General features: G+C 36.4%; 1 protein-coding gene across 1 annotated transcript; it reads right to left on the bottom strand.

Moving 5' to 3' along the window:
* Window positions 1-26,188: 26,188 nt before the first annotated feature.
* Window positions 26,189-143,187, bottom strand: LOC150076820 (thioredoxin domain-containing protein 11). Its single transcript, XM_090385690.1, has 13 exons — window positions 143,023-143,187; window positions 117,135-117,345; window positions 108,353-108,580; window positions 101,426-101,519; window positions 99,289-99,398; window positions 96,762-96,827; window positions 91,207-91,335; window positions 71,499-72,302; window positions 52,726-52,774; window positions 45,497-45,657; window positions 44,878-44,990; window positions 39,765-39,845; window positions 26,189-26,759 (listed from the first exon to the last, which is right to left on the bottom strand). The coding sequence occupies exons 1-13, from the start codon at window positions 143,184-143,186 to the stop codon at window positions 26,189-26,191; spliced, it is 2,781 nt and encodes a 926-aa protein (XP_090241816.1). The 5' UTR covers window position 143,187.
* Window positions 143,188-144,179: the final 992 nt, after the last annotated feature.

Below are 144,179 nucleotides of genomic sequence, written 5' to 3'. Positions count from 1 at the left end.
AGCAGGGTTCGAGCCCGTGACCACCAAATACGGAGAATGCGAAAAGGTCAGGGAATGACCACCGCATATCCCCGGAGCAATATGGCCTTAGTTGCTAATGCTCCTAAAAACCAAATAACAACGAGACTAGACCTTTACAGATTTTTTTGGGGCATTACAGGTATTTCTTCCCGGATTTTAATTTTCAAATTTTAAATCGCGATGTGACTGATCAATTCTGCTTTTGAATATTTCCTACCAGAAGAAGTCGGATGCCTTCAAATTCAGCCTTTATCGGTAGCGCAGTTGGCATAATCACCGTCTTTCCCACACCATGTGAAATAAGACCTCAGTTCGAACCCCATCAATGAAGCGAGAAATTTTTATTAATCTTTTTCACAACGTGGCTGAGTTAGTCGGTCCCATTCGAGGATATCGTGGTTTTTTCTCAAGGAAACTACTGAGTTTTTCTTCCAGCAAACCGATCACAGAACGTACGTAATTTACAGGAATTATATACGTGTGTGTATATATATATATATAAATATATATGACGCAATACGATCTGAGGTGCTCATGCGCGGAAAGAACCCTACAGAAACTACCGTCAAAATTAGAAAACCTGGAGCAGTGGCGTATCATCACGAGCTTAGGCCCTGGTACAACGTTTCTTTACCGGTATACAGTCTTATCCCTTTTCTTTTTGAGCCCCATGATCTCAGCGCCTGGCTAGGCTGCACAACCAGCAGCATTGGATGATACACCACTGCGTATCACCTTTTCTGCTTTTAAAATTTAAAATATAGAGTTAAAAATATAATGAAATAATATCTAAAAAAAAGCACAGGAGCTTTACGGTATCTGTGTTTAGAGTTGATAACAAATGTAACATCCACGAGGAGGAGGCAGTGAGTACAAATACATGAAAGAAAGAAAAAAAAAAAAAAAAAACGGAGATGTGTCACATAGGATAAACGTGAAGAGAGTGAAGTAAAGAAAATAAGTAATTACCGGCTGTTAATATAACCTCAAGTCGCTCGAAAGGGGCGAGGTGGCAAGGAGGAATGGAGAACAGAAGACCTGGAAGACGTCTATCCAACTCGCGCACCTCTGCAGATTCGAAGATAAGATGTATTCGCAAGCCGTCATTCCTGTTCAAAGTATCTCTAAGTGTTGCATTTGTGAGTGGATTCCAATTGGCTATTGATCTTGAAATCTCATGCACTATCAATAATTTGAACACATTTGGCCGGGGGTCATGTCTCTCCTGCCAATAGCGCACAGCTAATGCTGATTGGTTAAAATCAAGATTCCTGATGGATGCAATGTTGTCTTTCAAGCGGTCCTCCAGACGACGAACAGATTTAGTTTGCATTGTACTCTCTACATGATTGTCACGATTATTATTATAACTGTTAACTGTGCTAAAGTAATAATAATTTCAGCACAACAGCTCTTTCTGTTGCCACTACATTTTTGGTCTGCTTTGAAAACCAAACCTATTAGAGGCCGCCGAAAGAAGCATAATAGTATTTTGGTGGGTCCCATTTTCCTAATTTTTTATTAAATTATTGTTTAATACCCATATTTATTATATAATTGATATAATTATATTTTATATGTAATATTTCAGTATCACTTTAGGTTGCAAGGAAGGAAGTCAGCCTCATCAGCAAACAAAAAAAAAAAAAAAAAAAACCTCTACAATTCTTGCGTTTCCTTCCTCCCGTTGGTACCTCCACTACCTATACACTGCTATTCAAAGAAAGTGCATCAATCCTTAAAATTGTAATTGTCGTCCGAATAACGTGAGTATATGGCAATATTTTTTGCCATCCTTTGCCAGAGATTTCTCGTAATTTGCCTTTGCCTGCCTTACCTCCATTGTGACTTTGTTACAGACCAGTTTATATCTATCATAGGCTTCTGGGTCGCCTGTTAATTTATATGTGTCCCATGCATTTTTCTTCTCTGCTACACGCCTAAATGGATGTCAGATGAACTAATTAGAGATGTGGCAGAGAAGAAAAATGTATGGTATACATATAAATTAACACGTGACACAGAAGCCTATGATAGATATAAACTGGTCCGTAACCAAGTCACAAAGGAAGCAAGGCAGGCAAAGGCAAATTACAAGAAATCGCTGGCAAAGGATGCAAAAAAAAAAAAAAAAAAAACAGCAAAGAGTTCTTTACTTATGTAAACTCTAGAAGGAAGGGGATAAATCAGATTGGTCCACTTGATATGTTGTTGTTATTTGGTTTTCAGAAGCATTAGCAACTAAGGCCATATTGCTTCGGGGATATGCGGTGGTTTCAGCATTCTCCGTATTTGGTGGTAACGGCTCGAATCCCGGTCTAATCAAGAAGCGTGTGCTACGCACTGCTGCTCCTGCCCACCTGTCTAGATAATCTTGTAATAACTGAGAGTAAAGTGGAGGAGAAATTGTTGAATATAAACATAAATGCACTTAGGGTGGATGGAATCTGTCCAGTTATATTAAAGGAGGCAACAAAGGAAGTAAGCAAACCGTTAGCCATAATTATGACAGCTTCCTTCGACTCAGGGGAGGTACCCATGGACTGTAAATGTGCAAATGTGACCCAAATCCACAAAGGAGGATCAAAGGGAGACAAAGATAATTATAGACCTGCTAGTTTAACTTCTGTTCCAGGGAAATTAATGGAGGCACTGGTTAAAGAAGCATTGCAGGATCATCTAGACAAGACTTCAGCTATAGCTCAGACACAGCATGGGTTTGTTAAGAGAAAGTCTTGTCCGACCAATTTGATTGGATACTGTGATGTGGTCACAAAGGAACTGGATGCAAAGAATAATTTTGATATATATTTGGATCTTAGAAAGGCTTTTGATACTGTGGCACATGGAAGACTGCTGCACAAATTTGAGCAGTGTGGGATTGGAGGCAAATTACTGCTATAGATAAAGAGATGGTTGAGTGGGAGAAGACAGATAGTGGTAATCCATGGACACGGCTCTTCGTGGACTAATGTTATTAGTGGAGTCCCCCAGGGTTCAGTGTGGGGTCCATTGTTGTTTTCTGTATTCATTAATGATATTGATGATGGTATATCAGGCTTAATGTCGAAGTTTGCAGACGATGCAAAGGTTGGCAGAATTGTTAATGACAGTACACTGCTGCAACAGGATCTAGAAAAGTTGAGTGGATGAGCTGAGAGGTGGCAACTGAAGTTTAATGTTGACAAATGTAAAGTACTGCGTATGGGAACCAGTAACCCCAGAGTAACGTATAAACTGTGTGGTACTACATTGACAGAGGCAGAGAGTGAAAAGGACCTGGGGGTAATTGTGCAGCCAGATATGAAGTTTTCTGAGCAGTGCAGATGGTCTGCGACAGTAGCCCATGGTGTCTTGTCAATGATATACTGGAATTTTTCTAGCAGGGATAAGGAGGTGATTATCCCCTTGTATTAAGGCAATGGTGAGGCCACACCTTGAGTACTGTATACAGGTCTGGAGGCCTCATTTTAAGAAGAATGTACAGCTGTTGGAACGAGTACAGAGAAGGGCAATAAGATTAGTGAATGGAACAAAGGGTTACTCTTACGAAGAAAGGCTCAAGTTTTGCAAATTACAGTGTCTGGAGACTAGGCACCTGCGCGGCGATCTGATTGAGGTGTATAAAGCCTTGAATGGTTTGAGCATGCTCAATTCTCTTGCCCAGAATAATCGCTTGAGAGGGCATAAATTCAAATTGAGGAAAGACAGTTGTGGGATAGATGATGTGCGGAAGTTTGCTTTTAGCCAGCGGATGGTTGATTTCTGGAACAAACTTCCATCTGTCGTTGTAGAAGTGGATAGCTTAAACAGATTCAAGGCAGAACTAGACAAACATTTGGAGCAGGTGGATGAGTGAAACAAGAAGGATGTGTGTGTGTGTGTTTTGCGTGATGCTATATAAGCTTGCTTTCTTGCATCATGTGCCCTTGCTACTGCTAATTTCTTACAGATTGCATCAGACAAGATTTATGCGCGTAGGTGTTGACGTAATATTGCATCAGCTGTTACTTTCAGTTATATAAGCAAGCTCTGCAAGAGTTGCAGTCATTTCTTGCTTGTGTCAGGATGGCGAGTTACGTGCAGTTGACGCCACGAAGAAAGAGTGGTATTGTTGCTTTATGTGAGGAAGGATGTTCTTCCCGTCATATTGCTTATAGAGTGTCTTGTAATCAGTGAGAGTGAGTAGATTTCTTTCCAAACTCAAGAATATTGGTTCTGCTGATAGTAAAAAGGAACCGGACACAAACGAGTCTCTATGCCAAAACTGAACGCGTTTTGAAGCACTTGTGCCTTAAAAACCGTAAATCTTCTTCGTCTGAACTGAAAAGAGAATGAGAAGAACATACAGGAGTGGTAACAAGTGCAGTAACAGTCAGAAACACCTCTTCAAAAATGGACTTATAGCCCATCATCCAAAGAAGAAGCCCCTCCTCGCACAAAAAATGAAAAATGCCCGATTAATTCTGTGTAAGGAGCATGTTAAATGGACCCCCGAGCAGTGGAACTCAGTTATTTTCTCGGATGAGAAGAAATTCAACCTGAATGGTTCTGATGGGAGACAAACGATTCGCCGTAGACGTAGTGAAGAATACCATCCGGACTGTGTGGTGTCTACAGTGAAATTATCTACCATCCAAATGATATGGGGTTGCATTTGGTATTGCGGAATAGGTCACCTGTAGTTTATAAAAGGTTCCGTAAATGACAATGGATACCTGGCTATATTGGAAGGCCAACTGCTGCCAACCATTAGAGACCATTTCAACCTGCCAAGGAACTGTATCGTTCAGGACGACTCTACTCCTTGTCATCGGGCAAAAAGTGTAAGTAGGCACTTCTGTAGTTACTTTAGCTTCATTTCTGCATTAGAGGTTCGACAGTAATGTGCTTACATTAGCTACAGGTGAAAAAATGGTTGGAAGAACAGTCCATTACAATTCTTAGCTGGAGAGGAAACAGCCCTGACCTAAATCCTATAGAGAACTGTTGGCATTGTGTGGAATCGGCAGTTGCCAGAAAGAAACCAAAGACCCTTCCTGAACTTCATAATTCGTATTTGGAATGACGAATTATCAGTTAAGTATCTTCAGAAATTGATCTTGTCAATGCCTTGAGGGTGTGCATCTGTCATTAGGGCCAGATGTGGTTCAACTAAATATTGGTTTGCACCTGGTGAACTTTTCATTTTGTTTTCCATTTAAAATGATAAACTGAAGCAAATTGAGAGCTTCTGATAACTTTTAAGCCATAATTGTCGTGTTTACCAAAACTGTTGTATAAAGGTTGCAAATGCTTATTTTGGAATATTTTGAGAGCACCTGTCAAATATTATTTAACTTTGCCTTAACTATTAACAAATATCTTCTGTTTATATTTCTATTTGTGATGCTAGTGATTAATGTAACATACCATCGCAAAAAAGGGTTAGAAATGTGAAATTTCTAGGTGATGCACTTTCTTTGAACACCAGTGTACAATCCAACCCATAATTCTCTCTCTTTAGTTTGAATTTACGCCTATTTAATACCTGAAAATTTACCCCTTGTTTTTGTTTTTTTTTTAGCTTTATGTCTCCATTGCACAGTGTGTAGTGTTCTAAATGTGGCCTGTCTCTCAGAATTGCCTTATGCAGTGGAATTACACTGTGATCAATGAATTTTGGCCACATCTAATACGTGTTTGGCCACCGTTTTCTCGATTACAGCTGCAATTTGCATAGTTATTGACTTCACTCGACGTGTGAAGTTGGTCGTAGAGATCTGCAACCATGCTACCTGCAAGGCTTACCACTGTGTCAAAAGAGATGACGGTTGCTTCACGTCACTTCCCATTCAAAAACATCCCACAAGTGTTCAGCATGGCAGGTACACATGAACCGTTGGTCCATATGCACCAGGGGAGCCTAGTTCTTGCCCACAAAAGATGCCCCATATTAAACGACTAGGACCTGCCTGGACAGTGGGCACATGCACAATGAGTACATTGGCTCTTGTTCCTTGCACCACACACACAAAGGTATCGGTTGGTGTGTTGCATCAGATGTTATATTTGGACTCATCTGACCAGCACAGTAGTTGACAGTGCCCAATCAGTGTATTGTTGATACCATGCCATTGACGATCAGCAGCGAGTGTCTCTTGGGTCGTCTGCTGTGGAACCCCATATGCCTGAGGTATCAGCGCTTCATCACTAGCGTTATTGTTGGGTTTTAGGAGCATTAGCAACTAAGACCGTGTTGCTGCATAAATTGCATGTCTTCTGAGGTCGATTTTCTGTTTGCTGGAAGAAAAACCATCTACCCTTGCCTGAGACCGACTAACTGAGCCATGTTGTGAAAAAGGCCCATAAAACTTATCGACGGGACTTCAACCCAGGTCTTTTCACCCAGTGTGGCACCCATATTGTATTACGATGTCAACCGTCACAGTAACCGGCTGTTTAACCTGTGTAATGCGCTGCACCATTCACATACATCCAAATTGCATAATCCTCTAGTCCTGTCGGCAGGAAGTGGTGCGACTCTTTGACACGATTCTTTGTACATCTTAACCACAGTCCACCGTGAGCAACTGACATGCCATTTTCACTATGGAAGCACCCGACGCACAAGGTTCCACAATGACACTCTGTGGTATCTTTACTATGTACCATAACTGCTATTTTATAACTCTGACATGCACAACCAGATGCAAATTACTTTCTCTAGTGTACAAAGTGCTTCAGCTTTTTATATTGCAAGCTATGCGGAATAGACCATTATGAATGGGGTGCTCATAATTCAGTGATCACTGGGTGTATAATATTACTATCGCTGTCTCTCTCTCCAAGTAATTTTTCCATAAATCATCGACAATACACCATGGGACATCCTCCTTTCTACATGTCTGCACTTCACAGCGAACATGTTTACCTCAAAAAAAATGCTCTCTTTTGCCATTTAATTCAAACTTTCCAAGTGTTAAGGTTTTTTTGGATTGCTTCTTCTCAAGCGTACTCATTTTGCAACACTGAAATAGCTGCAACTTTTCTGACCATCCTAGAAGCCTATCCAACTGGTCCTGAAAGGCTAACACTTCTCATCACTAACTTTCCCAACCTTGCATGATCTATGTATTTTGACATTTCATTCAGCATCTGTACATGCACACTCCTTGAGTTCATCAGTTGGGTTATTAATGACTTACCCCACATATTTAATTAAGTAAGGGTTCAATCTGATTTTCTCTATTTCCTTTATTTGGTCTCTTAGCCAATGATTTCACTGTCGGCCTTAACCACCTTTGAGATGCTATAACAGATTAAGTTAACTGTTAAATGCTTCAGAGCTTCATTGGTCCGTAACTGGTCCATGTCATTTTTTATCTATTAAACTGACCAGTTCCTTTATTCACCCTTCTTGGCATACGTCTTATGCCATATTTTTTTTAATGGCGACAGTGGTTTTAACTTAATTCTCCTGTGTTCTGTCTCATCCTTGCTCACACGAATGCCATTTGTTTGGAGAAGTCAGTATTCGATTCTATTAAACAAGGCGAATTTCTTGTTTCTTAAATGGAGCCAATTTCGAAGGAAAAATCTGCTACTAATTCCTTAAATACCGATCTTCAGGTAATTCTCCATTGGGGAAAAGACAACTTCGTTGATTTCAATCCTTCTAAAACTCAGCCTTGCCTTATATCTTGCAAAAAGGATTCTTCTGCTCCTTTGGGGATTACTACCTGACTGCTAATCTTTCTTGGCACAAGCACATTACAAATATTGCTTCCTCTGCATCTAAAAAACTTGGTTTTCTCTTTCGCTCTCGGCGTTACTTTTCTTCCAAACAGCTGCTCATTCTGTACAAATCGCAAATCCACCCCACCATGGAATATTGTTCTCACATCTGGGGCGGTGCCCCCAAAACCTCTCTCAGGCTTCTTGATTCCATTTAGAAGAGGGCAGTTAGGTTAATTAATGATTCATCTCTAACAGATTCTCTCCACTCGCTGTCTCATAGACATACTGTTTCTGCCGTATGCCTCTTTTACAGATATTTCCATGGGCACTGTTCTTCTGAATTGGTTTCTATAATTCCCGCTCTCTTTCAAAACAGTCCGAACACGTGTCGCCACCAGCCAACATCCATTTATTGTGGTAGATGACTTTCATCAACCGGTGAAATACCACCACTTTGCTTATTGGAGGCTTGAAGTGGCGAAACCCATGTTTAGTCCCTAGAGCAAAGTTTCCGGCATCCTCCTCCTCCCCCCCATGCACGGTACTAAGTACTATAGGTTTTGATACTTTTCGTGTTTGGGGTTTTCATAAAAAAAAAACCCTTCAAACTCACAGAACCAACTTTTCATCTTCCTCATTTATTCATTCAACTGCCGTTTTCTGGAACAACCTTCCTTCATACGTATTTCGTGAAAATTAGTCTGCAGAAGTTCAAGTCCAATGTCAACAACCTCCAGCCCAAGCACGGTACTAAGTACTATAGGTTCTAATACCTCTCGTGTTTGGAGTCTACATAAAAAAAGGTTCCCAGTTATTCCGATTTATCAGCAAGCTCAAAATGCAAATTGTCCACTGCACCTCTTCCACAGACCAAAATATAATACGGATATGAAAGAAAACGTCCTCTGCCATTAAAAATAATTTGAAATTTTTTTTTTATGTCGTCTCTAGTTTTCCCAGCTGGTGTAAGTCACGTACTGCCTTTGATTGTCAATCTCCTATCATATGGAGGATGCACCAGAGCGAAATGCTTTCCGTTCGCTTTTCTTCAACAGAGATATGTGCTGGCACGTTTAAAATTAACTATAAGGTATTAGGCATAACTCTTAAAAATATAAAAAGGAAATAAAAACCAATAGAAATATGCAATCATTAAAATTATGAGAAAGTACGAACAGTAACTGAATAGCTACAAATCGCTTCCCTCAACCAAATTCACTGCACCACAGTTAAAACTATCTGTCAACTGTGTGGTACCAAACTCAAGGCACTGGAGAATGAAAAAGACCTGGGGGTAATTGTGTAGGCAGATATAGTTTTCAGAGCAGCTCATGGGATCTTGTCAATGATACAAAGGAATTGTGCTACAGGGATTAGGTGGTTATCCCCTTGTATAAGGAAGTGGTCAGGCAACACCTTAAGTACTACATACAGATCTGGAGGGCTCTTAGGAAGGATGCAGAGCTGATGGAACGAGTACATAGAAGGGCAACGAGATTGGTGAGGGGAACAAAGGGTTGCTCTTACCAAGAAAGGTTTAAGTTCTGCAAATTGCATCTTGTGACTAGGCACCTGCAAGGTGATCTAGGAGGTGTATAAGGCCTTCAATGATTTGAGCAAGCTCAATGCTGATAGGATTCCTCTCACTCAGATTATGCACCTGAGGTGGAATAAATTCAAATTAAGGAAAGGAGAATAGAAGTGCTGAAATTTGCCTTTAGCCAGCTCATGATTGAATGACAGAAACTTTCATTTGTCGTTACTGGACAAACATTTGGAGCAAATGGATGGGAAGTTTTGTTTTTGGCTGATGCTGTATAAGCTTTCTTTCTTGCATGATACACCTCTACTAATGCTAATGCATTGTCATCCATAAAGATGACTTCAGGATAAAAGTGTAACACTGCAGGGTGCAGTAGATCTAATGAAAAATTCAGGTAATTCCTATATGATGCTTGACCACCAATATCAATTATAATTCATCTGAACAACTTTTTTCCATTGTTCCAATCTCTGCACTACTGCAAGCAAGTTTTTTTTTTTTTTTGTTTTTCTCTGAAAAAAGTGGCTTTTGAATAGGCAGGCAACTACCAATACTGAATTTCTTCAAATCCCTGCATATCCTATTTAAACCGTACCATTTATGGTTTAAATAGGATGAGCTTGGTTGAATTCAGATGTTATTTGCTGTATGCTCCATTTTTTCCAGTCCTCTTTACAGTACGACAGCTTAACCCTTGGTGTTTTTTCTGCCACATTTACACCTTTGTGATGTGCAAGAACTGCTTGCTCATTCATTAAAAACCTTTGAGAAATTTTTCAAAATTGAGAAAAGATGCTTTTGCTAGTTATGTCTTTCATTCCTTGAAACATGGCCCCTGCTAAATGTGCATCCACAATAAAACATTTTTCAAAATCTGATAGATCATGTGTTTTCCCCATTCTGGCTTTTCTACTTCAAACAGCTTGTGCATGTGTTATACACAGTTTCTTCCCCCTTCTAATTTGTTTCCTACTGTGAATAAATCTTTATTTAAATTACTCTCCCCTCTTCTTTCCCCTATAATGTATACAGCTCATTTACTAATATACCTGTAGTAATTAATATTCATCACAAGTATTCTTCCTCAGATTACAAACCAGAGGGAGGCATAAATTCAAATTGAAGAGAGTTGTAGAATAGATTTTTGGAAATTTGCCTTTAGCCAGCACGTATTTTATTGCTGGAACAAACTTTCATCTGTCTTTGTTGAAGTTGATAAATTCATGGAAGAACAATACAAACTTTTGTAGCAAATGGGTGGTGAAGTGGGAAGTTTTTTTTTGGCTGATGCTATATAAATAAGCTTGCTTTCTTGCATTATATGCCTCTACTAATGCTAATCACCTATGCAATAGAAATCTGTACCTCTGCATCATCCACAGCCCTCCAGATCATGCAGCAGATGAATACTGGCTCCTTAAATGGGTGAGATATAAGCCCCCAAAATCTGCAAAACCTAAATTGTGATAATCATCAGCAATAAGAGAATTCAGGTGCAAGGATCTACTCAGCAAAAGATAGTCATGGTCAAGATGCAAAATGGCAAAATCAACTTTCTAAATGTCTGGGAACTCTGCCAGTGGAGAGTCCAAGTGGTGACTTCGTAAATCAGCCCATTTTTTCCAGCTTAGATGCCTGGTAATATAAAACTTCCGTTTTATATCCTTCCATTTCAATGTCATCTTCAGCATCTACACATGGTTATCTATATTTGTTCCTCTCAAATCCAAATAGAGTATCAACATTAGCAAGCAAAATGGAGTCAATCAAATATATGCAAAGTAGGCAATTATACATGGAGATATGAATGGAACTATTGGCTAAGTGGTAATATCATCTTTCGGTTTTAACATCCGATTGAATCCCTTCACTGTGTGTGTTTCTCCTCTTCCAGTTTTTTGCTTGTCAATTTATATTTGTAGATATTGTTCTGGGCAATAGTTCCATTTCGTCACTATTGTTAATTTCATAACTAACTAATTTGCAAATAGACTATTAATCATTTCATTAATCCCTAATCTACCATCACTAATTAATATACTGCTATATTTAATGAAAATGAATATTTTAAGTTTGTTTTAAGCTACTGTTAAGGTTCACAAATTCATCAAACAGCATAAAATGGAGAGACATCAATAACAAAACTCTGAACATCATAAACATTTTTATTACACAGAAAACTAACCATCTCAATCAAAATAACTTCAGATGATAGGCATCAGAATATATAAAATATATTTTCTCTTCATTCAAGAAATACATACATTTGCCAACAGTACCAAAATTCCACAACTTCTTATAGTATGACAAGGACAACCAGTTTCTAAAAAAAAATCTTACTTCATCACGTATCTGAACGAAAAACTGATTTCAATACTTTAGAATAATAGCTAATTGTTTCAGGAAAGAATCCAGTCATAATCAATAACAATCAATAACATTTGTCTTTACATCATTTATATGATTTAACAAATTAGAAGGAACTATATTCACATATAAACAATAAATTAAAAGTTTTTACCTGGAAATAAAATAAATCCTTTCTTTATAAAAGGATGTATTAACACTTAAACACAAATAGTGTTTAAGGCTAGTGATCTGCAGCATTCATAGTGTACATAACTACATTTACAATTTGAAATGCTATCTATGCCACCAATCTTCAATTAAAGAAACAAAATGAAATTGGTAGAGCAGTTGATATTATGAAGGTTTGACATTTCAGGAGAAAATGCTATCACACGCTCAAATGTATAAATAGAAACAGTGCTTAAAGTCTATAGACAGGTCAAAATTCTGCTAGCCTTGGTGGCAGTCCACCATTTGGAAACAAGTGGTTCATATTATATATAATTCACTAAGCTTCTTAACAATGGATGTGTATTTGCTATATGAATGTTCACTATGCACATGAAAACAAAATGCCCAGATGTGAATTAGGATTTTTCTTGTGATGACACTGGTCAGATCAATTTCCTCCGTGAAATAATTGACAGAATCTCGTAGGAAATACGTTCCAAAAGCTGAAGCTCAGATATGTGCTTAAAAAAGGTCACCCCCTCAGTTTTTCAAATATTGTAGATTTTTTTTTTTTTTTTTCGGTAGTTGTTGGCGCATCGGCTTCTGTGGCCATAATACACCTCCAAATTTTTTTTTTGCAGTACTTTGATCCAAGCCCGAGGGGGGATTCGAACCCGCGACACCTTTGGGTTGCCAGGCAGGCACTTTACCTAACCCGGCTAGCCCGGTCGGCCGCAGATTAATGATCGAAAACCAAGACCTGTCGTTAGAGCTCCATTTCCCACATTTCCATTTAGAAATTTTCCCTGAAAACTTGGGAGGGGGGGTCTCCGATGAATACTGCAAAAGGTTTCACCAAGCTATTTCTCAAATGGGAAAAAGATACCAGGCAAAATGGAGTCCAAATAAGTTGGCAGGTTAGAATCTCGTACGGGAGACAGTGTTTTGTTATCAGAATAAGGTTAATAGACCCATCGTTCAATATTCAGTACTGTATGTAACATTTTCTTAAAATATGTGAAATTGTTTTTACTAGAAACTTAGTTTTTGACTTTAATCCTTTCTCCCTTAAAATTTTTTTTTTTTTTTTTTGATTTGGTAGTTGTTGGCGCATCGGCTTCTGTGGCCATATTGCACCTCCCAAGGTTTTTGCAGTACTTTGATCCAGCCCGAGGCGGGAATCGAACCTGCGACCTTTGGGTTGCCAGGCAGGTATTTTACCCACTCGGCTAGCCCGGTCGGCCCCTTAAAATTGGTGGGTCTTAAAATCTACAAGAATCACAGTGAATTTTAACTGTGAGCGGAATATTTTTTTTTTTGCCAACCAATGTAATTAGCGAGAGATCAAGTTTAACTTTATATATAAAAATTAGTAAAACTAAATGCATTGACACAAAAAAAAAAAGGAAAAATCCAAAATGGCAGCTTATAACAAAAATCAATGCTAAATAATTTTTTGACAATTATTTTAATTTTTACACACAGCTGCAATTTTAACCCCCCCCCAAAGTGATGCACAGGTAAAGAAAAAAAGATTGATTCTTCTCTCTCCCAAAACACACTCAATCATGTTTTCCAGCAAGATTTCTTGAAATTCTTTGAGACTAAGGAATTTTAGCTTTCTTCCAGATTTCAGTTTGATTTATTTTTCAAATTGATACAGACATTTCAAATGCAATGTTAGATGGCCCTTTTATGCAGAGTAAAGTGATGTCAAGCATGATTTACTTAATGTTCTCAAATGCTTCAGGTTAATTCTCCTAATTGTTCTTGAAAAAGATATTGGAACAGTCAGCTTACCTGAGGATTGATTTATTTTTAGTATTGTTTTCATTATGCATGAAAACAATACTCAGAAAATATAGCCACCTGATCCAGGAATTTTTTTTTTCATTTCTTACTTTTTGCCCATCCATGTTCCATGCAAAATGTATTTTTGGTCTTATCAAAAAATAAATAAAAATAACAGAATGGGATTCAGATAATCTGTGTGAAATAAAACACCAGTCCACTTTGGTTTTCAAATGCAAAAACCTGACCTGGATTGTTAGTACAGACTTCCAGAAAGAAGCAAAGACTTACTGTTTCTTTAAGCTGTTCCACATAAAACAGTAAATAAACAAACATTTCATATTTTCCACATATTGATAGATATCATTAATTTGCAGCATACAAATTTATGTTGGTTTTTTTTTAAAGAAAGATTTCTTTTAATTTCAATATTTTTGTGAATAGCATTAAGTAATAACTTCAGCTTTTTAAGCACTATAAATTTTATAATAAAAAAAATCCAATTAATGCAAAAATATTAAGTAAATTAACAAAGCTGGGGATGGGAGGGAGAAACAGTTGAGAACTTTTAGAACACTAAAGACAAATCTGTATTAAAAGTTTTCCAGATTCTAATTTCAAAAAGTTGGCAGGTATGATTTGATATTTCATTGCTAAAATCAGTTTCCTACTGCATCTTCAAATTAATCTTCACAGGAGCATATCTATGCCGGACAGGAATTTCACAAGTAAACATAAGAGATATTTTAAAGATTATTATTATGGGCTAACTCATAGTTCATTAATAACGTGATCTTTTGTATAACTTGATGCCAAATATGCAGCCTGGTTTCGTCGAAGAAGGGCAATGGAGTGATCTACTACTTGTAGCATGTCATACTGGTTGCATTCGCTCCACCTTGTGGAAGGAATCAGTCAAAGAGATGGACCAAGTATTTCTCAATGCCACCATGACAAGACACCTTTACCATCCTGATAACATTGCCAGTCAAATGGAGTGGGGTATTGTTTTCATTATGCATAAAAACAATACTCAGAAAATAGCCACCTTCTCTGGAATAAAAAAAAAAAAAAAAAAAAAAATTCTTACTTAAAAAAAATTCAGAAGCAATTTACAACTCTTCAACCATTCCATAATAGAAGACAGTGTCAATACAAAACAGACTAGGCTTGGTCACTGTATTTGTGGAGTGGATGAAAGTTTGAAGTACAAACTTCATAAATAACTCCCTCACGAGGACTCCTCCTGTACAATAATATTGTATAAACAAGTGAGTGAGCAAGTTGCCTTGCATGATTATCATGTACTATTTGCTGTGTGAGTACAGAAACCATAAATTTATTTTTGTTTAAATATTGGTGGGATGGTGTTGTACAATATAAACAGAGCTGCCACTCATTCCAAATATGTTCTGCCACACACTGTTTACAATAATAAACAAACATGGAAGCAAGGTTTACATCAGTTTCTAATGGCAGTGGTTCTTGATATAGCAAAACAGCCTAGTTCCTGAAAGAAACTAAAACACCGTTCTTAGTGGCATTTGAAAAGATTTTAATGCTGTTAATACAAATTTTGAAATGTTACTGATTATTGAAAAGTAGAAACTCAGTGGACTCCAAGATCTTTTTGAATTAAAGATTCAAAAGACACCTGAGCTAGACTTCACCCCCCCCCATGTGATCACTTTGGGACAAGCTTAAATGATAATAATTGATGAGACAAGAATACAGCTGTTCACCAATGCAGAACAGAAACATGCACATAAAAAGGCTGAAGTGAACAGAAAGAAAACATTAAAATCAAGAAACAAAGTACTTTAATTTGACTTTCCACTATTTCTGGAAATCCATACAAACTTAAAAACAAAGAAAATATTAAAATCAAGAATCAGTAAAGGGTTAATATTCAACTCTAAAACATTCAGACTGGTAGCAGTACTTATGATACTTTCTTTCACTGAGTAACAGCACTGACAAACTTTATGAAGCAACAGCAGTAATTGGACACATGTCAAAGTTGAACAATTTGCAGCATCTGGAGACTAGGCATCTGCGAGGTGCATAAGACCTTGAATGATTTCAGCAAGCTTAATGCTGATGGGATTCTTCCTCTTGCTCAGATTATGCACCTGAAGGGCATGAACTCAAATTGAGGAAAGACAGTTGTAGAATAGATGTGCGGAATAAATTTGCCTTTAGCCAGTGGGCAGTTGATTGCAGGAACAAACTTCCATCTGTCTTCGGGGAAAGAAGCTGACAGCTTAAATAAATTCAAGGAAGAAGTGGCCAAATTTTTTTTTTTTTGCTAATGCTGTATAAGCATTGCTTTCTTGCATCAGATGCCTCTACTGATGCTAATGCTACAAATCGGGATGTCTCGTATATTATTTCCACTGCACACACGTAGACTGCGATAAGAGAAAAAAAGCAGTAACACAAATCGAAGCACTGATTGCAATAAATGGTTTGCCTATATATTAGTATATGTCTGATCAGGACTTTGTAAAAGCGATAACATTATCCATGATTACAATAAGCAGCACACACCGTATTCACGAAATACAAACATGCTAAAAGTATTGGAATAAGCAATATTTGCAATTTTAATTTGTAACACAGCCAGGTGCCAAGCCTTTCCACTTTGACTATTTTAAAACTTGAGTTTTAAAGTAGCAGTAAGCCTGATTTAAATTCCTTGTTTTTGATTTTGCTATGCATTAGCTGTTGGTCACGTTATTTGAAAGTTATTTTGAAGAAATGACATACAACAGATACCAGTAAGTGACTGACTTTTTCTTTTAAAAAAACTTAAAGTAAAACTACAGACATCACAATTTATTTTTTAAAGTAGTCATGATATTAGTGTGCAGGAAAAAAATTTCAATCAGAAATATTCACATGCATAGCTGAGTTACAAGCATCTGAAAGATGGCGAAAATTAGCACGCATAACCACTGAAGTTATGAAATTAAAATAAAAAAAATGCTATATTATGCAAAAACTACTAAGCAAAGATCTACACTAACAAGAAATAAAATAAAACTACCTGTGCTAGGTATTTTAAAAATTCAGGTAAGACTTCATGCTGATTTATGTTTCAGAATTTCACACCTTCACTTAGTTTAATCTATGCAGACTGTGATATAAAAGATATTATAAATTAAAGTATCAAACTTGATACATGGCAGGCCAAATAATGGATAAAACCAAACGATTAAAAAGAAGGAATGGAGATGAGCTTATTTTCTTGCCAAAAAATTGCTTTTATATAGACCCATTTCTATTTCAGCCAAAGATATAAATTATACACTGACAATACATAAATCTATAATTTATTCTGATGTAGTAAATTTTTATGGAGACCACCAGTAAGTCTTGATTTCTACAAATTAGTGGCCATAGTAACAGATTTCTTTAACAGCTGTAGAGAGAATAAAAATCAGTGTTGCTTATGGTTAAGAAAAATACTGGATATTTTTGTCTCTTGATCTAAAAACCAAATCAAGATAAAGTTTTCTTAAATTATCTCAATACTTTATTTTCTTTCTCAAATGGGGCAGTCACTTATTTTGTAGTTTGCCAAATCATCCTCACTTTTCACACTTAAGTAATCCTTAAAAGAGTAATTAGCAGTTTATTTTTTACATGCCTGTTTTTCCAGAGACAGTAAAGAAGAAAAACAATACAGAAGGGGCCAAGGGAATTGAAAGCTAATGCAGACCCCAGTGCAAAGTGCACTCCACCCACAAGTTTGTAGAATATTTTTGACAATTATTAAAAATGAATTTAATTACTTACAAAAAAATATAATATATAGGTCTCAGCCATGTCCCTTGAAGAATTGTTGGCCTGGCTACTGACTGCTAATTCCCCCCCCCCCCCACCTTCGGGTTTGAGTTGCTTTGGTTTTTTTTTTTTAGGAGCATTAGCAACTAAGGCCATATTGCTCCGTGATATGCGGTGGTCATTCCCTGACCTTTCCGCATCCTCCGTATTTGGTGGTGACGGGCTCGAACCCCGGTCTAATCAAGAAGCGTGTGCTACGCACTGCTGCTCCTTCCCACCTGGCTACAGAGGCGCCCCTCGGGTTTGAGAGAGGGCCCTTCAATCAACATTGCAAAATTTATCAAAATGAATTGTCCAATGGAATGCAACCTTGGATGACTGACTAAAAATACTTTCCAGACTCTCTAGACCAAGAAAAAAATCCCAATGTAAGAATCTAAAACAAAAAAAAAAATATTATGGAAACATTGAAGATATGAGTTGGTTATGTTTTGTGTCACTGGGCTTTGACATTTCAACCGTGTTTCAAACAACTGACATTCTAGTTCAAGGTTGCCTACCAGTTATGCTCTAACTTTTTACATACAACACTGTCTTAGCTGGAGAAGGAACACTCAGGGTTTTTGCCAGAGTAATTATATTGTTTTGAGCCTTGTGAAGTGAATAAATATTCCAGTTATTTTTTTTTCTATAAAACATAAATCACTTGTACGGTAAGATAGATTTGCTTTCTGTTTGATTTATTACATAAAAATGTTTTTGTCTCAATTATTATATTTTTGAAAAAAATATTATGAACAATATAGACACTGGAGATGGAACACTTGTATCTCTTATGCTTAGTTGTTTACATGAAATTAAGAGTATAAGATTAACCTGTTTTTTCAATTTACAGATATATCAGCAGTGAATGAAGACAAAACAGTTTCTGCCATGAAAGATGGAGCACAGAAAATATGTCAGTGAAGGGCAAAAATGAGTGACAAGCATTTGGAAGTTCTAGAGGACATCCTGTTAAAAAAGTATATGAATTTTCTGGCATTCCAAAAAGAACGATAATAAGAATTTTACAGAATGGTGCTATTTAAAATCAACCAGGAATCAGCAGCAATTTTGGCAATGAATATTACACATAGTAAACAAAAAATTACTTCAAACAAGATAACTATTGCAAACAGTTAACCAAGGACTCCAGCTGATTGTTATGATGTGCATAAAAAAAGCCTAGCTAATATGGGCTAAAAGGAATAAAAACTGGACTGTTGATGACTGCAAAGCTGTTACATGGTCTAAAATATCAAAATTTTGTCTATATTTAAATAATGCCAGGCATTAAATTTACAGTAAAAGAATAAGGAATTTCATTACACACTGTGTGAGGTATTGTACAAGCTGGTGATGGGCCAGTGATGCTTTGGGGATGTTTTAACTGTTCTGAAATGAATTTCCCCACTTGAAATATCAACCAGGATAAATGAGGATGGTTATACAAATATTCTGGATGATCAGGTCGTGCCTATTGCTGAACATTTTAGGGTGTCGCTCACAATTTCGATACTCCTGTATTCCTGAATGACAACTGTCCATTTCACAGAACCTTTAGTGTTTTAAACTGGTACAATGAATGTAAGGGAATGGTAGGGCATTTAAATTGGCCAATCAGGTTACTAGATTTAAATCTCTACAGCAGTGAATTGCCAACTGTGCTTTGCAGATTCCCATGAATTCAAGAACAGTTCCCAAGGGATTCATGGAAATTTCTGTAATGGCCACTTTGAATTTTACTTATTTTTTTTAAAACAAAATCTAAATATTGTTACAGACTGGATGTTGCACGAGACATGAGAATTCAGTTGTCTACAATCACTTCAAACTTTAAAGGATTTTTTTTTCCCTTTTTTTTTTTTTATGAAAACCCCAAACACGAAAGGTATCAAAACCTATAGTACTTAGTACCATGCATGGGTTGAAGGAGAAATATGGGGGGAGGGGGATGCCGGAAACTTTGCTCTAGAGACTAAACATGGGTTTCACCACTTCAAGCCTCCAATAAGCAAAGTGGTGGTATTTCACTGGTTGATGAAAGTAATCTACCACGGTGAGATGAAAAAATAAATTATCGTCCCATTGTAATTACTTCAACTCTTTCTAAAGTAATGGAGAAATCAATTAACCACCAACTCTTAAACTACCTAGAAACCTTCCGTCTGATCAACGATCGCCAGTATAGATTCCGTCAGTGTCGATCCACTGGTGATATTCTGGCTTATGTTACCCATTTATGGCCTAATTCAATGGAAAAGTTCGGTGAAACACAATCAGTTTCTCTTGACATCTCAAAGGCTTTCAATTGTGTTTGGCATAAAGATCTTCTAAACAAGCTTCCATCTTATGGTTTGCCAACTGTTTTTTGTAATCAGTCATTCAGTTTTCTCTATGATCGCTCACTGAGGGTGATGGTAGATGGCCCTCTGTCTTCTAACTTCTCCACTAATGCCAGTGTCCCCCAAGGTTCATTTCTTTCCCCCACTCTTTTCCTCTTGTATATTAATGACCTTCTTCCACTGACTGGAAATCCTATCCATAGTTTTGCTGATGATAGCACATTGCATTCCACTTTCCATTTTGAGAAACCTTGTCCTGCTCAATCAGCTTCAACTTCTCAAAAATCTGCTACCAATTCCTTAAATGCTTGACCTCCAGGTAATTCTCCAGTGGGGCAAAGACAACTTAGTTGATTTCAATCCTTCTAAAACTCAGCCTTGTCTTATATCTCGCAAAAAGGATTCTTCTGCTCCTATGCTTACCTTTGGTGACACTCCGATTTCTAGAAAAAATAATATATCTCTTTTGGGCATTACCCCGACTTCTAATCTCTCTTGGCACAAGCATATTACAAATATTGCTTCCTCTGCATCTAAAAAACTTGGCTTTCTCTTTCGCTCTCGGCATTACTTTTCTTCCAAACAGCTGTTCACTCTTTACAAATCGCAAATCTGCCCTACCATGGAATATTGCTCCCACATCTTGGGTGGTGCCCCAAAACCTCTCTCAGGCTTCTTGATTCTGTTCAGATGAGGGCAGTTAGGTTAATTAATGATTTATCTCTAACAGAGTCTCTCCACTCGCCGTCTCATAGATGTACTGTTTCTGCTGCATGCCTCTTCTACAGATATTTTCATGGGCACTGTTCTTTTGAATTGGCTTCTATAATTCCCACTCTCTTTCAAAACAGTCCGAACACGTGCCGCCACCAGCCAACATCCATTTACTGTCCAACTTCAAACTCACAGAACCAACTCTTCATCTTCCTCGTTTATTCATTCAACTGCCGTTTTCTGGAACAACCTTCCTCCATACGTATTTCCTGAAAATTACAGTCTACAGAAGTTCAAGTCCAATGTCAACAAATATCTTCTTTCGTCTTCTCAACCTCCAACCTAAGCATGGTACTAAGTACTATATCTAATTGGGATTACATAAAAAAAATTGATTGTATACTCAAATATTGACAGTTTATTATTCAGTTTTTTTTTGTGTCAGTCTGAAAAAGGTAGATAGTAAACATATAATAAATCAGTTCTGAGATATAAATTTTTAATTTTGGATATAGACACCTCACATTTAAGTGAACTAGGATATGAGGATCTGGGGTTATTTTTCGAAGCCAAAAGGGGTCCATGAGCAAAAAGGTTTGAGAAACACTGCTTTCTCAAACCTTTAACACTAAAGGTGAAAAAACAACAGCATCCACAAAACCTTAATAAATTATCGGCTCAATTGTTTTCAAAATGGCCTAATATTGATATAACTATTTAAGGGGTCTAGTTGAACCCCTATTACTGGGAATTCATGAAGTGCTAAAGAAGGGGTTGCACATTAATTCAGAAATAACACAAGTGAATAGTTTTCTTTGGTATGTGTCTTCAGCCACAGTGTATAAATACTGGAGAATGGTAGGAAAAAATGGAAATGTGGAAGGCAAAAGCAAGAAGTTAGTATAAAATGCGGTACATGTAGAGTATACAATATACTGTATATATGTGTGTGTATGGATTTTTTTTTTATTTAATAACACAGCAGGGATAAATGCAAAAAACATTTTCTTTTTTTCACCCTTCAAACAATGCAATGAAAAGTAAGAAATCAAAAAGGCTGCTGTGTGTGTGTGTGTGTGTGTGTGTGTGTGTGTGTGTGTGTGTGTGTGTGTGTGTGTGTGTGGAGGTTAGCATCATCCTGTGAGCAATGAAGTAAGAGGCAATCGCTAATGGCAAATATTCCTCAAGATGTGAGAGAAAAAAAAAGACAGGAAACAGCCGGAACAAGCAGTGCAATTATTGTAAAAGTAACACTAGACACAAGGAAAAGGTGCCATTTCTGTGCAAAAAGGAAACGTATGCAGTGTTACCATGAAATTTGTACATTTTTATTCCTGGGTCATACACAAATGTCATGCTTTGAGTGTTTCTAAAACCTCACAGAGAAAAATTACACTTCTGTTTACATTTTATGTTCATATATATTGCAACTTTTTTTTTTTTTTGTTTCAGCACAATTAAAAAATTGTTTTGTTCAGCAGGTAACAACCCAACATATAACACTATTGGAGTCCATTAGTCTGTAGACTTCTTCCTTCTATACAAAAACACAATTCTGAATGTAAAAAAGTGTATACTTGTAATTTTGAAATGGTTTTCAACGGTTAGAAATTAACTTCCACTTAGAAATTGAAATTAGTCACTTCCACTTCAAAATTGAAAACCAATTAATGGTTTTCAATTTCAAAGTGGAAGTGACTAATAGTATCTAATATAGATTTTCACTGTTGTTATTTTTGTTTAAATGTTATGTGGTGTAGGCAGAAGCAGTTATTTGGTAATTTTTGCAAACAGGAGGCAAAATTAGGAAAAATTTATTTTATATAATTTTTTTTTTTGTATCTATTATTTATAATATATAAACAGAAATGCATGCATGTGTAATTTTGAAATTATATAAGCTTAATGATTTTATTAACTTGAAAATGGAATTGCGCAACAGTGTCACGTCTATACTTGATACAGTTTTTTTTATTTTCAGCAGAATTAATAAAAGCAGAAATAAGGACATGGAATTTAATTTACAAATTTTGTGCCCTTAATGGTTTTTATAAACTTGAAAAATGGAAGTAACTAAACGGTTATGCTTATAATTTATAGTTATTACATTAAATTTTAAAATGTTTCATTAAAAATGCACTCAATAATTAATGCAGTTCACAAAAGGACAGCATTGGTATACTGTAAGCAGAATTTCAAAAAATTGAACTTTTCCAAAAATTAAAAAGAAATTTGGGAACCTGTCTGGTGCAGCATGAACTAAGGACATGACTGTTACAATTCAGGATATTGACTGCTGCCAGATTAAGAAAGAGTCAGATTCAAATCACATTACTTAATGTACTAAACAATTTAGCATACAATTAGTGAGAAACCTGGACTTGACTTTGGTTTAGCAAGTACAGAAACATCTGATGGCCAAACTCAAATATGCAGGTTTAAACCTAGGTATGCCCTTCTCCTCTTTCGAAATAAACGTACTTTCAGGCATTTTTTGCAATCAAGCTATTTTGTAAACAGAAAACACCCGTCTAAGCTAAATAATTTTCTTCTTCAATTACTTCTCGAAAATATATTTTATCTGCCTCCAACATCTGCACTTACAACTATTCACAATTCTGATATTATGCAGAGCAGCATAGCTCATTCTTAAACTCATTATGTGCACAGCTTGCATAACTTACAGTACTACCACTGAATTTGTACAAAAATTCCTCACACACACTATGTTTTGTCCACAATTAAGCATTTACTTAGAGGCAATTTGATAGTGCTGACTCCCAGTCAAATATTAGTTCCTTCACCCCCTATTTAGTCACTGACTCAGTCCCAATGAGCAGAGCAGTCACCTGAGTCAGTGAATCAGCTGCTATGAATGATGTTCAATGTTGGAATGATGACAATGTTACAGAGCATTTCTGATGGGAACAAAACTTTGAACCAATAGCAATTAATATTGCTGCTGGTTCAAAGCCTTCAAAGTACCGTATTTCCCCATGTATAAGGCGCACCTTAATTTTGGGGCCCGAAATTTGAAAAAAAATGTATCACATTTATGTAATACATTTTTTGAACTCAAGTTTTATTCATCATAAAATTCATACAACTCCTCATCAATGTCAAAACTCCCATCCATTAGCTTGTCCTCATCTGTGTCTGATGACGAATCACTGTCTTCATATATTGCCTCGTCCTCAGTTCCATCTATGGCATTTGAAATGCCACACTTCTTAAATGACTTGACAACGATCTCAATCTTGATATTATCCCAGGATCTTTTCACCCAGGTACAAACTTCTCCTATAGTTGGTTTCTTCACTCTTCCTGATGATGTCAAATTGTCCCCCAGAAGACTTCATCCATTGGTTCCATTCGTCTCTCGTGGCAGCTTTGAAGGGTTTGTTAATGCTGACATCAAGTGGTTGGAGCTGGGATGTAAAGCCTCCAGGTATGAAGGCAAGTTTTGTTTTTTGCTCTGCAGCAATCTTCTTTGTGTTTTTTGTTATGTGTGCCCTGAACTGATCAAGCACCAATAGGGCAGGTTTGCGTAAGAGCCCACCTAGTCTCCTGCTCCAAACTTTCTCAAATCAGATCTTCATCCCATCCTGATCCATCCAACCCTTGTCATTACTAATTGTTGGATGCCTCCCCACCCATGAACGTGGACAATCACCCCTCGAGGAATGTCTTCTTTTGGCATTGTTTTGCGTTTGAAAAATCAGCATAGGATGCAGTTTGGTTCCGTCGGCACAACAAGCTAGAACAATGTATAATGGCTCTTTTCATGTCGACTTGTCTTCACAGTTACAGTTTTCACCCCCTTCTTATCAACAGTTCTGTTACTTGGGACATCAAATTGAAGGGGGACTTCGTCCATATTTGCAATCTGTCCCAACTCAAACTGATGTGTCTTCCGACATTGAATGACAAAACGATGAAATTCAAGGACCTTCTGCTCATAGCTTTCAGGCATCTTTTGGGCAAGTCTGGTGCGTGTACGCATGCTTAGTCCATTCCGTTTCATGAACCTAAAGCACCAATTGTGTCCTCCTTTGAAATCAGTAACTTCTTTTTTCATCAGCAATTCTTCTTGCCTCATACTGAACCATCTTTGTGGACACAGAAATTCCAATTGCCCTTTGCTCTTCACAATCCATATCTTCATCTCTCTCTCTCTCTAAATCAGGCCAAAAGAGGCAAGTCAGCTAAATGTTTTGCTGACTTGCCTCTCATGGCCTTCTTCTGCCGTGGCGTTTTCAGTAGGGTTTCTTCTTCCCATAGTCAGTCTCAGATTGTTTTCTCAGTTGGAGGAGGACAAACTTATGTTCAGCAGCACGATTTCCATTCACTTTTGCAAACTGGATCACTTTTAACTTTAATTCAGCACTGTACGAAAATCTTTTCTGAGCCATTTCTGGGAAGAAAATAGCAAAATGTAACCTAATATACCGGTAACAAGTGCGAAACAATGAGCGCAAAAGACAACAAGCACGAAAAAGCAGGAAATGCAAGTAAAAAAATCTACAACCACTGTATAAGACGCACCCAGTTTTTAGACCCCAAATTCTTCGAAAAAAGGTGCATCTTATACATGGGGAAATACGGTATTTGAATTCTTCTACTAAACAATTCTTCCAAAGTATCTGACTTCAACATATCCTCCAAAATGTCTGCATCCATGTCATCTCATGGTTAGTAGCACCTCTCCCCCCCCCCTCTCTGTGGGAAAGCCTGGATTCAATTTCTGTTCCGGCTGAAGCTGATAAATACTTCCAGTTATTGTTAGGATAAATAAAATTTTACTGACAACCCCCCCCCCAAATTCAAACCAGTCTCATGAGTTCCACACGCTTCTCTCCCCCTGAAAATGGGCTTTTCATCCTGCAAAACAGGAAACTGATCACAGCATATTTGCAGACACAACATACTGGCTCCTCATGGCCTTAGCCACTTTTACAATTGGCATTATGTTTAAGTGTAAAAACTAAACACACACCCCCACCCCCAAAATGAAATTTCTTCGGAGAATGAAAATTCTTGGTTACATAAATTTTAAAACCTTTCTTTCTTCGAGTGGTCATATACAAAAGTGGATAAACAGCTTCATTAGTAGAAGTGCAGAATGTTCAACTAATGCAAAGAGGAAAATATAGTACACAATTACTGAAATGATTATTCAAATAGCTTGAATAATGAAAAATTTGGCATTTTTTCCGAAAAAAATTATACATAGTAAACTGTACATAGCTATTCTGGTGGCTTTTTATTTTCCAATAATCATGCTAAGCTTTTAAGATTTTTTCTAATGATATTTGTTTGCTAAAAAAAAAAAAAGACCAAAGCTCAAAGTAATAAGATGCATCCACGTCATCTTCTATATGAATGTTCTAGTTAAAGCAGTTGTCAGTTAATTATTTTTAAATAGTTTTTTTTTCTAATGATAATACATTAAATTTAAAAATAATCAAGTTTCTATTTTTTAAAATTTTGATTTTAAAAGTGCAAAACTGTATAAAATTTCTATTAAACCAACCAATCTCTCCGTGCACGGTTGATTTGATTTTAATTTGCGAACTGTGTAAAATTAAGTAATAGTGTCACATTTCATAGAAAACGACGTTTAAGTTTCTTAATGCAAAATATTTAACTTCATTGTATGGTACACATTCTATTTTTGATAATTTACAAAATTTTCATAAAATTTACATCACAGCTCATCTTTATCTAATCTTTTCTTCACAACGTGAAAAGGCAATTTTTCTCCTTTCTTTGGCAGAACAGAAAAGGCAGACGATTTAAACTTTGATGACTTTTTCTGAGAAGATGGGAAACTTTGTTTCCTTTCCTCATAAAACATAATGTCAAGCTTCTTTTGAAGCATATTTTGTACATGTGTTGCTCTTTTTATGTTTCTTTTCTTTTTCTTAATTAGTGCCACTAAATGTTTGTCATATTCTAATAAACTGTCTTCCTGAAGTTCTTTTCTTTCTTCTTTAAAGCTAGTCTTTGGTTTCACAACAACAACCCTCCTTTTCCTTTTTAAATTAAACAACTGTTCACGTACAAAATACAGATGATTTAACTGCATACGTAACTCACGAAATAAGTGCCTCAGTTCTAAGGAGGATTGGAGTAGATTCCGAGTGATGCAATGGCGATCACAAAGCTGCATAGCAGCTTTCCAGCGGACACTAGATTGAGCATTAGCAAGAATGAAATGTAGAAGGTTTGTAGTTGTAAGTTCCATTTGCAGTGGAAACTCAATACTCTCAGATTTCCTAGAGAAAGAAAAGAAGACATATTTCATAGAACAGGATCATTAATAATTTAGAGTTCAGTTTATTCATTCTAAAATTTGATTTATATAAAGATAAAAGGATATGACCATAACAAATACACAAACTTGTTCAGGTATACCTCCTACCCTACCCACAAAAAACATTTCCTATATTTTTGGGAAATTTGACTTGATATTCAGAAGGGTCAGTATCACAATACACAGCTTGCATGCTTTCATTATTAAAGTAAAGAAAATTCCAAAATTCGTGATTATATACATATAAAACTAATATAAAGAAAAGTAAACTGTCGTTAAATTTACAAGCACTAAGACTAAACAATTTTCTGTTCCTGACCAGTTAAATGGAACTGTTGCTAGATGGCAAAACTTGACCTTCTAATGCTGAGAGGCACTATTAAAATATACAACCATAGAATCACACCATATGCAAGCTTCCGCTTCACTTTTTTTCTTCTTTTTTGTGAGAGAGAATGTAAATAGTATAAAATGTCACTAAAAACGAATTCAATTTTGTTTAAGTTTAAAAACCAGTAACCAATAAGCATGTAGTTTTATAATTTAAAATTAATATTCATTTCTAAAAATAAAATGCTATATTTTTATAGATATATATTTTAGAATTTTACAAATACACAATACATTGTTTTGAACACAGTCTGAAGAAACTTTTCAAATATGCACATCGAATTCGGCAATAAGTTTCTACTTTAAATACATCAGTGAGATATGTTCTTATTTTGTATTTTCTTTATGGGAAAATGGTTAACTTTGCAAAAACCAGGAAGCATGCAATAAGATTATAATAAACATCCAGATTATAATAAACTATACAAGGCTATAGACCTAGTATGGGCAACCCTGTTTTCATTTGCTAACAAACTGTAACAAACCTTATTCTTGACAGCATATGTGCTGGTTGCAACTTGATATTGCATGTGCTTGCACCTGCTTACAGTGTGCAGATTTTCCCATATCTCCATGATTCGGTTTACTCACATAAACTGTTATAATTCTTAAAAGGGGTTATTCGAAAGCTAAGTTGTTATTTATTGTTGTTATTTGGTTTTTAGGAGCTTTAGCAACTAAGGCCTATTGCTCCGGGAATATGCGGTGGTCATTTCATGACCTTTCCGCATCGTCCATATTTGGAGTTGATGGGCTCGAACCCCGAGGTTAATCAAGGGGCGTGTGCTACGCACTGCTGCTCCTTCCCACCTGGCTACGGAGGCGCCTTTCGAAAGCTAAGTGAACCAGCAGCAGAAGTTAATACCGAAGTGAGTGAAGCAGATGAACTCAATGATTTGGAACAGTCCCAAAAATAAAAGGACAAGAATAGAGAAAAAGTGATGGGAAATTAAGAAACTTGGAGCTGAAATTTGTAGTAATACAAGTAAATGAATGGCCGTGTGTCTTCTGTGCAAAAAAGGTTTAAGTGACAATATAAGACAGACAGTTTGAAGACTCACTTTTGCAATATGCACATTGAATTCGACAATAAATTTTCAGTTGATGGCTGTAGTTGTGTCAATGAAATTGACTTTGATAAATCAATTTCATGATCAGAAGGATAGCCTGAAGCAGTTTTTGTGAAATGATCAAGTGGCATGCTAATTACAGAGCTCTCTGGATTTTGACTCAGAAGAAGATAGTTTTCCAATGACGAGATGATAAAGGAAACTGTGATCACGGATCAATGGAAACTGTTGGAGAATTATGATTGGAAAGTGAATGGTGATATCCCGCAAAAAGTGTAGAATTTGCAGCTAAGCTGCAGGATGGTTTTTCGCAGAGCACTAGAGTTATCGAAAAATGTAAAAGGGGCAACTAACTGAACAATTGAAGGTTTTTCCCCCTGGTGATGGACAAGTCAACAGATTTTACAGACAGAGTAGTTAATCTTTTGGGTTCAGTTTGTGCTCCACAATCTCAAAAATCACGACGAACACCACTTACTTTGTGGACTGCGAGGCTGAACCGATATACAGTCAGTCCTCGTATAACACGTGTTTACATTACACGAATTCGATCATACATGATTTATAAATAGGGGAACGATATCTTATATAACACGAACCGAATTCGCTTATGCACAATTCGCCTTTGTGTTTACAAGAAATGGCAGTTGAACGCGGAATCACCCAAACTGAACGCAACACGATAGGAATATAGAGGAGATTCTGAAAATGTATTTATGTGTTTTATATCAGTGAAGGGGAAACACATTTCACCATAATAACGTAAAATTCCAGCTATCGGTGTTATCGCGAATGCAATTAGATCGAGTTTACTACCAGTTTATAACAGATTCCACTAGCAGAAATGCAACTGGAAATTGTTTTTATTGTTTTATGGTAGTAACCCCTAGAAATGTGCTTTAGTAAAATGTGAGGTGTTAATAGTGTAACCTCTGCCTTTACGGTGTTGTTTATTCAGTTGCTACACACACGCAGCTTTGTTTATGTGTATCAAGCGTGCCTCCTCGTTTTGTAATTGTGCTTTGTTCCCTAAATGAGTAAAATACTTAAAAGGTGTGAAAAGAAAGCGTCCTGGTGAAGACACTGCAGATTCAGAGAGAAAAAAAAAAAGCAATATCGATAAACATAGGCAGACTGGGTCAAAAATTCTTACCCAGGAAAATTTGTAGTGTCCTCACACTAGCATTTATGGTAAAATCACACTGGTCACCGGGGTTTCCCCGGTAAGGCTTATGGCCAGTCCGCGACTGTCGATAGCGAAAAAATATGAAACTGTGAAACACTTGGAGCGAAATGAAAGACCATGTGATATTGCATGTGCTACAGACCTAAATGAGGCAACGCCGAGAATTACAAAGAATGCAGAGAAAATAACTTTCATAGCAGGAACAACTCAAAGTGTAATTAAAATCCATTAGATTAAGACACAAAGAATTGGAAGAGATGGAACGGCTGTCATCTGTTTGGATAGAAAATCAAACAAAAAACAAGTTTGCTTACGATAGAAGAAAAAGTGTTAGCAATATTTTATTACGTAATAAAATACGTATTTTATTCATAAAAAATACGTATTTTTTATTATTTATTATATTATAATAAAATATAATATAATAATAATAATAAATATAAAAAATTATAATATTTTTTATTACGTATTTTAATCGTTATAAAATACGTAAGTATTTTATTATGATTATTTATTGTGTTTGGTAATGTTTTGGTTACCAATGTGTGTTCAATCTTCGGTGGTCGGCACCTAACCCTATTTTTCCCATAGGGCCTGTTGTTTATATTGCACAATGTTGCATTGCACGAAGGTTTCTAGGAACACAACTATCGTGCTATACGAGGACTGACTGTACTTGAAAAATTTTCTGAAGCTTCAATAAAAAAAACAGAAAAGTGACTTGGATCTGGGGGAAAAAAAAAAAAAAAAAAACCTAGTTTCTGTTACAACAGATGGTGCACCTGTGATGACCAGAGGTAAATTGGGATTTGTTTCTCTTTTGAAACAGCATTTGAATTAAATTGGCACAAAAACCACGTTGCCCTCCATCCACAGCATTCTGCAATCAGGAGTATCTGTAGGCTCAAATGGCCGGAACCAACATGTCGAAAAATCCGATGGATATGGTTGTGAAAATCGTGAATTACACCTGAAGTAGAAGTTATTCATCCATTGATAGCTTGTTGAGGCTTAGAAAGAATGCGATGAGTGTGATTTTGAAGATCTTGACTTTGCAAATGTGAGATGGCTGAGCAGAGGAAAGCGCTGGAATGACTTACTTCTTTGCTTCCCCAAATTTGATATTTTCTTGTTGAGAAATATCAGATTGAAAATTTTTCTGACATGGAGAGCCCTTCTTGGCAGTGTCATTTGCATTTTCTGTGCGATATTATGGCTCACCTGAATGAATCATGAAGCTCCAGGGAATAGAAAAACTAATATGTGAGCAGGCACAGCATATTCAAGAATAAGTCAAAACTGAGCTTATGGCACAAACTCGGAAGGATGATATGACCCATTCTGCAAATCTCACTAATTGGAGCAGGGTCTACTTTATGTGAAGCGGCAGTTTTGCATAAATTAGATGAAAATTCTGTCTCAGAAATTTGAATTGTGCTTTTCTGATTTCAATAACTTCAAATTGGCATTTCAGTTTTTGCACGATCCATTTCATTTTCATATATTACAAATTCAAGTAAAGAAATTGCCACCCTTCCATCTTTGGATAAAAGTGGGTTTCAAGATGATATGCTTTCTCTTCACAGTCTGGAATAGTTGAAAGTCACTGGCAGAGGTGAAAGTGATTCTCGCACTGCTTCTATTGGAATGAGCAGCAGCCTGGAAAACAAGATGCAGGATATTTCAGACTGCTGGGAGTCATTGCGGTACAAGTAAACACATGGGTTGTGTTAGGGTAGCTAAGAATAGGAACAGGTGCAGGCATACTTGCATGTACACCAATGCTAGGAGTTTGGTAAATAAATTTGATGAATTTGAGGTATTGCTCAAAACATCAAGGGCAGATATTGTTGAGATATCAGAGACGTGGTGTCACACAGATATAAGGAATGCAGAACTGGAATTTGGGGAATACAATGTGTACAGAAAGGATAGGAAAGGAGGAGGGGTTTTGCTATTAGTTAAAAAACACAAAATCCAAAGAAGTGAAGCCAGTCGACATCACTGGACGGTGCAGTGTCGAGTCAGTTTGGTGTGACATAAGCATTAGGAGATCAAAATTTGAGTAGGAGTGTGTTATAGGCCTAATGACTCTGATGAGTATAATAAGAAACTGTACAGAGAAATAGAGTGGACCAGTAAATCAGAGAGTCTTATAATGGGGGATTTTAATTTCCCAGATATTGACTGGAATTTGTGGGTTGGTCACACACATCAGCAAGGCTTTTGTGGATTTATTGGATGATTGTTTTCTACATCAGCATGTTCGGGAGGCAACTAGAGTGAATAATACTCTTGATCTGATTATCAGTAGTGATTCTTCACACATTAAGAATCTGCAGATAAAGGAACCACTAGGTGGCAGTGATCACAGTGTGCTAAAGTGGGGTTTACTCAAAGAGGTAACTATCATCAGGGGTAAAGGGAAGGGTTGTTGCTTTCGTAAAGGCGACTACGGTGGTCTGAGACAGTAATTAAATTCTATACGGTGGGACCAACTGATGACGTTACCAACAGCAAATTCAAAATGGGAAGCATTCAAAGAATTTATCTTGGAAGCTACTAGGCTTTACATACCAACTAAGAAATATTGTTCAAGGTTTAGGCCTAAATGAATGTCAGATGAACTAATGAGACATATGGCAGAGAAGAAAAATGTATGGGATACATATAAATTAATGGGTGACATGGAAGCCTATGATAAGCTGGTCTGTAACCAAGTCACAAATGAGATTAGGCAGGCAAAGGCAGATGAGAAATTTTTGGCAAAGGATGTAAAGAAAAACAGCAAAGAGTTCTTTACCTACATAAACTCTAAAAGGAAAAAAATGAATCAGATTGGTCCACTGAATATTGATGGTTCAACTGTTGATGATCCTGCACAGGTGGCTAACAAACTGAGTATTTTGCATCTACATTCACACATGAGGAGTTATTCAGGAAGGGGAGTGCCAGAGGTGAATTAAACTGTGGCAGTGAGCTAGATGATTTTGTAATAAATGAGAGGAAAGTGGAGGAGAAATTGTTCAAGATAAACATAAAAAAGGCACCTGGGGTGGATGGGATCTATCCAGTTATATTAAAGGGGGCAGCAAAGGAAGTAAGCAAACCCTTAGCCATAATTATGAGAGCTTCTTTGGACTCAGGGGAGGTACCCATGGACTGGAGATGTGCAAATGTGACCCCAATTCACAAAGGAGGATCAAAGGGAGACAGGTAATTATAGACCTGTTAGTTTAACTTCTGATTCAGGAAAATATAAGGAGGCACTGGTTAAAGAACCACTGCAGGATCATCTAGACAAGACTTCAGTTATAGCTCGGACACAGCATGGTTTTGTTAAGGGAAAGTCTAGCCTGACCAATTTGATGGGATACTATGATGTGGTCACAAAGGAACTGGATGCAGGGAATAACTTTGATATCATATATTTGGATCTTAGAAAGGCTTTTAGTACTGTTGCACATGGAAGACTGCTGCACAAATTGGAGCAGTGTGGCATTGGAGGCAAATTGCTGCTATTGATAAAGGGATGGTTGAATAGGAGAAGACAAGAGTGATAATCAATGGACACTGCTCATCGTGGACTAATGTTATTAGTGGAGTATCTCAGGGTTCAGTGTTGGGTCCATTATTGTTTTCTGTATTTATAAATGATATTGATGATGGTATATCAGGCTTAATGTCCAAGTTTGCAGACGATACGAAGGTTGGCAGGGTTGTTAAGGACACAAATGACAGTATGCTGCTGCAAGAGGATCTAGAAAAGTTGAGCAGATGGGCTGAGAGGTGGCAAATGAAGTTTAACATTGACAAATGTAAAGTACTACATATGGGAAGCAGTAACTCCAGAGTAATGTATTAACTCTGTGGGACTACACTGACAGTGGTAGTTATTTTATTATTGTAATTTTTTCTTTTTTTTTTTATGGAGCATTAGCAACTAAGGCCATATTGCTCCGGGGATATGTGGTGGTCATTTCCTGACTTTTCCGCATCATCCGTATTTGGTGGTCACGGGCTCGAACTCCAGTCTGATCAAGAACCGTGTGCTAGGCACTGCTGCTCCTGCCCACCTGGCTACGGAGATGCCAACAGTGGTGGAGAACGAAAAGAACCTAGGGATGATTGTGCAGGCAGATATGAAGTTTTCTGAGCAGTGCAGACGGTCTGTAAGAGTAGCTCATGGTGTCTGGTCAATGATATATAGGAATTTTTCTAGCAGGGATAAGGAGATGATTATCCCCTTGTATAAGGCAATGGTCAGGCCACACCTTGAGTACTGTATACAGGTCTGGAGGCCTCATTTCAAGAAGGATGTAGAGGTGTTGGAACGAGTACAGAGAAGGGCAACAAGATTAGTGAATGGAACAAAGGGTTGCTCTTAGAAGTTTTGCAAATTACAATGTCTAGTGTTGTTGTTATTTGGTTTTTAGGAGCATTAGCAACTAAGGCCATATTGCTCTGGAGATATGCGGTGGTCATTCCCTGACCTTTCCACATCCTCCGTATTTGGTAGTCATGGGATTGAACCCCGGTCTAATCAAGAAGCATGTGCTGTGCACTGCTGCTCCTACCCACCTGGCTACTGAGGCACCCCAGTGTCTGGAGACTAGGCACCTGCTAGGTGATCTGATTGAGGTGTATAATAACTTGACTGGTTTGAGCATGCTCAATGCTGATGGGATTCTTCCTCTTGCTCAGAATAATAACCTGAGAGGGCATAAATTCAAATTGAGGAAAGACAGATGTAGGATAGATGTGTAGAAGTTTTCCTTTAGCCAGTGGGTAATTGGTTGGTGGAATAGACTTCCATCCTTTGTTGTGGAAGTTGATAGCTTAAATAAATTTAAGGATGAGCTGGACAGGTATTTGGAACGAACGGAGGGGTGAAATGGGAAACTTTTTTTTTTTTTCCGGCTGATGCTGCATAAGCTTGCTTTCTTGCATCATATGTGTCTACTAATGCTATTGCTAAAAAGTTCATCACGATTCTTCAGTCAGAGAAATGTGGGAATGTATTCCAACTGACAAGGATCTCTCAACTTTGAAATAACTTATTTCAAAATTATTGTCCATGTTTGGCTCAACATGGGTGTGTGAACAATGGGAATTCATCAAGTCAAAATACACATCTAGAATTGTTGATGTTAAGTTAGATGCGGAGCTGAGATGTGCATTTAATTCAGATGTTCAGCCAACATTTATGCAACTTGTCAGACAAAAGAATTGTCAAATTTCACATTAAATATTCTGATTTTCAATTTGAACAATTTGTTATCATTTATGTCTGAAGCAGTTGTAACTGAGGAATGAAAATGCATGTTTTGAATAAACTTGTTTAAAAAGGACATATTTAAAATTTCAACTGAGCAACCTATATTTCTCAATTTTTGCATGGTGTGGCAAATTTCACTTCCCATTTGCCACACCAGCGGCTACACTGAAAAATATATTACCCACCTAGGCTATAGTTTAAAGACAGGAAAAACTGATTCAAGAGATATTCTTAGGAGAATAAATAGAAAGCTTGAGAAAAACCAAAAATTTTTTCTCGTTTTAAGCATTGCCATAAATGATATGGTGTAGACAATTTTAAATATATTCTCAGGTGCAAGATGACAGCCATAAATACTTATTAAAGCTCAATTCATGTAAAATGAAAAAAACAAAAATCAGATTAATAACACTAATCATTTTAGTGATCTAAGTTGGGATTTGATCAACTGGGAGACCCCCAAAACAATTTCAATTTAACTCAAACACATTTTTCTTAAATGCAGATGTATTCTTGGTCATGTGACCACTGGTACACATGAACATTAAGGTTACTGATTGACCTTAGGCTAGAGTTTGGCAAGTTACAATGTCAGGAGATAGACTATTTTGATAATCATAAGTTTGATATGTAATAAAACAGGGAAAAGCAGGTGAAACCTGGGCATAAATGTGAAGAAACATTTAAACCAGAACCTGTGCAACTGAAATGGTAAGCATGCATAAAAACAGAGATCAATCATGAAATCACCTTTGGGCTCAGGTGAAATCTGCATGGGCCAAACATCTCACCAATCAATAAGCAGTGGGGAGGGGGACTAAGAATAACTACAGCCTAGTCAGTTTTACCTCACTGTTGAAAAGGTCATGAGGTCTGTGGTCAAGGGTGCATTATAATACAGCTTTGAAAGAATACAATTTTGCTTGACCAATCTAATGAACTATTATTATGTGGTCACACAGGAGCTGATGCATGAATAACTTTTACATTATATACTCATATTTTAGCAAAGCATTTGACACGGTCCCACACTGATTGCTGTAGAAGCCAGAGCATATCGAGATTATGGACAAGGTCCTGAGGCGGATTAAGGAATTGCTGAAAGACAGGAAGCCAGAGGGTTATAAGGGGCATTTGAAAAGTTTGTGTTCCAAGTATGAAGGGTTTATCTGAGAAGTCTGGTAATGCTATTTTTCAACACAGCTCCACTTGAAGTCAATACACTTTTTCAATGATGCTGCAATGTGTTGATTCCAGCTGCAAAGAAAGTTCTCTCTGGCCTCAAGGAATGCATCCACCGCAGCAATGGTGTCATTGGCAGTGGGAAAATAGATGCCAGCCACCAGGTATTTTTTCAAATTAGGAAATAGATGAAAGTTCAATGGTGCTAGATCTGATGAATATGTCCCTGTGATTGTCTGGACTTTTTGAAGTTAATCCAGTGGGAACACTCCAATGGCACCCTGAAAAAAAAAAAAAAAAAACTACCAAAAGTTAATGACAGCAGGATAGAAAGTGCAGTATATTCAGCTGATGACAACTGATAGAAAGTGGAGTGAAAGACCATCCACTTCTATTTTTTTTTTTTTATGAAAACCCCAAACACGAAAGGTATCAAAACCTATAGTACTTAGTACCGTGCATGGGTTGAAGGAGACGTATGGGGGGAGGGGGGGTGCTGGAAACTTTGCTCTAGAGACTAAATATGGGTTTCACCACTCCAAGCAAAGTGGTGGTATTTCACCAGTTGATGAGGTGCCTTTTTCACAATCTTAAATTCATTAGAACAGGTTTGTGTGTGTGTGTGTGTGTGTGTGTGTGTGTGTGTGTGTGTGTGTGTGTGTGTGTGAGAGAGAGTTGTTGTTGTTTGTTGTTTAGGAGTCTGAACTGCTCCTTTGTCTCTGGCTCAAGGGGGTGGATCCACATCTCATCCATCCATGTCACAAACCTTGCTGGATCTGCTTGAAAAATGCACTTGACAACTCTTGTGCATTTTCATATACAGGCATACCTCGAATAACGAATAGGATGCGTTCCACGAAATTACTTCGTTAAGCGAAACTTCGTTTTCAGAGGTAAAAATACTATGGCTAGAATAGGGATACGTTCCTACTTAAAGAAAATGAAAAGCTTTTTTTTCGAACAAAGAAACGTTTTATTAAATAAACATTCAACTTACATACAAAGTGAAATCACATTTTAAAATACGAGTCTAAAGTTGATTGTTTATGCTCTTTTTCTCTTTCATTTAACAATTGCCTATACGGAGTTATTGCATTTAACACTGATCGCTTAACAATAATACTTCTTCCTAAATCAGGATCATTTTCACTAAAAAAATTTAAAACGTTTTCAATGTCATTTAAGCACCTTTTTAAATCTTTGGTTGTTAACACTTTTTCGGCAGGAACTTCTTTAACTTCGTCTTATTGCTAACAAGGTTTTCTAAATCTTCCACTGAAAAACCATCATCTTCTGCATTCAATAAATTTCTAACATCCTCTTCATCGACATTTTCGAAACCTATTGATTGAGCCATCTGGATAACTTCATTTCTAATTTCTTGGATGTTATTTTCTTCTTCTAGTACAACTTTTGGCCATATTTTGCGCCAAACTCCATTTAAGCATATCTTAGTGACTTCTTTCCAAGAACTATCAATGTTTTCAATTGCGTTTTTAATGGTGTAGTTTTTCCAAAAAGTTTTAACTGTCATTTCCTCTTTAACCTCTAGTTCAGTTAAACTGCTTAATGTTCGACTTTAAATGATGCTATTACTCCCTGATCCAATGGTTGAATCAGAGAAGTTGTGTTTGCTGGAAGAAACACAACTTTGACAGGAATGCGTGTCCAACGTGTTAAGATCAGTAGGATGTCCCGGAGCATTGTCTAACAACAAAAGAGCTTTTTCTTCAAAGTTGTTTTTTTTTGACAATACCGTTTTACTTCATGACAAAAGTGGTTAACAAACCAATCAGTAAATAACTCCTTGGTAACCCGCGCTTTTCTATTTGCTTTCCATATTACAGGTAAATTCATTTTTATGTTACCTTTTAACGCCCTCGGATTTTCTGAATGGTAAACTAATAACAATTTTAATTTATAATCGCCAGAGGCATTTGATCCAAAGAGTAACGTTAAACGGTCTTTGGCTGCTTTGAACCCAGCAGCTGATTTTTCTTCAATAGAAATGAAGCTTTTTGTTGGTAGCCGTTTCCAGAACAAACCGCTTTCGTCAACATTGAACACCAAATTTGGAAAATTTTCACGTTCAATTATTTCCTTTAGTTTTTCTGGAAACTTATTTGCAGCTTCTCCTGTTAATTTTACACTATGAATCCTGGCCCGTTTTTTAAATTTCTCGAACCAACCACGAGAAGCTCCAAAGGTTTCCCTAATTTCTTCAGTTTGTTTAGATTTCAGGTGATTAAACTGGAATATTTTTTTTATGTTAAATGGGGCTTGAAATTGCCGACTTCGTTATATCGAAGCTTCGTTATCAGAGGTAACGTTAACCGAGGTATGCCTGTACTGTCAACAACTTCGAGACCCATCATGCTGACACTTTCTTCATAATAAAAACCTCTATTATTATGTGGTACACTTGTTCATATAAGATGCCCAACACACTGGCAATGTACCAAACTGTCATCATCACCAGATCATGCTCACTATCAACAATTTCTGGAGTGATGGATGTTGGTTGCAGGTCTTCCACAGCAAGGGAGGGAGTCTTCCAGACTCTCCCTCCCTTGTTTAGTCCTTTTTGGTGACAGATTGTCCATCTTTTCTCATCCACACAAATTGCTGATATCAGAACCTGTAATTAAAAAAATACATTACAGAAACTTGGTGGGTTACTATTTGAAGTGTTATAGTACAGAAATGTGCTATTATGTACTTTACTATAACACTTCAAATATATGTGATATTTGAAGTGTTATAGTAAAGTACAGAAATTTTTAAAACTGTACCACTACCCTTTCATACGCAGACACAAACTTTTGCTTGGTTTCTGGATCTAAATGACTCCAGGTTTCATTCTTTAAGTGACTACACCAGACAAATCTTTCTCGGTTTTAATGATTTCCAGATTTTCCCTGTGAAATTGTTGCCTAAATTTCTTCCTGCAAATGGGATCCAGCAAGAACCAACCTTTGCCATCTTTAGTTTATCATTAAATTGCCAAATATGATAACTAGAATTAAAAAAATAATAATAACTTTAGATATTTATGTATCACTTAATTTGATTTCAATATCTAACTTTCAGAGAATTTTGGCTTTTGTAAGCCATAGTCAGACAACAGTGGCCGACAGGTGCATTGTCTTTTCTAAGCTATTTTAATGCTGCCATCTGTTAAAACTGTGTGTATTATTAGTTGTAAACATGGATGAGAGATGACAGCACATAACTAGAAAAAATTGCAGGGCAATCATTCATAGAAGGATATGCTATTTTAAAAGGTACTTGAAATGATCTCATAAATATATATTTACTATATATCAAGTATTATGTAGATCAATCTCTTGCCTTGGTAGATTTGTCTTTTATAGCAAGAAATTTAATGATTGCTCTATACTTTTTCAAATCCATGTTACCTACAACAGAAGTGCATATTAGTTTTTATAAGAGGGGGAAAAATGGTTTATGGCTGTATTCTAAACAAATTGTAAACATATGCCTTAAACAAATATTAAATTTTATGACACTATTTTTGGCCTAGGTAAACTGAAACTTTTCTAGTGTTAATCTTATATACGTCTACTGGGAGTGGAAAGCTTGAGTAATGGAACAGGACTCTGAACAGAAAAAATTAAGATTTTTTTTTAAAAAAACTCCATTTAAGGTTAGCTATACATGCACAACTGGAACAAGGCATGCTCGTTGACTATGGTGAACAGGCTAAATCAAATTTAACCTGCTACTAGTCATGAAATCATATACAAGGCATTAAAATAATCTGACACTGAAGAATACATATTAAATAATCTTCCATTCGAAATGACAAATATATTATGCGTGCAACAAAACATGATTTACCTGTGAGCTGGAAAAAGCAAAATTGTGGGATATTTTTCCACTGTATACTCCCAAGGTAAATCATTGGTATCACCATTTATCCTGTAATATACAAATATGAAATAAAGATGAGTATATATCATAAATGAAATTCATATATTTTTCAGTTGACAAAACTACATGTTTTGAACCTGCTTTGGAAATTTGCTTTTTCAAGTTTAGAGAGTTCAGAAAGACTTCTACTTCACCTAGTTCCTGACCTTTGAAAATGAATTCCAAAGCAAGTTTTAAATGTAATTGTGTAGGATTTTTGAGTTAACTGGACCTCTTTTGTAATTATTACTAGGAAACAATAAATAAAAACTTTTGCTCAATATTTAGATGATGACAACTTCTTAATCTTAACTTTAATTTATAGTAAATAACTATGTACACTTTTCACACAAGAAAGCTATACAAGAAAAGTCTTAATTATGTCTACAGTAATGTCAGGCATGTTGTCAATAAAATTAGATTTTGCTTAAAAAAAAACTAATGCATAGAGGATGTTGAGTTTCACTATGGGGCCTCCAGATGTAGATGGAATGGGCAAATAGGGGTGAATTTATTATAGAGGAATTCAACCTGCCCCAAATGATTGGAGAGGTGAGAAGGAAACTTAATGGGGAACAAAGTTTTTAAATTGATAGAATGTTTCAGGCAGTGAAAAATGTCTGTGAGGTACACACAGGCCAATTTTTTTTTTTTAAAGCTTTCCACAATTTTTAGGATTATTAAAATGGTATATAATGAAAAAAAAATTGTCATAAACAGTTATGTTATTTCTTGTAATATTTATACATACTCTTACACAATTAATTTTAGTAATAAGAAAAACCAAATACAAATTTAAGATAAAATTACAAAACTACAATTATAAAAAATTAAATCAAAAATTATTATAATTTCAAAGAAATAATAATTTTATGAAACTTAATGCAATGCATAATTGAAAATCTTAACTTTGATTTTCAATTATACATTGCATTAAGTTTCAATAAATACCTTCATAAAAATGAAATGGAAAATCCTCTCCAAATTTACTTTTATCTGTCAATTATTCACTGACATTTGCCACTAAAATGCATGATGCACTTGCACTGCAATCACATTCTGCAGAACCGGGAGTCCGGGAACCCCTACTGACTGCTTGTAAGTCTATGCCTGCTTATCGTTTGGCAACGCTGCTGCTTACCCGAGTCGTGATATATTGCACCAATTCAAATAATTCATTAGATGGCATGCAATCAAAATTACAATAAACATAATTTCATGATATATATTCTTTCGCAGGATGTTTATTATATATATATATTTTTTTAAGACAGCCGCAGGTCAGAGGTTGCCCACTCCTGCTTTAAAGCAATAGACATAGAAGAGAGGCCAAGTTAGAGGAACAGAGCGGGTTGGATTTCCTAAGGTAAGAAAAGGGAAGGAAGCAAGGCTAGGCAGAGTGGGGTAGCCTTCCACTCTGCCTACCTCTGCTTCCTTCCCTTTTCTTATTCAACTTACTACATTCCTCTAACCTGGCCTCTCTCGCTTCACAAATGAGGAGAGAGCCCGTCAGGTGTCCCTTCTATCTTCCTGGCCTGGCTTCTCATGCGGTGGACGGATGCTGAAAGGCTCTTTTCATGGTGATCGAGCCTCCCAGTAACCAAGAGGGCAGTCAAACAACACACTACTCATGCATAAACCATACCGACTGGTTGCAATGTTGTGCATACATCACAGAGAACTCAACAGATTTGTGGGAAACCAAAGGAACCTCTTGACAAACACACTATGTCCACTAATAGACAGAGGCCATTAGCATACATAGTGCGTTTGTCAAGAGATTCCTGGGAAAGTTAAAGAGCAATGAAAAATACTGAAGCCTGTAACAACTATGAAGTTGATCTGTAATAATACCACAGCAAGGCTGATTGAGTATCTGCTTGCTAAGCTTCTTGTATGTGAAAAATACAAAGGTGGGGGAAAAATTAGCTTGGAATCTGATGTAATGAGTAATGTAGTGGGTGCAGGAAAGTCTTAAATAATCTAGCTGTTGTTGTGGATGAACCAAATGGTTACTTTGCCTCTATACTTAGATGGAAGACATTTTGTGGTGAGTGCAGATAGGAAGCATGAGATTAGTGATACTGAAATTATAGAATATTGTTTATTAGAAAATCTTTAAGAGCCTAAAGGCAAATACCCAATAATTTTGAGGGAGGTAGCACTAGTGTGCATTGTACCATTAATTATGTGGGCATTGTTGGAATCAGGAAAGATTCCTCTGGAACAGAGAAGTACCAATATATTACCAATACATAGAGGCAGTTCTAAGAGCAAAACGTGGGTAACACTAACCAATCAGTCTAGTCCCACTGATTGGTCAGCATTATTCCTTCTTAGCATAGGTACATATTCATCAGGTCTTCAGTCACTGGATAGATATTTAAGCAAGGAGGGAGTCAAATAAGTGACTTATTTTAATTGGTTGCATTCAGAGGAAGTTGCAGTAACTGTATTTATTCCAAGGAAACCAGCCAAATATGGCATCAAAATTTAGGCACTTTGCGATGCATGAATGTAGTATTTTTTTGATGGAAGTTTGTCAGAAAACAGCTTTAAAGGGCCACTCAATTTCAGATTCACCACAAAGTGAAATTCATCTGGTTTCAGATCGTGAAGGAACTGGGCACATGGCAGCAGATAACTAGCTATACAGGTGCTCTTTTTGGCCAATAAACTCAAGAAGAATTTGATACTAGTAGGAACACTTTGTAAGAACAAAAGTAAGCTGCCAAAGGAATTTGTAAAAAGCTGAGAAGTGAACAGCAGAGAGGATATGATGATAGCATTCTACATGCCAAAGGAAAACCAAGAATAATCCTACTTCTCTCTTCAGTGCATTATGATATGTCAACTGATTCCAGCACTGGTAGCTTGAAGAAACCAGAAATTATCACCTTGTATTGAAAGCAGGACCAGACAGAGTGGACAAAATGTGTTCAGCATATTCAACACTAAGGAAACCTAGGTACGTGGCATTAGTCTCATTCTACTGAGTTCCTGATATTACTGGGATAAATGCCCAAATAATATTTTCCAGAAATAATCAACCTACAAATGTGTTGTGCGAAAACAGTTCCTGCATGAGGCTAGGTTGGGTCTGATCATACCCACAGTCATGAAAAGGAAAACAACATGTATTTTGAGAACTACAAGGGGTGATCATTTAATTTGCAGACTGATGCAAGATTATGTTTACCATGCAAACGTTCCATAACTGCTGATAGAGGCATTCTCCCTGATGGGCAGACTCTGTGCGCGCATGCAAGATACAGCCAAGCCCCATACAGCTAATGCTGTGCAGGCAGTGATCACTGCCACATCTCCCCCATTCACTGGAAAGCAGAAAGGCAAGCATTTCTCACCCAACACAATATTTGCAGAGCCACAATGGAAGCACTTCAGTCTTTCAAATTGTTGTTTGTTTGTTTGGTTTTTAGGAGCATTAGCAACTAAGGCCATATTGCTCCAGGATATGCTGTGGTCATCCCCTGACCTTTCGCATCATCCGTATTTGGTGGTCACGGGCTCGAACCCCAGTCTGATCAAGAACCGTGTACTTCAGTCTTTCAAAAAGTGGCTTACAAGAAGCATTTAATGCATGGGTACGATAGTGGCAAAAGTGTGTAAAGTTCAAGGGAGAGTTTTGAGAAGGAGATATCCACAGAAGATTCAGATGATGACAATTAAGATAAGATCTTGCACCAATCCGCAAATTAAATGAACACCTCTCTTATTCAGAAAAAAGTAGCCGAGCTCACAGAAGAACCTAATTTCTAATTTCCAGGGTGAGGATGCCCAAAGCAGGAAGATTTGTAGTTTTACCTAAAAAGAAAGTTAGCCTGTGCCTCAGAATAATATGTTTGAAGTTAAACGTGTGAAGACTACTGTAACTGGTTACAAGTTTCAGAAGAAGACAGTTCTGAGTATGTGTTTTGTGTGACTGTTCATACACAGTATTCCTGTTATTCCAGTATAACAAGAGAACAAAATTTTTATTCTTTATTACTTTCCAACTGTGTATGAAGTTATTATTATCATTTCTTTTTTGTTAGTACAAAAACATTTGATTATAGGGCTTCAAATTCAATACTATCCCTGGAGTGCTATAGATACCCAGCACCAGAACTAATGTTACAAAATTCCACATGGGTTAAAGGCATGGAATGGGGTAAACATATGTCAAGACTGCTATAACTAGCCATCATCAACAATGGGGTGTGATGTCAAAGTTTTCAGATGATGTTAAATCAAAAGAATAGTGCTCCTTGAGGATAACTTAGATATGTTTCAGGGACAATCAGAAAAGTGTTAGCTATGAGTATATATATTTCAAAAATCGAAGGCATTACACTTGGGAAATAGCAACTCCAAAATAACTTGTACAATTCAAAACAGTAGATGAAAGGGATTTAAGGGTTATGATACAGGCAAGTTCTCAATGCAGTGCAGACAGGTTTCAAGGAGGTTGTTGTTTGATTTTTAGGAGCATTAGCAACTAAGGCCATATTGCTCCAGTTTCAAGGAGGAAAGGTATTGAATATTTTGGCTACCTGAGGTCTTCCAAGAACTTAGAGGAGAAAGTAAAGTAAATTAGTGTGAAATTTTCACTGTTACAAATGATTCTGGAACTACAAAAGCCTCAAGCTTCCTTGCACCATATAATACTAAAAAAAAAAAACCAAAACAAAAAAAAACAACTTATATATAGTAATAAACTCTGTAAATGAGAAATATCATTTTCTCTTCTACAGTGTGCACACAAGATTAAGTATTTTCTGATTTTTTTAAAATAAGAAACAGCTTTATTTGTGCATATTAAATGTTAACATACATAATTTAATGTGATTGATAAAACCTGACATTGCATAATAATCTCAACACTAATTATTCAGAGGTAGTAACACAACATTAATACAGTTCAATAATTGTAAACAAGTAACAGTGTAATAAGTTAATGTGCAATGAGATTAAATTCTCTTATTAAACTAAAAAAAAGGATTAAAACAGAGAAAGAGCTTTCAAAAATATAAAACAATACCTTGCAAAATGAATTCCTCTAATTCCAGCAAAATACTTGGCCACACTGAGGTATACATGAGCAATGCTTCCACAGAAGCCACACCATGAAGCATAATATATCAGGACAACATCCTAAAAAAAAATATCACTGCAGTAACCACTTTGGCTACGAGGGCTTAGAAAAACTCACTCACAATACTATAATTAATGAAAGGACAATAATCCTTAATACAGTGGTTTTAAAATTTGATATACAAGGTGCTCAAAAATCCACATTCAGCAGATAGCAAAAATTAAATTATACATACATAAAAGTGAAAGGAGAATACTATTTTCCAAGTAAAAGAAATTTAGTTTATTTTTATATAGTTGTCAAATGTAACATGCCATAATAACTGCTAAACCAATGGTTACTGGCTAAGTTTATGGACCCACTATGATCACACAGCGGGTCGAAAAACTGAGTTTGGCTCTAAAAAAAAAATATTTTACCACATAATGTATGTAATTTAAAGTGAATCTATTACCTCCAATTACATTAAACTTTACTGTAAAAACAAGAGTGCATATAAAATTTTCAATTATACGATCATGCAAGAATTTTAAAATATATTACTATAATAGCTGTTCCATATTACCATGTCATTATCCATTACCACAGAGTGAAATGTGGCAGTTGTGATCTCCTGAATACAAATTGTATTGGCCCTACGTGCTGTATCACAGTTTACATGGTATCTTACTGATGTACGAAGATGTCGATCAAGCCCGCCCGCTGTATAGTTCTTGATGAAATTAACTAATAATAAAAAAAATTAATTCGTTATTTAGAGATGTTAAAATTATTACACTTTTGAAAAATAAATGCATGCAAAAGTTCTCTGAATGTGTTAACTTTTCTATACATGAAAACTAATTCCAGTTTTAATTTGACTAAGTCTTCAAGTTTTGTGTATAACTTGAATAAATGTGTAGAGAATCAGACTATAAGGTCATCTTGGCAATGTACACCCACTCAGTCCCAAATGGAAGATATGATTCAATCCAATTTGAGGAGGTGAGTTCTCTATTCATGCTGGTTTCTTAGTCCTTTCTTGGTGCCTTGCAAGGAAGTGGGTAGGGAGGAAATCTCATCTATGAAGTCTTATAGTATGCAACCAGCAGGCACACTCAGCTGATGAGAAAGGTAACCAGGTTCAGAAAAATTGGCTAGTCTTTACAATCTAGTACCCCTTCCAATTGATTGTTGCGAGTAACAGTGATTGACACGCCTAGCCAGTCATGGTTAGTCTAAGAGTGTTTCTCCCCCTGTCACTGTTTTAAAATCAGAAAATGAGTTCCTGATTTTAAAACAGCAGTGGCACGGTGGGGGGGGAGAGAAACAAACACCCTAACGGAGATTAACCATAGTGGGCTGGGCATGTCAATCACTGCTAATCGCAATGATCAAGTGTATATGTCAATGGTACCAGACTAAAGACTAACCAAAAAATTAAATTATTAGTTAGATGACCAAGGCTTTTAAATTTGGGAAATACAGCAATACCCTGCATAGCACCACTGATAATTGGTACCGAAACTGTTCCGTGTTATATGAAACCATGCTGATTGAGATATAATTATAATGGGTTTTAATTGAATGCGTACCAGAGAGAGTCTATAAACAAATTATAATAAATCTATAAACAATACAATTTGCACTTGATAGCCAATTAAAAGGATTTGAAATAAAAAATATTGCAAAAATTTTATTAATGAAAAGGTTTTTTTCTCATTAGAGATAAGAAATAGACACATACTCTACTCATATCTAATGAGATGAGTAGAGTATGTGTCTAGGCTATTGAATGAATTTTAATATGTAAATTTGACTTAAACATAATTAAAAACCACCTTATAGTGAAACCCATGCTGTCTGAAACCCTGCAAAGCAAGGTATTGCTGTACAGTGAAATTTCACTAATTTGGGCAGTCTATAAATAAGACTTTTCCTAAACAAGAATTTCATGATCTAGTTTGAAAATTTGTTCAGCATGGTTACATAATTATCACTTTGTAAAAGTAAAATCATTCAAAACTATTGTTAGATAGTCCCAGCACTTCCAATGAAATTTAATCAAGTGATGACAGCAATATCATGTCTTTTTTTACATTCCATTACCTCATACAACCTCTGAGCCTATGACTCCCTGATATAGATCAGGGATTCATAGGCTCAGCTCCAAGTGTATATGTCAAAGGAAACAATTTGAAGTGTTTTGCTTTTTTGATAATTCCAAGAAGGGGTGAAAAGATAATAGCCAAAATTAATTATTATAACAAAGTGATATTTAAATTTGATTACAAATATCAAGTAGAAATATGGAGGTCCATATTATATTCTATAATATGGACCTCCTACTCCAATCCAAATGAGTGGTATGTTATTCTAGTGATCCCTGGTTATCTAGTTAGGAAACAACAAATTTTAGGCAGTTTATAATGAAAACATACTCCACATGAAGCTCCCTCACCCAAAATTGCCAGCATTGCCAATAAGACAAGTGATATTTTATCTATGATATACAGGAATTTTGCCAGAGGAGAGACAAAATAGTAATTATTCAGTTATACAGGGTGATTCAGGAGGAATAGTAAATATTTTGGGAGGTTATAGTGTCAATTATTTTGAGTAAAAAGTTCATATAAAAACTTGTGTCTAATTCTCAATGGATACGGAGATACAGCTATTTGAAATTGGTGTGCACAAAGCCATTATGAGAGGTATTAAAGAACGATAAATGACATTGTTTGTATTTACTGACTTTTTGAATGAAACAAAACACAAATATTTGACAAATTTTTTACAGTTCACAATAAATGTTCGAAAATCCCACTGCCAACCTCAATGCACTTTGCAACTGTTGTGGCAATGACGTGTTGTTCTTCTGAGGTCATCTTGGCATTCCTTTATGAGGGCAGCAGTATCCAAAATGCGAGTGAGCAATTAGTCTGTTGTATTCACTTTTTTTTTGTATACTGCACTTTCCATCCATCCACACAAACAAAAATCTAACGGAGTGAGGTCTGGAGACCTTGGTGGCCAATGAACGGGACCCACCACGGCTGATTCATCATTCAGGATACGTTCAATTTAGATATAGATATTGTATCACCAGATTGATATAATGTGCAGGAGCTCTGTCATGCTGAAAGTACATACCAATCCTTGTAGCCAAGGGATCATCCTCCAATAGTAATAGAAGTTCGTTTTGCAGAAATTCTAGGTAAATTGGCCCTGTAAGATGATTTTGTAACACAACAGGCCCAATCAACTGATTGTCGATGATACTGCACCACACATTTACAGAGAAGTGATGTTGAAAATTTGTTTCTACAGTGGCATGTGGATTTTCGTCTGACCACCTATGAGAGTTACAGGTGATGTTGGTACCATCACGGATGAAAGTAACTTCATCACTGAACAGCAGTATTATAGCATTTACCAACTGACAATTACAAGGCATTGTCTTATGGTTGAAGGTGTTGCACCCGCTGTATGTGAAATGGATACAAGACGTACTCACATAATGTTTGCCATACTCTTGTTTCTGGAACACGTGTAGAAATTGTTTGTGTGCTAATAGTAGGACTACATTCTACAGATTGAAGAATGTGTTCTGTCTCATCCACATTTTGTTCATTTGCACGTTCAGGAGAAATATGAGTGCTGGGAACTGTACCAATCTCATGCAATTTGGTGTAAACACTATTAAACGCTCTTGAATCCGGTATTCTGAGGTTAGGAAACCATTAATGGTATTCCTCTACAAGCAGCAGTAACACTTCCACCATAAAAACCGTAGACAAACACCGTATTGGCATATTCAGCATGTGTGAAGATGTGCAGCTTTCTTAACACTCCTAACACCAAACAGCGTCAGGTTATAACTGCTTCTTGGTCACATCTGATTCAGAGAGCTGTGCGTACCAGTTTCAAATAGCTGTATCTCCGTATTCATTGGGAATTGGATGCGTTTATATGAACTTTTTTACTCAGAATAATCTATACTATAACCACCCAAAATATTTACTATTCATCCTGAATCACTTGTATAAAGCTTTGGGATACTGTTTCAGAAAGGATGTGAATCTAAAAAAAGTATTCCTATATAGAGAAACTTATTGCTTTGTGGGCTGCAAAGCCTAAAGGGCCTGCATGACAAGATGATCAAGGTACTGAAGGCACTGTAAGGCTTAAGTAAATTATGGGGATTATATATATACAGGGTGTCTCAAAATTACATGGCATAATTCAGGAATGAGTTCCTCATATGTAGACAATAAAAATATTTTATATCAACATAGTTCCAGAAATGCTTGGTTTCCGAGTTTTGAAGGTCTGTCTGACACTTAACTGTTCACATCACTTTATAGTAATTGTTCAAAATGTTCACCTTCTGCCTGAATACAGACCTCACATAGACATCCTGTAGACTCACGAAGACGATGCCAAATTCCCATTGGCATTGTCGTACCCATTGCAGATGGTAAGGATACAGTTGGTGTTCTCGCAACACTCTCCAAATAGTCGAACAGCCAGTTACATTGCTATTGTGCGTGTGTTGATTCCAGGAGTGGCATGCACAACATCCAAAATCTCCTCCTCTACTTCAGAAGTCAGATTTTGGTTGTCCTCTGTCAGCAGCATGAGGTGTAAAGGTCCCATGTTCACAAAGGCAGCGATGGATACCTTCAAACGCTTTCTTGTCTGGACATCTTCATTCTGGGAACCTTTCGTGGTACAAACAACGAGCCTCCAGAGTATTGCCATCTGCCAAACCGTACATAAGTGCATATCCGCTTGCTCCTAATTTGAGTACATGGTCGGAATGGAAAACCACCAGATTTTGTCAGTACCTAGTGATGAAGGAAATCATCTGCGGAAGATAAGACATTCCGGTCAATAACTCGGGAACCAAGCATTTCTGGAACTATGTTGATATAAAATATTTTTATTGTCTACATATGAGGAACTCATTCCTGAAGTTATGCAGTGTATTTTTGAGACACCCTGTGTGTGTGTGTGTGTGTGTGTGTGTGTGTGTGTGTGTGTGTGTGTGTATATATATATATATATATATTTTTTTTTTTTTTTTTTATTTTTTTTTTTTCCCTTGTTGTAGACTGGACATTCCTTTAGTCAAAATATCATTATAACTGTTAGAACAACTTACTACCTAATCTCATAGAAAATTAGAGCTTAAGTAAACTTAAGGGAGGATCAGAGAGATAACTGATCAAAACCAGGTGACCTTTTCTAAAGAAACTTAGTTTCCATGCATCTTGAAAGTCACTAAATATGTGCACAGGGTGCACCCCAACTACAAAGCCTTTAATGCTTACAAACTTAGTGATTTTTGAATATTTTATGCTAATTTTTCCCCTATCAATAAAAAATTATTATGCAGACTAGAAATAATGTCACCTTCATATTGTTAATGGTTATTAAAAAAAATGTGGACATAAGTGGCTGTGTTGGTGCATTTTACAGCAACATTTTAAAAATGCTATAGTATAGCTGGAATTCAACATGCTTTATCAAATGAAATGTACTTATAACCATAATACTTATTTTTACATAAAAATCTAAAAACTTGACTCAAGACATTTATAACAAATCTGTTTATATGAATATTTTTCACTAATCTTTCCTGGAATGATCAACAGGATCATAAGTAATGAAAAGATAAATTATTATACCTATAACTGTCACTTTTTTAAAATAATGTTTTGTAACAGCCAAATTCTATTTTAGAAAATTAATTTACCAATCTCTCAAGAAATATTCTCACTAAGGCAGTACAGTACCATAAAAATTAACTTTTCTCATACTGTTCACTCTCAATGGGAAAATATGGTGAGGAAAAATATGGAAAATAGTACTGAAAATAGAAGAAAATTCTTGATGACATCATGAAATACTCATGTGTTGCATGATATAGTCAATGCAGTAGAATTCTTTGTAACAAGGCAGGACCTGCTGCAGTAAATAACTCAAATTTTTGCAAATGGTTTGATGGTATCTTGTGTGATTCAAATAACAACAAGATGATTTAAATAACATCACCTTCCTAATTACACTGCATTTTGGAAATGCTTATTAAGTACATATATTTTACTCTTACCAAAACAAATACCACAATTTGATCTGAAGGAAAGATATCATATTTAGCATAGTCCTGATTTTTAAAGCAGGCTAGAACTATCATTTCTGTTTAAGTGCCTCATGTACCTTCTCTGTTTGGCAGTGTTTGATTCATCTCTATACAAGTGTTGATGCATCTTGTGATGTTTTGTTCAACAATGATCGTATTACTTCTGCAGACATGAATGGAAGAACTTTAAAGTTCTCATGAATGGGAGCTATAAAATGGATATTATTGACATCATCTGTATGCTAGATAGTAGTACCTGCTACTATCTAGCATACAGATATAGTCCCTGCTAGATAGTAGTCACCAGCTACTTTCTATCCCTGACCCAGCTCCATGTGAAAGGGATGGAAAGTAGCTGGTGACAGCTTGCTGTTAACTGGGCTAAGTGGCCAGTCACTCAACACTGACAACAAACCATGACACTATACTATGATACATGTACACCACTACACTGATTGGCCTTTATCTGTATATGGTAACTACACATTATATAATGCAGTGTTACCACAGTTTGGTCTGAACCACATCCCACCATAAATTAGAAAAAAAAAAAAGTACAGATAACAGTTCTTCTGTGGTAGCTTAGTTAGTAAGATACATCATCACCTGCCACTCATTTGAGGAAATAGAAGTTATTCCATGTTTTTCAGTCTGCACAACATGCAAATTGGCCTGTGAACTAACACTTCTCAAATACCATCAGCCCCAAGGCTGCTGTCCGCTTCTCTCCAATGGGCTGTGAACAACTTAGCTATGCCAATTTTTTAAAAACCCAATCTGTGTTATTCCCATAATAAAAAGTCTTCTGCACCTATATTTATCATCAGCAACATCCAAAAACTCAGGTTTTCCCCTTCTGCTTCCTTTACGTTTCTTCTTAGTGTCTTTTTAACTCCGTACAAATGACAAACTGCCCTACTGTGGAATACTCTTTCAACATCTGGGGAAAATTAATAAACGTAAGACCCCTTTGACTGCTTAAAAGAGGAGAGTCAAGTTGAATAATGATCTTTCTTCTACAAACCTCATTCCCTGTCACATCAACATTCAGCTTCTGCTGCATGTACTTTCTATATTTATTTTCATAATTCTTCTGAATAATTGACATATGCAATTTAACTGTCTTCCAAACCAACATGAACATCAAACTAGCCAATCACAGTTGAACTCTGACCTCACTAAAATAAATTTTCTTCTTCTCACCTTACATGATTTGAATCTAGACCTTCCAAACAAGTGACAAGCACATTTGTCACTTGTTTAGAGAGGTCAAGGATCAGTTTTTTACAAGTTTTTTTATAGTCTCAATTACTATAAAAGGTGATATTTAAAAATGCAGTAGGAGTTGTATAGTTTGGAAGAAACTTCCTCTGCCTTGGCCACACGGCAGTGTTGTTCATAATTTAATAACCTTTACAAGCAAAACCAAGTTTTAATTGTAAACCAGAATGAAAAATTTCATTCCATCAAAAATTAAGAACGACAATGTAAAAGCAGCTTTTCATATTTTAACTATAGGATATCTACAAACATAAAAGCTAAAGTTTAAGGTCATTATCATTTAAATCTTTATCAAATATTATAATAATAATAAAAAAAAATTAAAAAAAAAAAATATATATATACATAAAAAATATATATATATATACACACATACAAATCAAACTTACCTAAGTTCCTTTTGTTAATCTCTTCTTTTAACAGGTACTGGCTTTCCTGCTGCAGCAAAATAGAGAAGCCTTACTTTTACAATTGAAATCACGTCATCTGTAAGTATATATGTGAACACTTCACCAATATCAATAAAATAAAATAAGTTGCAAGTTTTTACTTTATTTTTAAAGTGTGATTTCTACAGTGCTTTTATAAGTTGTTTGTGAAATTGCAAATACTGCAGAGAACTAAATCTCAAAAATGCTGGATACCAGTAAGATAAATTGGAATAAACAAGAAACACCACTAATATAAAAAAAAAAAACTGCCATTGTACAACAGTCAATAATGCAATTTAAAGTGTCCCTTGTGTAAGTGTAAACATGACAGGTGTGCATGTTAGGTTGAGTGCATGAAGTACATGTTGTTCTAGCAGCCACCAAATTAGACTGCAGCTGGGGGGTCTGGCTGGTGTGAGATCATAAAACAGAGAAGCACCGTCCACAGTGTGATCTTCCCCCCCCCACACACAGAGCATCCTGACCCAATGACTTTTCTCCCCTACAATCTCTGCTTCCCTTTCCCCAACCTTTTCACCACCAACTTTTTACTGCTCTCAACAGTCCCACCTGTGGAGGGTGAGACTCCTCCAATATCCCTTTAACTTCCAATTTCCAAGTGAATATTGGTCCCATGCTCCTTTCAATTAAATAATTTCCACCATTTTTTATATATATGTATAGGGACCCTCCGTGGCAAGCTCAGGCACAGTCCACGATTAGCCCCTGTCAGAGACTATCTATTCCCTACTATACCCAGCTGCCTGCTCTTGGCAGTGGACAGACAACATGGGGTCCCACTAGTTAAATGCTGGAAGAACAATAGACCACACTACACTGCAGATTAATACCAAAACCCACACTATCTCTGGCATGCATTGTTATGTTTTTCAATCTATTAGGACTAATACAATTCAAAATGAGCCTAAGTAAACCATTCCAGCAAGTGAGAAATACCAGAACAGTGCTTTCTTGCAACTACTCATTCAACAACAGAGAGGGGGGGGGAATCACCTTTATGTGCCTAGTGGGAAACGAAATAACCCAGCAGCAGCAGCCTGCACTTGACAGGTAAATCTTGAAAATAACCATTGCACATCATCATCAATTTTCAATCCACTGCAGGATGAAGGCCTCTCCAGCAACTTTCCAGTTCCTTCTGTTTTGTGCAATGACCATCCATTTACTACCCAAGAACTCACAAATTTTACTGTCCATCTCCATTGTTATCTTCCAGGTTTTCTTTTAGCTCCTCTTGGGTACCATTCTGTTAATTTCTTAGTTCATCTGTCATCATGTCTTCGAGCTGTGTCCTGCCCAAGACCATTAGTTCTTTAGTTTTAATAAGGATGTCCTTTATTTCCGTTTGCTGCCTAATCCATGCATTTCTCTTCTTATCTAACAGTCTGATTCCTAATATAATTTGTTCCATTCTTCGCTGTGTAGTTTTCAGCTTCTCTTCCATTCTTTTGGTGAGTGCACAAGTTTCACTTTCATGTCATGGTGGGGAGTATACATTGGTTCATTATTTTACATTTCAGACAAATTGGGATATTGCTCCTCAGTATATGACTATATTTCCTGAACGCTATCCATCTGAAATTTATTCTTCTCTTGACTTCCAGCAATTTATTATTATCACAGCTAATGACTTGTCCCAAATAAGTATATGAATCAACCTTTTCAATTACTGCTCCTTCAAAGATTATATCCCTTTCTGTGGAATAGTTGTTCATTGTTACTTTTGTTTTAACCATATTCATCTTTAGTCCAAAATCCTTACTAACCCTGCATAACTGATTAAGATTTTCTTCTAATTCTTTGGAATCATGGCTTATCATCACATCTCATGATGTCAAAATCATAAATGCTTTAGGTATTCTCTTTATTGGTATGGTTGCTTTCTGCGACTGGTCTAATCTTCTGAAAGCTTCTTCAAGAGTAGCAGTAAATAACTTCGGAGATACGTCTTCTTATCGAACTCCTTTCTCAATTTTAAATTTGCTACTCTCTTTGTCTAGTATAATAAAAGATGAAACCTTCTCATATATTTTCTTCAAAATCATAATGTATGGGTATTTATGCCTTGTCTTTCCAGTGCCCAAAACATTGCCTTATGGCATATGGAGTCAAATGCCTTTTCATAATCCACAAATGCCAGGCATAATATTTGCTTTCACCTCTTCTTCACATGCAGTTTGCTTGTCAATTTCAAGGAGAGTTACATCATAAGTCATTTACATGCGAGTCAATGCAGTCACATACGTTGGCAGTGTCCAAAGTTTCGAATCCCAAGTCTTTCCCGATCTTCACAATGTCTTCGGTAATTGTCTGAATCTGGAGGCCTCATTTCAAGAAGGATGTAGAGCTGCTGGAACAAATACAGAGAAGGGCAACAAGATTAGTGAATGGAACAAAGGGTTGCTCTTATGAAGAAAGGCTTAAGTTTTGCAAATTACAGTGTCTGGAGACTAGGCACCGGCGAGGTGATCTGATAGAGGTGTATAAAGCCTTGAATGGTTGGAGCATGCTCAATGCTGATGGGATTCTGCCTCTTGCTTAGAATAATCACCTGAGAGGACAAATTCAAATTGAGGAAAGACAGATGTAGGATAGATGTGTGGAAATTTGCCTTTAGCCAGTGGGTAGTTGGTTGGTGGAACACGCTTCCATCCCTTGTTGTGGAAGTTAATAGCCTAAATAAATTTAAGGCTCAGCTGGACAGGTATTTCGAACGAACGGAGGGGCGAAGTTTTTTTTTTTTTTTGGCTGATGCTGCATAAGCTTGCTTTCTTGCATCATATGCCTCTACTAATGCTCATGCTAAAACATGGTATGTAAAAAGGATAGGTGGAACAGGACCAGGGTATTTTTTTTTTTTTTTTTTATGAAAACCCCAAACACGAGAGGTATCAAAACCTATAGTACTTAGTACCGTGCATGGGTTGAAGGAGAAGTATGGGGGGAGGGGGATGACGGAAACTTTGCTCTAGAGACTAAACATGGGTTTCACCACTTCAAGCCTCCAATAAGCAAAGTGGTGGTATTTCACCGGTTGATGAAAGTCATCTACCACCTAGGGTATGTCTGCCAGGGGCAAAGGTTGATGACATTGTAGAGCAGATACCATCTTTTAAGGACACAAAAGGTGATATTGTTGTACACGTTGGCACAAATGATATTAAGAGTAGGACACCAGTGGAATTACTTAATAAGTACAGGTCACCGTTGAAAATAAGCCATGAATTAGGGTTGAATTTGAAAGTGTCTGCAATTCTGCTCAGACACAATTGGAGGGAGTATATCATGAGCCTTGTCAATCAATTCGGCCCTGGAAAGATTGTGCAAGGCACAAGGGGTAGAATTTATTTCAGCCTGGTCTGTGCTTGTTAACAGGAGAGACAAGCTTCTACAGGGATGGAATACACTTAAACAGAAAGGTTGTAAGAATATTTGCTGATGCTATCAAGGCAGTGTTAGGTGGATTGAAAAACTGCTAGCTTGGGGTAAACAACTTATACAAGGACTAATAGATTAACAGTAGCCACTTGCAGAGGTGAAAGTGATTCTTGCACTGCTTCTATTGGAATGAGCAGCAGCCTGGAAAACAAGATGCATGGTATTTCAGAGACTGCTGGGAGTCATTCTGGTACAAGTAAACACATGGGTTATGTTAGGGTAGCTAAGAATAGGAACAGCTGCATGTATACTTGCATATACACCAATGGTAGGAGTTTGGTAAATAAATTTGATGAATTTGAAGTATTGCTCAAAACATAAAAGGCAGATATTGTTGGGATATCAGAGACGTGGTGTTACACATATATAAGGAATACAGAACTGGAATATGAGGAGTACAATGTGCACAGGAAGGATGGAAAGGGTTATGCTATTAGTTAAGAAACACAAAATCCAAGGAAATGAAGCCAGTCAACATGGCCAGACAGTGCAGTGTTGAGTCAGTTTGGTGTGACATAAGCACTGGGAAATCAGAATTGAGAGTAGGAGTGTGTTATAGGCCTAATGACTTTGATGAGTATAATAAACAACTGTACAGAGAAATAGTGGGCCAGTAAATCAGAGAGTCTTATAATGGCAGATTTTAATTTCTCAGATATTGACTGGAATTTGTGGGTTGGTCACTCACACACTAGCAAGGCTTTTGTGGATTTATTGGTTGATTGTTTTCTACATCAGCATGTTCGGGAGGCAACTAGAGTGAGTAATACTCTTGATCTGATTATCAGTAGTGATTCTTCACGCATTAAGAATCTGCAGATAAAGGAACCACTAGGTGGCAGTGATCACAGTGTGCTGAAGTGGGATTTACTCAAAGAGGTAACTACATCAGGGGTAAAGGGAAGGATTTTTGCTTTCGTAAAGGCAACTACGGTGATTTGAGACAGTATTTAAATTCTATAAGGTGGGACCAACTGATGATGTTACCAACAACAAATTCAAAATGGGAAGCATTCAAAGAATTTATCTTGGAAACTACTAGGCTTTACATACCAACTAAGAAATATTGTTCAAGGTTTAGGCCTAAATGGATGTCAGATGAACTAATGAGACATATGGCAGAAAAGAAAAATGCATGGGATACATACAAATTAATGGGTGACGTGGAAGCCTATGATAGATATAAGGTGGTCTGTAACCAAGTCACAAAGGAGATTAGGCAGGCAAAGGCAGATTATGAGAAATCTTTGGCAAAGGATGCAAAGAAAAACAACAAACAGTTCTTTACCTATGTAAACTCTAGAAAGACAGGGATGAATCAGATTGGTCCACTGCATATTGAGGGGTTCAACTGTTGACGATCCTGCTCAAGTGGCTAACAAACTAAATAAGTATTTTGCATCTACATTCACCCATGAGGAGTTATTCAGGGAGGGGAATGCCAGAGGTGAGTTAAACTCTGGCAGTGAGCTAGATGATTTTGTAATAACTGAGAGGAAAGTGGAGGAGAAATTGAAGATAAACATAAAAAAGCATAATATTTGCCTGGATAGATCACATCCAACCTGGGTGGATGGGATTTATCCAGTTATATTAAAGGTGGCAGCAAAGGATGTAAGCAAACCCTTAGCCATATTTATGAGTGCTTCTTTGGACTCAGGGGAGGTACCCATGGACTGAAGATGTGCAAATGTGACCTCAATTCCCAAAGGAGGATCAAAGAGCAACACACGTACTTATAGACCTGTTAGTTTAACTTCTGTTCCAGGAAAATTAATGGAGGCACTGGTTAAAGAAGCACTGCAGAATCATCTAGACAACTTCAGTTATAGCTCGGACACAGCATGGTTTTGTTAAGGGAAAGTCTTGTCTGACCAATTTGATTGGATGCTATATGTGGTCACAAAGGAACTGAATGCAGGAAATAACTTTGATATCATGTATTTGGATCTTAGAAAGAATTTTTATACTGTTGCAAATGGAAGACTGCTGAACAAATTGGAGCAGTGTGGCATTGGAGGCAAGTTGCTGCTATGGATAAAGGATGGTTGAGTGGGAGAAGACAGAGTGGTAATCAATGGACACTTCTCGTCATGGACTAATGTTATTAGTGGAGTCCCTCAGGGTTCAGTGTTGGGTCCATTTTTGTTTCTGTATTTATAAATGATATTGATGATGGTATATCAGGCGTAATGTCCAAGTTTGCAGCCGATACGAAGGTTGGCAGGGTTATTAAGGACACCAATGACAGTACGCTGCTGCAACAGGATCTAGAAAAGTTGAGCAGATGGGCTGAGAGGTAGCAAATGAAGTTTAACACTGACAAATATAAAGTACTACATATGGGAAGCAGTAACCCCAGAGTGACGTATCAACTCCGTGGTACTACACTGACAGTGGTAGAGAACGAAAAGGACCTGGGGGTAATTGTGCAGGCAGATACGAAGTTTTCTGAGAGTTGCAGATGGTCTGCAAGAGTAGCTCCTAACGTCTTGTCAATACAGGAATTTTTCTAGCATGGATAAGGTGATTATCCACTTGTATAAGGCAATGGTCAGGTCACACCTTGAGTACTGTATACAGGTCTGGAGGCCTCATTTTAAGAAGGATGTAGAGCTGTTGGAACAAGTATAGAGAAAGGCAACAAGATTAGTGAATGGAACCAAGGGTTGCTTTTGTTCCATTTTAGGCCTTTCTTCATAAAGGGTTGCTTTATGAAGAAAGGCTTAAATTTTGCAAATTACAGTGTCTGCAGACTAGGCACCTGCGAGGTGATCTGACTGAGGTGTATAAATTTGTTGTTGTTTGTTTTTTAGGAGGATTAGCAACTAAGGCCATACTGCTCCGGGATATACGGTGGTCATTCCCTGAACTTTCCGCATCCTCCGTATTTGGTGGCGATGGGCTCGAACCCCGGTCTAATCAAGAAGCGTATGCTACACATTGCTTCTCCTTCCCACCTGGCTATGGAGGCGCGTGAGGTGTATAAAGCCTTGAATGGTTTGAGAATGCTCAATGCTGATGGGATTCTTCCTCTTGCTCCGAATAATCACCTGAGAGGGCATAAATTCAATTTAAGGAAAGATGGTTGTAGGATAGATGTGCGGAAGTTTGCCTTTAGCCAGCGGGTGGTTTATTGCTGGAACAAACTGAGGGATGAACTGGGAGCGTTTTTTTCTTTTTTTTTGGCTGATGCTGCATAAGCTTGCTTTCTTGCATCATATGATTGGCTATTGTTTAGGCTATTGTTTAGGTATTCTCCATATTGGACGGATTGCTTTCTGCGACCAGTCCAATCTTCTTAAAGCTTCTTCGAGGTTAGCAGTAAATAACTTCTGAGGTACGCCTTCTTATCAAACTGCTTTCTCAATTTTAAATTTGCTACTCTCTTTGTCTAGTATAATAAAGGATGAAGCGTTCTCATATATTTTCTTCAAAATCATAATGTATGGATATTTATGCCTTGTTTTTCCAGTGCTCAAGAGATTGCCTTATGACATATGGAGTCAAATGCCTTTTCATAATCCACAAATGTCAAGCATAATATTCATTTGATTTCACCATTAGCTGTGTTATTACGTGAAGGTGATCCAGAGTTGAGAATTCTGTCCAAAGCCAGCTTGCTCTTTCGGTTGATTTTGTCAAGTAATCTTTCTAATCTGTTAATGACTATTGTGAACAACTTGTGGAGGTGGGGCAACAAGCTAATTGGTCTATAATTTCCAATTTCTGATTTATCTCCTTTGTTATGCACCAAAATTATGACTGCATTATTCCACTCCTTAGGCATGATATCTTTCTGTATTTTTGAAGAGTGTTGCCAATTTCTGTGTCATGTCTCTTCCTCCCAATTTTAACAACTCTACAGTAACTTCATCTTCACCCGGGGCTTTCTAATTCTTCAGTGCATGTTCTACCTCATCAAGGATATCAGGTATGTCATATGTGTTGCTAATTTGCAATCCATCTTCCCCACTGCTTGCATCATTTCCTCACTCCTTATATAATTCTTTATACTAGTCTTCTGCTATTTGAATTATGCCTTCTCTGCTATTTATATGTACAACATCACATTCTTCAGTGTCAGTATCATTTGCCTTTCTGTATTACTGCTCATTCGCTGCACATTAACTGTTAATTAACTGTTGCACATTAACAATATTAATTAACTATTAATTAACAATATAGTCAAACCTCTGAGATGTTTAGGTGGTGTGGAACTTGTCAGGTATGGCATGTTCTATTTATTTTTTCTAACTTCCCTGCACTAGTTTTGCTTTTCAGTGCCTTTTCAATTTCAAACATGTTGCTCACATGTATTGTTTGAAATCGGCACATTGGCACTTTTGGAGGCACACAGCAACAATGTAGTTCCTTTTTGTTCTGTTTTAATTATTATACAATAATGTGTTTTTTGTTTTGATTATTAATATTTCTATTTGTTCCGTTACTCATTCGACAAAACATTAACAGGTGCTAATGTGTACATATGTAAGTTTTAAATTTCATGGCCTTAATGGTTCTTTGCTGGAAAATGGGACTGTTAGTTTCAGGTTTATATTTTAGGACTAACTTTTTTTTTTAATTTTCAGCAGAATTAGTATATTTTTTAAAAATAAGATTTGTAAAACAACAGTATTTTTTAAATATTTAAATTCTTTATTAATTCAACAGTACTTGTGCAGGACTTGTTAGATGCCTGGAGAAAATGGTTGACACACAGCAGACAGGCTGACAAAGATACAAGCAATATGGACAGGTGAAAATAACATGCTCCCAGTCTTCTGTACTGCCATAGTCACAGAGGTGAGAATCAGATAGGTTAAGCATAGCAAGTTTAGCATGAAGGGAACCATAGCCAGCTAGAAGAAAGAGTATGGAGACTTGGACTGAACCATTTTAGAACAGACTTTTGTAAGGCAAAGGACTATGGAATAAACTTTGTGACCATATCTTTGGAAGGGAAGGCCACTGATCTTGCCAGAGTTGAACTAGCTGGTTCCAGCAACAAGTCTTTTCAGATTTAAGACTGTAGTGGGTATTAACAGTTATGTCTAAGAAGTCAATGGAAATGGCATGTCTAAGGTAACAATAAAAACCCGATAAGCAATTTGGAGATCCAGAAGTACAAAACCACTTAAAACTTTTAGTGCAGCTGTTGAGACAGTTCGACAGGAACAACTCATCATTAAGAGCATACGTCTTTGGATAGAGGAGAGTTTCTCTTTGATAGCAACCTTCTAAGTATACCAGAACCCAGCACCATAGGTACAAATTGGAACAAACACCACCTTGTACAAAAGATAAAGGATACAATGGTTAATACCCCAGGATTGATGCAACAGACAAACAAACATATGCAGAAGTATACTTGACTATTTTATTATGAAGGTGCAAAATAAAACATAAGCAAAGAACATATGAAACACTGTGAACCAAGTATACAACTTTTATAGTGCTGTCTAGACAGAGTGATTGACAGTAGGCAAAATCTCAGCTGACATTGCTTGGTTGTTCATTTCATAAGCCTTTCCTTTTATAGGGCTCACTTATTGACCACAATTCAAGGGTTTAGTGTCAGACAACATTAACTACAAAAGTGCATTTTTGTTTTGAGACAACTTTAGTTTTACTTTATACAAATTACAATGCATATCATGTCATAGAAATGCATCTGTCTAGTACTTTAGAAGTTATCTTGGGCTATAAAAGTACATTTTCGGTAAACCAAGAAAATGTCAAATGACTTTCTTGGTTAATTACAAAAACGTTTACTACAAAATGATTTTGTAGTTAACATTGTCTGACACTAAACCTTTGAATTGAATGGACTCATACATGCATTAAGGGCCAAAAATTGCAGTTTGTTTTGATGCATGATTTTGTCTAGAAACCTGAGTGTCATTGAAGACAAGTATAGGAGCAGTAGACTTTTTTGCATGAGATATACGACATGACTGGGTTTCAGAAGGCCTGAATTTAATTAAGTTTTCTTCACCACATTGAAGAATTACCTGGAAACCAGCATCTAAGAAGCTGATAGTGGTTTCTCAAGGTGGAATGCAATGTGCTATCATCAGCAAAACTACGGAAAGAATTCAGCCAATATATAAGAGGAAAACAGCAAGAGAAAGGACCGAACCTTGAGGCATATCAGCATTAGTGGAGAAGTTAGAAGACAAGAGTACTGTCTACCATTACTATCAATGACCATTTAGAGAGAGAACTGGATACAGTCAGTCCTCGTATAACACATGTTTACACTACATGAATTCGATCATACACGAAATAGGGGAATGATATCGTATATAACATGAATCGAATTTGCTTATGCACGATTTGCCTTTGTGTTTACAAGAAATGGCAGTCGGATGCGGAATCACCCCAACTGAAAGCAACACGATAGGAATGAAGAGAAGATTCTGAAAACTTATTTATGTTTTTTACATCAGTGAAGGAGAAACATTTCAACATAATAACGCAAAATTCCAGCTATTGGTATTATCGCAAATGCAACTGGAAATTGTTTTTATTGTTTTATGGTAGTAACCCCCAAAAATGTGCTTTAGTAAAATGCGAGCTAGTGAGGTGTTAATTAATAGAGTTGTCTCTGCCTTTACAGTGTTGTTTATTCAGCTGCTACATACGCACAGCTTTGTTTATGTGAATCAAGCGTGCCTCCTCATTTTGTAATTGTGCTTTATTCCCTAAAGAGTAAAATATTTAAAAGGTGTGAAAAGGAAGTGTCCTGGTGAAGAAACTACAAATTCAGAGAGAAAAAGAAAAGCAATATCGATAAACAGAGGCGGACTGGGTCAAAAATTCTTACCCGGGAAAATTTGTAGTGGCCTCACACTAGCATTTATGGCCAAAATCACACCGGCCCCCAGCCCACCAGGGTTTCCCTGATAAGGCTTATGGCCAGACTGCCTCTGTCGATAGAGAAAAAAAAAGATATGAAATTGTGAAACACTTTGAGCAAAATGAAAGACCATGTGTTATTGCATGTGCTACAGGCCTAAATGAGGCAACGCCGAGAATTACAAAGAAAATAAAAACTTTCATAGCAGGAACAACTCAAAGTGTAATTAAAATTCATTAGATTAAGACACAAAGAATTGGAAGAGATGGAACGGCTGTCATCTGTTTGGATAGAAAATCAAACAAAAAAAACAAGTTTGCTTACAATAGAATCAAAAGCTTTAGCAATATTTTATTACGTAATAGTCTTAATAATACGTATTTTATTACGATTATTTATTGTGTTTGGTTACAAATGTGTGTTCAATCTTGGGTGGTCGGCACCCTATTTTTCCTATAGGACCTGTTGTTTATATTGCACGAGAGTTTCTAGGAACACAACTATCGTGCTATTCGAGGACTGACTGTACCCAATTACAAAAATCAGGTGGAAGGTCATAAAATGGGAACTTTTTAGAAGAACTTTATACCAAACATGAAATGTTGGTATAAAGAAATGGCCTTAGAAATGTTAAGAGAAACTGCTTGGGTTTCATCAAATTTTTCCATTGAATTTATCCACAGATGAGCAACATAATTGACAGAATCCACATTGGTGATTATAGTTCAGATGGAAAGTTTCAAGATGGCTTTAGAGTCATCCATTATTTTGGAACCTAGAGACGTAAGTACAATGGTGTATTAATTGGTTGACATTTGTAACTCGTTTTTAGGAAATGGATGGATACAAGCAAATTTCCAAATAGAAAGAAAAAAAAGAAAACCAGTGGACTAAGAAAGTAAAACAGAATAGGAGCAAATTCAGGACCACAGGGTTTTGAGAGCAAGTGGAGAGATGCCATTGGGACTTGGCATTTTCTTGGATCAAGATTGTTTACAACTATAACATCCTATCAGCCACAGGAGGTATCAAGTGAAGTGCATCTGGTATAACAGGACATGGTTTACCAAGGATGTTGATGCACGGGTTAAAAGAAAACTAGGATGCTAGTAAGTTTGGCTTTCTCTCTAGCTGCAAATGTAACAGAACCACCTGGTTGTAAACGATAGTGCAGTATTGATAGACAGCAGTCACAACCAATAGCTTTGGCAAGAGACCAGAGTGCTCTACTATCATTTAGACAAGAAGCAAATTTTCTACTCTTAGCCCGTTCAAAATCAAATCTTGACTGATTAATAACTGTTTTACAATTGTTGCAAGCTGGAGATTTCTACACAGGCCAAATGCAATATGTTACATTCTCAGCTTGAGTAGGCTTAGCACATTTACTGAAAAACAAAAAGGTTTACATAAGGGATGAGATTTTAGGGTGAAATGTAGAATAAAAGGTTTCATTCATACAAGAATAATTTCACTGACCTAATCTGAGGAAAAGATCAAAACATTGAAAACAATCCAACCAAGAAATGAAGAAAGAAATAATACGAATCATCCCATTTCACATTCTTATAATTTTAAACAACACAAGGCTGAGAATGGCAATGGGAGAGGCTCCATTATAACAGACTATCACCACGTGATCTGAAGTGTCTAAAGGACTGCTAAGTCAAGATCAAGAGTGTTGGGCATGTGATTAGGATTGTCTGGTATTCTGGCAGGGAAAAACACAAGCTGGATGAAATCATTAGCATAGGCACATGATGCAAGAAAGCAAGCTTGTATAGCATCAGCCAAAAAAAAAAAAAAAAAAAACCCTTATTTCACCCATCCACTTGCTCCAAATGTTTATCAAGTTCTGCCTTGAATTTATTTAAGCTATAACTTCTACAATGACAGGTGGAAGTTTGTTCCAGCAATCAACCACCCGCTGGCTAAAGGCAAACTTCTGCACATCTATCCCACAACCATCTTTCCTCAATTTGAATTTATGCCCTTTCAGGTGATTATTCTGAGCAAGAGGAAGAATCCCATCAGCATTGAGCATGTTCAAACCATTCAAAGCTTTATACACCTCAATCAGATCACCTCGCAGGTGCCTAGTCTCCAGACACTGTAATTTGCAAAATTTAAGCCTTTCTTTGTAAGAGCAACCCTTTGTTCCATTCACTAATCTTGTTGCCCTTCTCTGTACTCGTTCCAACAGCTCTACATCCTTAAAATGAGGTCTCCAGACCTGTATACAGTACTCAAGGTGTGGCTTGACTATTGCCTTATACAAGGGAATAATCACCTCCTTATTCCTGCTAGAAAAATTCCTGTATATCATTGACAAGACACTGAGCTATTCTTGCAGACTGTCTGCACTGCTCAGAAAACTTCATATCTGCCTGCACAATTACCCCCAGGTCCTTTTCATTCTCTACCACTGTCAGTGTGGTAATACAGAGTTGATACGTTACTCTGGGATTACTGTTCTCATCTGTAGTACTTTACATTTGTCAATGTTAAACTTCATTTGCCACCTCTCAGCCCATCTGCTCAACTTTTCTAGATCTTGTTGCAGCAGTGTACTGTCATTAACAACCCTGCCAACCTTAGTATCATCTGCAAACTTGTACATTAAGCCTGCTATACCTTCATCAATATCATTTATAAATACAGAAAACAACAATGGACCCAACACTGAACCCTGAGGGACTCCACTAATAACATTAGTCCACGAAGAGCAGTGTCCATTGATTACCACTCTGTCTTCTCCCACTCAACCATCCCTTTATCCGTAGCAGCAATTTGCCTCCAATGCCACACTGCTCCAATTTGTGCAGCAGTCTTCCATGTGCAACAATATCAAAGGCTTTTCTAAGATCCAAATATACAATATCAAAGTTATTAGTAATCATAAAAGCCTCAGCATCTCTACCAGTTGGGTCTGTGTAATTTAAAAACAGAAGCCAACTGGAGTTGCAAATGCAGGAAACCCCCGCTATTTGCAGTATCTGTATTCGCGGTCGCTGATTTAACATAAAATGAAACCTAAAAAATGTGAAATTAAAGCGCCGTGAACATTTTCCGCTATAAAAAAACATGGGCATGGCTAAAATTATCTTTCCCGGTCAAAACAGCGCTCAGTGGGTGGGGGAGAGGGGTAACAAAATCACGAGCGTGGATGTTTCTCGCTAATCCTTGTTCGGTATGTGTTATGCGCTTGCCATGGAAGGTTTCGTCGTTTGTTTTTAATTTATATGCTTTTAAAATTGAATAAATTTATCAATTTATAAATTGATATGCTTACAAAATTGATAAATCTACCATTTTGCAGTGTAAAACAGACTTTTTCGAGTGTGTTAACGGAAGAAAGTGACTTTATTTGGACAAGTTCTTTCTAATCCCTACAAAAATATGGCTACGAATAACAAGGGAAATGTGAATGCGAAATTATCAAAGAAGGTGATGACATTGGCGAATAAAATTGAGTTATTAGACAAAATTTCTAATGGTGAAAGTGCCTTCTCAGTAGCAAAACATTATAAAATCAATGATTCAACGGTACGATCAATCAAGAAATCGGAAGAAAAAATCCACCATAGTGTCCGTGAAAACGCGCTAATTGCTTCAAAAATTTGCTCTGTAACTCGTGATGTTAAATTAGAAAAAAATGGAAAAAGCTTTAAATCTGTGGATAGAAGACCGAACTCAAAATAAAATTCCGTTAAGTTCACTCATCATTCGTGAAAAGGCAAAACACCTTTATCAACACTTTAGCGAAACTGGTAATAGCACTGCCGGATAAGTTATTTTAGTTAGCAAAGGCGCTGGTTTGAAAGATTTGTTTGAAATTTCTAATAAATATTAGATTTAATATTAAAGTGTTTCATATTTTCATTTCGATGCCATATTCTTGCATTTCACTATGTATTGCATATGTACATAGTCATATTATGAAGGTACCTATATAATACATACATAGACAATTATTTTAGACTAGTTTTTCTTATATATTTCATACTTTGGAACGGAACCCCTTTATTACTATGGGAGCCATAACTCAGTATTCGCGGCATTTCTCAGGAACGTAACCCCCGCGAATAGCGGGGGTTTACTGTATTAAAATCAATAAAGAAATCTTTTGGGAAAGTTAGACTAAAAAAAAGAAGAGTTTCAATGAAAGGAAGTTCAAGAGTTTCATATAATTAGTGGAGTTGGGAGAATGACAGAGGTAATAGATAAATCTGACAGAACAGATTAGAGAAATTAAGTCAGAGATCAAAGAGAAGAGATTCCAAATTAGGAAGTCCCTGACAAGGAACACCAGAACAGACATATGCAACTGCCTTTTAAACAAAAGGGATCATAAAGCAAACAGTCAAGTTAGCCAAGATGCATAGTGCACGAGACAACTGATAATTGAGGCTGTCAGAAAAAAGTAACTGGGGCTTGGCAGAGTGTAGGTGGAAATGGACATCACTGATATTGAAATTGAGACCATGTAGTATTTGTGAAACGAGTGAGGAAGTTTTTGGGAGGTTTAAATCTTTTCACATATAGGCGTGTTCTATAGTTTGAATATTCATGATGCATTCATTACATCAATGTAAACGTGGAGATGGGGGGAAGAACCACATGAATTAATGAAATTTTTGGATATGGTGTACACAGTAAGATAACATGGTCTCAACAATGCCCCTGCATACACACTACTTTGATTTCTTGTTATTTGGTTTTTAGGAGCATTAGCAATTAAGGCTATATTGCTCCGGGGATATGTGGTGGTCATTCCCTGACCTTTCCACATCCTCTGTATTTGGTGGGCATGGGCTCGAACCCCGGTCTAATCAAGAAGCGTGTGCTACGCACTGCTGCTCCTGCCCACTTGGCTACGGAGGCGCCTCGAATTTGAGGAGTTTCCAGGCAATAATGCTACTGTGAAATCAGTTAGCTGACGAAATGAATTTGCCCCGAGATTAAGTCGACGACTGGCTTGTTGTGGATGAAGATATACCAGTAACTCACACACTGAATACGGAAGACATTATAGCTGTTGTGAATCATGGAAAAATGAAAGTTGCAGAGGAGGAAGAAAGCGATGACAATGTGTGTCAGGTGGGAAAGGTATCCTGGCAGAGAGCTACTGCAGCATTTGAAACTTTAATAGCTTTTGCAGAACAGCAACCCTTCTTCACTTCTCAGCATCTTATGCAGCTCCACATCATGCATAACTTGACTTTGTCTGAGAGACGTAAGACCTCAAAAGCAAGGTGTATTCATTCATTTTTGAAGAATGCTGAAAGCAAGTTTGGCAGCACAACATCATCTACTGATGCAGATCCAAAACCACCTACAGACCCTCCTGATCCTGTCCCAGCTACATCAGCAGATCCTGACTATCCTCATGCAATGTCTACCTACTGCAACAGTTTTGAGTGTGTTTTTTTGTAAGTTACTGTATTCAAAAAGCAGTTTCTACAATAAAACTCAGTTTCTTTAGTAAAATTTGTCTGTTTGTCTTAATTTTCTAAGTATTGGACTTAGTATAATAGTCAAGTATTTTTTTAATACTAACTCTCAAGCAACCAGAAACTACAGTTATCCGGCATCTACCAATCCCCATGGGTGCCGGTTAACTGGGACTCTACTGTACTTCTGTTCCATAATTTTTTTATCAGGGATGGGATTTTTGATGTGAAAACATCTTTGGCGGTACCTACTAAATTTTTTGGACTGAAGTAAAACCGATAGGTAACAAAAATGAGAGATGGAAATGAAGTCACTTCCTAAATGATGCCAACTCCATCACTAATGTTGATTTCGTAGAGTAAGTAGCAAGCATAAGCACAAAACGTTACATTGTTCATAACTACAGTTTTAGCTGTTCGATTTTAAAAATTTATCAGTTTTGATTTTCGTCAAAGATGTTTTCACATAAAATAAGACATCTTTTGTGCATACAGAATGCACATGCTGTTTTTTGCTTCAAAAATGAACACTCCTTTCACAATGCATTCTCAAGGTGACAACATTCTTTTTACAGCAATGTAAGTGATTAGCATGTAAAAACATGTGCTTCTAAAGGTATTAAATTGTTGCCACTACTTCAACCATTAATTCATAAAAAAAAAAAAAATAAAAAAAAATAAGGCTAAGGTAAAGAAGCCTGCAAAAGTTTGATGAAATTTACCAGTAAAAGTACTTTGCCGTAATGGCATTTATATGTTGTTCGCTCGGTAAACAGACAGTGGGTGTTATTGGTCTGGAGTAGAAATTGAATCCCACGGATGCTTGAAACCCTCCCAAAGTGGAGGGGGGGTAACCCGACCTTTTTTCTTTAGAATCACTAATTGAATTAACTAATTGAATCGCAAACAGAGTCATATTGGAAGTTCTGGCGTCGTAAAAAATGTTCGTAACGTAGTTTCACCGGTAAACATTTTCAAAGTTTGCTGTGCTTCTCGTGTGGGCTTCCTTTGCTTTTTTTTTTTCCTTAATAAACAATTTATCCACTAGTCATTCTAAAGAAAAAAGGTCAGGTTACCCCCTCAATTTCTACTCCTGACTGATAACACCCACTGTATGTTTACTGAGCGAGCAACAATACAAATGCCGTTATGGCAAAGTACTTTTACCGGTAAATTTCATCGAACTTTTGTGCATGCTTCTCATGCAGGCTTTCTTTACCTTTGCCAAAAATAACACACACACAGCTTAACTTCAGGAATGAGTTCCTCATATGTAGACAATAAAAATATTTTATATCAACATAGTTCCAGAAATGCTTGGTTTCCGAGTTTTGAAGTTTGTCTATGACACTTAACTGCTCACATTACCTTATAGTAATTGTTCAAAATGTCCACCTTCTGCCTGAATACAGGTCTCACATCGACGTCTCGTGGACTCGCGAAGACGATGCCAAATTCCTGGCATGTTTCATATTGTCTCACAACCTGCCACAATTCGATTGTGGAGAGTTTCCACATCAGCTACCAGAGTCGAATGCACCAATGACTTTAAATGGCGCCACAAGAAGAAATCTAGTGGGTTTAAATCAGTGAGCGTGGAGGCCAGGCAGTTGGTCCACCTCTACCTATCCACCAACCAGGAAACTTTTGAGTCAGGTAATTGCGGATTAGGTGGCTGAAATGTGCAGGAGCGCCATCGTGCATGAAGTGTGCTTGTCAACAAATGATCAGTGGCGTGTCGTCCAAGAAATCAGGCATGTTGTTTTCCAGAAAGTTTCTGTGTGCCTGCCCTGTGAGTTTGTTTGGAAGTACATGGGGCCCAAATAACTTATCACCAAAAACACCTGCCCAGATGTTGAGGCTGAAACACTGTTGGTGATGTGATGGAAGAATTGCATGTGGGTTTTCCTCAGCCCATACATGCTGACTGTGAAAGTTTTGGATTTTGTCTCGTGTGAACTGGTGAACTGTGCTTCATCTGTGAATATCACTAAGGCAGGAAAGTGAGGAGTTGTACCACACTGTTGAAAGAACCACTGGCAGAACATTACTCTCACAGGGTAATCTGCTGGGGACAAGGCCTGTACCCGTTGCAGACGGTAAGGATACAGTTGGTGTCTCGCAACACTCTCCTAATAGTAAAACGTTGAACAGCCAGTTGCATTGCTATTCTGCATGTGCTGATTCCAGCCAGGAGTGGCATGCATAACATGCAAAATCTCCTCCTCTACTTCAAGAGTTGTAGATCTTGATTGTCCTCAGTCGGCAACATGAGGTGTGAAGGTCCCATGTTCACAAAGGCGGCGATGGATATCTTCAAACGTTTTCCTGTCAGGACATCTTCGTTCTGGGAACCTTTTGTGGTATAAACGACGAGCCTCCAGAGCATTGCCGTCCGCCAAACCGTACATAAAGTGCATATCCGCTTGCTCCTTATTTGAGTACATGGTCAGAATGGAAAACCACCAGATTCTGTCAGTACCTGCTGGAGATAAGACATTCCGGTTAATAACTCGGGAACCAAGCATTTCTGGAACTATGTTGATATAAAATATTTTTATTGTCTACATATGAGGAACTCATTCCTGAAGTTATGCCATGTATTTTTGAGACACCTTATATATATATATATCTGAAAATAACTATGATAATATTCATCACCCATTTACCCATGGAAATCTATACACCCATAAAAATATATCTGCCAAATGACCTACAACCTATGGTAACCTTAATTTGGCCCTGGTATAGTTATAATACTTCAGGCTGAAAAAACCCAGAATAGCACAGGTAGAATACCCTTCTGCCAGTGTTCAGATTTTCTTCCACTGCAACAGTAAGCTGCTCATGCACAAAGTAATAACTGAAAAAGATTCTCAAGATTTATCAAGTACAAATAATGTATAACTATTAAGTAAAAATAAATATTTTTCAGAAATATTTAATGCTATTCCTACCTTAGCTTCTAAAATAACAGCAGCAGTTTGATGCAGTTCTTTCAATACATCTATCCCAAGGCTTTCTGCAAATGGATGGAACTGAATGGTATCCATAGAAAGAAATGCTAATGTTTTGTTAGTCCAACAACCTAGACCTGTAAAATTTCCCTGCCATATTTCATGACTCTGAGTAGCAACAGGAACATTAGGAAAATTAAGTTCACTATAATTGAGGGCAAGCTTCAAATTTCGACACTGCACTTTATCCAAAGTTTTCATCATGTTTAGAACCCTATCATCATGCATTCCTGAAACACTACTTGCTTCCAGCAAATATTTTAAACTATCTGTATTAAGATGGTCTAATGATCTTTCATCCTGGCAGGTAATTGCTAATCGATGAAATGGTTCATATTTTATGGGTGATGAGTGTTCTACTTCACTACATGAATTAAACGATGATTGCAAAGCACTTATTCTAAAATGGTTTAGTACTGACTTTAGAGCGTGTTCACAGTTAGAAAAGCTTCTAACAGTTCCTGAAGTATCTCTGGCATAATAAAGGCATGCAATGCAAAAGCATTTCTTTAAACGTTTGCCTACATTTAGGGAGACACTCTGGCAGCATGTGGATGAGCAAGCTAGTCTATCACTCTTGCACTGTTCTTCTTCTGTAACCATTTTCCTTGTGGGCAAACACTTCTCTTTCAACTGGGCATATTCTGCTTCCACAATTCGCCTTTTTAAAACAATACGATGCACTAAAGATGTGATATAGGATGAGGAGTTACAGTTGAAATAATCCAGTGCAATTTCTTTCATCTGCAATATACATAAGAAAAAAGGAATATAAGGATGTTTATAAAAAATGATTAACTTTTAGATTTCACTGTTATAACCATAAATCAGTTAACTTATGTATATTAATAATGGAACAAGTATAAATAAATCTTTAGCAGTATGTTTTTTTATATGAAGGTAATTAAAATGTTATTAAATTACTTCTTCCTGCCTGTGGATGGGTTTTCTTTCATATTTGGATCATTATTTTACTTTGAATCTTTCATAAATTCTACTCTATATAATATGATGAACACTAAAATATATTTTATTTGGTAAGCCAGGAAGGTGAGCAGCAATTTCACACAGGAAGGAGAAGATCAATGGGAAAAGACTGCCCTAAAATAGTCTTTTTCCATTGATCTTCTCCTTCCTTATATGTATTAGGCCTTAGGGACCTAGTTGGAAGACCTCTGGTAAGATGTCTCAACATATCTCTTCCTTGTTAGGTTTATACTGTTGTATCTCTTTTGGAATATTCTGATTATCCTTTTTTGCTCATCATTGCTCCATCTTTTTCTACAATTTTGTATGTGTTCAATTATTAGTTTTTCCTTTAGTCCTTCCACTATATCCCAATTTCTCTCTTTCCTTTTTGAGTCAAATCGGGTATTACAGCCGCAGCTCTTGTAAATCACATCTCTGCAATTATTCTTTGTCTTTTTACACACGGTCTAAGCCTCACTTCTGTATGTAAGCAGTGGCCTGGCTAGTGTTTCAAAAGTTATGTTTTTGAAATTAAATTAAGCAAAGGTCTAAAAACTTGAAGTCATGATACATATTGCTCTACTATAATTTTTATCTTGGAGTATCTATTTTCCAGATATGTTAAGTGGCATCAAAGATATTTAAAAGTATTTACTGAATCTTCTTCTTTTGATGCAGTCTCCTACTGAAGGTTGGCGATCACCAACGCTGTACTTCTCTGTTTTGGGCAAGATAAAAAAAAAAAAAATCTTCAGCTAATCTGCTAGTCCAGTTGCAGATGCTTTTTAGTCAAGAAAGTTTCTTCCTCCCAACTCTTCTCTTTCCCTCTATTATTACTTGAAGCAATTTATAATTCTCATTTCTAAAGATGTGTCCCAGATAGGCAGTTTTCCTTCTCTTCACTAAGCTCAACAATAGACATTTTCTTCCTGTTCTTTTCAAGACTTCAATGTTGGTGATTCTGTCTAACCAAGATATTTTTAGCATGTCTGTAGATCCACATTTCGGAGGCCTCTATTTTGTTCATGCTTGATGTTTTCAGCATCAAAGTTTCAACTCCATATAATAGTATGCACCACACATAGCATCCAACAAATTTCAGTCTGACTGACAGATCTTGAGCTTTGTGCCACTGCATTGTTCTGTATTTTGTAAAGGCATTTCTCGCAACCTCTACTCTTGCTTTTATTTCTGCTCCCAGAGCATTTAGCCAACAAAGGTATTTTAAACGAGTCACTACCTATTGGGGCTCCATTCAATAATTTTTTAATTCATAGAAAAACCAAATCTAGGATTTAGTTTTCTACGAAAACTTTGCTTCTTTATGGGCTTACATTATGGGAACATAAATAGCTATCTTTTCCAGTAATAATTCCATATATTTTTTTTGTGATGAAGTTTAAATGGGCTGAATATAGCAAATCATCCTCACAGAGGTCATTAAAACTTGACTATCTGCAAACAGCAGTGTGTTTAAATATGATTGTTTTAGAGGGATATTACCATTAACAGTTGGTCCCAATATCTTATCAATGAATTTATGTAAATATTAAAAAAGAAGAGGTTAGAGGCAGAATCCTTGTCCAACTCCTCTATTTATTGGTTTCCAGTATGAAATCTGTTAATTTTTACTGCTATGTTTTTCTCATAGTTATATATGGCTTTTATTATTTGATTGTGTTATATTCTTTAATAAATTCTAATATTTGTTTATATTAATATGATCAAAGGCTTTTTTTTATAGCCTATGAAAACTAGTTGTGTTTCAACATTGTATTCTTAGTTTTTGCAATGACAATTCTAATGGATAAATAGCTATCAGAACAGGAATGCCCTCGTCTAAGTCTATTCCACTCCTGACCTATCTTAGATTCAAAGAATAGATTTTTTTTGTGCCATCTAAGTAGTATTTCACCTTCCCATAATTTTATTAATTTTAAAAATCTTTCTTTATGTCTGAATGGCATATTTAAAAAGTTCTACATGAATGCCATCTTCACTGGGTGCTTTATTATTCATGTAGCCAATTAACACTTCCACTTCTTATGTAATAGTATCAGCATAATTATTATTTAATCCAAGTGAGAGTTGGCTAAGAGTCTATAGTTTGAAAATAATTCAGCCATTCTACATTAGGTATTGTATTAATATTTATTCTATTTTTAATTGTCGTTAACTTATTTAATATTCTATATGTCTCTGGCCGTAGTCATTAGCATTAGCATAGGCATTTGATGCAAGAAAGCAAGCTTATGCAGCATCAGCCAAAAAAAAAAAAAAAAACCACTTCCACTTCACCCCTCTGTTCGTTCAAAATACCTGTCCAGCTGAGCCTTAAACTTATTTAGGCTATCAACCTCCACCACAAGGGATGGAAGTCTGTTCCACCAACCAACCACCCGCTGGCTAAAGGCAAATTTCCACACGTCTATCCTACATCTGTCTTTCCTCAATTTGAATTTATGCCCTCTCAGGTGATTATTCTGAGCTAGAGGAAGAATCCCATCAGCATTGAGCATGCTTAAACCATTCAAGGCTTTATACACCTCTATCAGATCACCTCGCTGGTGCCTAGTCTCCAGACACTGTAATTTGCAAAAGTTAAGCCTTTCTTCGTAAGAGCACCCCTTTGTTCCATTCGCTAATCTTGTTACCCTTCTCTGTACTCGTTCCAGCAGCTCTACATCCTTCTTGAAATGAGGCCTCCAGACCTGTATACAGTACTCTAGGTGTGGCCTGACCATCGCCTTATACAATGGAATAATCACCTCCTTATCCCTGCTGGAAAAATTCCTGTATATCATTGACAATACTCCATGAGCTACTCTTGCAGCCCGTCTGCACTGCTCAGAGAACTTCATATCTGCCTGCACAACCACCCCCAAGTCCCTTTCATTCTCTACCACTGTCAGTGTTGTACCACAGAGTTGATACGTTGCTCTGGGGTTGCTGTTTCCCATGTGTAGTACTTTACATTTGTCAATGTTAAACTTCATTTGCCACCTCTCAGCCCATCTGCTCAACCTTTCCAGATCCTGTTGCAGCAGCATAGTGTCAGTAGTGTCCTTGACAACCCTGCCAACCTTTGTATCGTCTGCAAACTTGGACATTAATCCCGATATACCATCATCAATATCATTTATAAATACAGAAAACAATAATGGACCCAACACTGAGCCCTGAGGGACTCCACTAATAACATCAGTCCACGATGAGCAGTGTCCATTGATTACCACTCTGTCTTCTCCCCCTCAACCACCCCTTTATCCATAGCAGCAATTTGCCTCCAATGTCACACTGCTCCAATTTGTGTAGCAGTCTTCCATGTGCAACAGTATCAAAAGCCTTTGTAAGATCCAAGTATATAATATCAAAGTTATTCCCTGCATCCAGTTCTTTTGTGACTGCATCATAGTATCCAATCAAGTTGGTCAGGCAAGACTTCCCCTTAACAAAACCATGCTGTGTCTGAGCTATAACTGAAGTCTTGTCTAAATGATCCTGCAGTGCTTCTTTAACCAGTGCCTCCATTAATTTTCCTGGAACAGAAGTTAAGCTCACAGGTCTATAATTACTTGTGTCAGCCTTTGATCCTCCTTTGTGAATTGGGGTCACATTTGCACATTTCCAGTCTATGGGTACCTCCCCTGAGTCCAAGAAAGCTCTCATAATTATGGCTAAGGGTTTGCTTACTTCCTTTGCTGCCTCCTTTAATATAACTGGATAGATCCCATCCACCCCGGGTGCCTTTCTTGTGTTTATCTTCAACAGTTTCTCCTCCACTTTACTCCCAGTTATTTCAAGATTCTGTAGCTTACTGCTAGAGTTGAATACACCTCTGGCATTCCCCTCGCTGAATAACTCCTCATGTGTGAATGTCGATGCAAAATATTCATTTAGTTTGTTAACTACCTGAGCAGGATCATCAACACTTGACCCATCAATATCAAGTGGACCAATCTGATTCATCCCCTTCCTTCTAGAGTTTACATAAGTAAAGAACTCTTTGCTGTTTTTCTTTGCATTCCTTGCCAAGGATTTCTCGTAATCTGCCTTCGCCTGCCTAACCTCCTTTGTAACTTGGTTGCATATCAACTTGTATCTATCATAGGCTTCTGTGTCATGTGTTAATTTGTATGTATCCCATGCATTTTTCTTCTCTGCCATATGCCTCATTAGTTCATCTGACATCCATTTTGGCCTAAACCTTGAACAATATTTCTTAGTTGGTATGTAAAGCCTAGTAGCTTCCAAGATAAGTTCTTTGAATGCTTCCCATTTTGAATTTGCTGTTGGTAACATCATCAGTTGGTCCCACTGTATAGAACTTAAATTCTGTCTCAGTCCATCGTAGTCGCCTTTATGGAAGCAATAACCCTTCCCTTTACCCCTAATGGTAGTTACCTCTTTGAGTAAATCCCACTTCAGCACACTGTGATCACTGCCACCTAGTGGTTCATTTATCTGCAGATTCTTAATGCATGAAGAATCACTGCTGATAATCAAATCAAGAGTATTACTCCCTCTAGTTGCCTCCCGAACATGCTGATGTAGAAAACAATCATCCAATAAATCCACAAAAGCGCTGCTAGTGTGCGAGTATCCAGCCCCCAAATTCCAGTCAATATCTGGGAAATTAAAATCTCCCATTATAAGACACTCTGATTTACTGGCCCACTCTATTTCCCTGTATAGTTCCTTATTATACTCATCAGAGCCATTAGGCCTATAGCACACTCCTACTCTCAATTTTGATCTCCCAATGTTTATGTCACACCAAACTGACTCCACACTGCACTGTCCAGCGATGTCGACTGGCTTCACTTCCTTGGTTTTTATGTGTTTCTTAACTAATAGCATAACACCTCCCCCCCTTCCTATCCTGTCTATCCTTTCTGTAGACGTTGTACTCCCCAAATTGCAGTTCCGCATCCCTTATATCTGTGTGACACCACGTCTCTGATATCCCAACAATATCTGCCTTCGATGTTTTGAGCAATACCTCAAATTCAAATTTATTTACTAAACTCCTAGCATTGGTGTACACGCAAGTATACCTGCACCTGTTTCTATTCCTAGCTACCCTAACACAACCCATGTGTTTACTTGTACCGCAATGGCTCCCAGCAGTCTCTGAAATACCATGCATCTTGTTTTTCAGGCTTCTGCTCATTCTAATAGAAGCAGTGCAAGAATCTCTTTCACCTCTGCCAGTGGCTACTGTCAATCTATTGGTCTTTGTCTCCCCCCAAGCTAGCAGTTTTCCGACCCACCTAACACTGCCTCGATAGCATCAGTCATACTAGATATCTTTCACTTGGGTGAAAATGTGTCACTCCATGATTCCCTAAGTTTTACCCTCACTGCTCTTTTGCAATAACTCTTTTTTTCTTATATTCTATATGATAATAAAGAATAACATAGATTAAGCAAGAAACAAAGGAATGCATTCTTCCATTTCCTGTTAATCTATGGCTTTGTCCTGTTCAATGCATGTGGAATCTATACATTGCACTACTCACATGCAAACAATCCCCACCTAGTTACAACCAGACAAAGCAAGAAACTGGTTATGAAATGAAAAAACTAGAATGAGAGCAATAGTAATAGAAGCATGTAAGCAAACGTATGAGCTTATGTAGCATCAGCCAAAAAAAAAAAAATAATAAAATAAAAAAATTTACGCAACCATTCCCTATAAACGTTTGTCCAGTTCCTCCCTGAATTTACTTAAGCCATCAACTTCCACAATGACAGATGGAAGTCTGTTCCAGCAATTAACCCCCTGCTGGCTAAAGGCAAATTTCCACACATCGGTTCTACAACTGTCTTTCCTCAATTTGAATATTTATGCTCCCTTAGGTTTGTAATCTGAGCAATAAAAGCTATAAACTCAAATCGTTCTTTAAGACAAGTAAAATTTTAATATAAATAAAAAGTATTAAAAATAAATAAAATATATAACTAGCCAGATGAAACTGGTGAATATTAAAATATCAAAATACAAAGCATTAAAACAAAAATAATCTATATTTTTATTTATGGATACTAATCCTGGCTTTTGAGCTTTTTTTTTTTTTTTTTTTAAAAAAGCCATAAATTGATCAGAAAGATAAATTTGAAGGTGACTTGTCAGAATGCTTTTGATTGAATAAGTGAGCTCTAAACTGCAAAAAAGACCATGGAATTAATAAACTGAAGAAATTAGTTCCATTGAGTAATGATGAAACTGAGATCATTTGCTGAGCTCATACATCTCTTTCCGCCAACTGGGCTAGCCGGGTGGGTAAAGTGCCTGCCTGGCAACCCAAAGGTCGCGGGTTCAAATCCCGCCGCAGGCTTGGATCAAAGTATTGCAAAAACCTTGGGAGGAGCATTATGGCCACAGAAGCCGATGTGCCAACAACAACCAAAAAAAAAAAAAAAAAAAAAACACCATCTCTTTCCATGACAAGTTGTTCACAAAATAATGGATCCTCGAAATATCCACAGCATGTCTGCCAGTTTTGGAATGCTTAATATCAGCAGTAACTGTTTCTGAAAAGGCAGAAAGTCTTGCCTACAGTTTTTGGTTATTTGTGTGTAGAAAGGTGGTCATTGCTTGGAATTACTGACAACCATAACTTTTATGTTTTTGTTTTGTTCTTTATAAAGATTTTAAATTTATAATAAATATTAACAGATAAGTAACTTATTTAATAAATATCATTTAATTCAGTAATTTTAAATAAAATAATGTATAAAATTCATTTTCAGTCAGTACCTCAATACTTGATGCCACTATGGAAATGTTATATCAGATCATTTCAGTAATATAAATTTGTTCATTATTTCTATTTGACTGTTCTATATAACATTTCTACAGAGATGGCAAACAATGAAAAAAGTCTTTTCAAAAGCACTGATCTCTCAGAGTGTGATATCTCAAGACAGTACCCTAGTTCTTATGACGCTCCACTTTATACATTTTAGGATTCTATCATAAAGATCACAAAGTTATATGTAGCCAGTTTTGTTTAATCCTATTTAATTTATGACAATGTTTGGTCCTGGTATTTTATTTAAAATTTAGGCCACAATTTCATTGTTTATCCTGCTCAGTTATGCAAGCAGAAGCAAAAGTGGGAAAATTACTGCATAGTCCTAGCTATTGATCATTTATGTGCATTTAAATACACAAGAACATTTTATCCAGTTATTTTCAAATTTCTATGTCACTGAAAGACTTTTTTTTTAAAGGATTGTAACAAACAGGCATCTACCTTGGTTATTAGGATGTCTTCTGCAGGTTCTATTAAAAAGTTATCAATTAGAAATGCTTAGAAACAGAAGGTTAGCATAAATAGAATTTTTTAAAATACTGTTTGTAGGCATCCTGTAATAAGGCATATGTGTGTGTGTGTGGATGTGCAAGCAAAAGGTATTAATGTGGAATATATCGCAAGAGATTCCAGCACATCCCATTCGAAAAATATTCAAGGCTCTTTTACAAAAAAGAGCTTTAGATAAGCAAAAAGGTATTTTCTCTTCTTTCTTGGTGGCTATCCTCCAAGAAAGAAGAGAAAATTGTAATTGGCAGTTGTGGAGTGTTGAGTGGATGTCATAGTGACAATGGTGATATTTATTGTGACTCAAGTGACATGATAAAGACAATACTGTCTTAAAATAGGAAGACAGGATTGTATAGAAATTCATTAGAACAATTTTAATGGAGAAAGGTGGATGTCTTGAGACAGGATTTTTTTTGGGGTGGGGGGTGGGGGGGGGTGATGCCTGACAGTTCAGGAGCAGCTGTGCTCCATTCTTCCAAAGCTTAACTTAGTTTTGAGCAAAAGCTTTGTGGCTGTAGATCAGGAGGTGGTCAACCTTTATAAATGGCAGGCCAAATAAAATGTTTGAGGTACACACTGGCCAATTTTTTTTTTTTAGCTTTCCATGATTTTTAGGATTAGTAAGATGGTGTAGAATGAAAAAAAAAAAAAAAATGTCATAAACAGTTTTATTTTAGCATTAGCAAAGGCACATGATTCAAGAAAGCAAGCTTATACAGGGTGCAGAGAAACTCTACCGACAAACTTGAACAGGTGATAGATGATACCAAAAGAAACATTTTTTTGTCAAGTAAACATAGTTCGTAAATCAGCCGTTATAGCAGCAGAAGCTATTAAAGGGTTGCAAAAATCAGAACAACACATTCAGTAATTTAATGTTGCTTAATGTATACAAACCATTTGCTGTTGCACACAAAATACAAAAAAAACAATTCATAAGAAGTGCTCGAACTGGTGACTGATGTTCAATGCATAACCCACTCCAACGCATCATTGAATGTTGTAGGCGCTGGAAGTTCCTAGGATTGTTTTGTATCTGTGCACTTGCTGCAACAATCCGTGCTATAAGTTCCTCCAATGTGTCAAGTGGCATTTCATACACAATAGCCTCATGTATCCCAAAAGAAAAAGTCCAAACAAGTCAGATCAGGCAACCTTGCTGGCCAGGCTACAGGTCCACCTTGACCAATCCATCTGTCTGGAAAGGTTGTATGTAAGTGTGCACGTACACGTCTGTCAAAATGTGGTGGTGCACCATCATGTTGGAACCATATTTGTGCTCTGACAATCAGAGGAACATCATCCAACAACTCTGGAAGTGTGTGCTCTAGAAAACGCAAATAGAGTCGTCCATCTAAACGTGCAGGCAACATGTATGTATGGTCCAACTAAAATGTTTCCCACAATGCCAGCCCATACATTGACACTAAATCTGTGTAGGTAGCCATGTTCAACCATTACATGGGGATTATTCTCTGCCCACACATGATTGTTGTGGCTGTTGAACAATCCCCCTTGAGTGAAACATGCCTCGGTGTAAAGCACATTATTGGCAAAATCAGGTTGCACGTTGGCTTCCTGTACAAACCAGTGGAAGAACTTGACACGGTGGGCAAAGTCAGCAGGTTCTAGTGCATGCACTTTCTGGCATCGGAAAGGATGTAGTCCGGCTTTGTGCACCACATCCCACACCAAACTATGCTGCACATTCAATCGGTGTGCAACGGCTCTTGTGCTGGTAGAAGGAGTATTAGTGAAGATCTACAAAACCTGTTCCTCAAACAGGGATGTCCTAGCAGTGTGTCGACATCCAGTATCATGCATATTCACACCAAAAGAGCTACTGTCCTGCAATCTTTGGTGTATCGCAGCAAATTTGTGTGGTGAGGCAACATTCTGTCTGGGAAGCGTTCTTGATAAATCCTGCGAGCCTCTCTTCCTTTTCCATTTGCTGCGGCGTACATTAAATGGATATCCACCATTTCTACAACAGCGAAACACTCCATTCTGTACCTGTACTGATCATAATATGACATTACACTTTTATGCTATTAGCGGCAGATACGCACCACTCCGAGGACCTCTCAATGCATGCATACGTTAATGTTGATGGTAGTCACATTAGAGCACTATGTTATGGTTTGTTTTTTCTTGTGCAACAGCAAATGGTTTGTATACATTAAACGACATTAAATTACTGAATGTGTTGTTCTGATTTTTACAACCCTTTAATAGCTTCTGCTGCTATAACAACTCATTTATGACCTATGTTTACTTGACAAAAAATTTTTTTGTTCGGTACCCTCTATCACCTGTTCAAGTTTGTCAATAGAGTTTCTCTGCACCCTGTATAGCATCAGCCCCCCCAAAAAAACACCTTAATTTCACCCATCCACTTGCTCCAAACGTTTGTCTAGTTCTGCCTTGAACCTATTTAAGCTATCAACTTCTACAATGGCAGATGGAAGTTTGTTCCAGCAATCAACCACACGCTGGCTAAAGGGAAACTTCTGCACATTTATCCTACAGCTGTCTTTCCTCAAGTTGAATTTGTGCCCTCTCAGGCAATTATTCTGAGCAAGAGGAAGAATCCCATCAGCACTGAGCATGCTCAAACCATTCAAGGCTTTATACACCTCAATCAGATCACCTCACCAGTGCCTAGTCTCCAGACACTAATTTGCAAAACTTAAGCCTTTCTTCGTAAGAGCAACCCTTTGTTCCATTCACTAATCTTGTTGTCCTTCTCTGTACTCGTTCCAACAGCTCTATATCCTTCTTAAAATGAGACCTCCAGACCTGTATATAGTACTCAAGGTGCTGCCTGACCATTGCCTCATACAAGGGGATAATCACCTCCTTATCCCTGCTAGAAAAATTCATGTACATCATTGACAAGAACACCATGGGCAATTTACACATACATAATTAATTTTATTATGTACGTGTATAGAAAAATGAAATACAAATTCAAGATATATATTTTGTAAATGATGGCGGCTGGATTATCCATGTTTGTCGGAGGTTGCCTACCCCTTCTGTAGATGCTGTGTACCCTACTGCTCTAAGTTCTATTTTAAAAATAACTATTATCCACAGATGGACCAAGGGCGTTAAATCTCAACTTTGGAGAGTTTATTCATTAATATTTATTAACCTTGGGAAGAAGGGAAAGCTCCAAGAGTAGAATTTACAGTAGGGAGCCAGGGTGTTAAGGGAAATGACAATACTTTTTTGACATTATTTTTTTTTTACGTATAAACATTTCTGATGAAATATTTGTACATTCATTCACTTGAAATGAAAATATACAACATGGCACTGAAACCAAAGTTATTTAATTAAGTGATATTAAATACAACACAGAATGTGTGTGAATACACAAGCACCACAAGTTGTATGTCATATTTAATGTAGATTAAGTTTTGTTTCAATTTTAGTGAAAAATCAGAGAATATAGCAGTGATATTAACTAAAGCCCTCCATGTATACTGACTAAGCTGGTGAATTAAAGCACTATAAAATGTATGCTGAATCATTAGTAATATGTAAATCTGCTGTAAGGTATTGCAGTAAACGCAGTTAAATTAGAAAATAAAATAATAAAAAAAAAAATCACCATCATGGTCATCCAAATTTGTTTATTCAGTGGGTGTACATGTCACTATGATAGTGACCCTGGATTACACTACTCTGCATTTTGAAAAAAAAAATTCAGACTTTTTCAGAAAAGGGAGTTCTTGAATCATTTTCTAATACTGATTTCAAAATAGACTTCTGTTTTGTTTCCATCACTTCTTGTTGTTATTTGGATTTTTAGGAGCATTAGCAACTAAGGCCATATTGCTCCGGGGATATGCAGTGGTCATTCCCTGAACTTTCCGCATCCTCTGTATTTGGTGGTCACAGGCTCGAACCCCAGTCTAATCAAGAAGCATGTGATACACACTGCTGCTCATGCCCACCTGCCTACAGAGGTGCCATTTCCATCACTTAAGATTTCTTCAAAAAGTGCGAACGAAAATTAGATTTTTCAAATCTAATTTTCGTTCGCATGAAAATTGTGATTTTTGAAGAAACTTCAAATCTTAATTAAATTTGAAGTTTCTTCAAATTAAGTTTGGCAGAATTTTTGCACTTAAATTATAACAAAATGTACTTTTACAAGACTTTTATATTATTAAAATAAATGTTGAAAACACTATTAAGAAGGGCAGCATGGTAAAAAGATCACTAAACACCTGCCTCCCATTTTAAAAACCGATCTACAACAGATAAAATTTGTGTTTCTTTGATTTTCTTGCAGGTCCTACTTTATAGTCCCTTTTCAGCATCCAGCAATAGTTAGCCATCATGTTGACATTCCACCTCCCCCGGTACCTCATCTGTATATCTTTAATTAAAAACTCTCACCCTGTTCCTCACTAACACTTCCTAGATTTTGTGCGAAGTGGTTGATGTGAGAGGGTAAAAAATGTACCTTGATACTCATGTTGCAGCTCTTTGAAGTTTGCCAACGTATTTGCAACTATATTCTTAATCCTTGCTATTCCCTTAAGAACTTCTCAACGACAGATTTGAAGCTAATCCATGCCCGTTTCTCTTTCACATTTATAGTTCCATCAAAATCTTGGTCCCTCAGCAGCCCAACCAACATACATGTTCTTCATAGTTAATATTTTGAACAAGTTCTCATATATATTTATTTCAAATGCACAGAGTGAGCTACTGGAATTGACCTGTATTTATTTCCATTGTTGAGCAACACATCTTTGAGACTAATCGTTGATAAGTCAAAAAGTCTCCACTGTGCAGGACTAACTAATTCACTAATTCCTAAATAGTTCATTAAAGCATTTATATTACTGCAAAAAGCCCCAGACTTGTGCTCAGAAAAGTAGGGGATTAATTCTCATTGTGTTTGCACAAGAAAAACATCCCATGCTAGATTTTTTTGACTCGAACCAAGTCGAGAACCAAGGAGTTCTGCAGATTCGTTTGGTAAATTTAAATCTCTTACCAGATCATTCAGTTCATGCTGTAAAAACAGTTGAGGGTTGGACTCAGTGTCTCCAGGTATGTAGGCTTCAGTTTCATCTTCAAAAACTTCACTTTCAGCATTCTCTGCTGCTATGCACCCCAAAAAAAATGGAGGACACGGAACAGGTTATTTCCATGTGGGACTGGTCTAATGGCAGATAGAATATTAGGATACACAATGCACTTCTTACTCTTTGCATTGTATCCCTCTACATTAACTAAGCAAAAGTACTTGTCTTCATAGCAGTTTGTAGGCACCTGACAAATCACAGGAATTGCAAATGGCCTTCTTTTTACCATTTTTCCAAAATTTCAATGCTTCAACACAGGTTTGGTAACCAAGATTGTTTATTTTTCATCTTGGTTACAGAGTTTCACTACAAAAATAAGCACAATATGCATTTTTTTTTTTTTACAAATTCTGTAATATCCTGTCTTTGTTTGAGGACTACATAATTTCCACAAATAACAAATTAAGTTTGGATTGTTCAAACACTTGCGTGAAGATATTTTCACCTTTCAGCACACGTTTGGCACAATAACCTGAAATGTGAACTTAGTTCACAATGATAAACATTGCTTCATGGAGCTCTCAAGGTCAAGAAACAAATGACAGATGAATAGCAGTGTTGCTAACATGTGAAGATTTAGTTTACAATTCCCCAGCATTTACTCCTAACTCAATACATCAACTTAAGTGATTTGTGAAAAAACTGTACATAACAGAAAAAAAACGAATAACATTTCTGAAATCAGTGTAAAAACTAAGTTAAAACAGCTATTAGCTTACAGACATCATAAACCATGAAAGGTGGTGTAATCAGACTTCCATTCACTGTTAACCTCTATGCTATGCTATTTCCTATCAGAACATTAGCCCTAGCCAAGGTTGGCTCTCTTCCCTCTAATACCCACTTGACACCATCAAACCACCTTCTCCTTTGGTCTTCCTCTGGATCTACCATTCATTATTGCTTCAAATATCTGTCTAGCTAATCTCCTTTACCCATCCTTTTATCTCAACTTTGCTTCACTTACCCTTTAACTTGATATTTATTACTACAAGATTTTTTTATTTTCCGATTTGCAGTGTTGTCTTGCCATTTCTTCGAAAGCAATGGCAAGACCACATCATGACCAAAGTGATCTTTGTGATGATGATATTGCAAAGCTAAAATGTTACAGAAGTGGACCAAGTGGTAAGAAAATACCATGAAATGTTCGACCGCATTATGTACATATTTCCAATTCGGAAATAAACATAATAATACCAATGTAGGTTTTGAGTGCTTTATTATCTTTAAACAGTTCCATTTATTTTCCCTAAAATTCCCACTTTTTTTTTTTTTTTTTGAATTAGAAATGGATTTTCTTTGAACATTCTAATTTTTAACCCATTCCTTTATTTCTTACCCGGCTCTCAGCTAGGTAAAAATAAAGAAACTGATTGAAATTACAACCTTCAGAAATGAGATTGAAATAGATCTAAACTATTTTGTCTTTTGCTAAAAAAAAAAAATTGTTTAACTGTCTTTCTATATTTTATTCCATCTTTATTATAAAACTTGTTCCAATTTTTGATTTAGCCTATGCATGAAATTTTCCTTCTTTCTCCCACCTACGTGGCAAATTCTCTACAAAAACTTTACGTAATTTATTAGCATTAGTAGAGGCATTTGATGCAAGAAAGCAAGCTTATGCAGCATCAGCCAAAAAAAAAAAAAACTACTTCACCCCTCTGTTCGTTCAAAATACCTGTCCAGCTGAGCCTTAAACTTATTTAGGCTATCAACCTCCACTACAAGGGATGGAAGTCTGTTCCACCAACCAACCACCCGCTGGCTAAAGGCAAATTTCCGCACGTCTATCCTACATCTGTCTTTCCTCAATTTGAATTTATGCCCTCTCAGGAGATTATTCTGAGCTAGAGGAAGAATCCCATCAGCACTGAGCATGCTCAAACCATTCAAGGCTTTATACACCTCTATCAGATCACCTCGCTGGTGCCTAGTCTCCAGACACTGTAATTTGCAAAACTTAAGCCTTTCTTCGTAAGAGCACCCCCTTTTGTTCCATTCACTAATCTTGTTGCCCTTCTCTGTACTCGTTCCAGCAACTCTACATCCTTCTTGAAATGAGGCCTCCAGACCTGTATACAGTACTCTAGGTGTGGCCTGACCATTGCCTTATACAAGGGAATAATCACCTCCTTATCCCTGTTGGAAAAATTCCTGTATATCATTGACAATACTCCATGAGCTACTCTTGCAGCCCGTCTGCACTGCTCAGAGAACTTCATATCTGCCTGCACAACCACCCCCAAGTTCCTTTCATTCTCTACCACTGTCAGTGTAGTACCACAGAGTTGATACGTTGCTCTGGGGTTGCTGTTTCCCATGTGTAGTACTTTACATTTGTCAATGTTAAACTTCATTTGCCACCTCTCAGCCCATCTGCTCAACCTCTCCAGATCCTGTTGCAGCAGCATAGTGTCAGTAGTGTCCTTGAAAACCCTGCCAACCTTTGTATCGTCTGCAAACTTGGACATTAAGCTTCATATATACCATCATCAATATCATTTATAAATACAGAAAACAATAATGGACCCAACACTGAGCCCCGAGGGACTCCACTAATAACATTAGTCCACGATGAGCAGTGTCCATTGATTACCACTCTCTGTCTTCTCCCCCTCAACCACCCCTTTATCCATAGCAGCAATTTGCCTCCAATGTCACACTGCTCCAATTTGTGTAGCAGTCTTCCATGTGCAACAGTATCAAAAGCCTTTCTAAGATCCAAGTATATAATATCAAAGCTATTCCCTGCATCCAGTTCTTTTGTGACTGCATCATAATATCCAATCAAATTGGTCAGGCAAGACTTCCTCTTAACAAAGCCATGCTGTGTCCGAGCTATAACTGAAGTCTTGTCTAAATGATCCTGCAGTGCTTCTTTAACCAGTGCCTCCATTAATTTTCCTGGAACAGAAGTTAAGCTCACAGGTCTATAATTACTTGTGTCAGCCTTTGATCCTCCTTTGTGAATTGGGGTCACATTTGCACATTTCCAGTCTATGGGTACCTCCCCTGAGTCCAAGGAAGCTCTCATAATTATAGCTAAGGGTCTGCTTACTTCCTTTGCTGCCTCCTTTAATATAACTGGATAGATCCCATCCACCCCGGGTGACTTTCTTGTGTTTATCTTCAACAGTTTCTCCTCCACTTTACTCCCAGTTATTTCAAGATTCTGTAGCTTACTGCTAGAGTTGAATACACCTCTGGCATTCCCCTCGCTGAATAACTCCTCATGTGTGAATGTCGATGCAAAATATTCATTTAGTTTGTTAGCCACCTGAGCAGGATCATCAACAGTTGACCCATCAATATCAAGTGGACCAATCTGATTCATCCCCTTCCTTCTAGAGTTTACATAAGTAAAGAACTCTTTGCTGTTTTTCTTTGCATCCCTTGCCAAGGATTTCTCGTAATCTGCCTTCGCCTGCCTAACCTCCTTTGTAACTTGGTTGCATATCAACTTGTATCTATCATAGGCTTCTGTGTCATGTGTTAATTTGTAAGTATCCCATGCATTTTTCTTCTCTGCCATATGCCTCATTAGTTCATCTGACATCCATTTTGGCCTAAACCTTGAACAATATTTCTTAGTTGGTATGTAAAGCCTAGTAGCTTCCAAGATAAGTTCTTTGAATGCTTCCCATTTTGAATTTGCTGTTGGTAACATCATCAGTTGGTCCCACTCTATAGAATTTAAATACTGTCTCAGTCCATCGTAGTCGCCTTTACGGAAGCAATAACCCTTCCCTTTACCCCTAATGGTAGTTACCTCTTTGAGTAAATCCCACTTCAGCACACTGTGATCACTGCCACCTAGTGGTTCATTTATCTGCAGATTCTTAATGCATGAAGAATCACTGCTGATAATCAAATCAAGAGTATTACTCCCTCTAGTTGCCTCCCGAACATGCTGATGTAGAAAACAATCATCCAATAAATCCACAAAAGCCCTGCTAGTGTGTGAGTGACCATCCCCCAAATTCCAGTCAATATCTGGGAAATTAAAATCTCCCATTATAAGACTCTCTGATTTACTGGCCCACTCTATTTCCCTGTACAATTTCTTATTATACTCATCAGAGTCATTAGGCCTATAGCACACTCCTACTCTCAATTTTGATCTCCCAATGCTTATGTCACGCCAAACTGACTCAACACTGCACTGTCCAGCGATGTCGACTGGCTTCACTTCCTTGGTTTTTTATGTGTTTCTTAACTAATAGCATAACCCCTCCCCCCTTCCTATCCTGTCTATCCTTTCTGTAGACGTTGTACTCCCCAAATTCCAGTTCTGCATCCCTTATATCTGTGTGACACCACGTCTCTGATATCCCAACAATATCTGCCTTTGATGTTTTGAGCAATACCTCAAATTCATCAAATTTATTTACTAAACTCCTAGCATTGGTGTACACACAAGTATACCTGCACTTGTCTCTATTCTTAGCTACCCTAACACAACCCATGTTTAAATCTGTTCCACCTATCCTTTTTAAAGGATAGGTGGAACAGGACCAGGGTATGTCTGCCAGGGGCAAAGGTTGATGACGTTGTAGAGCGAATATCATCTTTTAAGGGCACAAAAGGTGATATAGTTGTACACGTTGGCACTAATGATATTAAGAGTAGGAGACCGACAGAATTACTTAACAAGTACAGGTCACTGTTGAACAAAAGCCGAGAATTAGGGTTGAATTTGAAAGTGTCTGCAATTCTGCCCAGACACGATAGGAGGGAGTATATGATGAGAGCCTTGTCGATCAATTCGGCCCTGGAAAGATTGTGCAAGGCTCAAGGGGTAGAAAATTTTTTTCAGCCTGGACTGTACTTGTTAACAGGAGAGATTGCTTCTACAGGGATGGGATACACTTAAATAGAAAGGGCGCAAGAATATTTGCTGATGCTATCGAGGCAGTGTTAGGTGGGTCGGAAAACTGCTAGATTGGGGGGAGACAAAGACCAGGCAGAGGTGAAAGAGATTCTTGCACTGCTTCTATTAGAATGAGCAGAAGCCTGAAAAACAAGATTGTTATTAAGAAAGGTTGTAGAGAATTTATTCAGAAGTTCTTGAATATCATCAGCAAGAAAAGTAATAATAATATATATAATTACAATATCATCTGCATATACACTATATGACCAAAAGTAACTGGACACCCCCCCCCACGAATATTGCTTACTATGTATCAACTCTTACATACCAATATAAATATTGTGGGCCACATGTAAAGCATCAGTATGTTAGAAGCCAGCATGGGTCACTGCTCAGAACACAGACTTCCAACGTGGGATGTTTGGATGCTACATCAATAATCTGTGAATGCAATTCTGCTTCATCTGAGCTTCCCAAAACCTGCTGTGGTGGGTGTTATCCAAAGTGTGTGATAAAACAAAAACACATCCAGATGGTTTCATGGAATGATGTGTTTGCCAAGCTAAATATTATCTACAGAAAATATTACAGGGCAGGTCTGAGATACTGCAAGAACAGTCAACATAAATCAATCATCTGTATGAATTGCAATGGGTTCAATACTAGGTCAGCTGTGACTAAGTCCAATATAAAATGGTATTTGGAGTGGTATTGCTGTTGCATTCACAGCCTCTATAACAGTGGCAGTAAGTTCTGTGGAGTGACAAATCTTGCTACATGTTTGATTCTGAACGAGGTGCTTAGGTTTGCAAGCTGTCCATTTAGAGTGCATCTCTCAACCCTGAGGTTTGGTGGCGATTTTCTGAGGATATGAGGCTGTTTTATCTGGTTCAGACTTGGTAATGTCTGAAATCATGAAAATACATGTCCTACTTGGGAATTTTAAGCAATTATGCTACCTATGCTGTGGCAGAAATAGGCTTTATCAGCATCAGCACATGACAATGTTCCATATCAATACTGAGAGAATCGTACAGGACTGGTTTGTGGATAGTGAGACCCAAAAGGTTGGTTTCATAATTACTGTCCACTTGGCACTGGCTCAGATCCCATTGAACACCTGTGGGATGAATTGCAGTACCAGATTGGTAGAAAGTATGCCCAAGGGAGTTGAGGGGGCCCTCAATTGAATAACATAGTAGGTGACCCTACTATTTATTAGATTTTGAATTAAAAGCCCTTCTTGTAACTGTGTATCTGAATACTTTTGGTCATATAATGTAACTTCAGTAAGAGAAGTTTAACGGAAATGCTTGTGCTAATTTTTATAGAAAAAGTAATGCAGATATTTTTCATACCAAATCATAGTAGGGAGAAAATGCCAACATCATATTTCTGGGAGTAAACAACAGAAATGTTGGAGACTTAGTTAAGGTTTGTGACAGAAGACTACTTTTTGTGCCTGATGGAGTTATCCACTGAGTTATCTGCAAAATAATATTAATATATATATACATACATGCATGCACATAAGTTTTTTTTTATGTTATAATTTGAAAATTTAAGTACATTATCCTTATAGGATAAGGTATTCAAGGAAATCTTAACTGTAATAAATTTCCATATTATATTGGCAATAAGATTTTTAAACAAAGTTTTTGTTATTCAAGCATAAATTAGATTTTTACTATCCAGTTTGTTTTTGGTTAGCATTTGGATGTTATGAATGTAAAAATATCCTATTTGTAAAGTAGGAAAAGGCAACTATTAATCATCTAGTGGGCATATTTTGTGCATTTAATCAAACAGGAAAAAAAAAAAAAAAAAAAAAACCCTTACATTAAAATTTTTGTAAGAGTTATTTTAGTATTCTAATATATCAGTTTTGATCCGCATTCCTGATTATATTTTAACTGGAGAAGCACAGAAAATTCCTTAGAGTGCTATGTTTCTGTACAAAATGCGTTACAAACCTTTTTTTGTCTTTTTTTTTTGTAGATGTATGGTTCAGTGTCGTTTTCTCTCACTTTATGTTGCTGTTTATTTTAAGTGAGGTGGTTGGGAAACAACTATTTTGGATAACAAGGTTCAAGAATAAATTATAAAATGCCATTTAATTATTCCTTGCCTTTTATCCTAAAAGCAGAATGGGATAATCCACACCACATGTCTACTCTTGTATTTTTTGCAGAAAGTCCACTAGAAGATTAAAAGGGCAAAGGGGTTGGAATATTGAAGGGAGGGTATGATAAATTATCAGTGGTGAATTCTGAATATATATAAATAAAATGAATAAAGGAATAGGAAAGGATATGGGGGAGTGGGAATTGGGGGAGTGGGATATGGGGGAGTGGGTAAAGAGGCTTTACATTACATTATCTTATTGGCCACAAGCATTACAAAACAAATTATATAAAAATTGAAAACTTCACATGCTCAATAAGTGACACTGCACAGGAGTTTAACAGCAAGCATACAAAATTTCTCTCCAGTTCATTCCTGTTTGTGACATGCACAGAACAATATATTTTGGCTTCCTGCAATAACTAGGTGGTTGGGAAATAAATATTTTGGATAACAAGGTTCAAGAATAAGTTAATGATGCCAATAAAAAAAATCCAACCCTCTATCTAATCAAGTTTGAAACTAGCAACAGAGGATTTTGCAGAGAATGGTATGCCACTCTTCAACTGACATTAGCATTAGTAGAGGCATATGATGCAAGAAAGCAAGTTTATACTGCATCAGTCAAAAAGAAAAAAAAAAAGCCCATTCACTCCAAAAGTTTGTCCAGTTCTTGAATATATTTAAGCTATCAACTTCCACAACAAAAGATGGAAGTTTGTTCCAGCAATCAACTACTCACTGGCTAAAGGCAAATTTCCATACATCTATTCTACAACTGTCTTTCCTCAATTTCAGTTTATGTCCCCCTCCGGTTCGCAATCTGAGCAAGAGGAAGAATCCCATGAGCATTGAGCCTGCTCAAACCATTCATGGCCTTAGAAACCTCAATCAGTTATTATTTATTATTTGGTTTCTAGGAGCATTAGCAACTAAGGCCATATTGCTCCGGAGATATGCGGTGGTCATTCCCTGACCTTTCCGCATCCTCCGTATTTGGTGGTCACAGGCTCGAACCTCGGTCTAATCAAGAAGCGTGTGCTACGCACTGCTGCTCCTGCCCACCTGGCTATGGAGGCGCTGCCCCTCAATCAGAACACCTCACAAGTGTCTAGTTTCCAGATGCTGTAATTTGCAGAATTTAAGTCTTTCTTGGTAAGAGCACCCCTTTGTTCCCCTAACCAGTCTTGTTGCCCTTCTCTGTACTTGATCTAGCAACTCTACATCCTTCCTAAAATGAGGCCTCCAGACCTATACACAGTACTCAAGGTGTGGCCTGACCATTGTATAAGCCAAAGGGATAATCAACTCCTTATCCCTGCTAGCAAAATTTCTGAATGATAAGAGAAAGATGCTCATTGACAAGACCCCATGTCCTGCTTTGGCATTTACTACTCAGAAACACAGTTTATTAAGCATAAATTTATTGTTCAAGTATATAAAAAATAAGCAAAATGTGTAAAAAATAAGTAATAAATAAAAAATAATAAGTAAAAATTAGTAAAACAAAATTCGTAATAAAGTTTTTATAGAATATTCCAAATTTTTATTGAGTTCTCATCCAACACACTACATAGACTACTTTTCATCTGATTGTATCTGTTGCTGAATGATGTTTCCGAAGCAGCCACGAGTTGACATATTTGCTGGATTGAAGTGTGTCACCGGTGGGCCTACAATTTTAAGAAAGTGTAGTGAGGAAATGGTTTTTGTAATCAACGAAGCTCTGGTTGAGCTGATGATCAGATTCATTTGTAAAAATCCTCCTTCATATTCACTTGATGAAATTGGTATAGTACTCTGAGCATTCATCAAATGCTCTTCAATTTTTCCAAAACAGTCTTTTTGATTAGGTATTCTCAAAATGCACGAATTCTCTTTTTCATTTAACTGAAGTCTAATTGACAATTTTCTAACTTCATTCTCACCAAATGCCAACATTTCATGTTTAGAACATTTAATACCTTCATTTTCCTTCTCTCGTGATCGAGATTGTCACTAGTTCTTAAATTTGAATTTTCTTTCTTTTTTTTTTTTTTGAACTGTCCAAAATGTCATCATTTGGTTCTCAGGAGCATTAGTAACTAGGGCCATATTGCTCTGGGGATATGCGGTGGTCATGGGCTCAAACCCCGGTCTAATCAAGAAGCGTGTGCTACGCACTGCTGCTCCTGCCCACCTGGCTATGGAGGCACCTCACCATTTGGATATTCAGCTACTGTGACCATGTAAACAGAGATGGGGAAAATTTACGGAAAAATGTGGATAATGCACTTCCGCAAAACAACAGATGATTATTTGTTGGGGTAAAAGTAAATCACTCCCTCCTAATTCTCGAACGGGGCACTTACAGTTGATTCACAGTGGTGGGCCCGCACAGAAAGTGAATTAAAACAGCATTTTAAATTTTGCTAATTATCAAAAAAAATATTTCTCGTTAAATGTAATCTTGTATTGTTCTTAATAAAATTTGAATATTTTCAATTTGAGGTGTTTCATTATTTTTATTTATTCACCTTATATTCATCTTAAGCAGTGATCCTTTCAGGTAGTAAATTTTCTAAAGTGAGCATAAAGGCTCACTTTAGAAAATTTAGAAATTTAGTAAGGTATTGTTTTGAAAAACAAGTCATATTTTTATAATTTTAATAAAATCTAAAAAATAAATTAGTGACAGATTTGTTACACATAAAAGTATTGTGAATTTGCATTTTTTATACATAGCCTGAAAATAAAAAAAGGTAACATGAAAACAGAAACTTCCTTTTACATGTAACAAGCTACGGAAAATGTAACACTAAATTTTTTTTTCAAATCACTCAGTGCAGCCCCCAAAAGAATTCTAACTTTGAATATGGCCCCTGTATGGGAAAAGGTTGGAAAACACTGCAGTAGAAGGCGAACCAAAGCCCACTGGGAATACCCCTCGATCTGCTCACTTTTGACCAGCACGACTTCTCCATATGTGGAACAGGTGATCGGAAAGGTTTTACCAGGTACCACTAAATTGTAGAATGGTAATCCCTTTAGCTCTCTCAATTCTTGCTTAGCAGCAGCACTAATTTCCTAAATTGCCTGAAGGCCAGAAGTGCAAACAGTGCATATCCAGTTCTCTCTTAAACTGTTCGTTATATGAACATCTTCTTCGCTCAATGGAAACTATTTTAAATGTAATTTCCAAGGGGAATTAAAAAAAAAAAAATTGCTATAAAAAGAGTTCGTTAAACAGAAGTCCAACTGAGTAATTTAGAATTCTAAAAATTGTTATAAAGTTTTATATAGAAAATATCTTAACAATAGACAGTAAAAAATGCAAATTTAGTTAAATAACTTTAAGCTTACTTGAACAGTAGGTAAACGTGTGAAAAAAATTTACGGAATATTACAAATTTTGAAGCATACTGCCTCCAAATGTCACAAGTCACTGTTAATAAAGGTGCCAGTATGCCGTACCATTGTGTACAGTCCCAAAAAAAAAAAAAAAGCGCTGCTGTCATCATTGTTAATGACAACAGTCATTAACAAGGTTGTTAATGACAGCTGACAGTTAATGCAAACTTTGACATTAAGCCACATCTGCTAATAGACCTATGTCCATGACAAAGCAATAAAGGCTTTTTACATGGTGCCACATCACAAATGTTTCTTGCACTGCCTGAGGCAAGAAAGAATCGGTAATTTACTGATCAAGTGACTGAAGAGGTTAATAGGTTAGGAAATAATAAAAGGTGGTTGTCCTTAAACCAGTAAAGTAACTGTCTTTACTGTAGAGAGTATTATATATTACAAATATATATATAGGCTCGAAACAACAACATATATAAACAATAATTTACTGTTTGTATCAACTAGGATGCCAAGCACAGAGAAAGATGCTCAGGCATGCAGAAAACAACATAGCCAAGTGGTCAGGAGTAAGAGAGCAGTAGCATACATACTCTGACTGGACTGTGATTCAAGCCTGTCACTGCTAAATACAATTAAAGAATGACATTCATGTTTTATTGTAAACTGACTTTTTTTGTGCCAATATAAACAAGAAAATGTGACCCAGTGATTTTTGATGTCCGGCTGAATGGGTGGGGACCCACTAGTGGCTTTATTAGCAGCAAATTAGTGAAGAGACTTTTGCTAAAGAAACAAACACCTCACTATGTAGTTCTTAAGTAAATGATTTTCATGTAAATGGGGAAGGAAAATATACACTATTAATGAAAAAAAAAAATAAAATAAAAAATAAATAAATAACTTCTTGCATCAAAATTAACATTTTTCAAAAATGCAACTACCTAGGATCTACATAGACTTATGAACATGTAAAATACACTAGCTCATAAAGAGTATGTTGACTTTTGTTTGGACTACGATATCAGGTCTTCCTCGAGTTCAGAATCCTGCTGATTTCAGTTATTTAACTGGTTTTAGCTGTAGTATTCTAGGCTGATCTGTACACAGTACATATGCAGCATAGCTTTAAATTACTGTGAAAAATCTCATTTAGAAATATTATTAATACACAGTGCCTGAGGAACTAATTTAGCTGTAGCCAAGGATTCTGCTCTAGTATTTCTACTGAGGAAGAATTATGTACAATCAGATTACTATGAGTACTATTTATAGAGCGCAAGAAAGCCACAGGTTTCTGTTGCACTGGCTTGATATAAATAAATGAAAAATAATAAGTAACTAAATAAAAAAAAGATTAGGACCATTTGTTAGTTCTGCATCTTTGGTCTGAATAGATGTTTGTTATGTAGGACACAGTATGGTTATTACAAAATATTCTTACCTGATACAGCTTGGAATATGCCCAGCCAAGGACACTTTCAGTCTTCATTGACCTTCCCTGATATACCTGTATAAAAATGATAGTTGCATCAGCACCTTAGGATTCTCAAATTAATGTAATTAATGTCAAAAAGGTCACTTGATTGTAGCAGTATGTAATAAATTGAAGATTATTTTATGCATAGTATTTTTAAAACTAAATAAAGTAAGATATAAATTATGGCAATATGAATTATTACATGTAAAAATAAAACTAGGAAGAATAATAATAATGAAAATGGTATTATGTGTTGTAATATATTTAGAAAGTGATACCACAAGGAACATACAAGCTTAAATTTGTATATTCCTTGAGGTATCATATAAGATAAGATGAATATCTGTGTTGATCACATCTGCGACTGAGTTATTCTAGTTGTTATTCTTCCAGTTTGCTGCTAAATTTAATTTATAATCATTTGGCCCTAGCTAAATTATTGATTGGATGTACTGAATGGTACTAGCCCCTGTCAATGTATCATTCAATGCATCCTATTATCAGTAATTTGCCTCGTCATCATTATTTTACTTATATTTTATTTGTAGGGTATAATGCATTAAACCAACTCTGATATCTTAGCCTTTATCAGTGCTTTTGGCCTCATGGCTCACTAGTCACTAAGGGTAGGAATATTTTTATTCTGAATAACTTTATTTTAAATCCTTATGCTAAATTCTTACCCTTATCTCACATCTTTATTAGCCCAAAGGCTAATTTTGAATGCTTTTATTATGCTTACTTATTCAATTCTTTTGTCCTTAGGGCTGACTTGGAATGTTTTTATTATACAGTATTATACTTTATACAATCTCATCCTTATCTTGCATACTGTTGTAATTTTATATACAGGGCGATTCAAAATTGTCGGGGTTTCTGTGGCCTATAATTTTCAAATAGGAAACAACAACAAAATAAAACTGGTTACGGAATATGAAAGTGTAACTCAAAGTTTTATTACCTATAGAATCAATACTACAGAATGCTAAAACAACTTCAACATGCGTGCCTTTTGTGGCATGTAAGATGTCTAAGCAATATTCAATTTCCTTCCAAGTGTTCTCCAGCATTTGCAGTGTAAATGTTTTGATCGCAGCAACAATTCTGAGCTTCAGTTCATCGAGGGAAGTCACAGGGATCTTTTACACAATGTCCTTCATGTATCCCCACAGGAAGAAATCAAGTGGTGTAAGGTTGGGTGAGCACAGAGGCCATAGAATCGGTACACCACGCCCAACCCAGCACCCAGTAAAACACATGTCAAGAAATTCTGACAATATTTGTAGTTGTTAATTGGTTTTTAGGAGCATTAGCAACTAAGGCCATATTTCTCCGAGGATATGCAGTGGTCACGGGCTTGAACCTCGGTCTAATCAAGAAGCGTGTGCTATGCACTGCCGCTCCTGCCCACCTGGCTATGGAGGCGCCATCTTGGACAAAAAGAGCCCAATGTGGCAGTGTGCCATCTTGCTGGAACACCACATTTGGCTGATGATTTTCCAACTGGGGTAACAGATACAGCTGTAGCATGTCCAGATAGGCCACTGCTGTCACTGTTTTTTCCGCAAAGAAAAGGGCCCCAAAACTTCCGAACATGACAAAGCACACCAGACATTGACCTTTGGACTATCTCTTTTGAATTCTCAAATGGTGCGAGGGTTTTCTGATCCCCATATTCTGCAGTTATGACAATTTACCCTCCCCAATACGTAAAATGTTGCTTCATCACTAAATCTCCATCTCTGAAGGTAATTTTCATCAGCTTTAACGTTTGACAAAATGTCTTGGGCAAATAGGAAACAGTGGGGTTTATCGTTCAGCTTTAAAGCTTGCACAATCTGCAGTTTGTAGGCATGGAGGTGAAGATGGTTATGAACAACCCTCCAAACAGTCGTTTGTGGTATACCTAACTGCAAAGAAGTTAGTCTAGTTGATTTTTGTGGGCTTCGAGAAAACGCTTCATGGATTCGATCAACATCTTCCTGCTCCTTTTCGGTGCAGAACACTACCAGTCTCTTGAAATTGCTTTAACCAATGTTGGATAGCATTATCTGAAGGTGGATCTTTTCTATACTGAGTTCTGTAACGACGTTGCATTGTGATAACGGACTTTATTTTTAAAAACCAAAGTATGCACATTGCCTTCTCTTGAACGGTCACCATTTAAGTAATTCCATCAATATTGCTTTTTGTCAATATCTCCCAGACATCAATGCAGCAAGTACAGCATTGCCAAATAAAACTTTGAGTTACACTTTCATATTCTATAAGAAGTTTTATTTTGTTGTTTCCGGTTTGAAAATTATAGGCCACTGAAACCCCGACAATAATTTAGAATCACCCTGTGTGTGTGTGTGGATATATATATATATATATATATATATATATATATATATATATATATATATATATATATATTATACACAATGAATAACATCTTACAAACTACAGTCATTAAACATTTACAGGCATAATACAGAGATATTCTAACCTCAGTGGTGTTCCACAAATATAAATGAAGTGATGATGAGGTGGTGATTCGAAATTTCAAAGCAACTTTTTTACTTGTAATCACAGCAAATCCAAGTTTTCTGAAAGGATCTAATGATAAAAAAAAAAAAAAGCATTATTTATCAGGAAAGAAAAGTTTAAAAGCAATGCTGGTCGAAAAGAATGCCTAAGTCCTGAAAAAAACATTCATTCCTACTGAAAATAGAAGTGGAAGTGTCTCATTGTAATCTTGTTTCATGTTTCTCTTGTTAAAGATCAGAAATAAATGAAGACAGGATGGGTTCCCTTTGAGCATAAACAACAAATATGTCAATATGATCACATCACCAAAAGGCATTTTTAACACAGGTCAAGTGGGAGATTCCTAAGGTTCCTTATAAAAAAAATACCTCAGCATTTTAATCATTTATTAATTTGGAAGAAATCTGCATGAGATTTAGAATGAACTGCATTATATTAAACTGCATTACAGTGAAATAAAAAGAAATAATCTAATATGAATTATACACACACTAGTTTACAAGTCCTGTTTGACTGCCTTATGTAGCAGCCTAAAGTTAAAGCTTATTAGAGCAGGATGCCAACAATATATAAGGCAAAACAATGAAGGGAAGCAAAGTATCTGCTGCCAAAAGAAAAAAAATAATAATAAAAATAAATAAAAATAACAGTTTAATTTCAATACAGTCCTTATCTATTGCCATATATTAGTCATATTTGGCAAGCTCTAAGTCAGTCCTCATATCACAATTTAGGTGTATTTTAGTGGTTTGATTTCTGACAACTTAGTTTGCTTTAATTATATTTTGGCAGTGGTTTGAGTTCTGTTAATTTTGTTCCTCTCCCCTTTGTATTTTCTATGAAATTTTGAGTTTCCCTGGAATTAAAATGGTAGTACCTAGTTATATAAAAAGGAAGTGGTTAATTCATTCTTAGATTATTTCATCTATGCCTAGCTCATTGCTGGAAGAATGTCAATAAGTACTGAAACAACCATATGGGATATGGTGAAATGGTTTTCATATTCTTAGTCAACAATCACCTTTTTATAGCATGGTTGATATGGTGTTCTGTACTAAGTATCTTTAGTGGATCTCCTGAGGCATTATGCCCAAGGTAAGAACTAAATCACCACATGTGATTCGGGAGGATGATTATGATCAATGAGCACAATTTTGCAAGTGATACTGTCAGAGTAGTAAAGCTGATGATTTTCAGGATGAAATCATATGGACAGATGGAATAATATTCAAATTAAATGATCCTTCAAATCATGACAACTGTGTTTACTGGGCCAGCAACAAACCTCACCTCACTCTACAAAAGTTATTGACCTGTCAGGGATCACTGTGTAGACTGGATGCTCTTTCCACTGGATAATCAAACCTTACAGATTCAGTGATACTATTACTGTGAATTTTGAATTGTTAATGAATAATGCAGTTTCTACAATAAGAAACATTTCCAGATACAATGGTGTACTTCCATGATGTTACATCTTCACATTTTCACTCTGATGTCCATGCCTATCTGAGTAGTGAATTTCCTGAATGACTGACAAGGTTGCAGGGAGAATGTTTTTGAATACCTTCCAAGACCTCACACTCCCTGAGGATTTTTTTTTTTTTGCATAGGGACAATACCTGAAAGGTAGGTGAACACATAAGCCACAAATACTGCAGAATTTATGGGTGAAAATACAAGAAGCAGACAAGATTATAGCTCATGTGTGCACCACTGTATTTGAGGCTGTTGATAGAAACTATGCTGTTTGTGTAAGTGTGCTTGTGGCAGCCAATTTGAACATCTGATGTAACTTTTGTAATGCAACCTATTTCTATGCATGTCAAGAATTTGAAACCCATTTAGTATGTTTATTCAAAAATTCTGATATAGCACTCAGTGTTTATACATAATTCTGACTCTTGCTATACGTATAGTAGTAAATTACTCTGACCTCATTATAAAAGACAGCTGTGGTTCAACATGTTTTACATGCATATTTCTAAGGTTTTACAATTAACTACAGAAATTTTTTTTAGAAAAATAAATTCCAATTTTATAATTTATAATTTGTTTTTTTAACAAAAAAAATAAATAAAAAAAGAATGCTTTACCTTGTACTAATGCTTTTAGAGATGTGCCATAATAGTGCAAATAAGATGACGACTGAGGGGAACTGGAGAAATCAAAGAATCCCACAAGGACTGCCTGTCAAGAATAGCATTCTGCATTATCAATGTAACACATTTGTTCATTAATATCAGTTCATGCATCAGCACTAGTAATTATGTTAATGTTTTTTTTTTTTTTTTTTTTTTAATGATTTGGTCATATTAAAATTTTGCTTTTAGCTAAGAATACAACCTATCATTTAGAACTTTTGTCCTAAACTTTGGCATTGCAATTTAATGGTAGCATTTTAAAAATATGCAGACTCTGAAGATATCTAAGGTGCAAAAGAGACCTTTTCTTCAGTGGTAAAAAAAAAAGGCCCAAGCCCACCAATAAGCTCCGGTTTAATTTATATCATGTATTCTTAATCAGTCCACTAATTTTTTTTTAAATCACTTTTAGGATCACATTTTGCATTATTTTTTTTTTGATATTGAACAAAAAAGCATGCACACACATATGCAGCCACTCCATAGAGACCCAAAAAACCACCTTCTCTTAGTTGGCAAATCAAAACAATAAAAAACATTTACTAGTTGAAGCATGCACTTGAACTGGTTTGGAAGAAAGGAGTCAAATTACAGATGCAAATACAGAAGAAATAGAAGCTGCAATTCCCATCTAAATATCTATATGAAAGGCATACACAGAAACTTTCAGAGAGAGAGAGAGAGAGAGAGAGATTGCAAGTGTAAGTGACTGCACTCTGAATAGTCTAGGAGCTTAAATATTTTTGGAGGTACCACCACAAATGTGGAAACAACATTCCATGGGAGGGCAGATTTCAGATTTGCATCCAGTCAAGTAGACACGTAGAATAAAAGTAATACCAAGAGGAGTTTGTGCGAAAAGAAAGCAATATTCATGACTGAAGTCAGAGTGAACCTCAAATAAAGATGTGATATTGTCTAGAAATCTAAGTCTCACTGAATATGAAAGTGGCAGATTATTTTGCAACAAATAAGACAGGACTGAGTTATAAAAAAATTAAAGGCTAACTAAGCTTTCTTCACCCCACTGATGAATTATATTTAGGGAATTGGTCTACCAATGGTTTATGCAGAATAAGATTTCTTGCACTGGAAGGTGCAAAGTAGTGTGAATTAATGTGCCACAAAACTATGGGATAGGATTTCCAGACAGAAAGAATATACAAGAGGAAAGAGTAGGAAAAAGAATAGAACTTTGGAGAAACTCCAGCATTAGTTAAGAAGTTAGAAACAGACTCAACTGCAAATATCAGGGGGAAAAAAATAAAACAAATTTGTTTAGACTTTTATGCCAAACAAAATCAAAAAAACCCTAGAATGTTAAGAGTAATAGCTTTAGTTTCACTGAGTCATTAGCATTAGCAGAGGCATATGATGCAAGAAAGCAAGCTTATTCAGCATCAGCCAAAAAAAAAAAAAACAAAAAAAAAAACACACCACTCCCATTTCACCCCTCCGTTCGCTCGAAATACCTGTCCAGTTGAGCCTTAAATTTGTTTAGGCTATCAACTTCAACAACAAGTGATGGAAGTCGGTTCCACCAATCAACCACCCGCTGGCCAGAGGCAAATTTCCGCACATCTATCCGACATCCGTCCTTCCTCAATTTGAATTTATGCCCTCTGAGCTGATTATTCTGAGCAAGATGAAGAATCACATTGGCATTGAGCATGCTCAAACCATTCAAAGCCTTATACACCTCTATCAGATCACCTCGCCGGTGCCTAGTCTCCAGACTCTGTAATTTGCAAAACTTAAGCCTTTCTTCGTAAGAGCAACCTTTTGTTCCATTCGCTAATCTTGTTGCCCTTCTCTGTACCCGTTCCAGCAGCTCTACATCCTTCTTGAAATGAGGCCTCCAGACCTGTATACAGTACTCAAGATGTGGCCTAACCATTGCCTTATACAAGGGAATCACCTCCTTATCCCTGCTAGAAAAATTCCTGTATATCATTGACAAGACACCATGAGCTACTCTTGCAGCTCGTCTGCACTGCTCAGAGAACTTCATATCTGCCTGCACAATTACCCCCAGGTACTTTTCATTCTCCACCACTGTCAGTGTAGTACCGCAGAGTTGATACGTTGCTCTGGGGTTACTGTTTCCCATATGTAGTACTTTACATTTGTCAATGTTAAACTTCATTTGCCACCTCTCAGCCTATCTGTTCAACCTTTCCAGATCCTGTTGCAGCAGCATAGCGTCAGTGGTGTCCTTAACAACCCTGCCAACCTTTGTATCATCTGCAAACTTGGACATTAAACTTGATATCCCATCATCCATATCATTCATAAACACCGAAAACAACAACGGACCCAACACTGAACCCTGAGGAACTCCACTAATAACATTAGTCCACGTTGAGCAGTGTCCATTGATTACCACTCTCTGTCTTCTGCCACTCAACCATCCCCTTATCCATAGCAGGCCATTCTACTGAATTTCTCCAAAGATGAATAAATAAGCCAAGATATATTAACAAATGAATTGGCATACTGATGGAATATAAACTGGTAATTTCTGATCAAATGTAAGGGTTCAAGACTGTGTAGAGCAGGTAGTTAGTGATTTTCTCATTATTCTGGAAAGAGATGAAGCAAGTGCAATGAAATGTTATTCATTTAAGGAATTTGCTGGATATGAGCAATTTTTTATGCATAAAGAAAAATACTGGAATAAAAGGCAGCCAAAAAAAAAAAAAGTGTGAGGCAGCTCTCCAAGCAGAGAAAATGTTACCAGGACAGGACCTAGAGACTTTGTGGTATCACAAATGGTTGGGATTCTTCTAATGTCTTTATAATAGACATTAGAAGGGAGGCATTAAATGGAACACATTTGGCAGGGTAGGAGGAAAAGTAAGACAGTAATAAGTCTGCTTTATTTTTAGACTAAGGATGCAATAGAACCACCTGACTCCATAAAGTAAAGTGTGTTAGTTGTCTGACGGCACCAGGGATTCCCCCCCCCATCTCTGCCATCTGACTGTACTGTATGATAGATAAAAAAAAAAAAAAAAAAAAAAAATTGGTGGATAGAAGTCACAGCTTTGATTGGAGACCAGGAGGCTTCACAACTACATGGCCATAAAGCCAATTCCACAAGCTGAACCTTTTCAATATTGAGTCCAGATTTGTTAACAACTTATTCATAAGTGTTGCTATTTTTAGTAGAGAGTAAATGATGTTGGAGATTTGGATACAAACTAATCGTGATATGCTGTTTTTAATTTGAACAGCCTTACCTCATTTGGTGGCAAATGAGGTAAAATGTCACCTTGTTACCTCAAAGTGACAGTTGAGGGGGAATGAGGAATAAAGGATTTCATCCCTACAAAAATAATCTTACTAGCATGATCTGAAGAAATATTAGGATATTTAAAGGAGTAGTCTAAATAAGAATAAAGAAGTGGAACAGAATTGTTAAAAAAAATCTGGGTGCTGAATAGGAAAAACTTTATTTTGTAATCTAGAATGTTAAAAAATATAGAATTTTTTACAGTAGGTAATGCTTAAGGTTTAGAATGTCACTTTTTAAACTATAAAATTGCTTTTTGTTTAAAAATCAGTTTCAGGTTTTTCTACAGTCTCTGAAGACTGTAGAAATATCTTGCATCAACAAATGGCAAACTTGTTTTCAGAAGTATCATTCAGACTGTCAAATAAGAATCAAAAACATAGCACTCAGCTAGCCATCAACATCTGATATTTTAAATATGAAAAAATTATGCAACTTATTTGTTCCTAAAAAAAAAAAAGTTTAACTTTCTAAATAAATAGTTAAACTAGTGATTGCGATCCAGCATTTCTATCAATAATAGTGACAAAACATGAAACACATCCAGACAAAGCATCAATTCTCTGAATGGAAGAATTATGAACATTAGAATTGTTTTCAAACAATAAAGATTATAATGGAGGTTATACTATTTTTACTGGAGATTATACTATTAACCCTTTGAAGATTGTCCAAAGTTGTGCTGGCTCCCTATAGTCAGTTCCAATTGATGGGTTCACAAAGCAAGTTTATTCACATAATTTGTAAGTTTTTGTAAAAATTAAAATGCTTTTAAATATTAATTGCTTCTTATTTTAACTGAGAGTAAAACCACTGTTAAAAATCAAACAATTTAAAATAACAAAAAATAAATAAAAGTTAAAAAATGAATTTTTTTTTTTTAAACAACGAAATCCTCTACAATTATGTATTACAGGGGGTCCCTGGTATACAAGTATTCATTATACGAGTCCCCACAGTTACAAGTATTTGAAAATTAAAGCTTTTTCCCTTGAGAAAATTGACCAAGCACTTGAATATTTTTTGTAAGAACAACCTTCTTCATGATTGTGCAACAAAAGTTAAGCACGAAGTTAGACATAACTAAATGTCTATGACAATTTTATCTGAAAAAATATGCAAAAAAAAAAAAAAAAAAACCCACAAACCACTCTGGATTCATTCTTTATTCATATAACTGAAAAATAGTGTAACTTCAATAAACTTTACTTAACCTTACATTGTGCAACATATAATAAAAAATGTCTAATAAAATAATTTCTTCATTTTTCAGTTCCTTCATCCATTTTTTTACTATGTAAAAGTACATAATAAACATTACTATATAATATCAGTGTAGACACACCATAGACAACTCTTAAAGAAAAACTACAGTAGTAGTGTGAAAGGCATCATTTCATCTGTATCTAATATTGTGCTCATCCTTCAAGAGTTGCCCATGTATTGCACTATCTCAAATAAGTAATGCTTCACTAATAGAGAAGACTACTGTTACTTATTCTTGGTGAGCACCACCACCCAGATGGCATTGCTTGCAAAATGGTATAGGATAAGAAACTTAGCCACATACTATCCCTATTAGACTTAGGAAAGCAAAAAAGGTATGGGAAAGTGCCAGTAGGAGAGGAAGAAATGCCATCGAAAGACGAAAGGGACAGTTACTCTCACCCACTCAGTGAACTAAATCACTCATGAATCCCCCGAATAGGCAATGCTTCCCCATCCTTCACGAGTTACCATGTATTGCACTATCTCGAATCAGTAACACTTCACTAATAGAGAAGACTATTGTTGCTTATATTTGAGATATTGCAATACATGGGCAACTCATTGTGAAGGATGAGAATATGAGATACAGATGAAATGCCTTTCACACTACTACTGTAGTTTTTCAAGAGTTGTCTACGGTGTATCTACACCGATATTATATTGATGTAGAATCTTAAACTTATAAAATATTATGCCTAGTTGCATTTAGTTTTATTTAAATAATAAACATTACAAAAATTTGGTCCCCGTTTTAAGTGGAATTTTCTGGAACCAATTATCCTCGGATAACGAGAATCCCCTGTACTTAATTTGATTTCATCAGATTCTGGATTTTAAATTTGGCTTTTGGGATGAAGATTTTTTTTTGACAAAGCAGAAGTTATGGCAGTTACAACAAACAGAACCAAGGAATTTTCAAAAACAGACTGAAGAAGTTTTTATCAGTATATAAATAGTGGACAAAAAAAAAAAATAAAATAAAAAATAAATAAAAAAAACCAACATATTTAGCCTGAACTACAGGATATTCAAACTTTTACAAAACCAAAAATGCTACTGCGTGAATAGCACATGACACAAATCTGAAACCATTTCAGGATGATGGAGGATAGCTTAATTTTTTTTATTCACAAACTAAAAATTAAGCACATTGCAGTAGATGGCAGCATAATCACACTACTCTACTCATGGGAATTTTCCAACAAAATTAAATCCTCTTGATTTTGTTATTAATTGACAGCTTCAGCATGAAGCTGTAACTTATGATTTCATCCTCAGTTGGCAATGTAACATTGCACTTTGTTTACCTTGACTTGTTAAGCTGACAACTGGCATGTCATATGATTTTCCTGGAATTTGCATAAAATGTCTTTGAACCAGTTTCACCGTGCTCTCACAGCCTTTTTGCTTGGCCACCACCTTGGCCAGGATGCACAAACAGGCATCCTTTATGAATTTTCTGTACCATTACAGAACTGCAAGTCAATTCAGTGGCTTATTTTTAAACAATGTTTGAAATATATGCACAACAGTGCCCTAATATTATGCCTTCTTTGGGTTGATATATTCCATCATATCATGCATATGCTGAAATTTCTTTTTCTGATTATGCTGCAATTTACTGCAGCATGTGCATATTTCTGGTTGGTGAATAAAAACTTGAAGATATACTCTATAACTGAAGTGGCTACAGGTTGTATCATGTACTCTATTAACACAATAACATTTTAGTTTTGTAAAGGAGGATATTCTGTATTTTGATCCTGCCTTGTATAAGAGTAATTAAATATTTAATCAAGGTAACTAAGACTGATTACTATTGCTAGAGAGCTGCTATCAGCAATTTGCTAAGCCAAATACTCTATCAGAAAACTTTACACAAGTGACTGACTCGTGGTTTCATCACCATACACTTTCCATAACATCCCCAATGTTTCTGCATTGGAGATGTTCTCCATTTTTATTGAATTTCACTAAAAATTTAATATCAATTCTTTGCTCTAAATTATGATCATTCATTTCTCCACTGAATGGTTAAAACACAGATTCACTTAAAGAGGCACAGTTCCATCAAAACTTAACTGATTGCAAAAAAAAAAAAAAAGACCTGTGCAGAAAAAAACAAGCCACAGCACAATATGAATGTTGTCATGTGCAGTAATAAGGTGTTGGCAAGCAATGATTCTCATTTCATTTTAGCTGCAACTTATATTTTTGCAAGTTCTGCTCCATTTAATTTGGCCAAGGATATTCCCATCAATACATAATTTTACTTTTAAAAAAACTTGCAAAATGCTATACTTTTATTAACTTACTTCATGTTTTGTCTGGAGATCAAGTAATTCCCCCATATTCTGAAGTGGCACAAGTGGATTTAATACATTGTCCAAAAATGCAATTATATAATTGGCTAACAGCAAACCATTGTATTTGATAGTACCAGCTTTGTGGATATGTGCTAATAGGACTGGATATGACTGGAGCTTGAATTTGCGTTGACATTCTCCTTCTGGCCACCAACAATTAACAGCAGCAAAAAATACCTATAAATTAAAAATAAACATTTACCAACACCTTCAAGCAAGTTTGGTTAGTACAAGTGGTCACAATATTCTTACAGTAATTTTTATAAGATTAAATGTCTTCAATTCATAGTAATACCTGAGCATAAGAAACCTGACTGCCACTTAAATGTAGCAAGATGCATATTAGAAATGAGAGACCATAGGTCTCAAAACCACACAAGTGCTGTATGATTCAGTTAACAGCAATTTCAACAAGTCTATGTTTTGGCTACCCATGTTTGAACCCAAAATCTTCCAACTATTCCATGAACACCTTACTGATTATAAGTTTAGTTCCTGTGTTTGAGACTGTTTTATATTTATAATGATATGGAGTAATCCTCAAAATATCCTTTAATATCCCCTCAGAGGGGGTAATTATAACAGTAAGGTATCATTATGAAATTTGTAAAAAAGACAGCCAATTATGTCTGTATTAATTTAAAATGAAGATATGCGATGCTTTTTAAAACTTTTCATAATTATTTTGGGTATACTTACTTACTTTGTAAAATAGCAGAAAATATACACACTGGCCTAAAATGTACAAACCTTTATTCAGTATTGAATCGAGCCACATTTGTTTAAAATGATAGAAAGTGTGGCATAGCATGGATTCTAAGTTCTTTTAGTGCAAGGGTTCTCAACCAGGGAGGGATTCCCTCCCAGGGGAGGATGGAGAATCGGGACCACAAATTAACAGACTCAAACTGTTGGAATTAGTATTAGCAGAGATATATGATGCAAGTAAGCAAGCTTATACGGCATCAGCAAAAAAAAAAAAAAAAAAAAAAAAAAAAAAACTTATCTCACCTATCCAGTCACTCCAGAATATTGATCTTTTTACAAACTACAATTCTACTCATTGTACGTAATCTACAGGACATCACACTTTATTGGATGTCACATATTAAATTAAAAATAAAGATAAATATTTCACTTTATCTTTTTGGAATGCACCTTTTGAGTCAGACAATCTTGGAAAGGGGGGAATAACATTCTGACATATGGTGAAGAGGGTGCGCATAGGGCAAAAAAGGTTTTGAACTGCTGTTTTAGTGCGTCTTGGTCTAATTGTAACCATTCTTCCATCCAAATGTGTAGCTTTAACAAAGTTGAGGGACTTTGTTGCCAAATAGCTCTCTCCGTGGGAGTGTATATCCCACGTATTCTCAATAGGATTGAGATTAGGTGAATGTGAGGGCCAGGGAAGATGGTGGAAAGCAATGCCACGTTCTCCAAACCATCCCTTCACAATTCTGGAATGATGCACTGTTGCATTGTCATCCATAAGGTGGCCATCACTTCAGGATAAATGTGTGACATTAGAGTGCAGTAGATCTGATACAAAATTCAGGTACTCCCTGTACAGCATCCCACTGGTATCAGTGGATCCAGTCTGTGTTAACAAAACATACCCATATCACCTCCATTCACTTTGTGAGGTTCTTGCCACACTCTCTGCCTACCAGTGTAAAACAGTGTATCGTGATTCGTCTGACCATGAGACTTTCTTCCATGTTCCACTGTCCAATCAGCGTTCTCAGCACCACTGCAAGCAGATTTTTCTGTTTTTCTCTGAAACAAGTGGCTTCCAAATAGGGAGGCAACTGCCAATACCCAATTTCCTCAATTCCTTTCACATTGTATGGTTTGAAATGGGGCTTTGTTGAATTCAGATGTTATTTGCTGCACACTGGATGTCCTATTTTTTCCATACAGTCCTCTTAAGAGTATGACATCTTCACTCTTGAAGTGTGTTTTCTGCCACACTTTGAGATGTGGAATAACTGTTTGCTTTCCTGTAAATAAAAACCTTTTGAGAAACCTGTTGTGTCTTTCGTTTCTTGAATTGTGGCTCCTGCTAAACGTGTACCCACAATAAGACCTTTTTCAAAGTGATAGGTCACACAACTTTCCCATTCTGGTTCACATTACTGCAGTCGGACAGCATGTGCAGTCTTTATACTCAACGAGGTAACATGTCATCAACCACATCAGTTTTCTTTGCATATATTTGAATTTCTTCTGTCTCTTACTGTCTTAATACAAAGGCTTCTATTTTTTTTTTTTTTTTGATCAATGTGTGTAGTTTTATTACATCATTATGGGCAATTTATTACTGGTATTACTTAGACCAGTAATAAATTGCCCATAATGATGTTCATTAAAGAAAAATTTTTGGACAAATTCAATGGAAAAGGTCGTTGAAACTCAAGAAGTTGCTCTTGGAATTTTTGATTATCTTTGATATAAAGATCTTCTAAACAAGCTCCCATCTTATGGAATGCCAACCATTTTTTGTAGTTGGGGGCATCCAGTTTTCTCTCCGAGTGCTCACTGTAGGTGATGGTACACTGCTCTTATCTTCTAACTTCTCAACTAATTCTGGTGTTCCCAAAAGTTTGGTTCTTTCTCCTACTCTTTTCATGCTGTATATTAACAATTTTCTTCAGCTGACTGGAATTCCATCCATAGTTTTGCTGATGACAGCACACTACATCCCACCTTTCACTCTTTGCATATCCACCACCAATTCCTTAACATATTTTCTCTCATCTATATTTAAGAGAGTACATTCTATGTGACCAACTCTCCTGGTCCAACTCACTAATAATTCTTGGGGAAGGTGATATCAATTTTGCACAACATATGGGACCTCTTCCCCACTGTCAGAACCGTAGTATTCAGACCATACGGTCTCAACAATGAGCACTCAAGACTTCTGTCTTCTAACACCATACCTCTGGCAGCAAGGAAACCATTACATGGATTGACATAAAATTAGATTTTTGAAGGTCTAAACTGCTTAATAAATATGGACCGATTATTTCTTTTGGTCCTGTAGCTTGACTTTAGAGTTAAATTTAGGGGTCTAAAAAAGTTTAATGGATATGGGGGGGGGGAATTATTCTCTACATTCCTTAAGTCGAACTAGAACTTTTCGGGGCGTCATGTTCACAGGAATAGAGCAACTCACAATTAATCCGAAACTTTTGTCTTATGTTGTAGTGTTTGTTCTTCATGCATGCACATAAGTGACCAATTGTCTGACAATAGGAATGGTCTACGGATATTGATTTGAAGTTTCATGTAGTTTCATCTCTAAGGTTTCCGCAATAAGTAGTTTATGGTAGTTGTGTTGAATATTTATAATTTTTGTTTCATTAAAGCTGTTTTGGGTCATTTTACTTGGCCGAATAAGGTTGGGATATTGTATGTGCAGGCTTTAATCTGTTTAAGTTGGGCCATAGTGATGTGGTCATCTTTCCTGTAGGTGGTGAGCATTTTGTTATATTTGTTAACTAAGCTGTTGAACTCTGATGGTGCAACCTCTTCGTATGTCATTGTGTCTGAAATGATGGTGTATAATTTATTTATATAGTCTCCTTTATTGAGAAAAACTACTGTATTGCCTTTGTCAGCCTTTTGAATAATGATATCACAGTTTTGTCTAAGTGTGTGTAAAGCTTTAGCTTCTTCTCTATGTCATTTTGATATTGATGGGATAGTTTGGTTTATGATTCGATTAATCTGTTGGATTAATACATTTTTTTTGAGGCAAATCTCTAAGAGTGAACTCAAGATCAATAATCATTTGTGTCTTGGGGGGGGATTCTCGGCGGTAAATTATAATTTAAACCTTTATTTAATAGGGCTATTTGCTGAGAAGTTAGCATAACAGATGATAAGTTCTTTACATTATCTGATGGATTAGGGTCATTATGGGAACCAGTGTTTAAATAGACCCGGAAGTCATTAATATGTGGTAGATTTCTATTGAGAAAGGTGTGGAAATTTATCTGCGTTTTTGGTGTTTCGGTATGCACTGATTCTCAAAACGATTGTGTGACGAATGATGACCTCTGTTGTGTGAAAAACCCCTAAGGGCTTGTAATTTTAGGTTATGTCTATTCTATAATGTGGTGGATTGGGTGTCGATTTTTAATTGAATGGCTAGCTTTAGAGTATTCCGGTCAAGGTTTATTCCGGTCCTGTTTAGGTGTTTTCTAAAAATATTGTGATATTGTTGAATCTGTTTAAAATATATCTTTTTTAGATTAAATTGAGATTTTAAAGCTAGTCTTACTATGTTGCTTGATGTGGTAAGAACTAATTTTTGTATTCCTTGGATTTTCAAACCTAGCCGAAATTTAGCAAATTTCGGTATTAAATTTTCAGAAAGACATTGTTTTAAAAACTGGATATGATATTTTTGGGCCGTATATTTCAATGTAATTCTAGTATAGTCTTGTTTTAACCCTGTTAACAATTCAGCCATAGTGTTGTATATTAATGTATAACCTGAGTGGTCAATTAAGTCAGTATACACGTATGCATGAAGTATAGTTCTAAAAGGGGCAATCAAATTTTGAATTTTGAGCGGAGAGGGAGAAGCGAAGTGTAAAGTCGACAATCTGGGTATTTAATAGATTTGATAATAGAGAGCTATTAAGTGCTCGATAATTCCTATATTCTATTATATTATGAATCAACAGGGATTACCTTTATTTAAATGATAACATAAAAATTAATAACACCAGACTCCCCAAAGACAGAATATTCGAACTAACAAAACTATTAGTAAATGCCAATTACATTCTCTTTCAAGAAAAAATATACAGACAGATTTTCAGCTTCCCAATGGGCCTAAACGTCAGTGGACTCATTGCTGAACTATACTTAGACAAATTAGAAAAGATCTATCTTGATCCATTTATACCAAAGATCACATATTATGGAAGATATCTGGATGACATCCTAATTATCACAGATCATTTGACCATAAACAATATTCTACAAGTTTTTAATAACATCCATCAGAGATTAAAATTTGAATTAGATATTGAAGCAGAAACCCACTCCATAAATTTCCTTAATTTTACCATACACAGATTAGACCAAAAAATAAATTTCAGCATATATAGAAAACCCACTAATAATGGGATGCTTTTGCATTTCCACAGTTATCCCCAACCATACAAAAAAATCAGTCATGCTGAATCAATTTCTTAACACCTTTAAATATTCTTCCACCCAGATTTCTCTAACCACTGAAATAAATGAATTAACTAGAAGATTCTCAAATAGGGGTTACCCGCTAACCTATATAAACAAAGTTAAAACAATAGCCAGTGAAAAAAACAAATAACAACCTTGCAACAAACATTGCACAAAAATCCGACAAGACCAAAATACATTTAATCACCATTCCACATGTCGAGTACTGGTACGATGAACTTAACCAAATATGCAAGGGAACCGACATGAAAATCATAGCAAAACCCACGAACAAATTATACACATTCTTCAGAAATCTACCTTCAAACACCACATTCCAATCACAGCATGACCTAGTATACAGCATCCCATGCAAAAATTGCGACACTTTATGTAGGATCTACCATGGGAGTGGCACAGCTTCGAGCAAAACAACACGAAGCTTCTGTGCGGGCGTGTCGTTCAAATGCATTGGAACTTTCGTTCCACGCAATAAATGAACGACATTCATTCGGCTTTAATGAAACAAAAATTATAAATATTCAACACAACTACCACAAACTACTTATTGCGGAAACCTTAGAGATGAAACTACATGAAACTTCGAATCAATATCCGTAGACCATTCCTACTGTCTGACGATTGGTCACTTATGCGCATGCGTGAAGAACAAACACTACAACATAAGACAAAAGTTTCGGATTAATTGTGAGTTGCTCTATTCCTGTGAACATGACGCCCCGAAAAGTTCTAGTCCGACTTAAGGAATGTAGAGAATAATCCCCCCCCCCCCCATATCCATTAAACTTTTTTAGACCCCTAAATTTAACTCTAAAGTCAAGCTACAGGACCAAAAGAAATAATCGGTCCATATTTATTAAGCAGTTTAGACCTTCAAAAATCTAATTTTATGTCAATCCACGTAATGGTTTCCTTGCTGCCAGAGGTATGGTGTTTGAAGACAGAAGTCTTGAGCGCTCATTGTTGAGACCGTACGGTCCGAACACTACGATTCTGACAGTGGAGAAGAGGTCTCACATGTTGTGCAAAATTGATATCGCCTTCCCCAAGAATTATTAGAGAGTTGGTTGGAAAAGAAGATTCCTATATCTAAAATAAAGGTAATCCCTGTTGATTCATAATATAATAGAATATAGGAATTATCGAGTAATAGCTCTATTATCAAATCTATGTGACAATTTTCAGAGTGCTGAACAGCAATTATACTTTAAAATATGCCTAAACCTAAAAATAATGATTGAAAAGTAAAGTCTGGATTTATAACTGAAAGCAAACAGTTACTTTTGGGCAAAGCTGTAAATCATCACAAACTACAATTTTACCAAAAAAGTTTATTCCATGTATATAAACTAACCTCAGCATAAAGAACAAATAAAACTGTGCACCAAGTCTTTACCACACACTGTTCATAAAAAAATAAAAACCAAGAGATTCTGCAAATAGTGCAGAATTCAATCAGCATGCCATATCACGCAGTTAATTTCATCTGCCTTTACTTTTCCAGTACTTGTTTATTGACTACTTAATGACTGTATACATGAATCAGGCTGCATCACTTGGGTGCTGTTTGAAGCATCTGGCATGTTAGTAAATGTGTTAAATGTAATCTCCAGTTAATTTTCCAATCAAGGAAACAAAACATAGTTAACTTCTAAAATGCTCCTCTGGATTTATACTTTAAAATATGCCTAAACCTAAAAATAATGATTTATTTCAAATATATGAAATAAATGCCTGCTGCTCCTATGCTCACCTTTGATGACACTCAAGATTTCTACACAAGATCATATATCTCTACTAGGAATTACACAAACTTTAATCTCTTGCCATAAGCACATCACAAATATTGCCTCCTCTACATGAAAAGAAACATTGGATTTCCTTTTTGATGCTCACCATTACTTTTTCTTCTAAACAACTATTCACTCTGTAAATCTGAAATCCACCCTACCATGGAATATTGTTCCCACATATGGGCTGATACCCCAAAAATCTTTCAAGCTTCTAGACTCCATTCAAAAAGAGGACAGTCAGGTTAATTAACAACCCATCTCTTACAAAGTCTTTCCACTCTGTCTTATAGAAATACAGTTTCGGCTGTGTCTTTTCTATAGATGGTTGCATGGGCACTGTTTTCTGAATTGGCATCTAATTTCCCCACTCTCTTCCAAACCAGTTTGAACCCATGCCACAAGCAACAGCATCCACCACCCACTGTCCAACTCCAAACTCACAGAACTACTTTTCCTCTACCTTATTTACCCTCTGTGCTTTCTGAAACAGACTTCCTTCCTGATAATTACAATTTCCAGAAATTTAAGTTCAATATCAACAAGTTATCTGCTTTCGTCTTAGCCTTCCACCCATGCATAGTACTAAGTATTACAGGTTGTAATCAGAGCAATTAATAACCCATCAAAGGGAAGATGTGATTTATATACACCCAATCAGGCTGTCTCTCTTAGATGTCTAGTTGTCCAGCTTTGCAGCCCATACCACCTAAGCCATTCTTCATATGTACACTAATTTGCACTCATCACTGATTTGGTCACCTTCTTTGAATCCTCTCCATAAGTTCTATATCTTATTTTATGAGTGATCCAACAGCCCAAATCCCCAAACAGTAGTAAAAATAGACTCTGCATTTTACAGACAATGGTCAAGAGAACAAAATTTCAATCTTGCACATATGCATATATTTCTACTTATACATTACATATGGACACAGACATATATAGCAACTTTTATTAATTCTACTTAATATTAAGGAAAAAAAAAAAAAAAAAAAGATTACGATCATAAAATAAAAAGCAGCAATACGTGCAATGCAAAAATTCAAAATTTATGCATGCGCACATATAGCTGCTTTGTTGTTTTGCTGGCAAAAAATGCTTGCCTGCTTTTTTTCCATGTCATTCTGTGTGGAATGATGTATATTTTACAAAATAAATAAATAAAAACCATTTTATGTAATAAAAGAAATATAAAAAAATTAGAATCCTACTTACTAAATAAAGATTCTTTCTTTGTTGATAGTTCAAAGGGTTATGTTATATGAACTTGTTTGTTATTTGGTTTTTTTTAGGAGCATTAACAACTAAGGCCATATTGCTCCGGGATATGCGGTGGTCATTCCCTGACCTTTCTGCATCTTCCGTATTTGGTGGCGATGAGCTCGAACCCCGGTCTAATCAAGAAGCGTGTGCAACGCACTGCTGCTTCTTCCCACCTGGCTACAGAGGCACCTTATGTTATATGAACTCTGATAATTCATATATGATTTTATTATGATTTAATCTCTAAGAACATGAAAATTCAAAAAAAAACTGGCAACTTAAATGTTGCCAGTTTTAGGACTAGTATGGCAAAGCAACAAAATGATTAGTTACAATATCATTAAGCATTATTAGGATCCATGAAAATATTAACTTTTTTTATAGACCTCAAATTTTATATTAATTTTAATGAAACTAAAAAATAATTAAATGTAATGAAAATAAATGATCCTTACCTGTGAATGATAGTACCGTGCAACTGTTTCTAACTCTGTCCTGGCATCTACACATGAAGCATCCCAGGGAGCATAGTACATAACAAAGGCAACATCCTTGTCAAGAAGGAGAGACACCAGTGCTTTAATGTTACCCAAATAAAAATCAGTAATAAGAGATGGTGTTGGAAAAAATTTTTCAGGAGGGTTTGCTTTTCTTGTTTTCAAAGGCCTAAATATAGGAGGGAAGGAAAAATATATAGATGTTCAATCTGGATATCACAATACATAAGTAAAATACAGGAAAACTTTGATATATGAAGTTTTGGTACAATTATTATAATATGCACATGAACATTAAGTGTAGGTTTTTATACCAGGGATAATTCTATTTAATTTCTTAATTCATTCCTGAGTGAGTTACCTGAACATGTGTGTGTGTGTGTGTGTTCACAATAGTTTTCAATAGGGGTGGGAACTGTGCAGAGTTTTTTTTTTTTTTTTACCATTATACTTGAGTTTGTAAAAATGAAAACTTTGTACATACAAGCGTTTAAATATTAATTTATTCTTACTGACACAATTGTCCCATATTAAAGCAAAATTACTGTCAAAGATAAAAGATGAAACAAACAAGCAAACAAACAAAAAAAAAAAAAAAAACACCTTTTGCCATTATTAAATTTCATCAACTTCCAGATCTAAATCTGGAGAATTTTAGCTTTTCTAGGCCATAATCATGCAAAAAAAGTAATAGTATTCACCATATAGTGAAAGAAAGCCACAGGCTTTTGTACTGACAAAAAAAAAAAAAATAAATAAAATAATAATAAATAAAGGAAAGAAAGAAAGAGTAGATAAGTAAAAATTATGTGCTTCCCTCCTAAAATAGGTTATTTGTTTGTTTGTTATTTGGTTTTTAAGGAGCATTAGCAACTAAAGCCATATTACTCCGGGAATATGCGGTGGTCATTCCCTGACCTTTCCGCATCCTCCGTATTTGGTGGTGACGGGCTCGAACCTCGGTCTAATCAAGAAGAGTGTGCTACGCACTGCAGCTCCTTCCCACCTGGCTACGGAGGCGTCCCCTAAAATAGGTAAATAGGTAACTATATCCAGTTGACCTTTGAATTTATTCAAACTGTCAGCCTCAACTACCTACAAAGGCAACTTTTTTCAGCAATCAACAACTTGCTGGGTAAAAAAAAAAATTCCTACAATCTAGTTTAAACCTCTTCACCTGTAAATTGAATTTACTGCCCCTAGTTCTGGAATTCTTTATAACAGCAAAAATTCCACCTTCTTTCATTTTACTAACCCCTCTCAGAGCCTTATAAATCTTAATCAGGTTGCCTCTGAGGTGCCTGGTTGCCAAGGTCTGTAGCTGACATAAGTCTTTCCTCGTATGATTGCCCTTTTGCCAATCTCACCATGCAAATTGCCCATCTTTGCACCCTTTCAAGAAGCTAAATGTCTTTTTTTCAAATGAGGTATCCATACATGAACACAATTCCAAATGTGATCTTATAATTACCTTACACAGTCAGATTATGACCTCCCTATCTGTACAGGATAATGTTCAACAAGTCACTGATAGGCCTTTCCTGGCTACCTGTTTAGACAGTTCTCAGAAAACTTCATCTGCCAGTATCATAACTGCCAGATCCCTTTCTTCCTCTACTGTCTTTAATTCAGTCCCACCAAGTGTATAATTTATTTTGGGGTTGCTACTCTCCAGGTGTTACTAGTTACAAGTGTACTAGTTAGTGTTACAAGTTGCTACTCTCCTAACTTGCATTTAGCAGCATTAAAACATAACTGCCACTTCTCTTGATCATCTTTGAAGTCTGTTCAAATCATCCTGAAGGAGTGCTGCTTGGAACTGATCATTGCTGACTATTAATCTTTATGTAGTCTGCAAATCTTGATATCACACCTATCTCTTTGTCAATGTCATTTATGAAAATCAGAAACAACAGTGGTCCAATCCTTGGGGGACCCACTCCTGATATTATACCAATCTGAAAAATATCCATTAATCAAAACTCTGCCTTCTGCCCTGCTGCCACCCTAGAATCTTTCCAGTAATCCTAAGTTACACTTATAGCTTATATAGTAAGCTCTAATTAGGGATTGAGTCAAATGCTTTGCTAAAATCCAAATAAACTTGTCAAAATTGTTCCCTACATCCAGCTCATGAGCAACTTTATCAAAATAGCATATTAAGTTAGTTAAATGCAAATTTCCCTTAACGAAACCAGGTTGTGTAGCCTTTAGAATGCCATATATATCTAAATGTCACTGGACTACACTCTTAATCATTGCGTCCAAGATTTTTCCTACCACTGAAGTTAGACTAACTGGTCTGTACTTACCGACTTCACTCTTAGAACCACCTCATGTATTGGTAATAACGTTGGCACGTCTCTAATCCAAAGGAATGTATCCCGAGTCCAAAGATGTCCTCATAATTAACCTCAATGGTTCAATACACTCCCTGGTGGCCTCCCTCAAAATTACTGGGTATATGCCATCAACTCCGGGGGCCTTCTTGATTTTTATGCTCAAAAGGTTTGAATAAATAGTCACCTGTAATTTTGGAATCACTAATTTCATATGGCTTGGCCTCACTTGCACAGCCTCTTCTCAGAATGAAGGGTCTTTCATCAGTAAAATCCAATGCAAAGTACCTATTCAATTCATTCACATCAGCTGGGTTATCTAAGACTTTCCCACACTCAGTACCAAGATTTTGTAATGATTCTTTGCTGATTCGCTTTCTTCTTCGTTGTATTCACATACATGAAAAATTGCTTGTGCTCATTCTTTGCTCTCTTAGCCAATGCTTTCTCATATGCAGCCTTCCTAAACTTTATTTGTGATACTATTAGAGATGAACTTCTACCTGTCCTACTTAACCATCTCTTTATCTATAGCACTCTTTTGTGCACAACTCTCATAATTATGGCTAAGAGTTTGCTTACTTTCTTTTTGCCTCCCTTAAAAAACTGGATAAATCTCATCCACTCCAGGTGCTTTTTTTTATGTTTAGCCTCAACATTCTCTTCCACTTTCCTCTTAGCTATCACTAAATCATTTAGCTCCCTGTTAGAGCCTGATAAGGCTCTAACAGGGAGCTAAATGATTTAGCATACCCTTTTCTAAAGAATTCCTCATGTATGAATATAGATGCAAAATAACTATTCAGTTTTCCAGTAACCTAAGTAGGATCATTAACAGTTAAATCATTTATATCAAGTGGGCCAATGTGGTTCATCCACTTCCTTCTAGTATTTACATAAATAAAGTCTTTGTTGTTTTACTTTGTATCCTTTGCCACCAAAGACTTCTCATAATCTGCTTTAGCTTGCCTAAACTCCTTTATGACTTGAGTGCAGAGACTAGTTTCTATCTACCACAGGGCATCCCATGCATTTTTCTTCCCTACCATAAGTCTCATTAGTTCATCTGACATCCATTTAGGTCTAAGCCCTGAACAGTATTTCTTAGTTGGCATGAAAAGCCCAGTAACTTTTACAGTTACTTCCCCAAAATTCCCTCTATTTAGAACTTGCTGTTGATAACATCATTGGTCATTCCAACTGTACAGAATTTAAAACAATCTGAGACCAATGTAGTCACCTTTACAAAAGCAAAAGCCCTTCATAGTTATAGTTACACCTTTAAGTAACTCCCACATCGATAAGTAGTCGCTACAATCTAGTAGTTCCTTCATCTGCAGATTCTTAACATATGAAGAGTCATTGCTAATAATCACAACAAAACTACTGCTTTCTCTTATTGCCTCTCTAACATATTGGTATATTATGACTAGACTTCGGATTATATGCAAACGCATTTTGTCTATTGTAGTTGTTAGTGCATATAACACAAATACTGCAAACAATACTGCATATTCTTTAACTTAATCATTTTTCAAATGTTGATCTCGAACTGTGTAAGTCATTGTACTGCAATAAGTTTCCGGCATCCCCCTCCCCCCATACTTCTCCTTCAACCCATGCACGGTACTAAGTACTATAGGTTGATACCTTTCATGTTTGGGGTTTTCATAAAAAAAAAAAAAAGTTAGTGTGGGATAATATTTCACTGAGCGTAGGAAAGTTTCTCTAATCAGCATGGGAAACATTTTAATACTATTTTGCTATTCGTTCTTGTAAGATATTAATCTTGCATGTATGAGCTATTAGAGAATTATACGGAAACATTTGACTACGAAAAGGGGGAGAATTTATATACAATCTGCAGTGTGATCCATGAATAATTAAACGAAATTGAGTTAAAGAAAGAGAAAGGTAATAATTTAATTTAAATGAGTAAAATAATGCAATTCAATTCTAGGTGAGTGTAACACACACAAAAGCAACAAATTTCAAGCTAGTGGGAAAGATAATCCTGGTCATGCCTGAAGGTACACTGAATCGTAACACCAGGAATGTAGCAGCGCAGTACGCTGGGGAAGTAATCCATTGAATACGTTTGTCAATCATTTCCTAATATAGAGTGTAACTAATTAGGAATGTGAGAGAGAGATCCTTAGAGAAAAGCGGGACCAAATTACGAAACTGTATAGAGAATTCTGTAGTAAGCCCTCTGATTGGTGGAGCTTCAAGGAAGAAAAAGAGAAAAAAACGGGCATTCTGAAAACGTTTAGCAAGGAGTGCAGAAGTCAGAGAGTTAAATAAAAAAAAGGGAGCCCCTTTGTGTATAATCAAGGCCCTAATGAAATGAAAGAGTGTCAGAGTGAAAGGATAATCGTGAACATCTACCTAAAAAGGGAAATTGTTAGGTGGAAATGAAGCTGTCCAAGGAATCAAGAAATCCCGATCGTATGTGCCAATAGTGGCCGGTTCATTACAAACATCCTGAATCCGGAACCTTTACTACAGGAGGATAACTCAAGGACTCCAGAAGGAAATGCCAGTTGAAGCCCCAGCATGAATGGAAAAGTATTTAAAGTAAGTGGAATGACTCTAAATAGTTAGATTAGGGACAGAACAAACTATTAATATTGTAAGAGTGGCACGGCAATGAGACAGACTATGATGATAGGAATTGTAAGGTGGGGCAGACCAATTAATAAGAATATAATGAGAACTCTGCAACTACGAATTCGATTCCATATATGGAATCGAATTCGTAGGGTGCATGTACATATACTTTGCACATGCACCCTAAGAAGAGGAACAGAAACTAGAGTGTATATGATAGATTGTGTGTATATTAGTTAAGGTGATGTTAATATAAAGTGGGAGAGGGAATTAAGTGTAGGAAATATACAAAAAGAAAATTAAACATTAAAGAAAAGGTTGATAGAGGCCCGACCTATCGGCAAACATTGCTTACAACCCCCAAGAGATTCTAGGGAAATTGTGTAACATTACATTGATGGGAATATTTTGCTGCACCCAAGGTAGGGAAATTATGTAAATCATGAAGAATAACTTAAATTTATAGTGGGGATCAGAACAATTACTGAGAATTAAGATAACTTTAGAGCTAACCAAGTATCTGGCTAATTAAAGGTATATGACTTCTAAGTAAATTCTATATGAAACAGATTATGTGCTATGTTTAGAAATTACTTCATTGTATAATTTCATGTATACTTATCACTACAAATGTTACTTGCATATGTTATGTACGGTATTGTGCAAGATATGAAAAAATCAACTAAGTGAGACTGAATATTGACGATTGAGGAGAGAATGCCTAATTAATGAGGGCATAGTTACTGCCATATTGCCGTTAATAGTCAGCTAACTTTAACCCCATCATTTGTGTGAAGTCTTATGAATTTTGACATAATTGTATATAAATATGTATCTGAATTGTAATTTTTCATTAATGTGCATTAAAATTGTTTTTTTATCATGTTTACTGTTGCAGTTATTCATAGATACTGACACTTGCTTGCTGCTATAAACAGATTTCCACTGAAATTAAGGGAATACTTAACTCTCCACAAGCCAGGAATCACAGAACTAGTTTAGTATACTGCAATTGTCAGATAGCTAAGTGAGAATAGGAGAAAGGAGGTTAACTTTTCATAGCTCAAGTTTGGTAGTGCTCCACAAAAAAAAAAAAAAAAGCAATATATCAATACACATACTTTATGCTGGAGTATCAATGGAGATACGGTAAATACTAATCATAATTAACGCATCTATAATTTAGGCAAAGAAAACCTAATCCCACATTCTCATGCTATCAACTACATCAGATGAAATGTTTTCATTAAACATGCCAAAAGTTAAAATGTTACAAAACTCAGCATGGACTGTACATTGCAAATCAGAGAAAAGATTTTACTATGGATGGCATTATTGAATTTTTTGTTATTTGTGAAAAGAACATTCCATGCAAGAAAAATTTCCAGATCAATCAATACGTGAAAACAGCATCACACATTATGGCCAAGCAAAGGAAAAATTTCCAGAGCAGTCACTTTTAACCAAGCAATGAACTTCAGAAGAGAAAAGTGATTTTTCAAGGATTTGTGCCTGGCCCCGGTAAGCAGCATTATTCTTTCCAATAAGTTAAACAATCGTGTCTTCAAGCAATTTTTGAAAAAAAAAATATTGTACAAATTAAAATATTCCAGACAAATGTACCTTGAGAAAGAATTACCTTAGTGCTATTTATGATGATATTATTCGTGAATTTTGACAAGATATTAGAGAAAACTACATTTGGATGTCTGCCAATGAAACGACAGATTTGAGGCTGCTATATTGCATGTTTTATATGTGGAAAGTTAGACTCAGTACCATCGTGTCTGTATTTGCTTGCTTGTAAGGCCCTTGAAAAGGTGAATTACTCTCCAATAGCTGTTTGTTATTTGGTTTTTAGAAGCATTAGCAACTAAGGCCATATTGCTCCGGGGATATGCGGTGGTCATTCCCTGACCTTTCCACATCCTCCATATTTGGTGGTCACATGCTCGAACCCCGGTCTAATCAACCGTGTGCTACGCACTGCTGCTCCTGCCCACCTGGCTATGGAGGTGCCACTCTCCAATAGCAAAATTTTTATTATGGCCAGAATCAACCCATAGTGAAAGATTTGGTTTTTTTTTTTTTTGGTTTTTAAGAGCATTAGCAACTAGGGCCATATTGCTCCAGGATATGCAGTGGTCATTCCCTGACCTTTCTGCATCCTCCGTATTTGGTGGTGATGGGCCATAGTGAAAGAGTCCACATTTTTGTTAGTGACAGTGCTTCGTATATGGTAAAAGCCATTTCTGCATTACAAGTTTTCTATCCAGATCTGATCCATGTCACTTGCTTAGCCCATGGCTAACATAGGTTGGCAGAAAGAATTCAAGAAAATTTTGTTGAAATTAACAAACTTATTTCTAGTATAAAAATGATTGTGAAAAGAACCTTCAAGAACAGCAACTTACAGAAATATGCTATCTACTCTTCCTTTCCCACCCGATCCTGTTCTCACGATAAGGGGAACATAGTTACTAGCAGCATTGTTTTATGTTAAAAATTGATTCTATAAAAGAATTAGATACCTTGGATGGTATGCATTTGGTGGCTAATGGTAGTGCTAGAGCAATACTTGCTGATTCTTTGGCTAGGAAACATTTATTGTTCATCAAGACCCATTTCATCTAGTTACCTGAACTTGAAACATGGGGACTTTCTCTGAGCAGCACAATTGGAGAGATGCAGAAAGTTGAATTGAAAATTCAAACCATGCCTGGAGGCATAGAAGAAAAAGAATAAGAAAATACAATAATGTTTTAGAAAATAACTCAGGATTTCATACTTTAAGGAAATAGATGAATTTATAAATGGGAAAGGAAACTAACTTCCATTTCAAGTAGAGGCTTTAAAGGCTCACATTTTCAAATACAACCGAGTCACTTCTATAGAAGTAGAAAGTTCATTCTCTGCATATAAAATGATCTTGGATGATAAATGCCACAAATTTACAATACACTAGTTGAGAAATATATTACTATATTGTAACAAAAATTATTCCAGGTGTGAGTCTGAAAGGGAAAACTTTCAAAAAAGGTGTTAAAACTTTTCATAAACAGTTTTATTAGTTTAACAGGTTAAATACAAAGTGGTTCAATTAATTATAATAAATGAATAATAAATATAAAAATTGTAGTGCATATATTAGCATTTTGGTGCATATTTGACCTGTTTTTTAATACATATAATTCAATGTCCAATTATGATAGTAAGATGGAGAACTGGTAAAATAAAGTAAAAAAAAAAAAAGACATTCTCCATTGGTAAATTTCATTCTCTGTTGGCATGCTACTGAGAAAAACCGCAAGCATTTAGCTAAAATTGCTATGATGTAATGTCACCTACCACCAGCAAATATTGGCTACAACCATGCTCATGTGTGTGTGCGAGTCTGAGACTGCATTTGGTACTCACGAAGGTCTGATGTGTAGCTCCAGTGGTAGCTTCAATCAGGAGATTACTTGATGGTCCCTCTATAAGGTGTGTCTGAAAAGTTTTAGGACTTTTTTTTTTTTTTTTTTTTTAAATAATACTACTAGTGCCATACATTAGCCACTGTTGAAACTATTCACCATCAAATCTGAACTGACTTTGTGCAAAGTTTCAGTGTGCACAAAGGTGTTAAACTGGAAAGCCACGTTTAAGTTGGCACAATAAAATCACATTGTCATGGATTGAAGGACAGAGCAAAGAACGGCTAAAAAGTTTTGTTTTAAAGCCTAAAAAAGTGCAACTGAAACAGTTGCAATGGTTAGGTGCAGCTTATGGATAAGAAGCACCATCACAACCCAATGTTTTTTGCTGGTATGGACAGTTCTGTAAAAGGCTGGAAGATGTTCAGGATTATGCACAGAGTGGTCACCCATCCTAGTCTCACACTTCACCATCGAAAAAGCTTGGCAGCTGTTAATGGAAGTGTCACCTGTTCCTCTGAATGACAGCAGCCCACCTTCACATCAACAAGGATACCATGCATTTGATTATTGTTAAAAATTTGAAAAAAAGGAAAGTTTCCATGCACTTCACACCACACACACATTGATAGCAGAACAGGAGGTACGAGTTGCTGCATGTCAAGGTTTGATTGAGATGGCACACAGATTCAGACTTTTTTAAAAAAATCAGAACTAGTGATGAATCCTGGTTCTTTGCATATGAACTCAAAACAAATAGGCAATTAGCTGCATGGGTTAGAGAAAATTGGCTGAGGTTGGAGAAACTCGAGTTTCCAAAGTCTAAAACCAAAACTACACTAGTGTTCAAAGAAAGTGCATCACCACTTAAAATTGTAATTTTCTCTGAATAATGTAAGTATATGGCAATATTTCTTGCAGATTGCATCAGATAAGACTGACACGCATAGGAGATGTAATATCGCATCAGCTGTTACTTTCAGCTATATAAGGCATCCACACACTCTGCAAGAGTTGCAGTTATTCCTTGCTTGTGTCAGGATGGAGTTACGTGCAGTTCACGCCATGAAGAAAGAGTGCTATTGTTGCTTTACGTGAGGAAGGATGGTCTTCCCATCATATTGCTTATAGTGTCCTGTAATCAGTCAACAATCAGTCAATGAGTAGATTTCTTTCCAAACTCAAGAATACTGATAGGAAAAAAGGAACCGGGCACAAACGAGTCTCTATGCCAAAATAGGACCGCATTTTGAAGCACTTACGCCTTGAAAACTGTAAAGCTTTGTCTGAGCTGAAAAGAGAATGGGAAGAACATACAGGAGTGATAGCAAGTGCAGTAACAGTCAGAAGATGCTTCTTCAAAAATGGACTTATAGCCCATTGTCCTAAGAAGCCCTACTCACAAAAAAAAAAAAAAAAAAAAGATAAAGGCCTGATTAATTTGGTGTAAGGAGCATGATGGACCATCAAGCAGTGGAACTCAGTTATTTTCTCGGATGAGAAGAAATTCAACCTGCATGGCTCTGATGGGAGACAAATGATTTGCCGTAAATGTGGTGAAGAATACCATCCAGACTGTATGGTGTCTACAGTGAAATTCCCTACCAGCCATATGAAATGGGGGTGCATTGCGTATCGTGGAGTAGGTCACCTGCAGTTTATAAGAGGTTTCGTAAATGACAACTGATGCCTGGCTACATTGGAATGCAAACTGCTTGAAAGTAACATCTTTCAGGACAACCCTGCTCCTTGTCATCTGGCAAAAAAGTGTAAGTAGGCACTTCTGTAGCTACATTAGTTTCATTTCTGCATTAGAGGTTCGACAGTAATGTGTTTACATTTGTTACAGGTGAAAAAATGGTTGGGAGAACGGTCCATTACAACCCTTAGCTGGCCAGGAAACAGCCTGGACCTGAATCCTATAGAGAACTGTTGGCATCGTGTGGAATCTGCAGTTGCCAGAAAGAAACCAAAGACCCTTCGTGAACTTCAGGAAGCCATAATTCGTGTTTGGAACCACGAACTATCAGTTGATTATCTTCAGAAATTGATCTTGTCAATGCCTCGATGGTGTGCTGCTGTCATCAGGGCCAGAGGCAGTTCAACTAAATATTAGTTTGCACCTTGTGAACTTTTCATTTTGTTTTCCATTTAAAATGCTAAACTGAAGCAAACTGAGAGCTTCTGATAACATTTCAGCCATAATTGTCATGTTTACCAAAACTGTTGTATAAGGTTGCAAATGTTCATTTTGGAATATTTTGAGAGACCTGTCAAATATTACTATTAATAAATATCTTTGGTTTATATTTTTAAATGTGATGCTAGTCATTAAATGTAACATACCATCATAAAAAAGGGTTAGGAATGTGAAATTCCTAGAATATGCACTTTCTTTGAACACCAGTGTATGTTGGTGATTTTTTTTGATTGGCAAGGAGTTATGCACAAAGAATTTCTACTAGAAGAACAGACTGTTCAAAAGAATTTGGTGTGTTAGGCCAGACACAACACAGTCGGGGGGGGGGGGGACTCTTGCTTCATGACAATGCACCATCACACAACATGATCACCATCAAGCAGTTTCTTGCATGGAAGGTCATTACAATACTTTACCATTCCCCGTTTCACCATATTTGGCACCTGCTGATTATTTTCTGTTCTTCAAGGTGAAATCCCAACTCATGGGATTCCAAAAATTTCTCTAATGCAGCAACATTAGGGAAATTGATTTACAGAATGCATTTTAATTTTGTATTGGAAAAAAAATAAAAAAACCATTAATAAAATAAAATATAATTTCTGTTATCTTTTCAAAATATTTTATATTACAAAAAAATTAATTTGAAGTACAATTTGGTTGTCAGCTGCCATCAATTATGATTAGTTGGAACATTGATGGATGCATATCACTGTCCGACAATGTGAAAGAATGAGTTTGATTAATACTGACAAGCACAGCACTTGGCAATGTTTTCCGTAATGCCAATTGCAAATATCTTTAGGTCAAATTTACAACATTATCATTATAACAAGTTAAGATAAGAAAATTTACAAAAGTGCATATCTAGTAATAATGCATCAGATTTTGTATGAATAAAGAAAAAATAATTTTCTTGATTACAATACAGAATTTATTATTATTACTTTTTTTTTGCTTTCCAAAAAAAAATTTAATTGTGAACAAATTATACTGAAGTGCAACAACCCTTTTGAAATATATTGCAAATTTTAAGCCAACTGATTTAAAGCTTTTACATTTTTTAACGTTCATCTAGTAACATTTATTTGTAAAATAATAAGGAGTTTACCTCAATATAGTATGTAGAACACTTCCGTATGATACTCTCCAGAAATTAAAACGAAAAAATGAAAAATGTAAGTTTGATTTTTTCGTTTTAAATTTCTGGAGAGTATCATACGTACTATATTGAGGTAAACTCCTCTTATTTTACAAATATTAATATCAACGTAGAACATATTGAGTATTACAGCTCTGATTCACACTATCTAGTAACATTTATTACAACTGTCAATTGATAATGATAGCTCCTTTCATTTATAACAATGATGTTAATATCAGCAGTTCAATTGAACTGGTAACTGCAAATATCACAATCATTAACTATATAGTGGTGATGCCCCTAACTATTATAAACAATGTTGCTACATGTGACAAAATGTATAAACTTTCTTTTTAATTTCTGTAAAAAAGGTTTATGGGTTTTTTTGAATTCCATTTGGAGTAAACCAATATTTCATATTCTCATAATGGATTGCAATACTTTTGGTGTGTTTTTTTTGTTTTTAATAAAAAATTAAATATTTTTTAAATATTTAGTTTATGACCATTAAAACCACCACTGATAATTGTTAGATCATGTGGGAGAGTTTTACAAGTAACTTTAACTAGAAACAAACATAATTCATTAATTGATAATGATGTCTTCTTATGGATGGCACTAATTACAAATTTTAATAACCCATTAAAAGAGGATTAAATAAAAAATAATGCCCATGTGTCCCTAGGGTTCTCTTAGATGCATGCAAAGTTTCTCAGAGCTATGGTAGTGAACTAACACAGACACAAATTATTATAGATATATGTAAAACTGTATTCCAAACATACAGTGCGCAACATAACAATATTATTAAGTCTACACTGAAGACAACAGATTCACATTAATGACTGCAGTAAAGAAGAAGAGGTGCCTAACAATATTTTATTTTCATTCCCAAAAGAGAAATTCTGTTATGCTTACCCAAAGCCAAGAGTTAACACAATCCATGTTGGGAAGTATTCCAAAGCTCTTGTGAACATAAGTAAACAATACTTGCCAGATAAAATGGGTGGGAAGGGGAAAGAAGAAAAGAAAAAAATAAAACAAAGAAATCTTTAATCCTTTATATTTAGCAGTAAAAACCATTTGAGCTGTATGTGTGCATGCATAATAAAGTGGTTTAAATACATAATTCTGACTTAAAAAGTGAGCATCAATTAATTACATAAACTGCATTCTACAGGCTTGATTTTTTTTGGCAAGTAATTTACATCAAAATGTATGGACTGAGCAATGGCATTCATGTTTCAGTAAGTTTAAAAGAATATTAAATAGAGGAAATTGAATCAAAATAAAAGCCCCAACATCCACTGAATTTTTTTATAATTTAGATGCCTGAATTATATTTATTTTGGCCAAGCATAGATTTGTATAATTTACAAATTGCTTTATAATTTACAATTTGTATAATTTACAAAAGCTACAAAGTAGTTAGTACTGCATTTAGTTCTGCTAATAGGATTCTTTTCCACTCTGTTTTGCAATTTATATTTAATTTTTAAGTGGGACATTTTTTAAAGGTTATTTAAATCAGAGCTTATTTAAATCTTTACTTAAGCATAATGCTGGCCAACACAAAAAAAAAAAAAAAAAAATCATACCTCTGGAACGAAAGTTGCAGATTCCAAACTGAGCCATTGAAAGATACTCAAATTTTAGTAACTTACTGATGACCAATCAATTTCAAATATCATATGATAATACATATGCTATCTTTAAAATACTTTAATGAAATATAATGTACTATATAAATTCTACTTCCTTAGAAATATTTGCCATTCAGAAAAATTTGCTTTTCTCTTAACCTTGCAGTAGAGGCAGGTAACTTTCAATATACTGTAAATTTTAGTTCCTACTTCGTGTAATTTTCACTGTTGTAACCTAGAACCAAGGATTTCTACTTGCTCTCTAGACAAGTTTAAATCACAAAAAAATTGTTCCCCTGCCTAATTAAAATTTGCTGGTTGGTGGTCCAAATCTGCTGAAGTGGATGGTACAGCAAAGTCTGCAACACAAGAATCCTCATTATATTCATCACTGCTTCCTTTATCCCATTATTTTGTGGAGTCTTCATTATGGGAGAGGCCTGTTCCACATAATGAAGACCGGCTCATTTTCATCCCATGAGCTATCCTAGTAGCCCATCTGCCCTGCTCTGAGAACTTTGTTTGTTATTTGGTTTTTAGGAGCATTAGCAACTAAGGCCATATTGCTCCAGGGATATGTGGTGGTCATTCCCTGACCTTTCCGCATCCTCCGTATTTGGTGGTCACGGGCTCGAACCCTGGTCTAATCAAGAAGCGTGTGCTACGCACTGCTGCTCCTGCCCACCTGGCTATGGGAGGCCTAAGAACTTTGTCTGAGTAGACAATAACTCCCAGGTCTTTTTCCTTCTCTACTATTTTGAGTGTACCACACAAATGTTATTGTAGGATTACTGCTGCCCATATATACAATAGCAATTGAAGTTTAACATTTTTAAACTTCAATTGCTACTTCTCAGCCCTTCTGCCTAATGAAACCCCAAGGGCTCACATCTGGAGAGTATGGGCTTGGCACACCCAGGGTCCTGAGCTGGATATCATCATTCTTCTCTTTCTTGGCGATTCCCTGAGAAACACACTCTCTCTCTCTCTCTCTCTCTCTCTCTCTCTCTCTCTCTCTCTCTCTCTCTCTCCCTTTTAGTGAGGGCGCCTCTGTAGCCAGGTGGGAAGGAGCAGCAGTGTGTAGCACACACTTCTTGATTAGACCAGGGTTCGAGCCTGTCACCACCAAATACGGAGGATGTGGAAAGGTCAGGGAATGACCACCACATATCCCCAGAGCAATATGGCCTTAGTTGCTAATGCTCCTAAAAACCAAATAACTCCCCTTTTAGTATTAGTATTTTTTTTTTTTTTTTTTTACTTATTTTAGTTTATCTTACTTTTAGTACCTGTCAGTTCCAAAGACAATTTATCAAAATAGTTGTTGGCAGGTTCTCACACAAATTGCATGATACTGCAAAACATCTGCTGCTTTATTTCTTTATTCTCATTTGTCTGAGTACACAATAACTCCCAGGTCTTTTTCCTTCTCTACTATTTTGAGTGTACCACACAAATGTTATTGTAGGATTACTGCTGCCCATATATACAATAGCAGAAAATTTTTTTTTTGTTTCCAGCATATGGAGAAATATGCTGGAAACAAAAAAAAAAGTTTGTTTCTCTCTTGTGGTATTGAATAATGCCACAAGAAAGAAACAAACACTGAATTTCTTTATTATTTTTATGGATTAATAATTCTATATTCATTTTTAACTCTAAAATTATCATATTCATTGCAATAGTAAAAAAGCATTCAAAATATAAATGAGCACATTACCATTTTTACATTACAATATATAGCATTTTATAACAATGACTATGTATGGCTGAATATTTTGTGTTCATGTTTTTCCTTCATCAACAATACTGTACTCATTATAAAATTAAAATATTTTCCGCTGAAAATAGCAATTTTTAAAAATTTATTTTTTAACCAAGTGGTTGCGGTAACTGATTTTTTCAAACCACGATTTAAGGTATATAATGGATGCTGCATAATTATATTCATAACATCTCCAACTGATTTACGTATTCAACTTTAGTAGGAAATGCAACTATCAATAGATATTTTAATTAAACATTTTCCTTAGCTAATACTACATTCATTATAAAAGTAAGATATTTTAATCCTAAGACAACTTTTTTTGTTTTAATTTTAGCCTGTTTATTTATAACAGAAATTCTAACAGGGATGCTTCTACAGGGATGGGATACACTTAAATAGAAAGAGTGCAAGAACATTTGCTGATGCAATAGAGACAGAGTTAGGTGGGTTAGAAAACTGCTAGCTTGGGGGAATTCACAAACTAATAGATTAACAGTAGCCGCAGGTAGAGGTGGAAATGATTCTTGCACAGCTTCTATTGGAATGAGCAACAGCCCGGAAAGCCAGTTTGCTGGGGATTTCAGGAACAGCTGGGAGTCATGAAACAAGTAAATACATGGGCTGTGTTAGAGTAACTAAGAGTAAGAACAGGTGCATGTATACTTGCATGTACACCAATGCTAGGAGTATAGTAAATAAATTTGATGAATTTGAAGTGCTGGTTAAGACATCCAAGACAGATACTGTTGAGATATCAGAGATGTGGTGCCACTCACATATATAAGGGATGCAGAATAGGAATTTGGGGAGTACAATGTGTACAGAAAGGATAGACAGGGAAGAGGGGTTATGCTGTTAGTTAAGAAACTAAATCTAGTGCATCCATTTGACATAGATGGACAGTGCAATGTTGAGTCAGTTTGGTGTGATATAAGCACTGGGAAAGCAAAAAAGAGGGTAGGAGTTTGTTATAGGCCTAATTAGCATTAGTAGAAGCATATGATGCAAGAAAGCAAGCTTACGCAACATCAGCCAAAAAAAAAAAAAAAATAAATAATAATAAAAAAAAAACCTCCCATTTCACCACTCCATTCATTCAAAATACCTGTCCAGCTGAGCCTTAAATTTATTTAGGCTATCAACTTCCACAACAAGGGATGGAAGTCTGTTCCACCAACCAACAACACGCTGGCTAAAGGCAAATTTCCGCACATCTATCCTACATCTGTCTTTCCTCAATTTGAATTTATGCCCTCTCAGGTGATTATTCTGAGGAAGAATCCCATCGGCATTGAGCATGCTCACACCATTCAAGGCTTTACACACCTCTATCAGATCACCTCACCGGTGCCTAGTCTCCAGACACTGGAATTTGCAAAACTTAAGCCTTTCTTCGTAAGAACGACCCTTTGTTCCATTCACTAATCTTGTTGCCCTTCTCTCTACTTGTTCCAGCAGCTCTACATCCTTCTTGAAATGAGGTCTCCAGACCCGTATACAGTACTCAAGGTGTGGCCTGACCATTGCCTTATACAAGGGAATAATCACCTCCTTATCCCTGCTAGAAAAATTCCTGTATATCATTGACAAGGCACCATGAGCTACTCTTGCAGTCCGTCTGCACTGCTCAGAAAACTTCATATCTACCTGCACAATTACACCCAGGTCCTTTTCATTCTCTACCACTCTCAGTGTAGTACCACAGAGTTGATACGTTGTTCTGGGGTTACTGTTTCCCATATATAGTACTTTACATTTGTCAATGTTAAACTTCATTTGCCACCTCTCAGCCCATCTGCTCAACCTTTCCAGATCCTGTTGCAGCAGCATAGTGTCAGTAGTGTCCTTGACAACCCTGCCAACCTTTGTATCGTCTGCAAACTTGGACATTAAGCTTGATATACCATCATCAATATCATTTATAAATACAGAAAACAATAATGGACCCAACACTGAACCCAGAGGAACTCTACTAATAACATAAGTCCATGATGAGCAGTGTCCATTGATTACCACTCTGTCTTCTCCCCCTTCAACCATCCCTTTATCCATAGCAGCAATTTGCCTCCAATGCCACACTGCTCCAATTTGTGCAGCAGTCTTCCATATGCAACAGTATCAAAAACCTTTCTAAAATCCAAATATATAATATCAAAGTTATTCCCTGCATCCAGTTCTTTTGTGACTGCATCATAGTATCCAATCAAATTGGTCAGGCAAGACTTTCCCTTAACAAAACCATGCTGTGTCCGAGCTATAAGTGAAGTCTTGTCTAGATGATCCTGCAGTGCTTCTTTAACCAGTGCCTCCATTAATTTTCCTGGAACAGAAGTTAAACTCACAGGTCTATAATTATTTGTGTCAGCCTTTGATCCTCCTTTGTGAATTGGGATCACATTTGCACATCTCCAGTCTATGGGTACCTCTCCTGAGTCCAAAGAAGCTCTCATAATTATGGCTAGGGGTTTGCTTACTTCCTTTGCTTCTCCTTTAATAACTGGATAGATCCCATCCATCCCAGATGCCTTTTTTATGTTTATCCTCAACAATTCCTCGTCCACTTTCCTCTCAGTTATTACTAAATCATCTAGCTCACTGCCAGAGTTTACTTCACCTCTGGAATTCCCCTTCCTGAATAACTCCTCATGTGTGAATGTAGATGCAAAATACTTGTTTAGTTTGTTAGCCACCTGAGCAGGATCCTCAACTGTTGAACCATCAATATCCAGTGGACCAATCTGATTCATCCCTTTCCTTCTAGAGTTTACATAGGTAAAAGAACTGTTGTTTTTCTTTGCATCCTTTGCCAAAGACTTCTCATAATCTGCCTTTGCCTGCCTAATCTCCTTTGTGACTTGGTTACAGACCAGCTTATATCTATCATAGGCTTCCATGTCATCCATTAATTTATATGTATCCCATGCATTTTTCTTCTCTGCCATATGTCTCATTAGTTCATCTGACATCCATTTAGGCCTAAACCTTGAACAATATTTCTTAGTTGGTATGTAAAGCCTAGTAGCTTCCAAGATAAGTTCTTTGAATGCTTCTCATTTTGAATTTGCTGTTGGTAACATCATCAGTTGTTCCCACTGTATAGAATTTAAATACAGTCTCAGACCATCATAGTTGCCTTTACAAAAGCAAAAACCCTTCCCTTTACCCCTGATGGTAGTTACCTCTTTGAGTAAATCCCACTTCAGCACACTGTGATCACTGCCACCTAGTGGTTCCTTTTTCTGCAGATTCTTAATGCATGAAGAATCACTACTGATAAATCGGATCAAGGGTATTACTCCCTCTAGTTGTCTTCCGAACATGCTGATGTAGAAAACAATCATCCAATAAATCCACAAAAGCCTTGCTAGTTTGTGAGTGACCAACCCACAAATTCCAGTCGATATCTGGGAAATTAAAAATTCCCCCATTATAAGACAATCTGATTTACTGGCCCATTCTATTTCCCTGTACAGTTTCTTATTATACTCATCAGAGTCATTAGGCCTATAGCACACTCCTACTCTCAATTTTGATCTCCCAATGCTTATGTCATGCCAAACTGACTCGACACTGCACTGTCCAGCGATGTCGACTGGCTTCACTTCCTTGGATTTCATGTGTTTCTTAAGTAATAGCATAACTCATCCTCTCTTCCTGTCCTGTCTATCCTTTCTGTACACATTGTACTCCAAATACCAGTTCTGCTTTCCTTATATCTGTGTGACACCACGTCTCTGATATCCCAACAATATCTACCTTTGATGTTTTGAGCAATACCTCAAATTCATCAAATTTATTTACCAAACTCCTAGCATTGGTGTACACGCAAGTGTACATACACCTGTTCCTATTCTTAGCTACCCTAACACAACCCATGTGTTTACTTGTACTGCAATGACTCCCAGCAGTCTCTGAAATATCCTGCATTTTGTTTTCCAGGCTGCTGCTCATTCCAATAGAAGCAGTGCAAGAATCACTTTCACCTCTGCCAGTGGCTACTGTTAATTTATTAGTCCTTGTATCCCCCCCAAGCTAGCAGTTTTCTGACCCACCTAACACTGCCTCGATAGCTTCAGCAAATATTCTTGCACCCTTTCTATTTAAGCGTATCCCATCCCTGTAGAAGCAGTCTCTCTTGTTAACAAGTACAGACCAGGCTGTAAAAAATTCTACCCCTTGAGCCTTGCACAATCTTCCCAGGGCCGAATTGATCGACAAGGCTCCCATCACATCTGGGCAGAATTGCAGACACTTTCAAATTTAACCCTAATTCATGGCTTTTTTTCAATGACTCAGATGAGTACAATAACAATTATACAGAGAAATATAGTGGGCCAGTAAATCAGTGTCTTATAACGGGGGATTTTAACTTTCCAGATATAGACTGGAAATTGTGGGTTAGTCGCTTGCATACTAGCAAGGCTTTTGTGGATTTATTGGATGACTGTTTTCTACAGCAGCATGTTACAGAGGCAACAAGAGGGAGTAACACTCTTGATCTGATTATTAGCAGCGATTATTCGTGCATTAAGAATTTACAGATAAAGGAACCACTAAGTGGCAGTGATCACAGTGTACTGATGTAGGATTTACTTAAAGATGTAACTACCATCAGGGGTAAAGGGAAGGGTTATTGCTTTCGTAAAGGCAACTACAGTGGTCTCAAAGATTTTTTAGGTTCTATACAGTGGGACCAACTGATGATGTTACCAACAGCAAATTCTAAATGGAAAGCATTCAAGGAAGTAATTTTGGAAGCTACTAGGCTTTTTGTTCCAACTAAGAAATGCTGCTCTAGGTTTAGGCCCAAATGGAGGTCAGATGAACTGAAACTCGTGGCAGAGAAGAAAAATGCAAGGGATGCACATAAATTGTTTTTTTTTTTTTTTTTTTGTTAGTTGTTGGCGCATCAGCTTCTATGGCCATATTGCACCTCCCAAAGTTTTTGCATTTTACTGTGATCCAAGCCCGAGGCAGGAATTGAACCCGCGACCTTTGGGTTGCCAGGCAGGCACTTTACCTACCTGGCTAGCCCGGTCGGCAACATAAATTGTCAGGCGACACATAGGCTTCTGTGTCACCTGACAATTTATGTTGTATCTACACATAACTTGATTACAGCCTAACTTGTATCTACACATAGGCTTCTGTGTCAGGCGACACAGAAGCCTATGGTAGATACAAGTTTGGCTGTAATCAAGTCACAAAGGAGGTTAGGCAAGCTAAGGCAGATTATGAAAAATCGTTGGCAAAGGATGCAAAGAAAAACAGCAAATACTTATTTAAACTCTAAAAAGGGATGAATCAGATTGGTCCACTTGATATCAATGGTTTGACTGTAGATGATCATTCTCATATAGCTGCCAAACTAAATGAGTATTTTGCATTTACATTCACACATGAAGAGTTATTGAAGGAGGAGAGGGCCAGATGTTTATCAAATTATAACAGGGAGTTAAATGATTTTGTAATAACTGAGAGTAAAGTGGAGGAGAAACTATTGAAGTTAAACATAAGAAAGGCATCTGGGGTAGATGGGATCTATCCAGTTATATTAAAGGAGATGGCAAAGGAAGTAAGCAAACCCTTAGCCATAATTATGAGAGCATCCTTGGACTTGAGATGTGCAAAAGTATCTCCAATTCATAAAGGGGGATCAAAGGGTGACAAGAGTAATTACAGACCTGTTAGCTTGACTTCTGTTCCAGAGAAAATAGTGGAGTCACTGGCTAAAGAAGCATTGCAGAATTATCTAGACAAGACAGCAGTAATACTTCAGAGAGCATGGGTTTTTCAAGGGGATGTCATGTCTGACCAAATTGATTGGATACTATGATGTGGTCACAAAGGAACTGGATGCAAAAAATAATTTTGATACCATATACTTCGATTTCAGGAAAGCTTTTGATAGTGTTGCACATGGAAGACTACTGTACAAATTGGATGGTATTAAGGGCATTTTGCTACAATGGATAGAAGGATGGTTGAGTGGGAGAAGACAGAGTGGTAATCAATGGACTGCTCTACATGGACTAATGTTATTAGTGGTGTCCCTCAGGGTTCGGTGTTGGGCCCCATTGTTGTTTTGTATATTTATCAATGATATTCTTCATACAGCAAATCGATACTGATATTGGGAATTTTAAATAATAAAAAAAAGTTTGTTGCCTGAAACTTAAAACATTACAATAAAATAAAAAAGAAGTCAAGTAGAATGTAAAAGGTTACAAAGTAAGCATAATATAAATATTCTATAACCCTCTTTGTAAATAGGATAGAATGTCATTTTTTTTGAGTCTTCAAGTGTGCATTTCAACAACAACTTTATTGTCAGTTAATTCTTTCTTCCTAAATAATCATCTAAATATCGTGTTTTATGATTTCTGCTTTTTTCAAATATCTGATTTCAAATTAAAAAAAAAAAAAGGGGTATCTTGGAAATTTATTATAATTCCAAAAAGGGGTATTATAACCTGTAATGGGGTACGTCTGGCAACTCTACTGTAACATTGTAAAAATCAACAAAACGTAAACGTCATTCTCTTTGAGGAAAGCTGAAACAAAATTAATTTCCACAGTTCATCCTCTTCTTCAGATTTTGAAGAAAATTTAGAAAATGCAAGTGCTATTCTTATAGCCGAGAAAACAAAAGAGTACGCAATGGATACACGACAAACTGGAAGAGAACAGAAAAAGGCGAATTCCATCGTTTACTGCAGGACTTGGATGAATAAAGAAGAATTTAATTTCCTATATAATCGAATTAAGGATGACATTCAAGGGCAAAATACGCAATTTCGAAATTCAATCAGCACTAAATTAGTTGTATGTTTAAGGAAAGTTGAAATTCTGCAAGTTTAATTTTGAATAAGGATTTATTCTGCCAAAATTTTTAATGAAATTTAATAACAAAAAACTACTTCTCAACCCTAAAAATTGAACTTTTAAGAAATTTCAATTATTTTAAAATTTCATTGTTATGAGTTGTACAAATTGAAATGATAGACTTGTTTTTCCTCTAAATTTGTTAATTATAATACTGTTGGTCTATTTTTCTCCTTTGGCCATTTTTGAGTGTCTCTGTGACTGGACATTTGTGGTGAGTATGCCTAATAATTGCCTGCTTCTTCTTTAACCCTTTATTGGCCATGTGGGCAAATTAGAGAGAATGGTTGTGTGAATTTTTTTTTTTTTTGGCTGATTCTACACAAGCTCATATGCTTGCTTTCTTGCATCACATGCCACAATTACTATTACATGGGGTTAATTAGAATTTTGGTACAACTACTTAATTCCACATTAGGCAAAGCCATAGATCCTCTCTCTTTTTTTTTTTCTTGAAAAAAAGAAGGAAAAAAAAAAAAAAAAAAAAGGTGAGAACAGTTAAGAAGGAATACTACATTTGATCTTAGTAAAGTGGACAAGAAGTGATGTGCAGAAGGGATTAAAAAAAAAACAAAAAAAAAAAAAAAACACAATCGCCATTTAAATCCAGGGAGTTGGCAACTATTTTCATCTACAAACAGAGTTGGAGAAGTCATTTAAGGTTAGCCCATTTCAGCAAAGAAAACCTTTATAAGATTTGAAATCAAAACAGCCAACTATATTTCATACTCATGTAATGAAGAAGACAGAAAATGGGATTCAAAGTATTGTAGCAGTAGTGGCAAATGGTGCAAGAAAGCAAGCTTATACAGCATCAGCCAAAAAAAAAACAAAATGTACACACACTTCACCCTTCCTTAATCCTTCAAGAATTTGACTGTTTTTCCTTGAACTTATTCAAACCATTCACTTCCATAACAACAGGTGGTAGCCTATTCCAACAATCACCCACTTACTGACTGAAGGTAAAGCAAGTGGTTGATTGTTGGAATAGTTGCTCAATAAATTGCTGGAAATTCTGCCTAGTAAGTCAAAATTTGAGTTTATACAAAGGTGTAACAATAGGTATTAGCATTAGTAGAGGCATATGATGCAAAAAAGCAAGTTTATACAGCATCAACAAAAAAAAAAAAAAAACCCTCACCCTATTTCACAAATCCCAATGCCGTCAGTGGAATGAAATGTCTTTTATACTGCAGGGGAAATAGAACCTGCAAGATCTTACCACAAGCTGATCATTTAATTTGTGAAATAGCAGTGCCACCATACAGTTTGCTGGTAGATGGCAGGAAAGTACATCCAAGAATATGCTTACACAGTTGCAAGTTCTGACATGTCATCCAGAAGTTGCAAAGTGGCCTTAAGTTACATGCAGTAACTGAAGTGTTCTGCAAGCGGCATAATGGAAGATCTGAATACAGGGATACATTTTGTTGTAATTGTATTCAGCATGGTATAAGTGCTACAGATTGTGAGAGAAATGTCAGAGGTTTATGGCAACAAGTATTTGAAGAAATACTGCAATTTTCAGGTGACACAACTGCATTAAAAAAGATCAGGAATTCGATTGACACCTCGTGAAACAGCTCACCATTACAGCATGCGGACACTTTGCACCTACAAAACACATCAGAACTTGGCAGTGGCAGCATATTCTTGTACGTATATTCTCCTGCCATCTACTAGTAGTTCACTGAAATTTGAGTGATTGTACAGTGGTGCTACCATCCTGCAAAGTAAGTGATCAGCTAGTGTATCTCGTGATACCAAAAACAAAGGGGCAACATGCATAACTTTGAACTTTCATTTTACCACTTGGTTTGGCTTTGTCAATTATTCCAAAATAGAAACTTTAGCCAGGTGCAATTCTTCTGGAGAAGCAAAGTTTTACTGTTATATCTTGTATCCACTGACACAGGTCTACCTCAACATGCATTTCTGCAGAATCCGTCAGGACTGGTAAATATGTTACCTTTGCTGTTTCTCTTTTCATATCTAGTTTTTTTTTTTTTTTTTTTTTGTTAGTTGTTGGCACATCAGCTTCTGTGGCCATGTTGCACCTCCCAAGGATTTTGCATTTTCTAGTCTGATCCAAGCCCGAGGCGGCATTCGAACCCACAACCTTTGGGTTGCCGAGCAGGCACTTTATCCACCTGGCTAGCCCGGTCGACTTCATATCTAGTACACCAATATGGAAATTACTGAATGAGTCAAGTACATACCTAGCTGATGCCTCATCATGCATGACTCCTATGGGGGCGCAAAGGGCCATTGCAACATCTTCCTAGTGCTCTGGTAGTACTGTGCAGAAATATCACCTAAAGACCAATGAGATGAGCATCCAAAGATGCAGTGTACAGCTGACACATGCATCTTATAGTAAAAATATCACTTATGCATATTCAAGAATCTGCATAATTCACACACTCAAGTATAGGAGTTATGTAGATTCAGGATTATATTCATTGTGAAATATGCTTCATTGAGTCAGAAATTAAGGACTTGGTTTGAAGGTTGATATGCATGCTTTTCACACAACAGGGATAAAGAAATTGAAATAAAGTGCCCACTTCACAGTTTAAATAATTTCTTAAGTTAAATTTAGGATTAAACATTTGAATTGTAACTATTTGCACTTCAACATTTTGCAAACGATGATTGTGGTAGCCTCTTTAGGTGATACAAGAGGTACAAAATCAATCAGTTAAATAGCTGAACAATTCAGAAAAAAATGAGGAAAAAAAAAAGCCAATATTAAAAATATACATATGCAAAATTTGCTGCAAACTGCAACAGGTTAGCTGCAGTGAGTATTGGCTCCCACTGGCTAATTTATTCTCTTCCAGATTGATAAATTAATTCACTCTTTCGTATGGGTTACTGTTTTTGCAGCTTGGTTGTTAGTAAAAGATGCATCTCAAGCATAACCTATTGCAGTTAGAAAATTTTATACAGCTTGTAAAAGTGTTAATTTAGTTTGACAATCTAAATGTCAAAATGAATTTTTTTAAATTAAGTAATCAACTCATCATTTAATCAACAAGAAAATGCTTCTTGTGACAACTTTTATCATGATGCTTGTAATAGTCTTTTTTTTTTTTTTTTTTTTTGTTAATACACAAACAATTCAAGCTCTTAATTTAATAAATAATGAATGAGCAATAAAACTTTCACTATCACACCTTCTGAAACCTTAGTTATTGATGTACACAGTATTGAATAAAAGTGATTGTTTTCTTATAAATATGCAGAAAAATAACTCACAAAAATAAAACTTGCAGTTAGTTAACGAGGTGAATAAGCATGAAATATATGGTAGTAAAATCGTTTTAGCACAACTTTCACGAGCTGTGGCAGCACAGTGAGATAGATATCTCACGGGTTTAATTGTTATGGCTGGCATCTGATTTTGCTTCTTTTTTTTTTTTTTATTATTTATTCATTACTATTTTTTTAATTTTATTTTTTACTAGTAATACATAAAGTCATAAGCGATTGCGTCACTGCCGGCAAACGAAATACTTGACGATGCAAGGATAGCACTTTCTCTAATTCTGAAGTGAAAGCTTACGTTCCAAGGTATATTTTTATGAATACCTGATTTAAAGGCCTCATTTGGAAATAGTATTAATAACATGCGCTTAATAAAAAAAAAACCCGAAATGGATGCCCAAGTCATCCATTTTGTTATTTATGTTTCTGTGGCATGCCGTTCTAAAAATACAAGCACTCGCAAAGTAGATCATGGGAGTGGAAATACGAGCTTCTTTATGTACTCCAGGTCAATATTAATGATGATTAGGCTTAACAAAGTAAAGACAGTCAAATCTTAAATATTTACCCATTCTGAAGTGCTGCAAAAGCAGTAAATATCACAGCCAGTATGAAACAAAATTCCCTGCCATATGTAGACATCACTTGAACAACACCGACGAAGGTGGTTTCGCCACGTGGCTCTTGTATTTTGGCAGCATCGTCATCTTCAGCCTGATTGCTGGTCGCCATCATGACGTCATATTTCAGTGGATCTCAATTTCAGTCAGCATCTTGGGTGTCTTCTGCGAGATTACAAGAGACAAGAGCGCCCATCTGCGCTTTTTTTTTTTTTTTTTTTTCTTTTCCTTTTTTGCCCATTTTGTATTTATGGAATGAGATTTAGAGAAAACTGCAAAAACATTTCAGATATTCATAAAAATAAGGAGAATATAAATTTTGCTAATCATGAATCCTTCAAATGAGTCCTTTAAGTTTTGGATTATTTTTTGTTTAGAACAACTGCTAGTTAACACACCTAGTACACCATGATAATTAACACAACTAGTACAGCATGATAATTATCTATTTTAGTGTCCGATAATACCATATATGCATATTGGAATTTAAGTGATGACATGTTCGTTATTTTATTTGTTTCCCCCCATTCTTTTTCATTTTAACAAGACTTTTTCCTACTTTCTGCCGCCGTAGGATATCACCCAGATCGCCTATATGCGCTCCTCATTCTTATATGTTCTAGAGGGATAACAAGCCCAACAGGATGCCCCACAGATGTTCAATCGGATTCACGTCTGTTGAATTTGGAAGCTAAGCAATAAAGCTAAAATCTGAATGCTCGTGCAGCCTTGTCTGCTCACCAATATTTGGCTGTATGGTACCCTGTCTTATTGGAGCAAAGTAACACGGTTGTACATGGATGTAAATGATCTGCAAAGTGTTGCAATACTGTTCAACAACCAAGTATCAGAGGGCCTAAAGAAACAGAACAGAATACTCTCCACAGCACTATAAGAACCCACCATCAGCTTTGAACGTCTCAGAAAGTATGATAGGTCTCTGCCTTATCCAGCTTTTGGCAGATGCGAAGCATGCCTTTGGGGGTGATGCAGTAGAAAACGACACTCAAACCAACCAACAGATCAATTACCTTTATACCTATATGATGAATAGATGGAAATCAGGTCCTCGGCCGTAGTTATAATTATTCAGAACTTGTGGAAA

This window comes from Mastigoproctus giganteus, chromosome 12 (assembly GCF_048544385.1).
Source record: "Mastigoproctus giganteus isolate SK-2022 chromosome 12, ASM4854438v1, whole genome shotgun sequence".
NCBI classification, from domain to species: domain Eukaryota; kingdom Metazoa; phylum Arthropoda; class Arachnida; order Uropygi; family Thelyphonidae; genus Mastigoproctus; species Mastigoproctus giganteus.
Note: the sequence above shows the minus strand (reverse complement) of the source record. Positions and strands in the feature narration are given on the sequence as shown.

Excerpts from the sequence above, each read along its gene's own strand:
- LOC150076820 (XM_090385690.1), bottom strand. The coding sequence starts at position 143,186 with ATGGCGACCAGCAATCAGGCTGAAGATGACGATGCTGCCAAAATACAA. Across the intron at positions 108,581-117,134 it reads CACGGTACTATCATTCACAG|GTATTTTTTGCTGCTGTTAA; the intron begins GTAAGGATCATT and ends TTTAATTTATAG. Across the intron at positions 96,828-99,288 it reads ATTTGTGGAACACCACTGAG|GTATATCAGGGAAGGTCAAT; the intron begins GTTAGAATATCT and ends ATTTTTATACAG.